The sequence below is a fragment of the Galendromus occidentalis genome, unplaced genomic scaffold (assembly GCF_000255335.2).
Source record: "Galendromus occidentalis unplaced genomic scaffold, Mocc_1.1 scf7180000077170, whole genome shotgun sequence".
NCBI lineage: Eukaryota > Metazoa > Arthropoda > Arachnida > Mesostigmata > Phytoseiidae > Galendromus > Galendromus occidentalis.
The window spans coordinates 158525-278143 of NW_003805158.1; the positions used below are offsets into that span (position 1 = coordinate 158525).

Sequence of the window (119619 nt, forward strand, 5' to 3'; positions counted from 1 at the left end):
AACACAACTTACATTAGAATCAGGGCTTGGCATCCGAGACAAGAGCTCGGGCGTGCTTCCACCGGAGCCGCCGCTTTCGGGAAATTCGTATGTGACTGTCAGCCACGGTCATGGCCATGGCCAAATGCCACTGGAACATTTGGCCGCACTGTGGGCTTTTCAATGTCAAGCTTGCGTGCCCCCATGAGATAGACTGGATCGCAAAATCACTTTCCGGGGAACTACGGACTTTACTTTCCTCAGCTGATGCCGCGCTTTTACGACTTGGCAAGCATATGACAAACTCGTTCCTCAGCTGAAATCAGCAAGCTGCCCCCTGCGAGCCCCGGCGATCTTCCCTACGCTGCGATTTTTTGCAAACGACTAGAAAGAATCTCTGTCTCTTAACAGGTAGCTTTGTACACTCTCGTAAAACACGCTCTCAATCCGCAGCTGAATATTCCAGCCCCGGATTCGGCGGATTAAGAAAAAAAAGAAGCTCAGAGGGTAAGATGTAGTGGAGCCTTCAAATCTGGAGAAGAAGGCCCAGGAGACACAAGGATCAGCGAGTCGAAAACCCCTCACCCACTCCTTCCTCTCCGCGCTTTTCAGCGATCTGCCTCCGGGCCAATCCGAATCGTTCCGACAAACGGGCGAAGATCGTCGCTGCTTCTCGAAGGACTCGTCATTCTGGAGCCCCCGGCAAGTTCGAGATCAGAGCTAGCATTTCACAAAATACACAAGACCGATGGCATCTGCTGCGAGACATGGATCTGGAACGCATCAGTGTCTTCGATCGGCATCTTCGTTTGAGAAACCGGGGACGAGCTGCCTGAAAAATGAGGAGCAGGCTTCGATTCTTTCTCAATGTGTACAATGTTGCACAGCAAGCTACAAAGACCACAGCAGGTCTAGATGGCGGGGAAGCTCTCAAACTCGAGACGTTTGCCATGCTCCGTGCATTCCCTCCGATAATTCACGTTCCCTAGGCGACAGTGGACCTCGAAGACTCTGGTCCTACCCCCTTGAAGCATGAGGAAAAAGTGACAGGTTGTTCCAATTCTGATCGAATGTAGAGTCCAAAGCCTAGAGAGGTCTACGTGGAAACTCCGGCCTACAGCCCGACGCCACTACGATCGAATTAGGTGCGAATCAGATGAGCTCTGATTTCCATATTGAATATTTTCTCTCCCCGAATTATCAACGGTATACCGATCCACACATTCCGAAAAAACGTCCGAATACTGTGACCTCAATCCAGAAATAGTAAAATTGAAGCGTCGCATCGGTCCATTGTGCGGTATCGCCCCGGCCTAGTGAGCCATCAATTTTCACTACCCGGAGGAGAATTCGTTGTGTCACAACCGCCCGGAATTAATTCTCATCGATTCGTTGAGCATCCGGGAACTTAGCGGTATCTTCGGTCAGAAGCTGCAGGACATATCCCTTAACATATCCCCCGCTGGTGGCAAAAAGGCCGGTGTGCTTCTCTTTCAGTTTTCTTCTCCTGTTGGGTGGTCTCCTCTTCAACGTCGTACTCCTACACATGCGGGTCCCTGCCAGGATCCTGCATCGAAGCTTGATGGGTTAAGGGCGCTACTCAAATTCGCCCATTAGTCGGATGAGCTCTGCAAAATCGTCAGATCTCAAATCGATTCCGCACGTGGAATCGATGTTGATTCCGCTACTAGAACCTCTGCGAATTCGTGATCCGACCCCAACGAACCCCCGAGCACAAATTTAGCTCGATCCACACATTTTGGAAGAGTTTATGCAAGGTACCGAGCGAACAAGCGAATACTTATTTCACATTGTCATTCTATTTTTGGGATCCTGCGTCTCTACCGACTGAAAGCCGTTCGTGGGAAAAAGGGACCATCCGGAACCTTGATTTAGCGGGATGCTCGCGGATGGACAGGGCGAACTTATGCTGTCGTGCGCGAGGACGTCCTCCCAGCCTCGTAAAAAGGAGGAGATAAGTGCGCCTGCTTTGCTGTGCTTCGAGCGCCAAAATCGAGAAACTGCATGAAGGTCAATGGTCTTCAGGGAGGGATCGAAGCTAAGACGCGGAAAAGTCTCCGGTCTATTCTATCGATCGGAGCCGGACGGCACCTTGACTCAGAAGCGCGGCCAAATCCCCGCTGTACGATAGGAGGAACCTCGGCGGAAAATTCGAATTCCTAGATTGATCTCCCGGCCATTGCTCTCACAGTCCTGTCCATTCCAAGTAGAGTTCCTGATTCGTGTCCTTGCAAGCTCGTATCGTCGGAAGGGTCTGGATTTTACTGGGGCTGGACCTCGGAGGCGATTCGCGACCTCACGCCGAAGGCAATGGTCGCGTGAGATCACACAGCCAGAGCTATCGAGGAAACGAAGAGTAGCTCAACGGAACGCTCTTAGAGGAGGAAGCAATCGCAAACGATTGATTTCCCATCCCTGCGAAATCACAGATTCTTCTAGCGATCCCTGGAGAATCACGTTTCCTCTGGAAAAAGCATGTGGGACTAGAGTCGGGGGACTCCTCACCGGTTCCTGTATGAAATCTCACACTAATGGAGCAGCTTCTCACCGAGATATCTCTCAGAGAATTCCTGAAATTATTAGCTGAACGGAGCTCTCAACCTGGCCAATCGAAGCCGGACGTGGGCAAGCGGACCATAGCCCATAGCCTACAGAATACGAGTGACGCCGACGCATTCAGCTGAGCCGTCCCAGCGGAGACGATGCTATCTCCTATCTACCAAGATCTGACTTTCCCTGATCATCGACGCAGAAAGTTCTAGAGACCAGTATCTATGATCCCGAGATCAGGCTCCCGCTTGTCATGAGGTTTTCCCAAAGTCAAATCACGGTTGGTGTTCGGTCATTATGATTGCATCCTCCAACTCCGGTCCGCATGGTGAACCCACCTTGGAATACGAAGCCAGAAGCCCACGCAGCCATTGACTGATAATGCGAGGGGGGAAAGGGGATATCCGTAGGGAGACGGCTCGCCGACAAAAAATATCCTCACTCCAATCGGAGGTTCCGTTGCTTTCGCGCAGAGAGCTGCAAAAACGGCGAAATCGACATTCGCGATTGAAGGGGGAAGATGTCGATCCGACAGGCAGTGGGCTACTGCGATCTGCTCCAGCCGGACGACTCCATCGAATGTGGAAGCCGTTTCTTATCGCTAAATCGAGGCGAAGAGATAGCCATACGAAAAACTCGCCTCATCGTTCTGTATCAACATCAGAACCCGGCAAGCTCGAGGATAAGAGACTTTTGGCGATTTGCGCTTTGTGGCAAGCTCCCCTGGACTTCCCCGGACCGACAGACTACTTTGCTTTGTGAGCTGCTCAAGCCTCGGCATGACATGGGCTTTGTCTCTCCATTCTAGCCTGTCGTGTCGAGAGTTTCCTCCGTCAAGGCTTCGGAGTTCTTTGTCATCTCCTGATCGGAGGTCGCTCCGAGTTTTGTTTCCTCTAACAATTTCTCCGTCTCAAGCTGAAACCTCCAATGGGAGGGCTTGGATCCGGAGAGAATCGAATGAAACAGAGTCCTACCCAGAACTTGCCCGGTGATTTTCGCTCAGAGAATTCGAATCCATATGCAGCTCGATTTTATCTAAGCCTTGTCTCGGACACGGCTAGAGATCAGGGGACCGCGGGCGTGGACCGGTCGAACTTCGGGAATGCACTTTGTCTCTCCGTTTTCTGGGAGCCGCCTCAATTATTGCGACAAGAGGCCCGTTCACTGCGTCGATAGCGACGGCGCTCCCAGCTATTGGAAAACAATTATTAGGGGTGACACAAATTCCGAGTTCAGTGTCTCATTCCAGGTCAACTGCAACAGCGCATGATCTCGTCAACGCACCTTCGACATGAGAAAATTCGCTCTGTCGATCTTCTGCGTAGGAGGATCCGTTTCCTGACGTTCAGACCTGTCGGCTCTGGATGCAATACCTCACTGGTGTCCAGTATTTCATTCTTGTACAATTCTCAAGTACTCGGTCATGCCGCAGACGGGAGTTCCCTCGCCAGGAAGGGGGCAGGAAGTTGTTCTCCGGCTAAAAATGCGCCTCTTCGAGGTCCATTCTCCAGTATTACGACCGAATGAGCTCGCCATCTCTCCTGAGCACGCCGTGACCTCGCGCGTATGCCCGCCGTTTTTTTCCGTTCCGGTCATGAATTCCAAAGGCTCAGATGGAGTACAATCATTCAAATTTTCACCCACAACAGCTAAAATAATAGCAGGAGCGGGTATTCATGCCTCATATTTTGGGGATGAATCCGCTGCTCATACAGCGGGTCTCTCGGGGAAAAGATCTTGGCGCTCACTCGGGTTATCGGTCCGTAAACGCTGGAAATATTGTTTGTGGATAGTCTAGGCCACGCTCCGGACGCGCACGGATTCAATCCCGTGATTTTGTAGTTCTGTTCCCTGCTGCACAAAACGGCCGGGGTTGAACGATGAACTTTGAAATAGCTCCTTTAAAATTTGTCATTCCGGGGTGCGCGGAAACAGTCGGAGCGGGCGGTCGATTGTGTTCCGATCTGATCGAGGCTCAAATGGAAATGACTGTTCGAAGCCTTTTCGGGATTTTAATTATAGAAACTAATGAAACCTCCAATGAGACCGTCGTCTACGACATCCGGAAAGCGAAACAGTCCCGCTCATTTGATTCTCCATCGCGCAGAGGGCACAACAGTACGCGGGGTAAATATTCTCCCCGATCGGAAGCGGTGCGAATGCTCAGGTCAGACCGAACAACGAATGACAGTTTAGAATGCGCGGGACCCAGCACAATGGAAAGCATTTTGCATCGACTCTCAGTAGAGAGAATGCAATTTAGCATTATGCAAATACAGAGATAATCGTTCAGATAGACGCCTGCTTCCCTAATCAAGTTCTTGCGATAGCTCTGCGCGCAGCCAGGGGAGCAGTATCTATTGCATCAGCGAGGTACGTCAAAGCATCCTAGGTCCCAAATCCAATTTGGAATCCTCTTCTTGTTGGACATTTTTTGTCATTTGTTAGAGGCTTGAGGCTCTGATGTTCCCTCTGGGAGCTCCTAAAACTTTCGGCTGTAACGCTTCGAATTCGTTATTTTTTTGTCGATTCGAGAAAAACGGGCGCGGGCGCAGCGAGCAGTAAACGATCAAGCGGTCTTGCTGTGAATGCTGAGCATGTTCGTCATGCCCACCCATACACCGGAATATTTTTTGTACCGAATAGTGCATCGGCTCTAGACTTCAGACATCACGGACGGATCCCGTAACAGAAGATGTCCTCAAGCCGCGCTCCCTCTCAGGCCGGCATTTTCGGAGTCGCGACTCCATGCCGCCCGCGAGTCGCTCTCAATTCTCATCTTGAAATTGCCGAGCTCCGTCTGCATCGGTCACTTCCGCCTGCTTTTCTCGAAATGGAGCACATGAATGCAAAGAGCCGCTCACTCTTCTACACTGAACGAACGAACTCGCTACGTGCGTCCTGAAATGTGATCGAATGTCTCTACATCCCACATGACCTTCAGGGCGCGAAGCTGTAGCCTGGTTCGGCCGATGAATGGGGTCTTGATGGAGAAAAAAGCGGACGATCTCGGAAGGGCAGCCGCACCGTGTTCTTATCCGATTCCCGAGTTTAATATGTTCCGCCCAAATATGCAATAGTCCTGGTTCATTGTCTCACTCTCGCGAGGGATTAATAAAAATTACTCGACAATCCTGCTTCGTCTTCAAACCCTCATGCCAAGGACATCATTGGCGAGGGCGAGGGTGCTCGACGATCCGCTTTCTTTGCAACACGGACCGGGACATCGATTTCTGTCTGGAGTTTTCGAATGAAGAGAACATATCACGACTGAGCGAATAAGGGAGGGCATCTCCCGTCCAGCCACGTCGTCATCAAAATACAGCTCCGCTATACAGGGCTTGGTGTTTCTAGCTCCGATCCAACTCGTGAGTGTGTCTCTCGGAATATTCAATGCCCCGGAGCGCCCAAGGCCGACCACGAGGCAGACCGAGCTCTGGATCGGCCGCTCCAAGAGGAATCCACATATGCTCCCATTCGTGGCATGTTAGTGCTTCACGGCCGGTCGCATCAAGGCCTTCACGATCTCCTTGATACGGTTGAGCTCTCCTTCGGAGAGTCCGGCTGTGCGGCCAGGGGTTCTATAGTCTCTCGGAGACCATTCACTGTAATGGAATACGCAACAACTCCACCCAAAAGAATCGAGTGCTTAAATACAATACAAATCTAGTCCGTTCCGGGTGCTCGAGGCTTTGCTGTTCCGTTGAAAGTCGCCCCCGACATCCAGAAGGAGACTGCGAGTCGCGGGAGAAACGACGGGCGGCAATCTGCGTCCCATCGCCCAAGCCCTGCCCATATCCATCGGGTAGGCATATCGCTCAAGTACGACGCGACGTTCAGATTTCAGATTCGAGAATACCGCGCAGAAGGCGAGCCGGGTCGCTCCGTAAAATCTGAAGAGTTCGGACTTCCGCGAGGGCCGCGGAATTTCTTCAATCGGACTTCCTCGTGTGCCGAACTTGTGATGACGTGTTCTCCACTGAGCAACGGCATGATTTCGATGGGGAGAAATAATTCTGCTAGAAGTTCGAGCGTATTTTCCGAGTTCCGAAAATTCTCACCACGGGGTGCTACGCAGAGATGCGCATCCGAATACGAAAACGAATACGAATAAAAGTCGAAGGACACGGTCTCAATTCAGCTCCTGAAGAACGAGCTCATCAGCGCAAAAACGTCAGAGCTCGCAATCGCAATAAACAATTGAGTCCGCTCCGTCGATCGCCCGAGCGGTTAAGAGACTGGTGGCACTCCGAAGAGAAAAGCACAGTGAGCGCTCGCTTTAGTGAAATTCGAGTTGGTGATTTCTTTCTTAGCAATAATAACTTTCCGACTTCTATGGGAGCATAGTGTTGGAGGCTCTCTTAGTGGTGGAATTCGTCTTCGTGATCACGCTTCTCGGGTGATGCATGGAAAATTGTGTCGAGTAGTGAATGAGAAATAATATGTGGTACCTACTCCGAGGGAAAAGTGATTCTTGCCTTATTGAAAACATAATCTCTAGCATTCGTCAGCCGACAGCGTGATTACGGAGTCGAGATTGACTGTATATTCCTCTTTTTTGAAGTAGCTTTGGTACCAAACCTTCGAATTTCCGCTCATTCCTGGCAGAGAGGAAATCGTATTAAGTCGACGACCGACCAGCAGTATTCACCTACCGACCAGTATCCATTCCAGAGCGACTGGGCGCAGGCGCATGAAGCCGACAGCGAGCCGCTAATCGCTCACAAGAAGTTCCGATGCAGACTCCGGTCGCAACCGAGCTTAGGAGTGATCGGGGTCATCGTCCAGCGCGAATGCAATTCGTCACGCTAATCGTCTCCCTGGGGACTTATCTCCCCGCCCTCGCTTGCCGGCTTGTAAGTGATCCTTCACCTCGACAGCGTGATCAACGCGAATAATATTAGGTGCTCGCCAGTTTGAATACGACAAGGAGATTCTGAACCCCGCCCTGAGGATGGAAGGGCGGGGACGGGGACATATCAAGGTCAACAGAGACAGGTAGGTTGAGGTGGCTTAGCGAATGGTCTGTGCACGCGTGGAGCCGAGTCCCGTGGACGGGATACGTATCGAGAACGATTCCCGTCAACTCGTTGCCTGTTTGTGTCTACACACGAGCAAACTTCAGTCGTCTTCGCTCGCGAAATTACACCGAAGGTCCTGAGAAGAGCGAGTACGAGACTGTTCCTATTCTAGGGGTCGTTCCGCGGGAGTAGAATCATCCTCGAAGGTATTCGCTGCTTTATCCGTGCCGTCGCTCCACCAATCTGTGGCATTTTTCCGGTGTGAATCGTGTAAGTTTCATCAGAAGTGTTTCCATTCCGTTACGCGAGCGTCTCCTCCCTACAGGTCACGCGGAGGGAGTCGGTGGCAGTTGGGATCAAACCCGAAAATCTATTCCCAGAAAGAAAGTACGTCATTGATACGATCCGCTGTCGAGGCTGGTCTCGGAGACTCGATGTCTCTCCACAAGAAAGACCAATCCACCGGCGCGGCGGCCGAAAATCTCTTCCCCATCCGGCGGATTCTGAATGAGCTCATTATTATTTCTGGAACGCCGCTCCGGGGCCTCTGTACGGGAGCAAATAATCTTCGAATCCCATCGGACAGTCAGAGCGGATCCCCCGGGCCGATAGAGGGCGGGCAACCACTTGAATGAATATTCCATCTAGGAATCGGATCCACTGTTCTTACGACTCATCGATTGAAGCGAGCTCTCATCGAGAATGAGATATTAATCGATGAGCCTTCCTGCTCCGGGGCTGGAGGTTCAGTCAGCAATCGAAGGGCAGAAGCGAGGCTCAATCTTTGTGATCTCGAGTCCGCGGCGGGGGACACCTCCTCTTCCCCACCACACATGTATCGGAATCGAAACGAGTCGCCAAGTGCATTCCTGGCACCATAAGTTTTGTACTTTCAGAGGAACGCTCTCGGAATTTCGTTGACGGCTCCTCAGGGAGCCCTCTCTCGTAAGTCTTCATGTCGTAATCCGAAACCTAGTTTACAGTACCAAACTGATTTCCGGGCGTTTGCTCTGCCGCGTCGTTTCCGGAGATGGAGTAGAGCCAATAATCTCTGTACGAATGTTCCTTACCATATATCAAAAATACGGTCTGAGAAACTGTGCGCCCTCTCTTCCCGGACCCTGATGAGCTCAGCGGAGCGCGACGGATTTCGCCATTGAAGAATCAAAAGCTTAGGACTGATCCTCTGACCTCCTGTGTGTATCAATAGGGCCGAAGGAAGTAGTCTCAACGACGAGCTCCCGAATCCTTCCCATCCTCCCTTGAAAATGACTTCGGTAGCCTCGCTGCTTATACGGGCACCATCGCTGTACTGACAGATGAGTAGGTAATTCCAAATGGTGACGTGATAGATCCCCCCCTATATAATAAAGCAGCTATCTCCGTCCGTCAGTACGCTCTACTGCTAGCGTCCTCGATTCGATGTCGAGGATTTGACAATTCCGACCAATGAGGACACTCATCGACCATAATCGCCGTCAGTTTGCTTCCGTTTCGATGCGCCGTTCTCCGGTAAACCTCGAAAAACAGATACATCGTCCTCTCATTGGCTGCGAACGAGATTGGCTTCTGACTCATGATCAGAAGCGAGATTGCTCAAGAACGATGTGCTATGCTCCCTACAGGTTTTCATTTAGCAGGGGTGATTTATTTTTCAGAGAACGATGTCAACACTTTCACATATCATCCCGCATCCCGCTGTCAGGGTAGGAGTACTCATGAGCTGCTGGTGAAATTAGTTCTCGCATACGTCATGCCGAAATCGAGTAAGATCTCTCGTGGTAATCAGTGACGGCGACAGCTAGAAAGCTACAGAATTCGAAGATATAGAGAAAATCGCTCAGCCGAAGAAACACAAGCCGCAGGATAAGCTAATGTTTCTCAACAGCGACGAACTCGAGCTAATCCAACGGCAACACAGATTGCAGAAGTATATTACTCCAAAGTCATGCGCCAAAGTCTCTCACATGGAGATTCCCATGAATGCCTGCAGATACAGCAACATAAAGATTGGCGCGAAGCGCCCGCACGGCTGGTTATCAAATGTTTCCCCAAGGCAACGAGACCCGAGCCCTCACAGATAGGTTCTGATCAGACATCGAGAACTCCATTCCCAGAATAAAGTTTTCCGTGACTCGATGCTGAGGCTCGAGTGCGGGGAGAGGCCTATTAACGCGACAGCTCAGATGCCTGTCAATTATCGACCCGTGCCAGATACCCCTCCGACCCGAAGCGTCACTCCGAGGGAGACTCAACTTCGGATTATAGAGGAAGGCTCAGACGCCGAGGAGGTCCCGAAAGAGGGTTGCGCTATTATAGATTCCGTCACATTTCAGGTTCGGCGGCATCGGGGCTAGTGAATCTCAATCGCGGAAAATACAAGAACCACTGTTTTCCCCGAAACGACGGATGAAGGGCGGACTCAAGGGAGGGTAGAAATCTGGAGGAAGGTCATCGCTTCCAATATCGCCTCGCAGGCTCCCGATGGGAATCGCATCCGCCCTGCGAAAACCCTCCTGGTTCCAACTATGATTCGGAGATTCGACGGATCAAGGTTGAGCTGCTAAATGTTTCGTCTCAGTCAGTCTAAACTTGAAACCTCCGAGAAAAGTATTCCACTCGCTATCGTAATCTGTAATCTTGGAGCACCGAAGGAGGCTGGGTCGCAACTGATCGAGTACTCTCGTCACAGAGCGCCCGAGGGACTAGAAGTTAAACACAACAATCTCCTGAGGACGCCCCCTAACCTGAGGGCTGAGCTCTTCTCCGGGGGGAGGTTTTCTGAAACAAGTCTCTGGGACATCGGAAACCTCCTTCGATCCTGAGACTCAGAGGGTAGAGCTCGCTCGAACGGGACGATATGGGCAGACGAAAGACCTCCGTATTTCGATGACTGACCAGGATCTCTGATCCACGTCCTTGGCATATGGGAAATTATTAATTGGGTATTCCGGCGGCTTTCCCGGGAAGTTACTCCAACGGAACGTCTTCGTGGCAGGAAAGTAGGACAGGTCGAGTCTTGAAGGGATGCAGCATAGAGCCACGCGAACCAAGCGTCGAGGCCCGAGTCGGGTCGGAGTGAGGGCTCACTTGATGGTGAGGCTGACCTTCATCGTTGCCATTCATTTCGATTAGTGTCCCGGGGCAGGCCAACTTGCTGGGGATTCTGTCTCTCGAGGAGCGACTCCCGCCGATAGGACCGGCAATGAAGGCGGTACCCAGGCTGGTGAGCTTTCCATGTCAAACCCTCTTGGCGTCTAGCTGGGTTGGAAGCCCCCATATTCGCTTCAGCCCCAACGTTCACCTCTTCCGTCGCATCCCAAAGATATTTTTCGAGACTTATCGGAACATTATCATTCCGAACCTCCGCAGTATCGCGCAATCTCCCTCCTTCCTTCGTCTCAAACAGTCTGGAGCGAGCTCGGAGCCGCGCAGCTTGTAGCGGAAGGGTATGGTGGCGATTAGCGATAGACGGCCAACTCGCAATCTTGAGTCTGCGTTTCGAGCCACAAAGCATGTCGGGGAAAATTTTGAATTTTCTCGTTTCGTTCTTAATAACGGCCCGCAGTTATTCCGGAAAAGAAGAAGAGAAGGTGCGAGCTGGCAGACAGACATTGCACTTTTATTTTAGCGGTGGGGGGAGGCGGACACTCCGAGAACCTTCACGATTTTTCTCGAATGTTAAGTGACGATCTCAACAAGATTTACATCATCCAGAACTCCTCAAGATGTCTCCACCGGGAAAATGAAGCGTCTCTCGGGCAATGGGAAATCGATCGAGTATCACAATGCAGGAGAGTTCAGCTCCGGAAGCTTCTTCCTATGATGTTTTCTCGACCCTAAGTTCCCAAATGTTGAGCCTCTGTGGGATGAGTGTATAAGCATCGCCCTCGCGGCCGAAACGCCTCTGGAGCCAACGAGAGCTCTCTGCTCCGAGAAACTTGTCCATGTAATGCGATGCCGGCGGAAATCAGATTTTTGCGGCAAGTCAGTGTTCTATCCTCGCAAGCTCCAGATTCGTGTGGCATTGGGTAGTTTTTCGCTGAGATTCCGGAGTCGATTGAGGCTGAAGCCGGATTGGCTCATCCATGACCCTTGGTCTTCCTCGACACAGGAGAGTGACTAACCTTGAGCTTCTGTGTTTCGAATCGTGGCTTCGGCTTTTCTCAATGCTTTCATCGAATCCCTGAACTACAGGTCTCGAACGACCCATCTCCCGCGAGCCATAACGCTGTTACCTGGGTCGATGCTCACATCAGAAGGCTACAAAATCGTCTCTTTCGTCGCGAAACACCTCCGGTGGGGACAGAGGCATGTCGAATAGCCCATTTGAAAACAGCAATCGCATAGCTGGGAGCGTTTTATCCGAACTCGCGGCCGACGCCATGCAGTCGAGCTCCGTTCGAGAAGCGACTCACGGAGCAGAAGCCCCAGTCTCTTGCTCGAACGATTTTGCTGGGCGAACGCTGCACGGCGTGGAAGAATGAACGCGAGCAAGCGCCGAAGGTGAAGCCTCCGTTGCCTCACTGCGCACGTGGCGCCGAGTTCTGCGGTTTTTCCGCTCGGTCAAGCCGGGAGGATCGGGATCACTCCGACGAATTGCTTTGGATCTAATGAGCGATTCGATTTCGCTTCATATAGCTCGACGTCCCTCGTGTCGATTTCCCAACTGGTCGGTGCAACGACGCGCGTACTAGGGATCGGTCCGTCCTTGTAATTCGGAGAATGACCAATATTTCCCCAAGGCGATTGAGAGAGTGATCTTGCTGTCGCTCATGAGACATTGACGGGGGAATAATGGGGAGCCAATTCGATGAGGCATCGACGCCTATCACAATCGGAAGTGTACAGCCTCAATTCAATCCCTATCCCGATAACTCAAGGTACCGGTATCGGTTCAGCGGAATGTTTCATGTCCGGCAGTGTCGATCCGCGAGAGACTTCCGATCGCATGGCTCACCGACTGGCGGCAATGAACATCAGATCATGGCGCAGAAGGAATCGCCGACGGCTCCAAGAATTTTCAGACAATCCAGCCCGAATCGAGTATCCGGGTGAATCCGATTCTGAAAGTCGGCAGTCATATTATTCAGCCGATGAAATCGTGATTTCGAGAGCATTGGTCTCCCGGAGCGGAATTCGGAAACTGTTCCACGGGACCCGCACAATCCAAGCTCGGATTGATATGATTTAGAGCTGGATGAAGATAGTCCATCATCCGACATACGTTGAATTAGCCGCGCGGTGGATATTGGCCTAATGGACTCAGGGGCGTCTTGGAGTCGCACATCAGAGGGATCGCGTTCCCCCGCTTCTAGCACAGAAGTTACAGCCCCGTGAACCCCATACTTCCTCGGCATGCTCTGTACAAGTCTCATGGGGGAAAGGTACGGGATAGATTACATAGAAGTTCCTCTTCCTGTCTCGAGCACGTGCCATAAACATCCATTCAGAGGAGCCGCACTTTCAGCGCTGGTCTAGACAAACATCTGACACGCGGCGCTCATCAAAGATCCCCGACACAAGCGCAATCTTCGTGGAAAACGTCGGCAAACAACGGTCGTAGAAAAATACACGTGCTCTCTGGGCTAATCCCTCGACATATGAGCATTCGGCGCGCGATCGGGAGCTCATTCGCAATGAGGAATGTTTTTGTTCGTTCGATACGGCACACCACAGAATTTCTGAGCTTTGCATCCGTGAGTCTTCAGAATAGCAGATGACAAGGCGCAGAAAGAGCCATCTTCCTTCCCGAAGCCGATTAAGAGTCATGATATGAATAATGTCCGACTTTCTTCTCCTTTCGCTGAGGCTCCGGAGCGACTCACAGACGTCCCCGAAGCGCTTAAGAAAAATGAGGGGCTTCTTGTCGGATACCGGCTTCGCTCCACATGATCCCAAAGCTCATTCGTACTACTTCCTGAACATCCCACGCCGACACCGCGCGTCCCATACCGCCGATTCCCGTCGAATCGCAGCGACACGAAGCATGTTCCACCGCGGGAGAACAATGTTTCCCCTCAGGGATCCGGAAAATCCGCGTCGCTCGAGATTGAGGAAACACCCTCCGTCGATTCGACCTGGACGCCTGTCTTGCGAGGCACAAAACACTGCAAGTACATAAAAAACTATGCGGAAGCCTCGCCTGGTGGCTCCCATGTAGGACTTATCCGAAACAGGGATTCCAAGCTGAGAGATCTGCCCCAAACAACGATCAAATCCGGGCCTCGAGCCCTCCGGAAGCTTCAGAAACAATCTTCCACACAATGAATACTGCGCGGCAGCCCACTTTTAATCCCTCCGCTTCCGGAGTACGTGCTTTCGGCAGGATTTATCTCTTTGTAGGGGCTCGGAAAGGTTTCCAACTCCGGGGAATCCTGAACCAGACGCGCCCGAACAATCGGAGCGGACCATATATCTCCGGCCCCGATCATCCGGCAGAACTCGACAATCTCAGGCATTTCCGGAGAGCGGACAATTCAAGAGCTCTCCGCCTTCGTTTCGACCGATGGTGAGGGGTTCCTCCGGATTGGAGGCATTGGGCCTTTAATTTTTGTGCTGCGTTCTGGTACGATCCTGTTTCCTCGATTTCATCATCTCGATACGCTCATGTATAGAATCTCCACCACACGCTCCAGGAAGAACACTGTCAAAGATTAGCTCCGGTATCCTTCCTCTCGATTCCGGTGGGAACCGCATTGTTCGGGGGAGACCATTTGCTCTCATACCCTCTTTATCTTAAATCGAATGACAAATTCCGCCAGACTTCACTGCGGCTGAATGGAAAATCGGGGCCGTTGCGCATGTCACTGAAGCGAACGGGGATTCGCCACAGTCAGGCTCGGGACGATTCCCTGGAGGAACAACAAATTCTCCGTTTTCGTACACTACTCATTGACGGCAGATGCTGCTGTCGGCGACGTCCTTTGCAACGCCAGTGACGTGAGCGCAGCGTCTTAGATCAGTCTCGTCCCGGTACCGTCAACCACGTGCGCTGTCAAGGGAAGATCACCGTTCTGTCTCGCACGCTCGATAGAATTCCTGAACTAATGCCGGCGCTACGTACTTTCGTCGGGAGTCGAGTTCACCAGGTTCGGGGGCGAATTTCGTCGACGACAGCCCGCGGATGACTGAATCCTGAGTAGGTCGAATCCTGGGAATGATTTTGCCGTTTGACCCGTGGGTCAGCAACAGACCGCCGACGGCCGCTTTACGCCAAAGGGAGTATGCAGCCCGAGGTGCTCAGGAGGGGGGCTCTGCGGCCATCCGACAACAATAAATCATCCCACCGATACCTCTCGGATTCAATTTTTCATTGAATTCACTGCGAATCGCACATAGAGGGGAGGCGATAAACCGCGGCGGAAGGACGTCGGGACGGTGTGGGAATTACTTCCCGCTCCGAGCCGAGATTAGTAGAGTGCCGATTTGCATTGACTTGGGCACGCAGTGGGAAGAGTACTTCGACACCCTTAGTCGAGTTTCCACCGCGTGACGGGTCCCGTGAATTAGATCTCTCCACAAACAGGAGCATCGCATTGCCAAGTCCACCAACAGGGCGAGCGGAACTGGGATGCGCAGGAAATCAAAACGATCGATCGACTTGCTCCGCTTCCACGGAGGCGAGCGATGCTCAGGAAAAGCGAAGACCGTCGACCGACTATCGGCAGCATCCACCAGGGTGACGGATGACGTTATCATGTCAAGGTCTCGTACAAACACTCGGCTCAACACACTCGATCGAGACTTGTGAGACGGGACTCGTGCCAGATACCGCCCATCAAGAGGGAGGACCTGGCTCTCGACCCACATTCTCCGTGAGACATCAGGAACGATAAGTGCTGCACTGAATCTCTCTTTGATCGTGACATCAGCCACAATGTGGCCCGGATTATACGGAGACTGATCTTGCGTGTTGCCTTCGATGTGAGGTGACATACATACATTGCTTCGAGATGCCTGAGAGAGTTTAATCTGATGGGCAGAGCTCGATTCTCGTCACAGAATTCGAACGCACCTCTGACGCGGAATGAGACCTGGATGCGGAAATCTAGATCGGTCCGCTTCCTCATCGGCGAAGCGTAGAGTAGAGGAATTGTATGAGGTCGATGTGTACGCAGGTAGCTCAACATGGGCAGCGGGCTGAAGCGAGGAATGTTGACGCGAATCAGCGCCTCCCACGCTGTCTGCGCATAAGCCCCGGATCGCGCCACAGATGACGGAGGAAATCTGTGCAATGATATGTTGCCGCATCTATCCCGTGATGATCACGATCAAGAAAGGTATTCTCACGACAGGTCTACGTGGGTTGCGGCCATGTACTGCTGGAGCTGATCCTGCAACGATGGTTGTGAGAACTACTCCTTTGCACCCCCTTCTTCGGTCGAGGACTTCTAGGAAGTTCGATCCACGAGAGCCTAATACTGCACTCGAGCACTATCGTGTCGTATGCCGCCGGCTGGACGTATCGACAGCTGCAGGCCAATCGAGGCGATAAGTTTTCAGTCTCTGCTTCGAGCAGATTGCGTAGCTTTCCGACTGATTTATCCTTCTCCGTGCCAGGAAGGAACAAGGGGTCGAGTAAGCACGGGCTTAGCTCAGCCAGGGGCCTCGAGAAGCTCGAATCGAAATTTCGTGGGTCGCTTGTGCCTCCCAGAGAGGAAACGTCTCGCTGAATCGTGAGTCAACTAACGAGTTCCGTCAGTTTCTGTTGGTGAGGCGACGACTACCACGTCCCGATGAGCCAAAATTTGCGAATTTTCTCCGAGGATTCAAAACCGGAGATGTTCCATTCACCTCGAAATTTCTTTGCCGAATCTCCGACCGAGATGTGTGTCTCGCTCCGAGGACCTCGTCCATCCGTGACGGGAGACCCCTCTTTGGCTTCGAGCCGAAAGGAAAGGGGAAAGCTTCACCAGAGCCATCGTTCCGCAGTGAGCGCATCTCGTGCGTCTTCGTAAATGATTTGATCTCCTGCGATGGATCGCTCCTGGATGTGACAATGATCGCAATGAGCCTTCCGGAATCACTCTCCCGGGCGATTAAACCGAGGAAGGTCTTGCCGCGTATATGAGCATTTTGCGCGGAATAAAAGTCCGTGAGGAACATCGAGGAGAGAACCGCAATTCCCCGAACTTGAATTCAACGAGCGTTCCGCACAAGCGATTCGGACAGTACAGCGCGCATTGTGCTCGTATTATCTCTTGCTTTGCGTGCTCGAGTCAGAGTCCATAGCGATTCGAAGGAGGAAAACGAGGGCTTTTCCCCTTAATGGCGCCCATTGAGCGCCTGGAGCCAGGTGCCTTCTCGACAAGGCACAAACCGCCGAAACGGCATATCTGTAATTTCATTCTCGTCTGCATTCTCCAAGGGCACATCACGAGTGCGGAATCGTTTATCGAAAAGTCTTCACCGACCGTTAGATCATGTGCGGAATCAGGTGTTTAGGGGGTCCATGAGGCTTGGTACCCCACAGAGCGGAGGATCTGGAACTTTCAAGAATCCACCGAACCTCAGAGATCGTCTCATACGCCCGGTGGCGAAGCTGGCGAACGCCACGTCCACGAAATTGATGGTGATGAGAGTCAGTTCGATTTTCACAAGCTCAGATGGAATGCAGTTTGTCAGGACCTCCACAGTTCCGATCTCAGAGCGTCATCGAGACAGCGACCGAGCACGGTGGAGCGGAAAAGTCGACTTTTTTTCGATGCGAAGAAGAATCCCATTCGATACGCTGCTGCTGACAGCACAGGACCTTCGGGGATAAGCTCCGTCATGGGTCCCGAATATTCATGGAATCCTGAGCGACTTCGGAGCGCTCTGTGTATCGAGAGCATGCGTTGAAGACGATTGAAAGAAAATAGTCTGGTACTGCCCGAGTCGCATTGTACACGGAAGCTTTCGCAGCTGGATGAGCGAATTCTAAGCCTAATTCGAATTTCACGTGAGACTCTATTCGAGCTAGTCAGAGACAATAATTTCCCTCGAGCTCCCCCATGCTAAGATATCCACAGGGCCTGCGAAGCTCAGCTCTTCCGCGTGTCGACCGAAATGATCAAATTACGAGAGACCTTTGGAGAATCCACAGGTAATGGACTCGCGTTGTTCTGTGAACGATTGACAACTCTCAGGATAGCGGATCTCATGCAATGATATTCACCTGCGCTTCTTCGTCCTGGAAGGTCTCGCAGCAAGAGAAACTCACTTGAGCGGAAGCTGTCTGCGACAAAGAGGATGTGTGGAGAATTCATGGGTCCAACCGCTCGCAAATAGATTACTTCCGGAAGTGTTTAACGGCGGGAGAGTGATTCTGCGCGGAGCTTCATCGGTCCGACGCCATTCAGGTAACTTCAGAGATATGTCTCCGAATAAGCTAATTAGAATATTGCACCTTCCGCGGCTAAGAGGAAACTTTGGATATATACGGCCGACTTTTGCTCTCGAAACGATCGCATTAATTTTCCTGATAACAAGTCACAGAACACAGCCCGAGCGGTGGGAGCGGCGAAAGCTTGTGGACAGCTTGCGAACCAGTCCGGAGCGGCGAAAGGTCACCTGAGATCCTCAAAGGCACCTCTCCTCCGGTCCGGACACGACTTGGAAGCGGATGTTTGTGGCTACGAACTCTTGGAGGAATATTCTCTGACCTTCTGCACTACTTTTGCGGATCGCTGCTGGAGTCCTAATACTTTTTTACTGGATTCAATCACAATGCCAAAAGTCTTGACTAGCGCCATGGATGCGTCGCTTCCGACGACGCGATTGCTCCACGCACGCATAAACGTACAATACTTCTACCTGGATGGGTTCCACACCGGGGCTCGCGAAAGCTTCCGTGCCGATCGACGGAAAGCGTGACGGAATCCTTGCGACAACCCCCATCCGTAAAGGAATAGCGGTGCCTTCGGAGCGCCGAGCTCATTCCACAAGCGAGGTTCTTTGCCGCTGATCTTTTTACGATCTCGTCGGTCAGACGTCGTAAGCTTGCCTTCGGAGACTGGCTTGACCCGAAATCTTGCTGTATTTCGCGACTCTCGTTTCCGAATGGATGGGATTCTCGGTGACTAATTCAAATCACTCCGTCGGCGGCCCTCGAGTCTATTTTGAAAATAAACAATCGCCCAAATCCGACATCGATGATTCAATCATTGGAACATAGAGAGCCGATCGGGTATGAATCAGAGCCGCTGGGGTGTGTAGTGCTGGGAATCAGTATGCCGATGGCGGGGCGATGATCGATGAGGTGATCATTTGTTCTCTGATCTCTATCGGATCGTTTGAGTGGTCCCATCAATTAGTTGGGTACAACCCATTCTTTCCGAGAAGCACTCGCTTCTTGCTTTGGTTCGAGATATCTGTGCACGCCGGAGCTGTCGCCTGAGATGGAAGTCATCTGACACTCCGTGATTCCTAACTGTCGGTCAAGATATTCTGTATTCAAGATAAGGAGGCATTCCAACACTCGTCTAGGTACCTACTATGGAGCCCTCCCGCGGAATAGCGGCTCTCCGGAGCCGATCACGCTACCATTGAAACTCGAGCCACTGAGCTCCTCCAGGCTCAATCACGCTGTTTATTGAGTAGTAATGAGGGGTGCTACCAAAGGATGGGAATCGAATACCAGCATGCTCGTCTTTGGGATTCTTATCACGGTTCCATACCTACATTATGGGGGTGCGGGGACGCACAATTAGCTACGCCACGATCAAGAGCCAGAAGTGGATAAACGAAATTTGAGTTAAGTCGTCTGGTGGGAGAGGAGATACGCTAGCATAAACGGTACCCTAAATTTCCTCTCCTCCTAAGAGACGATAGATCGGATGGCGCTCAAGCGTCGGTCTCATTCCTTTGACTAGCCCCATCCCAATCGAGACCGTCTGTCAGCGCGACAACATAACCGTCTACGTTTGCATATGGGACGAATGTCAGGAAAGAGATCTTTGTCGGCTGCGAGGATCTACACGAGCTCTGTAAATCCCTTCCTCTTCTACCCTCACTCCGCTCAAGCCCACCGAGAGCGGCCGCATGTGGTTCGATTGTCGGTCCCCGGTCGGCCATCATCGGTTTCCAGCTACACTACAAAAGCTAAATGTGGGGCGAAATCGTCTCAGCTCATGCCCCTTGATGATTCCGAGCGACATTTCCGAGAATGCAAATATTTAGAGCAGTCTGATCTCCTGATGTGCAATCGCTTTTCGAATCTACGATCATTGAGGGTCCGCGGAAGGAAGGAAAAGTCGGAGTATGAGGCTCACCGAGCAAAGTCTGGCAAATATTCTGACCCAATCACCTTGTACCTCTCCTGCCGCGTCAATTTCATCCAGTCAATTTCGCCTTATTGCGGGAAGGTCTTACGGGAAGCGAGCCACATTATATTCGGATCACACTCGGCGAGATATTCTTGTAGAGCGTCCGGGTCGCGGAATCGGCGAATTTCTGATTTCTTCTGATTTTGAGCTGCTCCGATTATGAGAAGTCGGCCTATCGGAATCACTTATCACGCACTCGATGAGAGAGTCGGCTCGTCGGGAGTTTTGGACAAAAACATGGGATAACTTTCGAAGATGTTTCCAGAAGCATTTGATTATGAGCAGTCATTTGGAAACCTCTGATAATGATCGACGATTGAGGCGTCGACCGCGAGGTCGCGCTTCGGTACAAAAGCCCGTGACAACATCGCCACGTCCTATTGATCTATTCGAGATCACAGCGCTTAAAGTCGGAGTTCGGCGTTCATGATTCTTTGGAAAAGTTCGCGATCAAGCTTAACGAGCTCCCCGCTATTCAGGAAGTAGATGGGGTCGTCTATCACGTTGATATCGAAGCCCTCCTTTTGCAATTCTCTTTTCTTCAATTTGTACGTCCCTGGAACGATGAAGACATTGAAAGACATGGAGATTATTCACCAAGGAAAGCGATTCGCGAGGTTCAAGGAGACTCGCAAGATACGTGAAGGAAGCTCACCGGTTCTGTCTATGTATCTGAGTTTTCGCGCGAACAGGGGCACGGCATATCTGGGCAGATTCAATTTCAGCTCATCGTAGATGGCCTTAAGATCGACTGAATTGTCGTCGTCTCCGATGGCTATCATGCCCGCTCTGCCTTCCGAACCCGGAACTGTGACCCCATAGCATACCACGTCTGCCTTACTTGATACCCTGAAGGATAATCCAGGTTAAAAATGAACATATCACCCTTCATTCCGATGCGCGAGTCCGCATCGATAAAAAGTTCGATTCCTCCCGAAGATAAATAGATAGATTTCGATGGCTGTACGCTCACCTGCAGACAATGCCCTCGACTTCAGACGTGGAAACATTCTCACCCTTCCAGCGGAAGGTGTCCCCGATCCGATCTCGGAAAAACAGATTCCCGAAGTCGTCCATAACGAGTAAGTCTCCGGAGGCGAAGGCAGCATCACCCTTCTTGAAGACATCCCTGTACATTTTCTTTGAGGTCGCGGTTTTCGAAGCATAGCCATCAAAGGCGTGGATATGATCGTTCTCGCGTATCACCTAAGGATCGAGTCGGAAAATTACTCGAGGGTGTCGAGCATGAAGTTCCTTCCGGCTGTATGGTGAGTCGGACAGAGAAATTCATGGGAAAAGAGCGTAATTGACCTCACCCCTACGAGTTCACCAATTTGTCCTGGTCGACTCGGAATACACAATCCAGACTGGTCTCTCATGGGCATCAGAGTGACTTCGTTGATCCGTATCAGCCGAACGGGATGGACATTCTCCGCGATGCGCGAAACGAAACCGACGGCTCCCACAGTATTATCGATATTCATCACGTGAGCGTTGCCTTCAGTCGAGCCATAAAATTCTCTCAGTTCTTTGACTTTGAATCTGTGGATGAACTTCAGACTAAGGAAAATTGCGCGCGAAAATCAGGATCGTTGAATGCGTGATTGGCATAGCTATGGCTATACGAAGGTGTACCTCTCGTGGAAAGCCGTCCAGATCTGTGGCCGGAGTCCGTTGCCGAACATCATGCGGACTTTGTGCAATCCGTCTTCGGGCTTCCGCGGTTGCGCCATCAAATATCGGCATATCTCTCCGATGTACTGAGTCACCGTTGCATCGTACTTGATGCAATCATTCCAGAAATTTGAGGCGGAGAACTTCGGTCGAACACACACCGTGTTCCCTGTGCGAGGAGCGAATTATTCAATCATTTCACTAGGCGATCTCCCCGGAGCTGATTGCCCCCATTCCATAGCCGAAGATTCAACGTTGACTCGTAAGATCAAGAACGAGGTTTGGAGCATCTTCTTCTCGTCACAAGGGCCCGGCTCTTTGAACGCCCTCCCTCGTTCATTGATTAGAAAGATTCTCAATTTCACGAAATACCGACGTCGCTACGGTTTAGATACTCGTACGCACTCACCGAAAAGTAAGGCTTGACCCACGCTCAATATTCCGCCAGCAGTGTGATACAGAGGCAAACAAGTATAAAATATATCCGACGGTCTGGAAGGTGTGATATTGCTGACAATCGAAGCCATGGAAATGAAGCGGGAATTCTTGATGACGGCCGCTTTGGGTAGTCCAGTTGTTCCGGAAGTATAGATGTAGATCAATTTGTCTGTGGGAGTAGAGAGACTGCATTCATCCTGCCATGGGATGTGAATGAGTAGGCGTATTCGAGGAGCGGCACTGTCACAAGAACAGCGTGACTCTGATGGACGGGAGTAGTCTCTCAGGGGTACAGATGCGGACAGAGACATGTGTTCAGAGAGATCGTGCTCGGATGAAATTCATGTCGCCCCTCGTTCTCTGCTTTGAAGAAAGCCTGGTGGTACTCACCATGAACAGAGCCCTTATGTTGAACGCGGGGCGCGGTCATCGCGGAGGCCCTCAAGAGATCTTCGAGATCCACAGCGCCGATTCGGGAAGCGATTTTTGAAGTGCCAAGGCAGAAGAGTCTCATTTTTGACTTCTCCGACGTGATTTCAGATGCGATATCTTCCAAACCTGATTGGGAAAATATCTCTCATCTTGGGTTCAGTCTTCCGGATATATTTTCGACGACTCAATGTTCTTCCCGGGAGGGGTTTCGAGAAAACAAATGACATGCAATTGTAATCGTCCGGTCCTGGACATTCCCTTCCCCTTCACGCAAACTCACCCTGAGCTTGAGCCGGGCCGAAAACAATCGCCTTCGGCGTGACACTCTTCAGTGAGTGGAGCAGCGGTTGCAGGCGGAGATTGTTATTTACCAGGGCGGAAACGACTCCGATTTTCGATAGACCGAGCCACATCATGACGAGTTCGGGTCGAGAATCCATGTACAGACAGACCTCATCCTTGGCCTCGAAACCCAGTTGTTGGAAGCAATTCGCCACTTGATTCACGCATCTGCTGAACTGAATTCTTTCTTGTTGAGTTGACGCTGATGACTTCTCGATCGTAGAAGGCATCTCTCGAGTATTTTCTTTTTTCGCAAGGTTAGATCATCTCACCTCTAGAAACGTCCACTGTCTGTCCTCGGTCCGAAAAGCAATTTTGTTCGGGTTCGACAAGACTTTCTTTTCGAAAATGTCGACCACTGTGTAATCGTAGCGGAGTGCCCATCGATAGTAAATGGCAGTGGCGGTCATCCGGCAGAGAGCCCTGAGGGAATAATTAGAGTCCCATCGATCAGAAGAAAAAAGTCTCGACGTCTGGAGCTTATTGTCGGCTCCTTCATCCCAGCAAGTTCAGCTCGACACCGCAGCATTAAGAGTCGTGGACCGGATTTTGTATTAGGAGCGAAAAAGGAAAAAAATCTATGGCGATCATTCGAAAATTTTAAGCTGAAGATTCCTCGTCGAAAATTCAAGAGAATGATTGGACGAGGTCCCCCCGTCTTAGCATTCCGAGTCAAGAGCGCTCAAAATAGAGATCGTTCAGAACGCCCCATGGTCAGAGTCGAGCGGGCCGCTTGCTTCTTGCAGGCTGCTGCCTCCACCCGGGCTCACAAGCCTAATCAAAGCTCTACCAACCTCAGGTCGCGGCCGGCGGTTGTGCAGAAGACCCACAGATACTTCCAAATCCCTGCTCTCACAAGAAAAGTACACATTAGTGAAGTCAATCAGTGAATCGATGACGTTTACGAAATTTCAACCGGAATTCGAACACACACCTGCTATGACCGTCCACATGATGACTCTAGGGAACTAGATCCCAGGGAACTAGCTCTGCTTCAAACAAAGGCACAGGCTTGGTGTATGGCTCAGAGCTCTGAACGTTGAACACTGCCTCATGCGCCGACCCCGCTAATAATCCTCAGAGAATGGAGAAGGGAACGGAGAGGCAACGTTCACGGAAAGGTTTCGGGAGTCTCTGTATTTACAGAAGGAGAGCTTTCATAGGTGACCGATTCGATACAGGGTGTGCGCTGAGAGAGGAGCATCCGGAATGGGTTCCGACTGGCTTCATGGGTGAGCAACCCTCTATCTGAGGATAGACAAGTAGGAGGTCCATGGAGCTCGGGTAATCGATGAGAACGAGATCATCTTGGCCGGTGTCAATAGCTCGGTTTGAATCGTACAGCTTCGATCCTTCTACGGAGACCAGGTGAGCCTGGTGCAGTTCTCATTTCAGCATGAATTGGAGAGGAATCAACTCGGGGTTGTCCCCGTCGGGGCTAGCTCAGAGCGTCCCTATCTTGATTCACACACTTCAACAGTGACGCTCTTAGAGAAAGCGATGCGTTTGACAGGAAGGGAGAGATAGAGGTCTCTCGATCCTACCTGATCGGCCATAATTACCAATGATTCCTCCTTTTGATGAGGCGTCGAGATTTCGAATCTTGATTCGATTGAGGCTAGATTCGGTCAGAAGACGGGCCGCTCTCTGGAGACAGTGACGAAAACAAAGATGAGAATGCGACGAGTTGGGGTCCGTGCACGATCTAAGCACGAGCGCATTCACAATAGGGCTGAGGAGGCAATAGCATACAGCGGCGGATTCCCGTCACGGCATAGCGAGCTTTTCCAAATCCTAGTCATCTCGTTCGACCGAAACCAAATTGATAAAAGTCTGCCCGAGCCAGTCATGCTCGCACTCAAGTACCCAGATAGCATTGAGCGTCGGAACGTCGTTCCATCCTTCCAGGCGGTAATTCAGTGGCCGTTTGAAGCCGGAGACGGGTTAATGATGATCTGGGCGAGGAGCGAATTCCCGCCAACGATGCCGGGATCTCTCGGGTGCAGAAAGCGTCCGATTAAAATTCATAGGGCCGCGTACCCGGTCTCGTCTAGATCAGCCGTCCGACCAGCTGTATGGCACTGTGACCGTAGATGACAACGGGATTTTTTTCTGAAGTTCCGATCCTCGCAGAATCTGCTCTAATCTGGGAATCTGCTGCTCTGAGCCGTGTCGAGTGCCTATCCCGGTCGCTAGGAGGCTCCTTGAATTCGCCATTCCGATCTCCATCCTCGTTCGCCGCGAGGGTGAGAGGGGGGGAGCATCTCGGTAACAGGAGGATTCCTCAGACATGCAGAAAAAGTCGAAAGCACCGGAGTCGATTATCCCGATATTCGATCCTTGAAGAAGTAGAGGAAGAATTCGACAAAGATTCGCGGTACACACTCACTCATTCCCGGGATCCAGATCGCTTCAGCGGAATTCGCTCTACGGGTTTGATATCCGGAGATCCCTCTGGCACACATACAGTCTGCGGAACTAATTGGTCTTCTGATATCTCTGCCTCCGCCTGAGGTAATGGTCGAGTCTCTGGTGGCCCTGCAAGAAAGGAACTACAGTGAAACCTGACTTAGGGTCCACCCGCGTAATGGGTCCACCTGAGCTATCGGTCCACTTTCGTCAGGCACCGATTCGTTCTGCCATAAAACTGTGTTGATTTGAACGCGTAAAGGGTCCACCTGAGGAATGTGTCCACTGTCCACCCTTTTCGGGAACAGCGACCGGCGCTTACCCGCCTGAAGGGTCCGATGTCTAGAGGCTCTCTTGCTTGATCACGGATCAGCTTGAATTGATGAGCTGTGCGCGTCCAGCGCTGCAACGTGCTTTCATATCTTACAATAGCGGCGCATCGAATGACTCTAAACAGTCCTGTACGGCCCGCATTGATGACGCGTCCTTACGTGGTTTTCCTTGTGATATGGGTGAACGTTGTGAGCTTCCACTGCATAAAAAAGTCGAACTGATCCGTAAGCTCGGAAGAGGACGGAGCCAAGGCTCGCTTGCCGAGGAATACAGCGTCAGCAAAGGCCAAATACAAAGATGTGCCAGAGATCAGAACATCCTCCTGAAGGAATGGGAAAGTTTCTCTTCAGAAAAGGATCGGAGACGTCGACGCAAGCCTTGTCATGATTCTCTGGACAGAGGTGTCATTGAATGGTTCCGAGCCGCTTCTAGTAAGCGGATTCCAGTGACTGGTAGAATGATACAAGAGAAAGCGAAATCTCTCGCGCAAGAAGCGTGTCTCGAAGGATTCACAGCGAGCAATGGTTGGCTCGAAAGTTCCCGAGGGAGGCACAACATCATCTTCAGAAATTTGTGCGGCCAATCAGGTGACGCTGTCGGAAGTACGGTGGATAGCTGGTTGACACATGTGAGAGCGCTACGGATCTCACTAAGAAAATCAACGTCCTTGAAGCACTCCGATGGGTGATCCAAGCTTGGGAAGGTGTACAAGAAAAGACCATCGTGAAGTGTGACCATTGTGGTCTCGGGCTCGATAATGTAGAAGTGCTCGGAACCGATGAGGCGGAAGATTTGATATTCGATTCGTTGCGGCTATCAGAAAAGGCTGACGTCTCCGACCCTCATTTGGAAGAAGAACTCCAGTGCTACGCCGATTCCTCAGGCTTCAAGCCCCTCAATGAGGAAGACGGTGTGGAAGACGAAGCGGAGGACGCTCGCGACGTAAAGTCCGCATCGTCCCAAGAGGCGCTCCTAGCGATCGAGACCTTGAAGTCTTTCGTATTCGCGGTGGGCGCGATGCCGTCAAATGCCGACGACTCTATCCTTAAGTGTGAGAGAGAAGTCCTGAACTTCATCCTGAACCACAAACAGAAGTTACTGCGTCAGACAAATGAGCAGGAATGACAAAATCTGAATACAGTAATAAATGAGTGCACTCAGTGAGACCAAATGCATGCCTCTTCATTCCGTGCTTATCCGAGGAGAGGGGGTGAAGGAGAGACAATTTCAGAGGAAAATGTCGTCAATCGCGTGAAGCGTAAAGCGTCCACCTGAGGTATCGGTCCGTGTTTTGCTCGGACGGAAGGTGGACCTCTTAGACAGGTTTCACTGTACAGTTCTTAATTGATGCTTAATGGGCCCACTTGCGGTTTCAGCGGGAAGGGAAGCGATATCTCAGGAGGACCCATTACGCGTCCGCATTACCACGGGCTCTCATGGCTCGCGGTCCAGGGGGAAAAAGGTCCGATAGGTCAGGTGGTCCTTATATGCAGGAGGACCTTGAGTCAGGTGTCACTACACCTCAAAAAAATGAATCTCGGGAAATCAGATTCTCATGATATTGAGAGCGATATTGCGGGGAATCAGGACGCAGCGGACGGGATGCGGGAGGTTGGTATTCGAGCTGCGACGACGAGGTGGGCGATCGCGTTCGATTGGCTCCGTCGTCGGTTCCTCTGGGGAAATTGAATTTCCTTCATTGTCGAAAGAAATGTTTGCCTGGGTCGAGCTCACTGAGCCTACTGATTCAATCTGCCCCGATTTGATCCAACCTCAAAGTTAGACAAAAGACGACTCCGTCCATCGTTAACTACACCGTGGGGCTTCCGTCAATTTCATTGCACTCGTGGAATCTTCGAGAAAGTTCCTTCGGATTGTTGCCAGGAAGGCAGTAGGAGATTGATGGGTAAGGTGATCCGATGTAAATCTTGGCTTGCGCCATAGAGTGAGAAGATTTCCTGGTCGAATCCTCGAAACATTGTACGTTTTCTTGCAGCGTCTCGACGAAATTTTTGAAAGAGCGAATTTCAGCTAGCTCGGCATTCAGTCGAATCGCAATTATTTCTCGTGTTATTCAAGGGTACGTCAGCATCATCTGCGGTCATCGCAGAGACATCAGCATTGATTTCCAAAACAGTTGATGTAGACTGCATGCTGGAATTAATCGCTCACCTCCATCCCCACATTGATGCAGTTCGGTTCGTTCGCGAGAAGGACGTAGGTGACTGCTCTCCCCTGCTGATATCTTGTATCCCGAGGCACGGCATTCAACGCGAGATTCTTCCGGAGATCCACGGAGTTTCCCCACTCCCTCGGAGCCTCGGCATTCAGCAGAGTCCGACTCGCGCGCGATCGATCGTTCCCCCCCCCCCCACCTCGATGATCGTTATTGGAAGCACCACTAATTGAGGAGTCTCGGAGCTCTCGTTCTGCATGATTGAGAATCAACTCTGCTGGAGAATCTTGAGATGGGTACGCCTATGAAGAGCATCTCGAGGAAGTCGATCTCGCTGAACGATTGTCTAAATTCAGCATTGAAAGGACATGCTTTGAGAATGACAGAATTGGTGACCTCTGCCTGTCGTCTGTCTTTCATGAACCGCCGATACTCACCGGGCGTGGCGAAAGTTTAGGGGAGAGTCGGGATGCACGGATGAACCCGAGGTGTTGAAGCAGAATGTAGCCGCTTGCCTGATGAAAGGTCACGGTCGACTTTCGCGATGAGTAAACATTTGAGTATGGTCACTATCTCTCTGGACAGAGGCGGATGCACCGAGTAATCTAGGACTTCTCGAGGAATAGGGAAGAAGACGGAGCGGCACTGTTTGCGGTCTACGGGAATGTGTTCGCAAGCTTCTGTATTATTCGATTTTACGTGGAGTGCTTCCATGCGTGTCTCAATCGTGTCGGGAGAAGTTTGAGTGTGGAGCACTTAGCAGGACCAAGGGATGAGCAACCCCCTATCTAGTCATCAATCAACGGCGAGCACGGAGTCGAGCGATTGATCGACCAATCGCGGCTTCTCCAGCCTTAGTCTGAAGCCCGAACGGCCAATCGTAAAGCTTTCGATGGAGCCTCATTGGACTGCTTAGCTTTTTTCCTATGGGAAAAGTTTGTTCTGCTCCAGGCAAGCACTTGAGGCTGTGTTCCGGAGATTACGCCGTTGACCGACTCGGTCTGCTCTGCGATTGGCCTCCGGTCTCAAGTTCAAATGTTACTTCACGACTGAATGGGGAACGATGGGAGTTCATCCAGAGCCCATCGATTGGGCTCCATTCTAAAGAGGTCGAAACATTCGGAGAGAGAGTGTGTCTGCAACCCTGATCGAGGATAAACTCCAGGGATGATGGAGTCATAGCGCGAATCGTGTCATCCTCTCCGAGGATACAATCAAAAGCTGCCTTCGCTGAGTGGAAGCTCTCTGCTCTTTCCGAGGATCGAGAGCGGAGATCCCCCGAACTTGAATTCTCGGGTGAAGTGTCTCGGATTCCATGGCCTCGATTCCGCAAATCTCGAGGAGTGCTCCATGTCCCGGGAGTTCCCTCGGGAAGGATGATTCCTTCCACGAAATGCAGAGCCCCTATGCTCCAATCGGCCACTTACCGTAGTCCCCATCCTACGGCAGGTCTCTTGGATCACCGACTGAGACGGTGTGGAGAATCGGTCTCGAGAGGGGCGGGAGCGCACGTCTCATGCAAATTCACGGTTTCCGAGGCCGAACCTTTAGTCTTGATTGACGGGCGGCGCCGACCGCTCAGAAATCGAGGATGAGCGACGATAAACTCCGCGGAAACTCTGGACGGGCCTCGGAGCTCGTCATGGGAACGAGGGTCCAACGCCGCGCGAGGCTGCTCGCACTCCGGGGCTCACCATCGTGATCTCATCTTCAGTAGACGTCGCTGCCAGAGCGCAGTGCGGATTATCCTCGGAGAGTCCCTCCGATTCCGGGGGACCATACCGATAGACGGCGGAATTCGTACCCCCGATCTTGATCGGCTACCTGGATTTGTTCATTCGAGCAATTACTGATTATTATGGATGACTAGGATCGCGAAGAATATGAGGTCTTTCGCCAAAAATATAGGTGTGTTTATTGAGTTGATCCGTTTGTTATTCGTTTATAGTAGCAAAATATTTGATTCGCCAAGTAAGTGCGCTCACGGTTGTATTGTTCACACCATTGGATCGGCCGGTAGATAAAACCGAGCGTCAACTCCACTACTTATTCGGGCGACAGCGAACAAGATAACACGGCACGCCACATCAGGATTGAACGGAATCTATCACGAACGTCTGCCGACGCGATAATCGTCGCTTGGTGGACGGGAACAGTCTCGGGACGTTCCACGAACTAGAAATTACGCCAGTTCTATTGAGAGCTATCGTGCCTCTCACTCATTTACGAATGCAAAATACCCTCCCCGGAATCGATGAAGACTCGAACACAAGTTTCTTCTCCAGGCAGGGAGGAGCGGAATTAATGATCATATCGCGATCTCTCGCTTATGTGAGCTATAGATTCATCTAGGGAACATCGCGCCTTCATTACGGCTTGTGGCATTGCATGAAGATTTGGGCAACCACGTCGACGAGGGAAACGGGGTATTTTTATTATCAACAAAAAATGAAGCCATTGTCGGGCTGGTACTTTCGTCCCATGAAACCTTGTCTAGATATATCACCTGTTTGCGCTGACGGCGTCGTCATTCAGTAATTCGAGAACCTATCTAAAACCCCAATCAGGAGATTTGAGCATCTAACGTACTCGTCGAACGAGGAGGAAACTGTTGTTTACGAAAAAGTATAGAAGAATGTAGACTCAGGATCGGGACCCAGGGCCGTGAGATTCGACACTTGATGTCTATGCGGGGACTCCCTGTGAAATCTTCGAGGGAAGAGCGACGGGATCGTCCCTGCATAAACCCACAATAGTAAAAAAGATCCATCAGTTTTCTTCTCGAGACCGGGGAAAAAAACCCAAAATCAATAGGCGGCCATTACGAACTCACAAAAAGTCAGGTAAGGCACTTAACCATTTGTGATAGGGGCCTTGAGCCATCAGATCGTATGCTTAATAAATACACTGATTGAGTCTGGAAAGGAGACCATCTCCCTAAGCCCCGTGCGATCGTGGATCGAGATTCAGAGACGGATCTTCGCATACTGTATCGAAGTATACAGCTCTCGGTCGAGCCTGACGTAAGTCCCATTATGCAGGAAGTAGATAGGATCTTTGACCACATTGATGTCGAAGCCTTCTTTTTGCAGTTCGACTTTCTTGAGCTTGTATGTTCCTAGTGAGAGAAAAAATGCATCAGTTACCATCGCGAGGGCCGTTTCTGTCCAGGATTCTGACTTTTCCGGAGCGCAAGTCTAATGAAAGCGTTCCCGGGACAACGAGAAAACTCACCTGTTCTATCTATTTGACTGAGTTTACGAACGAATAATGGGATCGCATATGCTGGCAGGCACAGTTTGGCCTCTTCCGAGAATTTGCTCAGGTCGATCGAATCATCGGCGTCATCCACCGCGACCATCCCGGCTCTACCTTCAGACCCAGGGATCTGAACTCCATAGCAGACAACATCGGCCATCTTCAAGATCCTGGAGCGCGAAGATCACATTAGCTCAATTCATGCCTATCCAGTCGAAGAGGAGAGCCAGTCTGATGAGCCGAGCTTCCAGAAATGAATCCCCGACATTCACTGGCGAAGAGGCATTCGATCTGTCGACGTGCTCGATTCACACGTCAAGAGACAGAGTCACGCCAAGCCGCCAAGATCACATCACATTTGGGAAGAATCGCGAGTCGAGCTCTGTGTTTGAGCCTCTGAAGTATCTCACCTGGAAACGATCCCTTCGACTTCCGATGTGGAGACATTCTCGCCTTTCCACCGGAAAGTATCACCTGTCCTGTCTTTGAAAAACAGATACCCATACTCGTCCATGACGAGCAAGTCCCCGGAAGCGAAGGCAGCATCGTTTTTCTTGAAAACGTCCCTATACATCTTCTTTGAAGTGGCTTTCTCCGAAGCATAGCCGTCGAACGAATGAATATGATCATTTACGCGGATCACCTGCGACGATGATTTTCGAGGTCAGAAACATTGGTTCAGCGTCTCTGACCACACGGAATGCGATCCTTGTGGGACCTGGAGCTCGAGTCATCGAGACAAATCCTCCCAGGGATTCATAATAAAAAAAGAATACATTTGTATATCATCTAGAGCTGAACATACCCCGACGAGCTCCCCGACTTGTCCGGGTCGACACGGAACACACAGTCCTTTTTTATTCCGGAGCGGTAAACCAGTGGCCTCGTCTATCCGAATCAAGCGTACGGGGTGTACATTCTCAGCAATGCGCGATACGAAACCGACGGCACCGACCGTGTTGTCAATGTTCATGACGTGAGCATTGCCTTCCGTCGAGCCGTAGAATTCTCGGAGGTTTTTCACATTGAATCTGAAAAATTCCCATTCCATTTATAGAAGACAAAACTCCGGACTACTCAAATCCGAAGCTTCAATGTAGCAGCAGTGATCTTGAGATTGATCCGCCTCGTGACCAGACGATTCAATTGAGACCCGTATTAATTATCCCGTTCTGGATACAAACCTCTCCGAGAATTCCGTCCAGATCTGGGGTCGGAGTCCATTGCCGAACATCATGCGAACTTTGTGCTGTTTGTCTTGGGGTCTCTCCGGTTGTGCGAGAAGATATCGACAGATTTCACCGATGTACTGGGTCACTGTGGCATCAAATTTGATGCAATCGTCCCAGAACTTTGAAGCGGAAAATTTTGGTCGTATACACACGGTGTTTCCTGGGAGCAAGAAAAACAAAGTCTTAAGGGGGAAAACAATCCACACGGATGACGCGATTGGAGTGCCAAGTATCCGGTGGAATCGAGATCAGATATGAATCCAATCTCTCGCTGTTCCCCGACCGCATCGCCGAGTATTTCATCCCTTCGCTGTACTCACCATATAGGATCGCCTGACCGACCGATACGATACCACCCGCCGTGTGATAGAGGGGCAGACAGGTGTAAAACACATCAGACGATTTGGCGGGCATGATGCTGTTAGTTATGGAAGTCATTGAAATGAAGCGCGAATTTTTAATGATGGCCGCTTTCGGAAGTCCAGTAGTCCCAGAGGTGTAGATGTAAACCAATTTGTCTGCGCGGAGAGGAAAATGAGATAACGTGAGTTCGAAGTGAACTCCGGTTCGCTCACAATGCACCCCGCTCATCAATCGAAGGAAGGAACTTTATCAGTTCGCTGAGTTTCAGAGTTTTTCCCCGCTGCGATAATTGGTGTATAATTTCACTATGGGATATTCGATACTCAATGCAAGAAGCTCGGCGCTTACCATGTACCGATCCTTTGTGAGTCGTTCTCGGTTCGGCGGCGGAGCTGGTTTCAAGCAGTTTTTCGAGGTTCATAGAGTGTAACTCGGGAGCGACATCGGCAATCCCGAAACAGAAGAATTTCAATTCCGGTTTCTCCTTCAAGAGCTCCGAAGTGATGTCATTGATGCCTGGAAAGACGGGAATATTTTTCTGATTCCTGCCTGCTGAGGGAGGCGGGTCGTCACCGTGACGAATTTTCCTTCGCCGCCGGAGCTAAAGAGTTTCAATCGGCAGGCGGAGGTGATTTTTTGACCTTCCGAAATCCTCCCTTATTGGCGATCGCCTCCTTTGAGACGATCGTAAACGAGATTGCGATCTACTCTCGGGTGGTTTCCTGACATTCTGATTCCGATTCCCAGCCTGATCAGAATGCTCGTGTTGAGCTGTAGGTGCGATGGAGACGTCTGCGAGACGGGATCGTCACGTGATTCGCGGACGGTACCACGACTCCATGCGCCGGAGTCGGAGTAGATGTTCGCCTAGTTTTTGATGCGACCCTGCTTGTCGCCAAGTTTTTCCTCATATACTTAATTTCTCCAGTCTCATTGTTTCGCTTTCTGGCAACGGAAAAGCGAGGAACTCACCTTGAACCTGAGGAGTGCCGAATATCACGGCTTTCGCTGGAACGCTCAGCAGAGAATGAATCAAGGGTTGCAGGCGGAGATTGTTGTTCACGAGCGCAGATACCACTCCAATCTTCGACAAACCGAGCCACATCATCACGAACTCGGGTCGAGAATCCATAAATATACAGACTTCATCTCCGGGTTTGAAGCCGAGTTGTAGGAAGCAATTAGCCACTCGATTAACCGACTCTTTGACCTGAAAAGCCGATTTTGAGCGAAATCTGCGCGAGACTACTACGGGAACAAGAGGACCCGAGGCTCTCAGAAAACTTCAGTCCTGTAGGTTTTGGTGATTTTTCATCTGAAGCGAAACTAATGAATGGGCCGATTGGGAGGAAGCCATTCAAGGAGTCGGTGAAATCTTGGCAGCCGTGCGTGAGTATTTCGTTTCAGATACCATTTCTGGCGAGAAGTTGGATCACGGATACGCGCGGTTCACGCTTCGAGCATCTCGTATCATGAGAGCGGATGTTTTCGTTCATCAGATTTAAGTTACGGATTTCTCTTTTCTGACCAATATCCATTCAACCCATGATCGTATTGACGAGTTTCTCCGCGCATTTATCTATTCACGAATCGGTCAAAGTATCACGACGAGCGATCCTGGTTGAATCGACTTCCTCCTGAGATATACAGCGAAATGCTCAATGCGCAGCCAGGGATGACGTCAATCCGAGCTCGGAGCGTTGCGTCGCTTCATTTTCCAGCGAAACAATCTGTCAAAGTCTCTCTCACCTCTCGGAAGGTCCATTGCTTGTCTTCTGTCCGGAATGCAATTTTATCGGGATTTCTCTTTGCCGTATCCTCGAAGATTTGGACGACGGTTAGATTGTGCCTCAGAGCCCGTCGGAAGTACAACGCTGTGCGAATGAGTCGAACCAATCCTCTGGAAGGCAGAAAAAAGCTCCTCAGCATTCTGACGAGGAAATTATTCTTCATGCAATATATTCCCACAGAGAAGCAACACAGCTAAGAAACGAAACAATAGGAGGATGGTCAAGGATAAAGAAAACGCGATGCACTCTCGGATGCAAATCGTCGGTGAACAGGACGAGGACCTTTCCTCATATATTGCACGAGCTCTAGCCCGTCAGTCGTTCACATAAATGTAAACCGCTCATACAGTCTGTCCGGGGCGATGATTGCGTCATACTCGTTCGTATGCATAGTATCATCTAAAATTTACCCTCCGTGGAGGAAGTTAATCAAAGATCAAGAAAACCCGCCGGAGTCCTGGCAGATCATCGTAGACGCTCAATTAATTTCGGCCGAATTTCTTCCTGTTTCTTCAGACGATTGAGTTGAGACTTCCGCAGCACGAGGGAGCACTGTCAGCGAGCCACGTGGGTACCCTCGTGTCTCGAAATACTCTCGGTCGACCTCTGGCCGATTTGAGTCTCCACTATACTTGCCAATATCCATACAGGATATCTAGGCAGTGCCCAGACCAGACATTCCCGAGGGCTCTTGTGCGATGCCCAGAATTTCGACTTCGGAATTGTCTTCGGGAAGTTCAGGCCTCGTGAAACAAGAACCTTGACTCGCTCATATCCGATGTTTCCAGCAGTCCCTTTCGCTGTGATTGCGAATTGGCTCCGTATCCTTCGAAGACATTAGGTAATCGCTGGACTCTCATCCGAAGATATTTGACGGTTGCGAACAACGCCCTCGCTCTCGCTCTTCTGAGTGCTCTTCTGAGGGTATCCTGGCAGGAAGGCGAGCGATCCTTGATATTTTCGCTGAGAAAATTCCACAACAAAACGCTCGCTCCCTCGCTGTGCCACTTCTCAAGAAAAGGGCAACAAAACAGGGACACGCTCCGCCGATTTCATGGCCGTCTTCAAGGACCACAGTCGTTTCAACCGAAGGTGGTAAAAGTCTCTGTCGAACCTCTGCTGGATGAAGAAGATTCCGATTTCATGTTTGCGAAATCACGTCCGATAAGCCAACAAACATTTGATGTTCCAGCTGTCTTGCAGCGAACGCTAGTCATGAATGAACTTTTCTTCGGGACGTCGGATGGCCCGGAACCTACGCGCTGGATGAACTTCATAGGTTCTCATTGATGCAGTCACGGTTAAGGCTACCGTGACCACTGAAATGATTTAAGAGAACATCAACAACACTTGTCTCAACCAATCGGATGCACCCAGATCTGATGAAGATGTTTTATTTTCTGAGAAAATTTTCAGTCAATCATGATCTGCACCGATGCCCACTTATGCCTGTTGGGCCTCACACGATGACACATACGCGGTACCATCCCCGTCATGAATCGATCGGGCCGAAAAATCGAAATCTGGAACTATAGGCGAACTTCCAGGCGTCCAGCAAACTGGGGAGCTGTAGCAGTGGTTCTTGACAGCAAGAGATGAAGAGCTCTCAGAATATGTATTCGCGAGCTTGACAAGTGGTGACAGCCAATTGCGATATCTTGAGAAGGAATTATTCGCTCAATCTCTCTCTCGGCTGAGAACCGCCTGCCTGAGTTCCCCCGTAGAATGTCTCCCAGAAAAGAGGCGTGCTCCAACAATGAGCAGGGAATGCTCTGAGGCGGAAAACACCACCGTGTCGTCAGGAATGTCCCTTTGAATCAATTATTGGATCGATCACGGAATGTGCAGATAAGCGCTTCCATTCAGCTAGCAATGACTAGATCGTGTAGCCGGTAGAACATCGAAGTGCCTTATCAGTTGGCAATGCATTCGCTGCTCGTTTCAAATAGAGAAATCCCAAGGCACGCTCCATTCCGAAATCATGATACGCATATCTTCTTCTAAGGCAATCCTCACTAGGGCTGCTTTTCCGAAGCATCACAGCCGTTTTTCGCAATCACAGCCAACCCATAAAGAAAGCATGAGCTCGCATGAAAAAGATATCCCTTCGCGAACCAGGCGCTTGTTCCCGCCAGGATCTCTGCCCCCGTTTCTGGGAGGGAGTGTATATGTATTGTATCGTTGAGTGTAACCTCCGTCGAAGTACATTATCTAACTAAGTACCAAAACAACGGGAATAGTGCGACTCTCCGGGAGGCCGAACATTGAAGCGCAGACTTTGGTACGCTTCGTTTACCACCAGCGCAGAGGGGCATTGAAATCCAAACGCACTCAAATGTTTTGAGGGGCCGTCATGTGGAGACGAGAACCGGGCACCAGAAAAATAAGATCTACGGAGCCTCTCAAGAGCTCAAAACTTCGCGTCTGGAATACACAGCAGCCTCGTTTCCACACCGCCATCGTCGGAGTCAATGCGAAAAGATACCCCATGTCTAACGGCTCGATAAAGCATTCGTTTGCTGGGCCATGGTGACGAAAGGAGTCGATATTAGAAGTGTAATACTCGATTTTGTGAATAGCCATCGGATATATGATGTTGTGTATCGAGAATGAACCTGCTGCCCGCGGAGCATTTTCGCTTTCTACGATGCTTCGTCATTGAGCAATAGCCATGACCGCTAGCTAGCTAGCTCGCTAGCTCACTCGTTCGCTAGCTTCGGAAAAGCCCCTTCGTTGCCAGACTTTCACGTGACGTTTCGACACACAGCCGTCTAACCGAAGCAAATAAAGTTGGCGAAAAATTCACCAACTGTGAGCAGTCGAGTGGCGAAAATGTTTCAATTTGTAACGAGAGGTACCTCAAAAATGTTAACAATTCAATCTTACTCCACGCGAAACTCAGGTGTTTTCATCATGGGTCTGTTCCGCAGCGTTCGGGCGGAGAGAGGAAGAAAGTTTCAGAAGCCCCGAGCGCTCCAGCCATGGTCCTCATCATAGCTCGTGATTTTTGGGTGCCGCAGCTCCTGACAACGGGTTTGTGGCCGCTCGTTGGTTGAGCTGAACAGTTCGGCTTGATTGTGATTGTAGTCCCAGCGTCAGCGACTACCACAGCTGTTTTAATGGACAGGGTTCGGCCAAAGATTTCGAGAGGCAGCTTCTTCTCTATCGAAAAGTTTCGAATAGTAGCGACTAGGGCTTTCAGTGGTTCCTACCCGAGTTCTGGAAACGCAGGTCTCGGCCGATCTTCTCGGATCCGGGACCGACCGGTTTTCTAGTTTCCTACCCGCGGTTCCGAGAGGGCAAGATAAATCCATCCCGGCGTCTAAACCAGCCTTGATATGCTCCAAAATGAGTAGGGATCCAGACCGAGATGTTTTTGATGGCTGAATGTCTCTCTCATGCAAGCTAGAAAGGGACCAGAACTGACCGCCGCGATTTAGACGAGATAGCGCGGGATCTGTAGGACGACCCGGGTCTTGAAAACCCCCACATTACATGTCGCTAGGTAGGCCCTCTGGACCGAATAATCAGGCCACCAACATATATTCGGGGGTCGGATTATTCGGAATCGTGAGGGGCAGTTCTGGTCACTTTCCCTGTAGCCGCTCGACAGATGAGCGAGCTTGCTCGTGCTGCTGGTCGACGTGGACCGTACCGCGAGTGCGGAGACTGAACTCGGCAAATATACCTTTTCCGATGGAATGAAATCAACTCGACTGTGTTCGTTGGCTACGGAGGATGGGTAGTCTCAAAATTCTCGATCAGTTTCGCCTGGTATCAGTCCCGAATTGGAGGCGGGAAAATTCCGTTCTCTCCGGTTTTTACTCGCGTTTCCGACTCCTCGGTTCCCAGGTACCCGAGAATCGCGGTCCTCGAAACTGAAGGGTATTTCGGAGCCCTAGTAGCGACCGGAAGTCAGCGTGACAGCCCGGTCGGAGAAACGTGTCAACTCGGATGGAGTGTCTTGATCGAGGCCCAGTCCTTCGGAGGAATCTTCAGTACTTCTTCACGTCGGGAGATTCAGGATCCTGATCGTCTTGGAAATTATCACGCCTCTCACAAATATGATCCGTCGGTTTCGCAACCTTTACGCTGATCCGGAGCCTGGGTCTCTCGCGGATGGTCATCCCCCAGCCCCGATTCTCGATCACTACTCGGAGCGCTTTTGGAAGCTTTCGCGACTCGAAATCAAGTTCATGTAAAGGGGCGGCTCGGCATGCCGTCTGCCAAGCATCGCTGGATGCTCCAGCACGGCTCGGATCGCCTACGGCTCGAGATGATAGATGGTTTTCCTTCCTTATTGATTTTCATGGGTTTTTCTGTGATTTCATTTTCTCTTGGGCCCAGAGAATCAACGAAAGCTCGTGAGCGCGCCGAGAGCGCCCTGTTCGGACGGATCCCATTGTTGCCTGACAGCCGGTGTTGACACTATAGTTTCGCGTTCAGGTCACAATGATGTACACGGAAACACACGCCGCGGTCGAGAGAAATCGACCGGAAATCCATTCCAGAAGCGGGAGTCCGGAGATCGCTTCCTTCTCTTCTTGATGGAGCCAAGAACGAGCTGGTCGGCTTGAGGAGATGCGTGAGTAGTTGATCGCAAATTGAAAGCTTCGCCGGAAGCAGAAGTAAGAAGAAGGATTGCTCGGCTACATGGGACGATCTTGACGATCATCCGTAGGTATGTCACACGAGGAAAAGAATGACTATGTTGGAAGGTGGTAGAAGGGTTTTTCACTCGATGGAGATGACGCAGGGGGTTTTTCCGAAATCGATTTCCCTGTCTCATCCAACGAAATACGGACGCGGCATCCAAAAGCGATAAATCAGAATAATAGGACGTATGTTTTTTCCTCTTCAAATTGTATATCGATTCTGAAGCGACCCGGGATCGATCCGTCGATCTCCCAGGTGTTGGAAATGTTTGGAAGCAGCCCTCCAAACCCAGTCGCGCACTTGGAACTCTGTTGTTTTCATTGCGTATCCTGGTTTCGGGGTGAACGTCATGAAGTGTGACGTCAGACCGGGGTCGTCAGAGGAATTGCGAGGCTCGGTACAGGAGGTGTCCGTGAGAAAATAGTCGGTCGGGTAATGTACACAGAGCGGACGACAGCGTCGTCCGTGAATTTGACAGATTTATTCTGTCACAATCTCCAGCACCACTGCGCCGTCGAATTTTCTGTTCTTGCTCAAGTCAGAATAGTACGAAGAGGTCTCAAGTGTGGCTCATCTCTCGATAAAATTCATTCCTCGGTGTGGAATTCCCCCATCGGACCCTAGAAATTCGGATGATGATGAAATTTGCAGCCGCAGATGCCTTACTGCAAAATGCCCGATTCCCAGATGCCCGTCTGCCGGAGTCCCGATCCCGACCACGGAAGGTTACACCCCTCAACGTAAAGGTCTCCTCGCGTCATGGCATACGGCGAGCGTCTATGTCGGAAGAATCTCCAAATCGACAGACTTTCCGTTATTATTAAAAGTATCCGGCCGCCTTGTGTCGGTCGCTCGTAGTCAGTATAGGGCATGACCTCAGAAAATATGTTCCGACCAAGTTGCAGGAGCGAAGTCGCATACGCGCCGTATCGTGAGCCTGTTATGATACCATTATGACAACATCCAGCGAAACCTGGTTAGTTCGATTGGCGGCGCCCTCACCCGAACCATAAGCTGCCGCAATCCCGCCATCCAAATTGGCTAAGCATCAATGGCAACGAGCACGGGAGCCTGGCTGGAAACGGTGGTCGCCAGCTGGCCTAGCTATATTTTCATCAAGAATGAAATAATTAGTTCGATCAAGTCCTCGACGCTGGGAGGAGCGACGTACGCCCGTACATAAGCATTATGAATGATCAGATTCTACGCTTCCCAAAGGGGCCGATTTTTGTTCGACAAGCCGGCGCTGTCGTCCCTTATCATCTGGGAATAGCCAATCGAGATTGGTCTGCGAGAATTCCAACGGATTGTCAAATAGATGGTTGTGATCTGTTTCCTAATTTAGACGCTTGCACCACGAAGATTTGTGAGCGATACACCTGAATAGCAGCCATCACAAGGCGTCCGTGGCTCAGACGGTCGCAGATGATGAGCAGGAGGCAAAAAGCACGCTGGACTTTGAGTTCGAGCTTCATTATCTAGAGAGCTCTCCGGAGTTGAGAGATCGATCGGGAGCGTGGCACCACGCGTCCAGGATTCGATCATTCCTTTACGGAGGAACGGACCAAAACTGAATTTCGACCCTCAAAAGAGCCCGCTCTGTAGAGACTGTCCGTATATCGGAGCCTCCGCGTCCATTAGAGTATTCACGGTATGCAAACATATTTGTCTGGATGCGCGGCGATCGTGGGTGAAGCTCATGCAGCTGTTTACGAAACCGCGAGAATGTACGCGGACTTTCCGATAATATTTCCATGTTCGGAAATGAGCGAATCCCTGGAGACGCTCTCGTTCAGACACAGCGTGGATCCTCTTCGGTGCAGACGAATTCGGTCAAGTCGGGGCTATCGACCCCATGATCCGACGGAAGCACGCTGTCCTTCATGACTTGGTGACCTAGGGTGCCGAAGACAAAGTTCAAGGTGCTCGACTCTGACGGAGCTTCAGAACCGAGAGTCGAAGGCCACAAGAAAGACGACATGTCCAGAAGAAAACATTTTTGGCATCATCTGCGACTTACATCGATGCACGATATCTTTTGAGCAGCGGGTCGGTAGACCTCGGGAACAATGTATATAGATCACTGTCGGGCAGGATGAGCTTGGAATCTTAGGTAACGAGGCGGGAAACGGAAATCTCCGATGGAGTGGTGATTCGAGGAAAACATTCGAATCAGAACACGGCAATAATAATCTGCTAGGAGGAGGAGGCGACTTTTTATCCCGGCAAATCTGTTTCACGCTCGGACTTTCTAACGCTCGATTGACGAGACAACAACTGCACTTTCTTCTTCACTAGTCGCCGCTTCTCCGGAAACCCACCCCAAGGCTGATGTCGCACTCCCGCACGAAGACCGCGTCATAGAAAACAGCAAAGCCCGAACAACCATCTGGGTCACAGATGGAATAAACGATCAGTATCGGATCCGATGATGAGTATATTCACAAGAAGAAAACGTAGGCGAGAACAACGCGTCTGCTAACGACGAGAAACTTGTCAGCCGCTGTGCAATCTTTGACGAACATTTTCTCCTTATTGATCTTGAGAACGAGGTTCACGACCCCTCATGACTCCAAGGTGAAGAACTCAAGTCGTCTACCCCTTCAAATGCTTGATGTCGACTGAATACCCCGCCTGACCGGCGTGAAACGGCTCGAGAGGATCGGATCTAACGAGGAATGAATCGCGCGTAAAGTGTTTCCGGGAAGGAAATTGAATGCCAAGTGAGTAGTTCTCGCACGGCTACCTGTTGATCTGTGCTCCTCCCGGCTACAACAATCTCCTCCCGCTGCAATATTCGTTTCGGAAGCGATTTTATGGCCGCCGCCGCGTCGCGACGATCAACGTCATGGGGTCGTACACGGGATCGCATTTGGATTTGCAGCGTGAAAGAGGACGTCTTCTCGTCAAGCGGAGTTTCTCAAGATTGACGCTCGCGAAGTATTCTGGGGTAGATCGGACAACCGCTCGAGCGATTTCGGCTCGTGAACTCTCTCCGCAGAGTCATTCGGAAAAACGATACGGACACCGGGATCTCAATCTTGCGGACCGATGCAGCGGCGTCCGGCCTGACTGAAATTATTCCTCTCTCGTTCGAGATTGTTCAGCTCTACGGCTTGAGCCAGGTACGGATCATCCCGTCGCCTTCGTCGGACCCAAAGGAAACAGGACGGCTCTTGCTTCGCGTCGTACACAACTTGTCGAAGTCGCGGTCTGCCGAGTGGTCTCGGTGACTCGAGTTTTGTCACTTGACGCCGTCGCTGCAGCGACAAACTTAGCTTCGGGTCAAGGCAGCTACAATAGTGAAGACGAGAAACAGCCTTGAGCTACTGCCGTCGGCTTGTCTCACATGACGGAAAAGCGTAGGGTTTCGGCCAGACCACAGTTATCCCATTTCCTGATGCGCCTGTCAAAGAAGCCATCAGCTCTGAATGGCAGAAGTTCGGAAATCCATTTCAGATTCTGACGAGCGACATACGATACCGACACGAGCGGATAGGATTCACTAGGTGAATGAATTGACAGGAAATTACTAGCAGCGGAACTTGCAGCGCTCGGATCTGCATATCGAGATATCCCGCTGAGGGTTCGTGCCAACGTGCGCTGCGATAAAGCTGGCAGAATGTCCATCCAGAACAAATTCTCCATCGGAACGTTCGGGAGAAAAAACCTCGGAGAACGGCAGGGACGATAATAATAATAATTAGTATCGCTCAGCCTGAGGATCTCACCGCTCAGACCCGGAAAACGCTCAGGTCGGCCTCTTGCGGCGTCTTCACAATGGCTCTGCTTAATGACGTCCTTGATGTCGTGAAGTTGTATGCATGTTCGTCTGCGATGTGAGGCGTCAACCGAATAGAGAAACCCGCCATGAGCGAGCTACAGATAAGAATCAGGATCCAAAAAGAACAGAGGAGAAGGATCGAGATTTCAGAGAAATCAACAGAGATTTCTTCAAGCTCAATCGGAGCGGAGTACGATGTCCCGGAGCCTGTCTCGACGAATCAGAGTTCGCCGCCTCACCGCGAACGATTGAAACTTCTGAGTCGAGAAAGTCCAGATCGTCCAAGAATATTCCGTGAACTCAGATTGGATGTTGGAATTCTGTTATGCCCGGAGGTACTCCCCGGACCGCTGACGTAGTTCTCAAGTTTTCTCCGTCGGATTCTGATACGCCAGAATATCGACTCGGAAGACACCGACGCCTGTTGGACGACCGTCGCGGTCGCCGCGAATTGTCTCGGAACGAACGACGGAAATAAATAAACAGATTTCGGCTGACGTCAGGCAATTTGACCGGATTTCCGTCCGCAGCACAGAAATACACTCATCTCACGCAGAAACGAGGCGTTGGACGTCCCCACGATCGGTCAAGGAGAAGAGGAAAAGCGGAAGAAAAATTTAATTTGACGAGTCAATCGATGGGTCTGCCGACAGATCACGGTTCCGACGCGACGTCGACAATGCGCAGATCGGAACGTACTCCGCCCGAAGTTTTGGAATTTCCACGAGCGTGCTCTCGAATTCGATTAGCGACGTGGACGCAAGAACGTCACACCGAGCTAAGAACGGAATGAAGCGAGCGGCCGGTAAACGTATTAAAGAATGGCTCCGAGAAGCCGAACATTCGAGAGAAAAATCGATCCTAAACACGGACGAAACCCGGGGAAAAAATCAGATATTCAGACAACGGCTGAGGCGGCCGGGGAATGCTGGTCACAAGCACCGTCGCAGTCGCAACGTGTGCGAATTTTCTGCCGCCGTCGCCGCGCAGTGGAGCGAAATCCGAGCGAAGACCAAAGCAGAAAATGGGTCGAAATCTCAACTCTTCGCCGCGCTCGCAGACAGTTGATTCTTGGGCCTGCAACCCAATGAATGGTGAAAAAACAAAACAACATTCCTTTCGATCGATAGACGATTGCTCTCATCAGGGGAGTCCGATCTCAATCGTCAGCCGGTCGTAATCTGGAGTTAACGGTTCGTGATTGTTCCCGTGAGGTCATCGAGACACCGACACGGTTTCATCGTATTCCGCTTCCTCAGCTGTCATGACTCGGATATCTCGGGAGCTCTCGCAAACGATGCGGTGCGCAGACCGCGTTCTAACTCGCCAGTCTTTCTGTTTAGCACGATAGATTTCGAGATTTGGAGGGCGTATCTGACCAGCAGTCAGTCGATTCCTGGTTTCGGCCTCAGGTCCGTGACCCGAGTCGGTGGCTCACTTGGCGTTCGGTGTGGCCCCCGTCGATATCGGATCACAAGTCCTCAGAAACTCTGAATCGACTCAAGGAACGGAATTTTTTCTTTTTCCAGAATAGTGAAGAAAAAATTAAATAGCATCCACGATGAAAAGCCGTTTAGTCGAAGCGGAGAGGAGGTTTCGGCACCACTGACACACTTATGGCCGACTCGGCGGCAAGCTGGTTGCCGAGCTGACTGCCGAATGGTCCTGCTCCATTAATGGTAACTTGTGCTAACTCCCAGAACGGGCGAACGAATGAACAAGTCACTGACTGACTAGCTGACTGACCGTCGGCCTCACTGACTGACTGACGGACTGACTGAATTTATGAACATACATAAGTGATCTACCGATGAGAACACCATGCGTAGATCTACAGCTAGCGGTCCCTACTGGAACTTACCTCAGATCGCGCCATCCGGTGACCCAGACGATCCACAGAAACCTCCAGCCCCCTGTAGCCGCGTAATAGGTCAACATTAAAAGAGCCATTTGGCCTAATGTAGCCTGTGATGCCGCCGCCCCTGCCAATACCCCACACGCACCTGCTATTTTAAGCCACATTATCAGGGCCTGCCGTTGCCGTCGTTTTCTACACCACAAAAACCGGTGAACGAAAGATCCTTTTCTTTCCTTCCCGCACGGGTAACGATGATTCGTTGATCCGCTATTGCGCTGTTGTGTCGGGGGTAGCCGGTCTCGGTCGAGCAGTAGACGCGTCTCTTCCCTCAGCTTGATGAACGAATGGCTATAATGACCGATGTAAGTCAAAGTATCCACTTCGGAGGAGAGGATCACAGCCTATCGAAACGTCCTTTCTCGATCGTATGCACTTCTCTTTAACAGGTGCTCGGCTGTTTCACACGAAGCGTAGCGAAAGATAGCGCCGGCGGCCGCTGATTCGCTTAAGATGAAGTCGTACGGCGAAGGTGGTGGAAACGCTTTTCGCGCACCAAGTGGCGAACGCAGGGGGCGGGCGGTTCAGTGGCAGCTTAGCAGGAGGGGCAAGGGGCTGCTGTCAGCAGAGAAAGACTGTCGGATTGTGGAAAGCCCGTCTGTCTGTCTGTCTGTCTGTCGCTCGGTCCGTAGGTCCTGCTGTCCGTCCGATAGTCACTCCATCTGTCGGTCCGTCCGGTCGAGTGAAAGAGTGAGTGAAAGAGTGAAAAACTCTCTGTCTGTAGGTCCGACAGTCTGATTGACGGATTGAGTGACTGCGAGGGCTTTCTTCCACGGTGGAGAGTTCTCGAGCGGGTACACCACAAGTGTGGACTTTTGGCACTCGGATGACTGGCTGACAGATAAGTAGATGATTTGGAGCACCGTTCGTCTGTTCGGCTGGCTTGTTGGCGGGTTGGTCGGCTGTTCGGTCAGCTGATTAGGTGATTCGGAGCAGGGGGGCTTCTAGGCGAGCGGGCGGGCAGGCGGGTAGGCGGCTGGTCGGTTTCCAAGGCGGGCGAACGAATTGCTGGTGGGCCGATGAATAGAGAGAAGCAACACTGAACAAGGGAGGCGAACGGATTTCAGGCGACGATGATTCCGGCACACATTCACTCCGGACAGAATGAAACTAAGGAAACGGAGCAGAAGACGCTGGTGCTCCGTCGCCGGTGAAGTGACGGCACCGCGGTCTTGTCTGTCGGTCACTGGGAGAGAAGGCTGCCGCTGGGACTACTATTTCTGCTGCTGCGGCTGCGACGGCTGTGGCCGAACGACTCCCTGCCGATGATGCCGCTAGCTGCTGACTCGTGGAGAAGTTCCTCCACCATCGCACGGGAGAGCCTTGCTCGTCGTCGTCGTCGCCGCCGCCGTAATCATCTGAATGATTACTAGACTAACTCTTTCGCGAGCACTTGGTTAGCAGCAGCTGTCAGGAGGTCGGCCCGGAGCCGATTTCGAGCAAATCACCGATCCGTTAATTCTTGTTCGGCCGATTGTTTCCCACTGCGCCTCCACCGAACACCTCTCTCGTTTGTTATTGGGGTTTTCGTGCTCTTACGAGGTTTTGTATCTTGATAATGTTGACAAAGAAGCAGACGGGTCCCTCCAGGGAGTGGAATAGGTGGCGCCCCCTACTAGGCTCTTCGTTGACGATTCCGGAGCGATGTGTTGTACTCAACTCGGAGCGGGGTCCACACTCGAGCTTACAGTCCCTGAATCTCGTCTGTCGGGCTCAACGCGGATGACGGATTCCATCGCCATGTGTTCTGGGCATCAGGCCCTCCTCTGAAGCTCCCACGGACGAGGAATCGCATGCACTGATGCTCCCGCGGCGGGAATTTCCCCTAGTCTCGATGGTGTCAGCCGGATCGGTCTGGATTATCCTGCTATCCTCACTCTCCGCTCTAAAAATGCGATCATTCTGTTTTTCGTATCCGATTCCTCAAGCCTTCTATTCTTACCGCGCTCCTTCCGACAAACTTTATCGTATCGGCATACCTCTGGAATGGTAGCGAGCTCGGAGTTTCTGAGGCGATAGCAAACATCTTCGTCTTCTCGACGAGTACGAGACACCTTTCCTGAGTCGTCGCGACCAGAGGATCGACTCCTTCTCCGGACGCGGGGAAAACGACTCCCCCGGAGTTCCTTCCCGGGCGGATCTCTCCGCTTGAGTCTGCCCAATAATCAATTTTCATAATCATAATTCAATAATCATTTTCAGACTGTCTGAATAGTCTGTAAATTGTCTGGTGATAGCTCAGCCGTGTGGGGGACTATTGGAGCGCAGGAATCCTCTGAGTCAGTGACTTCCTGCCGACCTCGATTTTTCACGGATTCGTTCCCAACTTGATACTCCGACACCCGCCAATGGCGAGGCCGAAATTCGGCTCGCCCGTCGCACCCTTTCCCTGACAGGATCTCGTCCCATTCCCCGAGCCAGAGCATCCCGCGCACGACATGAGCTCGGAGTTACCTCAATCGGATTTTCCTGCCCCGAGTGACTTATCAATGGAACACCAGGCACGGTTTTTTCGAGGTGGGAGGGGGGAGGGAGGGGGGGAAGAAGGAATCAATTAGAATAAATCCTCAGGACCTTGGAAGGGCCTTCGTCTCCCCTAGCATACGCCGATTCAGCCGATTTGGTCTCACCTACCTAAGAAAGGTACCCAACACATCTAGTTCCCAACCATTCCTTCCCCGGTACCTGGATCGACTCCCATCCCAACGAGACACGACAAGGGCCGGTCACGAAGACTTACAAGCGGTAAACAGACCCTCAGATCCCAGCATCCAGAGCTCAAGATAGAATTCTAATTGGAGGGGAGCCCGGGAGTCTCGGAAGGTGGTTGCAGATGGTTTGTGCAATCTTCGCTCATTCTCTGAGAATCGACACCGGGGGAATCGATGCGAATCGATTGATTTGGATTATTCCCTCGTGATTGGATTGGAAAAACTCCGAGGGAATTCAATACAGAGACGGGAGTACTCGACTAAGATTAGGGGAAGAGCATCTCGGAAACTATATCCGATCATCGACTTCATTTTAACTGATAGCCACGAGTGTCGTTGAGTGGTCGGGGGCGATCGGTTCCGCCAATTGATAAATGATTATCGTATCGATCAGAATTTCAGCGAAGCGCTCCTAGTTTGATATAATCTCTTCGCCGACCGACACCTACGCGCCTGATCATCGGTGTGCAGCGGTGCGGGCATCTTCTTGCTGTGAAAATTAGTCTCGTGTATCTGGAATATCAGTAACGGTTCTCAGATACTCCGCTGATTGAGACATGAGGAATACACGCGCCTGATCTGCGAGATCCGGAACTGCAGCATTCGCGGTATCCGAAATCTAGGTCTTGAGGAGCGCCGGATTATTCTCATCCAGAGATTCCGCGAGTCTCGAATCGCTTCTCATCCAATTCTGTATATGCCTGGGATAGGCTGGAGAGGAAATTCAGAGGAAATTCTCTCCTCTGAGGATCCGAAATTCAAATTCAAGTTCCTCTCGCTGAGTGGTCGCTTCCTTGTTCTTGAGGAAACGCTTCATGAGTGGTATAATGCACCCCGTAAGACGGGACGGGGCTTGCCCACAGACGCTTCAGATCGAAGCGTTGGGACGTCAAAAGAAGTCATCCGAGCTTCTTTTTACTCACAGGCGACATTACTGGACCGTTCACTCCCGTAAAGACTGTTCTGGCTCAGTCATCGAGGCTAATTATTATTGAGACGCGTAACAGTCGACGCCGCCGAGGGATTGACCAGAGACGCTCTTAAGCTGAGAACGTGGCAGTTGAAGGACGCGTCAATACAGCGGTGTTCCTCGCGACTCGGAGCGATGCGTCAACTTCACTACTCTACGAATATCCGAGATGGCGGTCGGCAGAAATTATTGAACCCCTAGACCGATGAATTCATCGCTCAAGTTCACCGTCTTATCCGTACCCTTACAGAAACGTTCTTAGGGTCGAGCCCTTGCCACCCTGTTGCTCCCCGCAAGGTCTCGACATCCCTTCGCCGCGGTGACCCTACAGAAGCAGCAGGAGCTACGCCGGGGATTCTGGTAGCAAGTCTTGTGATTGGGAGCCGCGGCGCGGCGTAGGCGCCATCAGCTTAACTTCACGATGTCCGCTTATCCGGTTCTTCCCCTCAGAATGATCTTACATCTATCCGGAGGATTTCCATTTGATAGATAGCGTATACTGTAAGTATCAAAATTGAAGGGCAGTCCCGAATATGCGGACACTCTCCAATAGACAGACATCTTTCGAGAAATTGGAAAATGGAACGGGCAGTCTCCAATCGACGGGTAAATTCTCGGACGGAAATCCTGGCGCCGAGGAGAGAGTTGGGTTTTTTGTCTGAAGAGACTGTCGATTGAAGATTCCTGCCGCACTGGGCAGTGATACGGGCAGCTTCGACCCATCCTTCCCCGCGAGTTTAGGGGAATAGATGGTTACCCTCGATCACACGGTCCGTCTCCGCGGAACGGGCGTGTCTCGCAGGCTCTAAAATATATAGGAATGCCCTTCTGTCAAAATATTCACAATGTCCCGCGCTATTCGGAGCTACGTGGAAGCCTGATATCGCCCCCAGACTTTGCCCTTTTGAGTTCTTAGAAGAATCGTGGTGAGGTCGCGGTAATGACGTCGCTTTCAGCTATCCGGCGTGGAGATCACAAGAGGCTCTCGGTGCGATACGAGGCCTGCAATAAAGTCACTCGATGTCCGTCATGAGGAGCATAGCGCCCTAAAAGTTACGGCGCAAAGTTCAAGTATCTCACGGAACGATCGCTGAACTGAGCACTCGGCTGGAAACCGACAGCGGGATTCCAGCAGACCTCTCCGTTCATTCACTCAGTCCAGTCCCTGACCACAGAACAAAACTTGACCGTGATCTTTCCGTCTCGCGATAGGCGGGATTTCCACGAGACATCAAGAATAGTTTCCTCTGCAGCGTCAACCGGGATACAGCGACTTTGTCTATGAGCTGGCTCGAAGATCTCCGAAAGAAGCGAAGTTTCGGCAAGAATCACAGATAACCTTTTTTATTTTCTGCTGTCTCGATGAGGATCCGAGATCGGACATTCGGGCCTCTGGGTTGAAGTTTGAGCCGACGTTCGCGGAAAAGTACGATATCCGTAGATTCATATCAGACGAGAAAAATGACACGCGAATTCGTCTTCTCCCTGACGTGGTCCAACCCCGCGTTCCATCCTCTGCGGAAATCCAAGCGGGAGGAAGTAAAATATCCCAAAATCAGGTATGTAGGTGATGAAGTATGTGGTAAAGTCGATCCTTCACGGTGCTTGTTTCCATTACTAGGCGGCTCGAGTTCTGAGACTTGAAGGATGTGCTCGTGCTGAATGAATTCGACCGAATGAATACGATACGTCCGAATCCTCGCTCTGCTTGTCTAAAATTATTCATGATGAATTTTCCAAAGGGTGGCCCTGCATGCGGGAGGAATATTCTCGATTCAGATGCTTGACCGCGACGATCGAGTGAAAACCACGGCTGAACGCTGAGCGAGCATGCGGATAACTGCCGAGGGATCTCTGCTCTCCGAAACATGCGACAACGGCTCCGGAGATGGGAGTAACATGGATGAAGGCTTAAATGCGAGTTTCCAAACGGAGCCGAGCAATCCAGAGCAATCCACTGCGGGAGAAGCTCTCGAAAACTCGCCACCATGCGCATGATCCTGCGCTCCCTGATCCCGTCGAAATGTGCCTACATAGGTTCGTGGAAAACAACTTGAGCTCCTCCCCGGGACCGGGAATCCATCACATGGTACCGGGGACTTTTCCGTGATGCACCGACCGATTTGTTTTGTGGTAAGATTCAGGCAGGACCGGAAGTCTTGAATTTGGATGCTGTTTTCCAACACTCGTGAAAGGGATAGCTTTCAGATTTTTGAGGCTGATGCGGCAACATCTGTCCCGGAGTCCTGGTGCTCAGCTCTGCTGGCTTCGAGACTCGGCTTCAAATGGGGGAAGCTGGCAACCCCCAGAGAGAAGCTCAATAGTTTCGCATGTTTTGCATGACAAGAATCAGGTCGAGGGCGATGGCCTCGAAAGCGTCGTCCTGACATTTTTGATGGTTCTGAAGTATAGATACATGTTAATCACATCGTCGACTTGATTGATGGGCAAAACAACATCATTTGTCAGAGTCGGCTCAAGAAGCATTCAGATCCATCGGGATCCGTTGCGGTGGGAAACTTCGGAGGCGGTCCGAATCTGTCTTGTCCGGGTTTCTCTCTCCTCTGAGCTCGTCCGAGTCGACCCGGGCACGGAGAATTCCTAGAGTAAGCTGGGGGCATCGCTCGGGGAACTCATCTGAACCAATTCTTGCACGGTTTGCGAGAGGTCCTCGCTACATTCGATTAGGTGAATGTGGTCCCGGGATAATCCCCGGTCATTTGTTTGAATTGCGCTTTAATAATCACAGGTGGCAATCGAGCGGTCAGTTTCGGCGGTGTCTCCCGCTTCGTCGGCCGACCCACCAATGCGTGACGAATGATCGTGGAGTTGAGAACAGTTACTCGGGGAAGTTCTTCTGAAATTCCTGATGCAAAGCTCACTCGAGCGATGTTGACCTGATTCGATTCACTCGACTGCTTCGCTTTCGGTTGATCATACTCAGCGCGAAGTGATATTTTTTTCGCGCGAGAAAGGATAGAGCCATCGATGAAGAGCATTCGATATATGAGGGACGGAGACCTCGCGACAAAAAAATGTCCTTAAACGCGATGGGAGGCGCCACAGACCGTCGGAAACGCGTATGATGAGCCTTCACAATCATGTGATGTTGAGAGTCAGTTTGAAGAGTTACGATACGCGTTCCACCCGAGTCGAGATTTATCGTAGCATTGATCGCAAGGTGATGCATTCAGGGAGTTTTCTGAATGCGGGGAGAGAAGGAAGAGCACAACCGAATGACTGAGGGTTCCCGGTCATGAGACGTTTGGGAAAAGCGACTCAATAAGGCAGCGGTTCCCGACCTGGGATCCCCGGCTCCCCGAGGAGCAGCCACACTTTTCTTGGGGAGCCCTTCACAAAGCGGCATAGGTTTATAAAGGCATAGGCTCCGCACACTCAGGGTTTGTCAATTTTGAGGGAGGGCTCCGAAAGGGATCGACGTCATCTTTCGGCACTGAGCTTCTCCCCTCGGGCCATCAATGTTTGAATGAATAGATTAGAGAGCACCGGAAATCTTGACTCTTTCGTCAAGAGAGATGGGACTCGTGGAAAAGAAGGAAGGAGAGATAGGAGCCGCGAGAGCCTCCTTGCCTCCTCCTTTTAAGCATCTCGTAGAGTCCCCGTTCAGTGGAGCTCGCCCGTCTGTTGGATCATGCCGTTCTAGATCAGAATTGGATCCGTTGCAGCGGGTATTTTCCAACGGCATAGCGTTTCTGACGCGGAAACTTCTCTAACTACGCTGCTGGACGCTTAAAAAAATAATCATTGAACTCCGTCATTCCCGTGGTGAAATGAGAGGCACTTTCGCATCTGAAAACCGTACCGTACAGAGTTTGGAACCGTACATGTACGCAAGAAGTACGGAATTTTCTTCTCCGGAAAGGAGGTTATCCTTACAGATTCCATCGAGATAAACTATGCTTAATGCCGAATCAGCCCTCTAGTTTCAACCGTTTCCCTGTGAAACGATGATTTCCCCACTCAGTTAGTACGGTTTCCATCGATCTCCGGGAAAGCGGTGGGGAATAGAGGGGTGCTCTGGCATTGCATTCTGTTGATCTTGATGAGATATACGTGGACAAGCTACTTGCCTGAGAAGCAAAAATCCTGCTTCTCAGGTCACTGACGTGACATTCCTCTCCGGGGGATCCCCTGGAGATAGTGGGCCGCTTTGGCGTTAAATTTCGTCTCTTTCGATGAGACCTACGCGGGGAACCCACATCCCTTAGAAAAAAGCTCTCACTTCTCGCGACACTGACGTGATAATTTTTCCGGGATGTCCGTTGGAAGTAGAGGGTTTGGGTTTCATCAAGTTTCGCGAAATTCAATAGCAGACTAGTCCTCCATTTCCAAGGCATCTCCCAGAAAAAAAAAGCTTACGTCAGCGACGAGAAAAGTGGGGGTTTTTCTTCATGTATATCTCATCGGGATGGATAAAATTCAATACGAGCTCTCGGTAACCCCTCTGTCTCTTACGGATGAGCTTTTCGAAAAATCTCACGTCAGTGACTTGAAATATCGGATTCTTTTTTCGAGGGAGTAGATTGTCCTCGTACAGCTCACCGAGGTGAACGGAATCTCATGACAGCGTAGCCCTTCATTCCCAACCGTGGAACGAAGGCTAGTTTGGCATTGAATATCGTTTATCTCGATGAGATCTGTAAGGATAACCTCATTTTCGGAGAAAAAAGATCCGTACTTTTTTAGCACTTGTATGGACCGTACAGGTAGGGGCGCCGTACCCACGGGATGAATGCTTCGGTGGTGAAACTGCATCCATGGCGGAGGCAGCTCTGATCTAGGAGGCAGCTTGCATCGAGTACTTGAACTCTCGTCAATTCCTCACGATTCCCAACCCTCGCCCTTTATCTACAGTACAAGCGGGGAGTATTCTGCATTTCGTCATTTATATACACTCGATTCATTATTATCACAGATACGCTCGCTCCATTTCTTAAAAATGAAACGTGTTCTTCTTATGCTCGCAGAGGGCCGGGTTTTGAAGCCTTGTCTCGAGAAGTCTGCTAACAGTACAAACTTATGGACCCGTTGTCTGAGCCCATGAGGAGTAACCTGTTCAACGGCAGAATCGCGATGCTGGTGAGCATTCCCTTGAATGAATCGCTTCTCAATTTCACGCCGGTCGCACTTTGCGGTTCTTCGATGGATGAATAGATTGTAACTCTATTCGACGTCGTTCCGGTGACGATCTCCCGTTGATGGCTCGCAATACAAACGGTCGAGTCTGCGATCCCTTTCAAATGGCATCGAAGTTTAGCTTCTTCGGCGCTCCACACGGAAACGGTCTGATCCAACCCGGATGTTGCGAAAAGACCTCCAGATAGACTCTGGAATCGGGGGAAATGACAAGTTAGGTTTAGACGGATTTGCACCATCTATGACAGTGGTTCCAACGGTCCATCGTCAAAACGCAAGAAGAAGATGAAAATTCTCATTTTGTTCAACAGGAGGAAGAAAATCAACCTTACCTTTATCTGCAGGATTTCGCCCTCGTGACCGCTCCAAGTTCCCATCAAGATGCCTGTTCGCAAGTCGAGGACACTCACCATGCCCGATGAGTGTCCTATGGCCACCCACTGATTGTCGACTCCGGCCGTAATGCACCTGATGCTCCCCGATCCACCTGCGATGGAAATTCCGGTCAGAAGCGCCGTCCGCATTTGCCCCCGGAGGCCCGCGTGCATCCCTCTGATCGACACAGGGGAATTCCTCGGTGACTCCCGGGCCGCTCAACGAGCCCGAAGAGACTTTCCAGAATAACAAATGTGTTCTATGATCCGGCACTGGAAGACGGCCATCATAGGAACCCACCGAGTGAGGTCTTGAAGTCGTGCTGGTATTTCTCACATCTCGCATCCAGTACTTTGATGAGACCCGTCACGGTCGAAGCGAGGAAGCAGTTTGACGGTGCGCTCAGAACGGCGAAGGCTGTCATGGCCGGATAACGCGTCTGGTCGAAGACGCTGATCGTAGAGCCCAAGAACGGATCCCATATGTGGACCGAGCCGTCACACGAGCCGACCACTCTATGAGAATCCAGGAAGTGTACAGCGAAAACACTTCTCTTGTGCTGCGCATAGGTCCACTGAGAACTGCACGGAACGAGGTCGCTGCCAGAGTTCCGAAGCGACCACAGCTTGACAGTTCTGTCCTTAGACGCCGAGAGGAAGGAATTCTCGTTGTCCAACGCGGTTATCTGACGGATGCCCGCAGTGTGTCCCGCGAACGATTGTAACTTGATCTGTTTGAAATATAAATTCGAAGTGTTCTTCGGATCTTGGCCGACTTCGTGCTCCCAATATGTGAGCCAATTTCCCTTCAGATGCCGTTGGGTGTTTGCCATTTTTCTCCTCAAGAGGTTCATGTCGTAACGACCGACACTGAGAGGACCTCCGGCCGTGGCTTGGTTGAGATTCGAAGTACTGGGTTGTGCTGATTTTTTCGATGGATCCTCATCGAGAAGACCCGGGTCCGCTTGAACATCGATCCGATTGCCCATGATGGCCACGTTCTTCCCGAACTCGCTCGATACGAAAATTTCATCTTGACCTGCAAGGCAGCCACCCGTGAGATTTATTTGCTCCCCAAAATTGAGGTTCCCAACTCTCTCATGTGATTCGGCGACCTTCCGTATTCTTTGATTCCTCAATTTAGTCGTACGAAGTGGGAACTCCCGAGACATGGCTCACCTTGACTCGGGTTTCTCTTGTGGCCTAGGTTTCCTCCCACCGAGCCGCTAGAGCCCGGTTCCGATTCATCTTCGCGCAGGCAGAGGGTGCGTACGAGCTCGTTGTTGGCTCCGAGGATGGTCTCGGCCATGTAGATTCCCCCAATTTGTTTACAGAATGGGATGTAGGTTATGTGCGCCATTTCAGCATCGAAAACTGCGCGAATCTCCTCCAGCGCTCGCTGCTGTACAGTGCAGGCTGTGGATTGTTGGGTAAGGATCCTTTGAGTTTCCCGACTGGGCCGAAATCACGACTAAGAAGCTCAGGAATTTCAAGGGGAAGGTTCGATGTATTTCCTCGAATAATTTCTCACATTGGCTGTCCAACGGCGGAGAAGGCTGGAATGGCAATGCCCGACTGACGAGCACGGATGATATTTTCACTGGGGTCCCAATCCTGTATTCCTGACTTGGTGAGTCTTTCTTGATATCAAGGTAGTCGTCCATGCTTTGGTTGAAACTTTGCGCACCTGCGCATTTCTCAAAACTTTTGCTCAACGGTGTTAGATGTTCCACTGACTCCAGGCTTCCTTCGTCACAAAACGCCCTCTCGAAGGACACGAAAAATCTGGAGGAAAAGTACTAGTTCTGAGAGGGAATTCGATTCCGGTTTCTGGAATTATCGAGAATCGAATTTAAGAGGAGACGAACCTCCGGAGAACAGTCGACAGATGTTGGCGCGACATCTCGAAACCGATCCGCAACGAAATCAAATGGAGGACGTCGGCGAGTCGGTATGCGATGAGTCTTCTCGAGTAAGAGCCATTCGGGAACACGTGATGGAGGGACGAAACCAGTTGGATCGAAGGATAGATTATATTTCGGATAATCGTAGTCTGCAGGAGAGAAATTCGATCAGCTGCCCGAGTCCCGGTCGGTGAAATTCTCTCGTCTGATGAAACACACAATGATTGCGAGGTGAACGGTGAGAATTTCCCCCTGTTCTCGCACACTTCCGCCCCGTCATCGGCCCTCCTCTCTGAAATTCCTCACCTGAAGGTGATTCATCAGAGTGGAATCCGTCAGAAGAGGAATCACATGTTTTAAGAGAGTTATGCCCCCAAGCAGCGAAGCTTCGAGGGTTTCCGTCATATGTTTTTTGCAGAGCTCGACGAGATCCGCGACATGCTGCATGTATTGTGAAGTTATGAAGTGCTCGCCGTAGAGGAAAGCGATGTCGCACAGAGTCGAGTACGCTTTCATGGCAGCCACATCGCCGAGGACATACGTTTGCGATAAGTTCACCACTGGAAATGAATTGAGCTCGATTGGCATCTTAGGGGGACCGCTAAAACGGGCTAGACGGCGGCTTCCGCCGATCGTGAGGCCCGGAGTCGCTTACCGTAGTCACTGTTTTCTTTGTAGAGCGCTTCTGTGAAGTCCATTTGCTCTCGTCCCGAGTAGCAGAGCGTGAGCATCCTGAGCAAGTTCCTCGTCAGGTGTCTTGCCGTGAGGACAGGGCCGAGTCTGTGCGCTAGCCAGACTATGCTCTCGGATGCCACGTCACTGATATTGTACGAGCTGGAATTGATATCTGGAACCAAAAAAACAAAATGGATTCCTAATGACCGGAGCCTTCCTCCTGGGCTCTCCCCGGAGCTGGCCCGCCGAATCCGGATTCTCACCTTTGAGGGCAATCGCTCGCTTGAAACCGCTCGTGGTCGGGGCGGATGCTCCGCACGGTGGCATGTTCGGAAGAGGGTCGCTGGTCTGAAGAGGTTCTTCGACGAGCGTCTGCGCCGTCGATGAGCGAGGCCGACTCGTATAATTGCTCTCTGGAACGATTGATTCAACCCGCTTCAGGAGAATGCTTTCCGGCTCCGTCTGCTCATTGTGATTTTAATGTAATCGACGTTTGAGCTCGTTCGGGTCGTTTCCGTCGATCTGAATACCCTGGCTGTTGGTGAGGTCGCTTTCCTCGGCATCGAAGAGGAACATCTCTTGGTCCGCCACATCCTCGACCTGCTGATCCGACACGGGAGGCGATTCCGCTTTCTTCTCCGAAACAGTTTTGTCCGAATGTACCGAACGCACCGAGGCCAGCGTAGATTCGAGCTCCTCGAGCTCGGTCGAATCCAAGTGCGACTGCTTCTTGCTCAACTTGCATCTGGCAGAATCATTGGTTCGGATTAGTTATTCCCCCTCGAATCGCTCCGAATAATCGGAAACGGGTTTCGACTCGCTCTCGAATTGTTACTATATAAGAGAGAAGCGTTGATCGGTCCGAGGATCCCCAGTCGTGACAGAGTCCTCTATAGCTTGGCTTCACAAATACGTTGCATCATGTGCCCTCCACCGGATCTACCTACCTATGTGGAGTGCTGCCGGCGTGCTGTGCAGAGAGCAGCGCGGACTGGGGTTGGGGATTGCCCTGGCTCGCGTTGCCGCTGCCTCGAGAAGCAAAAGGTAGAATTAAGTCAATGTCGTGCTCAAAGTCCCTGTACCCGCCCACTGCCTCGACGAGGACCGTAGCGAAGTGCTGTAGAAACGACTGGAGACCAAGTCGGACCATCAGCTGGAGGAGAAACGATCGGTGGTACAGCTTGATGTGCTTTGCTGTGGCTACCTGGGAACGCAAAGTAACCCGTCAGTTGAAACTCTCGTTTGCTTGCGAGTGTATGAGAGTATACTCCATGGGAGACACGGTTCCCGCATACGAAGAACGTACTTCTGGGTCGAACGCCCTGACGAGATCCTTGAGGAAAGCGTCGACGGCGTCCTTGGGGCCGAGTGCGCGAGCCAGGGGCTCGAAGAGATGCCATAGAGCCATGACGTTCGATTCGGGCCGACGCATCAGTGGAGCTAAGCATGTTAACGCCAAATCGATTGACTCCCGATTGAGTGAATTCAGTAGAGAAGGTAGGTGTCGCGAGATCCGTGAAATCTGGAAAAGACAAATCGGAGCAATTGGGCAATCCTATTGGGCCCATTGGCTCGACTGGAGATCGCGAGCGTGGAACTCCGCGAATTGTCTGAAGTGAATACTTCCGATCCGCTGGAGAGCTAGAATGCAGGTCTGACGTACATGACTCTGGTCTGCGACCTTCTCGCTCTGTGGGTCGGTCGTTGCCACGAAGTGGTAGAGATAGCGAAACGCGGGTGGGAATCTCGCGTATGGAAATTGAGGCAGGAGAATCATCTCGGGGAACGGTGGAGGCAATCCATGATGAGAAACTGGGGCGAAAACTCCTTGGGGAGGTAGTAGCGTAGTTATGATGCTTCGCAGATACCTGCGGAGAATGGAGGAACAGCCGCTTGTAGATTTCAGTCGACAGCTTCGTTTCGTTCACCGATCTGGATTCTAGGCATCTCCTGGCGCTACCTCGGTACGTTGGAACATTGCACGGCTTTCCGCAGAAACTCAGTCCTTTCATACAGAGGCAACCCGGAAGATTGGGCCGAATAGACGGACGCCAAGCAGAGTTCCGCGAGAAGACAACCCAACAAGAGGGTATCTTCTTCCAGGACCTTCCTCTCGACAGCTCGATGGGATCTAAAGATTGCCAAGGAACCATGAGTGAGCGATTCTGTCTCGGGAGAAAAAAACGCAGACGACTCCTCCCTCAAATACTGGTTAGATTATGCGATGAGCTCACTTTGTCTTGATGTAGCCAATTCCCTGGGTGTTTATGAGTTGCTTCTGGTTGAAGAGGAACTGAGCCTCAAGTTGGCCTAAGAGAGTGAACGCTTGAAACTCTTTCGGCATATGAATCGGCAGAGATTCCGGTCGACTAGTTTGGGGTTCGCGTGTCACCGATCGCGACGTTCTGGAAAGCGGAAGTAGGCCGTGTATGACTTCTGACAGATACCGAACACCGGCCGATTCCTAGGAATCATTTATTCGCTCAACTCAAAGTCACGAGGAAGGATCCAGTCCGACGTACCTGAAAAGTCGTCGATTCAAACCAGACGGCTGCTCCGTGGCTTCTTCGGTAGCGCCATCGTCGTCTCTTTCAGTCTGTCTGCCATGGACTGATCGTCCTCGTCGATGATGCCACAAAGAAGGATTCCGAAGCACCGTAGAGGTCGAAAACTGAAAATTATCCAAACGAAACGTGGCTCCAGTCGTCTATTGCCCAGCTCAATAGTTATCCTTCGTGAGCATGCACTCGACACCCGTCGAGGAATTCGCTCACCTTCGGAATCCTAACAGCGTGGAGCCTCCTGCGCGGGGGATGAGGCATGGTGAAAAGCTGTGTCACCCCCGAGTCCATTAAGGTTGTATGATTATCGACGAGAGGCAAGCTGACATTCTTGTTTTTGATAGCTGGGGCGCCTGTTAGCTGGAGTCATGAGTCGGAATGAGTATTATTCACCCTGATATTATGTGTTTTGATCATATTCGAATATATGCTGCACATTCGAAGTGCTGGTCATGACTCATGGAAGTCAGAGTACGGGACCTGCCTACCTTGTAGCCGAACGTGATATCTATCCAGTGATGGAGATGTTCCGCAACGTAATCACTCTCGAGCATCTTCATGTGCTTCTCAACAAAATCCTCCGGACTATCTGCCCAGCTGGGAACTTCAAGATCCGGTAAATCGGGATGGATTGATCGGAAAATTGAGGCATCGGTGAAAAACTCGGCAATGCACTCGTTCGGCGACCATTCCTGTAAACGCTGAATGGAAACCGGGTATTCCGCCGGAACCCACTTCTGGCGAACGTGCGTGCAAAGCGTTTCTCGACTGAAACGTCGAGCCTGAAAAAGTCACGTCACGGTCAGATAATCCGGACGAATTCATCTCTTAGGGGCTAACGGGGAAAAATCGGGGGAACTGGAAAAACTGGGGAAGAAGGGATCACGAACCTTGTAGACGTAGTAGGTGATATCAGATAAAATCTCAGATATATGGTGCGGAACCTGGACGGCTTTTTCCATCAGGGGCAGCTGAATCGAGTCGGGATTCTGAGCTATGCTCAGTGCGCTTTCGTACATGACGTCGAGCTGACGATCGCCACGAGTCAATCTGAACTTGGTTTTAGAGAGATCACGGAAATTGGTTCCATCCGCCTGGGACAAGTCCGACACCCACGGGAAAACGGGATGATAATGAGGGTTGTCTGTTCGGCGACCGCTCAACTGAAAAACGGTTCATTTGCAGGAGCCGATGCAGCGACATCCGCTGGGCGCCCATTCGCGGCGTGAGCACGAGAATCTGCAACTTATCCTATTCGAGGAGCGTCCTCTGACTCACTTTGTTTAGAAGGACGAGGTAGTCGAATGTTTTCATTTTCCCATCTACCCAAGCGTTTGAAGCTTCTGCGAGTGACATGTTCAGAGGGGATTCACTCGAACCTGCTCCGCAGGAGCCTCTGGTCTTCCCGTCTGCGTGCTCCGACGACGAGATGACCGACTTCATCAACGAGGAATGCCAGCGAGGACACAGCTGAAAGCGGGAGTTTGAAAATACAGCCCGAGTGACGCGACACGGATATTCTATTCCCTCTCATCATCGACCGCATAGGGACGTTTGATAAGTACCGGAAGTTCGACTCTCACCATTATCCAGTAGGCTTCGGTGATTCGAAAATCCTCTAGTGTCAAATCACGGAAATCGAAATCTGAGTTCCTCAGGAAAGAGATGAGCTCTGCCAATTGGAAGAGGATGAACAAGCCTCGTGAAGGCGACTTGTGGAGAACCGCTGGGGAGAATCTCGGCAAGTGCATCAAAGAGTGCGGGTAGGACGACGACAGCAGCACAAAGTGGGTAGCAGTCTCCACGATAACCCTTACAGGCGCGACACCTGGGTGCGCGGTAACGGCTGGAAAGCGGAGCGACTTCAGAGATCGAAGCGACATAATCCACGCCGACCACACATTCAATGCTTTCGAGGCCGAGGACGATGGTGATTCGGGACTCACGATTCCTAGCATCTTGTGCTTTCGATGAAATTTTCGGATTATCACAGGAGGTTATCACTCTGCAGTTATACATCTTGTCCAGGATCACGCGTAATCTCTCATCAAAAGTCTGGAGAATGAGGGGAGACGACTTCGTTAAAACCAAGTCCGGGTTACTTATTACGCGAAACGCCGACAAGAGTCGCTTCATTTTTTTTCCATTGAGATTGTTCAATAGTACTCGGCCCACCTGGAAATCATTCACGGAATGTTGTTCTTTGTCGCCTGACTCGTCTCCAATATCGGTCCACAAATTCTGGAAGTTGGTCTCATTCACAATTTTCAAGATTTCGTAGATGCTCTTCGAGGTCGCTGTCGATTGCTCCTGCGTGTTCAACGGTACCCTCGGTACGAGCAAATCTCCTCGCTTACGCGCCAGGTCGACCTGTTTATAGGGAACTACAATGAAGGCGGAATTCGTGGCGATTCCCTCCAACGACATGTCGCAAAGCGAAAGATATCCCAGGGAATTATTTTGAGCCCGGGTGTTTCTCTTCGAATCCGATGGACTCGTACCTGGATAAATGTGAATCCTGACGGCAGCTGATCTTCGGGTTGGTGCAGGAGAGCACTTATTTCCGTGTCGGGCAGAGTGAGAGGAGGACAGGTTGTCGGTATTCGACCGGTGTCGACCATGGATTGAATCCACGCATCGTTGACCTTGGGCGGAGAATAATCCCGGGGGCCGTCAAGGAAATCGTACTATATTGCATCTTCATAGTCAATTATTGTTCATCGAACTTCACTCACGATTATTTTGAGTACGGTCGCGGAGAGCTCAAGAACGTGAGTATTTTTTATGCCGAAGATTCGATTCACTTCGGTGATCGCGGACATGGTCTGTAAAGGAGGAACGAGATGAGACACCATCGAGCACCAACATTCCATGAGTGCCAGTTCCGTCGATCAGAGTTCACACCCGGCAGATAACAAGCCGAAGAGGATTCCTCCGGCATAGATCCGGTTCAGCTCTGAATGAGCTCTTATGAGAAAAAACTCGCGGAGCTTTCCACCCGAGGACCTTGACGAAGAGAAGCCGTCATGAGGCTCATAGAATATTCATATTTCCAAAAAATCACTCGGATGTCAACGGCAGCTGTCAGAATAGTTGCTATCATTCCCTCGGCGACTGATATCGTTGAACTTGCTTCCGAGTGCAGCGACGAGCATGATGCATGGAGATTGATCTCTCGATCGAGATGAACATTTCGTACGCTGTCATCGGTGTATTCTTGAGCTTGCCAGCATACGTATTTTCTTTCGGTTAAAAAAAGACTTGGAAAAGGAAATCTCACTCACGGAAAAAATACTGAGGTTCCTGCCGCCTTAATCACAAATTTTGTAAGCGCATTCTTAAAAGCTATATCCTTGATCAGGCTGAAAAATTCCTCATTTTCCAGATCGTCTCACTGTCGTCCAGAGAAACCATCTGCGAATCAGTGTCACTCCAGTTCGAAGAAAAATATCCTCCTTTCAAAACATCGAGTTGGGACTAGATGCAGAAAACGACTCTGTTGTGGCGAGAGCCGTGCGCGGAACTCTCTCTAGTTGACTCGAGGCGGTCATCCGAGCATCGCATCGCGCGCCTTGAGTAGTGGTATGGATCAACGAGTAGGCTGCCATGATCGATACTATGCTTTGCATTCGAATCGAGGTATCCCTGAGCATCGTCTATGTCTTAATGCCAAACACTTTCGCATGGAGCTCGTTTGTCCAGAGGCGTATGACGGAATCAGAATCAGATTGTACCGAACGACGAGAGTCTCAAGTATTCTTCAAGCAAGAGAATTGGAACACGATTCAGCTGAACCTGTGTAATAATGGAAATTGTCCCGAACGAGAGGATTGGATCAAATTCAAGAAAATGTCGAAGAATCCGTGTCGACGGGAGATAGAAATTAATGACCGCGATGATTTTTGCTGGAAGTCTGAGCTGCCGAGGGCTCTTGCTCTCTTTGTGCCAAATCCTTGATAGCTTCCCTCGAACGATCCTTTGTGAATCCATGGTCTACGAAGCCAAGTGTTTCTCCTCCCATTGTCTCGCCGAAGATGAGGTGGGTCTCCTCATTAATATCCCGAATATTGCCCGAGTGTTTCCTTCCTCGGTAAACCCAGAATTCTGAGAGATTTGAAACATCGTTTGACTTCTCAAATGCAAGCGACGCGACGCTTCGCTCACGAGAAGGAGCATCAGGAGTACTGAGATCATAGTACGGTTCAATCGGAACGACGGGAGAGTCCATCGACTGTATACTTGCTCCCAACATCTCTGCTCCCCATCCTTTTCTGCGATGATGTTTTCCTTGTCAAGCTCGGCAACCTCGAATAAGGTGGAGTCGGGTCCAATGTTGAGATCTTCAACTTTGACCATGAAAATCCGTTCGGGTTTGTCGAGTTCGTCCACCTAAGCAAGGTGTTCGGCGACTTCAGCTTTCGCTGACTCGAGCTCCTTGGATCATCTCTCCGGCTGTTTCGCTATTGCTTGTTCCCCCTGATCGTTGCTACTGATCTTGGCCTCTCCGATCTGCGAAAAGATATTTTCACCATTGTTATCGAGAGCCTCGACGGCTCGCTGAGTTTCGCGTGAATTCGCCACCAGGGCCAATCTATCCGCTCGCTCCATCCGTCGGTGAATATTCACGTCGCTTGATTTCTCCCGGGTGTGCGCATCGGAAATTTGAGATTCTTCTCGAGAATCTCAGCTCACAACAATGTAGAGAGCGCCTTTACTCCTGAGAACATATCGTATCGACTTCAGCTGCTGATTCTTGCTTGATCGGTGAGGTTGTCAACTATACGCTAACTGGAACTGATCGGCGGATACCGGACTCGACCCATACAGCCGGCGTCAATAACAGACAGACAGGATAGTAGCTAGGGCCGGGAATCCCATGAAACGCATGTCTCAGCGAATATCCGCTTGTATAATATTTGACTTTTTTAAAGCTTGGATTGCACATTTTGATATCCAAATTTTATTTGTGAGTATTGAGTGCTTCTCTGAGCCGATGCGGCATCCCTCAATCGTATCCAGGACCAATTATCAATTCTGAGGATTAGAGCAGCGGAAGGATTGATGCTCAGATGAACAGTGAAATCTCGGGGTTCGCTTAAATGTCTTCACCCTGCTTCACCCTAGCTCGGCCGGAAACCTCTCTCCAAGTCGCGACGAATGATCGCAAGTTTGGTGGAAGCCGGGTTGCATGCGTCTTATCAGGAGCGTTGTCGGGTTGCTCCCTTTCTTATTGGTTAGCACAATCGCCTATGTCAGGTTCAACTTCGATGGCTCCCCTCCGATCAGTCAGCTGGGACTTTCCCGAAGTCCCGACACAGGCACGGCTACCTTCATGCACGACCACCGCTGGCAGCCGAGACGGGCCACAGCGATTCCCGCGAAGTCATCGAATTCGGATCAAAGAGATTCCAATTCAGGAAAGATTAAAAGATCAAGGAATTCAAGATCTGAATTCATTCGCTTAGTAGAAGTATGATGCGGAGTGTAGAGCCTTTGAGATCGTGCCGCAAGGAATCAGAGGAGATTTCGCGGTGACCTACGCTGATAGAATATCACCAGAATCCACTCGACGAATATGGCTCTGACTGCTTAAGGAGGACTCTGTCATAGGACGACAGTTCGGGGTTTCAAACGGGAAATTAAAACGAGAGAAGCCCGGGGTACCGATGTCCTGAATCCCGGAAACCGCAGATTCTTCCGATAGTTCTGTGGAGCAGCGACTAGGAGGAAAAATTCGATCTCTTCTGTGGCGACGTGTCCGGAGCGAGTAAAGACACGTTGCTCGTCGTCGAGTCATCTGAATGCAGGCGGAGCGAAGGACAAGATATCACTCTGACTCCTTCCAGAAGTTTAGAAGATTAGTCATGCGCCCCGACGCATCCGAATGGATGTGAGAAACTGTCCGCCACGAGATAGTCCAATATCAGCTGCCCTCTTTCAGAAGCGGGAGAACACGAGCTGCTCTCTTACAATTTTATAAGTTCCGAGAAAGCCTCTCACTCTTCGCAGGAATCGATCTGTCCTCGCGGCTCAGACCTTGCGCCGCCCCGACAGAGCTCCGGCGCAGGCTTGCGCCGCACGGGGTCGCGCACCCGCTCAGAGCCGCCCGCTCGGTACTGGTATCAGCGTTCTCGAGCGACGGTCTCTAAAATACTCGAAAAGAATTCATCGAAGGGATCCAGGCATCTTCCGGTGTTTTCCGCCAGAACCCGACCCCGAGTCGTGAAGTAGCGGGACTCCGAAGACTAAATGTCCCATACGATGCGCAAGTGAACAAATTGAAGAATGGGAGAGGGTTTCGGTGGTAGAACATCATGCGTAGTCTCCTGTTACTTCGGTGTTAGAGAGTGAGTGAGCTCGTGAGTCAGCGGCAGCGCTTCGCACCGTAGTGATTGAGACGGTCGTTCCTTTCACTTGTGGAGCCCGATCATACCCTAGGAGCTCATTCGAGAGACAATCGCGACCTGTACTGCGCTTGTGACGATCGGTGTCGGTCTGTTGTGGCCTACCCACTGCAGCCACGATTACGATCGTTGGTGCCGACGCAACCGACGGACATCTCTCATGAGAGGAGGAGAAGGAGGAGGCGAAAAACGTCAGTATAACTTAGCGGGCAGACTTCTTCGAGCTGACATAAGTGAAACAGATTCAATAGAAAAGACTCGAATCCACTCCAACGGATCCGGTGGATAAACTGCAACAGTTGCTTCCACCGTGTAGCCGACGAGGTAACGAGTGAAACCAATCGGTGGTGTTGTGGTTGGCCCTGGATATTTTGAAGACGCTAAGTTTCCGCTTACGTGTGACTACGGTGACGGAGCGACGTTCGAAGATAAGAAAATCGGAATCTGCCGTAGCAACAGTCTCGAGTCGAGACTGCACGTTCGCAGTATCGCTGTATACCGCAGCTCGGCTCTTTTGTTGTTGATGGCGCCGCTGCTCTCGCTAGAAGCATAGAAGAAGAATCGACGAACGGACAGCTGCTCAGCTCGTTCTCGGTGTTGTCTGACAATTAGAAACTTCAACGACTCGTCGTCACATCGGACGTGAGTAACTGTGCTCGTTGTCTGCGTTCTTTCCAAATATTCGATGACTCGCAGTTCGGTCTCGTTTCGGCGTAGCTCCGAATCGATAGACGGCTACCCCGTTTTCGGTCACTTGGAAACTACGATCACGCTCTGAAATGCGCACCAGTCCAGTCGGGGGAGGAACTCGACGTGCCGTCGTCCGTCTCGCACTGGAACGTCCGTTCCATCGGTGTGTTTGCGTACGGATTGAGGGTCTTCCTGGGCGCATTCTCGGCCATTCGAGAAGCAGCTAGACGGTTGATCAAACGGTGTCATCGGAAACTCGGAAAGCACATCGAGGGCGCTCGTCGGGACGCAGCCTTCTCTCTCTCTCTGGCGGAGTTATGAATATTTTGGATCGCTGAGCATCCCTCGAGAATTCCGGAAGCGCCGAACCTATCGAATGGGACATTTGATAAAGCTCTGCCACGCGCTGAATGCTTGCGATCGCTTCCGGCTGCTTTCACGTGGGATACGAAAGTGAGTCATCATGGAGAGAAATTCCCGGTTGATTTACAGCATGATGCAGTGCATCTCATGCGTCGAAAAAGTCGATATGCTCGGTGGTGTTGACACCCGCTCTGAGTTTTGAAATTGATGTCAAGTGTCAACTCATTGTCGCACCTGTTCACTGGCCTTTCGCGGCGGAGGTCTCTCCAAATCTATCGCCTTGGAGCTCATGGGTCAATCATTTCTGGAACATTCTTCCTCTGTAATTGAGAATTCGAACATTCAATGCAAGGATTGCGTGCTCCTTGGGCAGGAATGATTCTTCGCGAAGTTCTACCGGAGCGATCTCAGGAGAGCTGAAGCCACGGATGTTTCCGGAATTTTATTTGGATATGGGGGAAGAAACCAACTGTCCTTTACGGACTCAACCCTGACGCATCCGCAACCCGAGCTCGCGGCGAGCTTCCTCACATTTTTTCAGACCAAGACTCAGTCATGGGAGTGAGCTACATGTGCCGAACATACCCCTAGCAGCGGAAAATCCCCGAGTATCAGTGAACGTTCGTAGGCAGCGAAAACTCGAAGATACGTCTATACCGAGCGCAAATTGGTATTCAAAACGAAACTCACACCGATAAATATCGTTTATCTCGCTGATTGGAGGCATGCGGGATCAGCGGAGCAGCGAACGAATTTTTCATCGACGAGTTGTTCCGTCTCTCTTGAGCGGCAACGCGAGTGAAGGCTTGGGAAGTCGTGCGCGGCAATGTTACGACCAAATTGAACCTGTAAGTCTGTCGCATGTAAAAGACCGCGGAGATTACAGGGGTGACACGAGATGCCTCCAGGGCAGTAAAGCCACGACTCACCGAATCATTGAGGCGTTTTCTGGCTCGGTGTCTCCCAGAGCTTGCTCCTGCTCTTTGGAGTTTCGATCCGAGATGATCAGGAGCTGTCGTCTCAGTCAGATCCTGATCCCGACCTCATTGAGTCCATCGATAGCACCTGCAGAACGTTTCCGAAAGCGTCATAGGGGCCTCCCGCCCACCCCGCGGAACTGAATTCCCTGCGCCTTCTCCGAGATACCACGTTTTCTGCTCGCGCGATGGACTTCTGTGTCGCAATGGCACCGGTCGAGGCATTTTCGATGAAGCCTTCCCGGTAGCATTATCGACAGGTAGCTTGGAGGACAACACCTTCGGTGCTCCTGGTGGACTCGAGCGTTAGTGGGGGCCGCTTCCTCGTCGTCTGACAACGCTAGGAAATGACAAGCGTCAGATCGTCTGCGGTCTTCGGTCGATTTTCTGCTCAGCCCTATTTTGTGCCTCGCAAGCGCCGCGTGCGTAGACCCTCGGCCATTGAGGGGGCTCGCGTGTTGTACTCGAGCGATCCACACGGAGTGTGTCCAAAGACGGAATCAGCTCCTGGAAGTCCCGGAAGTTGAAGAGAAGACCCCGAAAGCTGGGAAGAAAGCTATGAAGGGATGACATCGAGGCACGGGGGCTCTTGGTGAAGGAACTTTTGAGTATCCTCCCTATGATATGCCGGTCACAGACGCTCCATTCGAAGATTACGAGTATTGCTTCCAGGCTTCATTACGCCAGAGTTCCAGATGCCCTGGGAGGCGAGATCAGAGTGTTGTCGCTTGACACAAAACGCTTGTGACGACGGTCTTTCAGTGACTATATGCTTGATTTCGAATGAGAGCTTCGTGAGACGCCCCGTCAGCTGTTTTCGCAGAGAGATCACGATGTCAAGGTCTCTGAATCGATCCATGTGCGGGACTCTGGTTCTCTCTCTGCCTGATGAGCTTGTGGCTCGACAATTTTTCTTCGCATCGTTCGATTTCCGCGAGCCTTCCATAAAACCGTGAAATCTACCTCGTGGTGGAATTAATTATCCTGAAAGATTCTCCCTCATTTCGGGAGTCGGAGAATCTATCTTATCTGCCGACGACGGAACCTCGGAAAGTCAGTAGCAGAGACATTGATCAAGTTGAATCCGCCTCGATCCGTCCCAAGCGTGCCCATGCTGGAATCTGACAGTGGAGCAATCGTGAGCGGACGCCCGTGGATGTGGGAGGCGCTTTGAAACTTTCTACGCCCAATCCACGGTATTTCCGTCGACGCGAATGATTTTCGGGTCACATTATTGCGGTGGACGATCTTTGAATATGGAAAAACGGATCGTTCCGGTTAGAAGCTCGAAAGCAGTGTCTCGGCTACGGCTCTGCATGACTCTCCGACTCGCGGCTCGTTGCACCGACTCTATTCTCAAATCTCTCCGATCTCTGGATAATAATTGATGAACATGATCGAATATCCCCTCATTCGAAGGAGTGCGGTCCAGGCTAGGCTTCGCGACCGCGATTATCAACCATTGCTGCGGTTTTCCCTCAACATGGGACTCCGTGGACGACCGCGGACAACCGCAGTCAATAACGCGGTTTTTCATGGGATACGCGATTCTTTGCGAAGCCCAATCCGAACTGACCGACGTTTCAGGTCGAGCGGGAGTACCCGACAGATAAATCAGGGATGTTCCCTACTGTCATGTCACGAGAAAGATTCCCTGAAACTCATGATATCTCCTCGCAATCGTGCCTATGTGTGTCACTAACCCTCGAATTGATTCCACAGAGACCGACGATGGAGTTCTTCTTATTATCCGTGCTGCTTGTGTCAGCGACCGTTTACGGTGAAGATGCTCATCCGACGACCGCCGTGATCATTCCCGTCAACAGCGCGACGAGCTCACCGATTCTCGTGGCCCTTTCGCAGACTGAGAGTCTCAAGATAAAGCTCCAGGATATAAAGTTCCTGACGTTTAAAGCCGGAAAACTCGCCACTCGAATGAGAACAACACCCATTCAACAACTTAAGTGAGTTCCGAGAAAGTCAGGAGCGAACCCACAGTCTGATTGCCTCAGAAATCTTCGAAGAATCGTATCTGTGAGTTCAGAGCTCGGCATCCGGAGCTCTTACTCCGAATCTCGTGCTGGCAAATTTGTGTTGAGCACCGTCGAGCTACGAAACGTATCAAGCGATGTAATATCTACGGAAAACGACTGTGCGAAAGCCGTCAGACGTCAAGGATCCAACCCTCGCTTTTCAGTTGCATCACCGGCTGTTACGGAGAACTTCCGACGTCAGCACAATGCGAGAACAAAGGTTCCGATGGGGCCACTGTGAGCTGGAAGTGCGAGGCGAACGTTCAAAGAGGCAGAAAATTAGAGAACACGAGAGTTCGATGCGAAGCCTTTACCGAAGGAGACCGCGAATACATTCTCGCTGGAAGTTGCGTCTTGGATTATGGACTAGGTGGACGAGCGAGTAAGGACCCCCATACCCTGATTAATAAACATTACTGAATTGAATGAGGCATCTCCTGGTCACGAATGATGAATATTATCCAATGACAATGTTTATCTGAAATTATGGAAGACATCAGAAACTTACTTTCCGTTCCCCCCTAGGCGGAGGTTCGAGTGGTTCTGGAAGCCGAAGGAATTTAACGCCGCCGTACCATTCATCGGACTCTCATTCGAAGAGCCCATTCTCCTACATTGTGCCGATCATCATGATCATCATTGCCGTCGTCATCGTCTGCGCGATCGCTAAGGCTTGTCGACGCGGAAGCGAATCCTCGGGAGTCGTTATCGGAGCTCCCCCTGGTCAACAGGGAGGATTGTACGGCGGTGGGGGGGCCTATCCCGCCCAGCCTGGCTTCAATCCAGGCTATGCACAACCAGGTGAGATTAGGCTCTGAACTGCAATCAGTTTTGACGGCCCAGAAGACAATTCTTGCTCTGAAGCGAATCTGATATTCCATTGCCCGGAGGCTGAACGGAGCTCAATAGCTCCGCGGAGAACGACCCGTTCCGGAAACTATGCATCCCAGGCTTCGAATCAAAATAGAGAACTTGCTCCCACCGGTTGAGACCGACTTCCTGACTTGAACTATTTTGTAGGTTACGCTGCTCCGATGGCTGCGCCCATGGCCGCCCCCAGCAGAGGTGGGGGTAATGCTCTCGGTGCCGGCTTAGGAGGATTTGCCGCCGGTGCTGCCACCGGAGGCCTGCTCGGTTACATGATGGGAAACCACGGAAACAGCGGACACCATTACGGCGGCTACGGAACCTACGGGGGAGGAGGTGGTGGTGGCGGAGGAGACTACGACGGTGGTGATATGGGCGGCGGAGGTGGATACGAGATGAGCACAGACTTCGCCGATACGGCGATGGAGTAGATGATGTTTGGACTCAAGTCACTAACGCACTTCGTCGGATGCATCTGTTTGCTTCCCAAATCAAGCGTTCCAAAACCACAAGAATCACCCGCAGGCTTCGTTTGAGTGCAAGCTCGACAATTCACCGCCTCCGAAGGCTACCGTAGTGGCTTGCGAGAACAGGTCACAAAGATCTCAAGCCCAAGTTCAAGCTTCGACTGACTGTGTTGCTGACGTTTTTTTCTGGAGCTGATAGTGAGAAAGCTGAAATTCGCTGGGATGAGTTCTGCCCTTTTCGTGGATGGAGAAAAAAAGCTCATTCAGTGTAGAAGATTTACTAATTTCACAATGATTTCTAAAATGTCGTCAGCATCAATAGACGAATATGCCGAAAGTCTTCGAGATGATGCGTTTTCTTTTATGCCCATCCTGAGAAATCAGCGTTGCCAGGCATCCCCTCCATATGTGACTTTCCGCGCTTCATCGGCCAGCCCGCCCCCCCGGCCGTGAGCGATCCTACCGACCAAGCAGTCCATCTATGCGTATCGTCAGAACACAATCTGCGCTTTGAAGACTCGATCTCGGTAGTGGGACGCTTCGCAGATTCCACCGTTATATCAATGTTGTCACGTTGTGTTTGTGTGAAGGCGACCCTTATTGTCGGCAGAAGTTCTTCAAAACCCGGAAAGCGCTCGCTGGGCCCAATACAAGCCAGCGCCCGAGACCCAGCAAGCAAACGATTACTGAGACTGATTCAGAGTTTTCCGAGGGATTAATCTGTGTTCTCTAGGTATATGTAGCTGTAGTGTACTATCTGTAATCTGAAGTCAACGCCGAGCTCGATACCGGGGCTTTCAGAGCTATTCGTCGAGCTCTTGAAATGCTCTCCGGGCCTCATTCTTTGGAATCGCGTCCATTATATCGAAAGATTCAAAATCCTCAGAAACTAGTCCCCACGGAATATCGGATTGACCAAAGACTGGATTTTCTCATAATCTCTGGATTTCTGAGCATTCGTGGCTATCACCCGCAACTGTCAGGGAATTATCTCGCACCTTTCCCATGAAGTCTAAAGTGTGTTTTCGCGACTTTTACCCGATATCTATTTTTATGGAAACTTCGACTACGCTCGGTCAAAAGGGGTCCCCTCCCCGTGGGGGAGTATTGTTGTGATCCAAGACGGTTCTTATATTTCTACGCCCTCCTTTCCCTGAAACTTTCGATCCTTCACAGGTTCCCGAAACCGACGATCCATATTAATTCTCGGAAACCTTCGAGGTCTCTTTACTTGTGGAATCTCGAAAAATAAAAACAGCCAATGTCTGATTTGTCTCCACTGCTGCGTTCTCTCTCTCGGAACACCGTCCTAGATTTGGCGATCTCGTGGAACTAAGTATATACTGGAAAACCATTCCGGACTGGACGTGACTTCATTGGAAGCGAAATCTCGTTGTCAGCTCGGAAATCGTCAACGAGCATTGCTCGCTGCTTAGTATCACACGGAAGTCGTGCCGAAACCTATCTTCCGGACATGGCCGAGGAGAGGGGAGGGCTCTGTGGTGCTCCCTATTCCCGGTCTGCCCGCGTCAGAGGATTCGGCGCGAGGCGCCCCTACCATCGGACGAGATTCGATCGGTGTGAGAATTGCCGAGTCGGTCACAATCCTCCCATCACTCCGTGGTTGATTCGCCTGTTATTACATGCGAGGCTACCTCAGGGCCTCTGCGGGGAACCATTAGAGAGGGAACTTCAATGGTTCCTCGGGGAAACCCGACCCGTCTCGACTTGAGAGTTACTTCTTATAATTTGCTCACGGGGAAAACCGTCCGCGATGGCAGGGCTTTGAATAGTCGTGAGGGGTGTTTGTTTATTGTAGACTATATATTACCATCGGGAGCGTTCTTTGAAATGTTTCCATCGAAATCAAGCTTATACAAGTTCTGACACGCGGCCCGTGTCGACCCATGGGGGAGAGTCTATGTGCTTCCCGCAGACAAATTCACATTAACCTTCGCCAGCGCTGCCACGATCCACGCGGGATAGATTCCATTGGGATAGGCTTTCTTCATGAACTTCCGAATGAACTGCGGAAATCGATCTTCTATGATGGCTTCGCGGATGGAAGACATTAGTCTCATCTGCGGGAGCAATATTTAGATTCAGGACGAGAGTCTCCTTTGAACGAGATGCTGGAGAGAACAGAACAGCTCGGATGTCCTCGGACGTTGCAACAAATTGAAGCGAATGCCCTAGAATTTGATGGAGACGAATAGCTTTTACCTGGAAGTTGACGTTGTGAACGGACACGAGGTGACATGCCACGGTCTCTCTTCTCACTGTATGATGGAGAAAAGCCCTCGTGTAGTTTGTGCAGGTGTTGCAGGGGCAGTTTTCTTCGATCGGACGAAAATCTTCCGCATAAACGCTTCTGTGTAGAGGGAGGACATGACCGCCTTCGACGAGAGCACTCCCGAAGCGAGCCGTCCGCGTGGGGTAAACACAATCGAATTGATCGCATCTGAAGGAGCGAGATCGATTCCTAGAACGGGTCACTCTGCCGGGTGCTCAAGCGATCCTCCGCAGGCCGACGTTTCCATCATCATCCCGTGAGAATTTTGTAACGGGAGAAGCAGGAAAACTCACCCCAACGCAGCGCAGACGACCAGATCTACCGCGAACCCGACTCCCATGAGATAGCGAGGTTTCTCATCAGGCAGATAGTCCGTTGAGAGGTCGACCATCCTCCAGAAATCCTCTTTCGATTCGCCTCCACTGAGACCCCCGATCGCGTATCCAGCGACGTATCGCTCCAACAACTCTGCGGGGAGAGGAATCGTGATGTGTAGGGCACGCTTCGTGACTGTCCTATATGCGTTTCGGCGCTGGGGAATGACGCCGAACTTACTTTCGGCGCAAACCTTCCTTAAATCGGGATGGAGCCCGCCTTGCACGATTGGGTACAGATTCTGCTTATCCTTGTTTCGGTGCGCTTCGAGACTCCGATCCAACCATCTGCAACGAGACATTCATTTCCAGAGCAAAAACTTTCATGAAATGGACCGTTACCGGTGTCCCGAAGCATACGTGACAAGTGGAACGTGAATTCAAAAGTAACCCGGAACGCGTCTCGCATCCGGCCCGTAGGCTTTTCCCAAGAGAACGTACCGTACGCTGCGCTCCATAGCGAGCTCTACCCTGGCTCTGTCGTCGATCAAACTGCTGACAACATCGTCGAGCTGCATCATTATGTCTGCTCCGATCGCATTCTGAATCTCCATCGATTTTTCGGGCGTCAGCAGAATTTCCCTTTTATCATACGGAGACACAAACTTCACCCCTTCCTCGGTGAGCTCGGAGAATTTCAAGAGGCTCACCATTTGGAAACCTCCGCTGTCCTACGAACAGAAGAAAGACTTTTTCTTCTAGATCGATCCATGATGGCATCCTTGACGTCGGGGAAAACTAACGCTGGAGCCGCTGCCTCGATCCCCCCATCCGGACCCTGAACATGCGACCGAAAAGGGAGCAGCGATCCGCAAGCTTCCAAAAGCATCAAAAGTAATGCAGAAAACATAATATGTATGTATGATGAGCAACTGTGAGGTGCTACATTGTTCCAACGGATCACTTGATGATGTGGAAGCCGGGCATTGTGTCGCGCAGGCAAGCTAAGAATACTGGTCACATTAGAGAGGCGGGCCAAGGTTCTTTTACGGAACGCTCTTCCAAGTTACTGTGATGGTTCCGTGCGGGAAAGCTAAAAATCCAATCCGCGCCGGAGGAAATCAGAATAGCTGTGTCGACCTTAAGATGTTTCTGAAGCGGACAGACCAATTGCCAAGAGGGGTCTCTGCTGAGTAGCGAGCGTTCTGAGCAACCCAAATGTAGCCGACGATCAACGTAGCCATTTAAGACCACCATACGCGGCGGATGTCGCGAGGTACCTACGATCATGCCCGCTGTCTACCTGCATGTCATGACGACGAATCTTCGCTGTGAGTTTCGACGATCGCAACCATAGATTTTCTTTTCTTCCCTTTCACCATTGATCGTCCTTGATACATAACATGCCCAGTCTAGAAATGGAAACTCACGGTCAGCAGCGCGTTTTTCCACCGCATGAAGTTGTGCAGACCTTGAGCCTTGTTGAGAACTTCGGTTCCGGGTCTCATCCCCAGATGATATGTATTCGCGAGGATGAGGTTACAATTTTGTTCTTCGATCTGCTCTGGCAGAAGACCTTTGAGGGTGCCCTGAGTTCCCACAGGCATGAACACCGGCGTTGAGACCGTGGCATGCGGCAGTTTGAGGCTCCCTAGGATTTTCGCATCGTCAGTCACATTTATCTCTGTCGAAACTCATACCTACGATCCATAAAAGTCGAATTCATGTAATGACAGTCGGGGCGAATGCAAGGGTCCTTCTACTAGGACGTTGATCGGCCTGGACGTCATCGATCAGCTGGAAAATGGAGCCAATCACGACGAAGTGACAGCTTCTCTCATGACTTCGGATCTGGTCGCCGCACGATCCGAGAGACCCAGACTGGTCGTCCTAATTACACCGGGACCACGACGCAGGATCTGACGAGTCCCTCATTCCGGAAATGACATGATGGCCTGGAACTCACCGACCCTGGCTTTGGTCGTCGAACATTTCGCAACGACATGAAAGTCGAGCGGATGCTTCATCACTGATTCTTTGGAGGTGTTGATATCTCAAGATGAGTACGAGCCTCCCCGAAAAACCCGTGCAAGTAACCTGAAGGATATCACAAATTCGTCATCATAGCGCGGTTTCGAACGCGCGTTCTCTGCCACCACGTGGGAGCTGAGAGGAGGGCGCTGTGGATTGTTTTGCTCCTCCTTTTCAAACCTTCTGCGTCGCGCCAAGATGCTCTTTATCCCTGGACTCATCATCACTTTCCGTCATTGTCAAGGGAACCGGATCAAGACGCGGAATTGAGATAATAGCGGCGTAAGAAACTCTTGGCATAGACCATTCCGATGCTTCTCGCTCTCCCGACGCTAAGATTTCCCACGGAGGCTCCGAGATCCTTTTTCGGTTTCCTCTCGGCCGTGCTGGTCTGGGCAGACGCAGTAGTTCTGGAAGCGCGACTGAGCGCCCCGTTGGAACGCAATGCGAGGTGAATGCTGACGGTACGTGTGACACACGATACTTCATCTAACATGTCCGTCTGTAGCCAAACCGGGAAAAACGCATGAATCTGCCCGAATCCGGTGCCAAACGCTCCTCGTTTAGCGGCATCATAAATGAACCGACGAGGAGGATCTGAATAGGAACGCGACCACTACGTCTACGCTTACGTAAATGGAGCCCGTGCGGCATGGAATTTCGAAACATCTCTCTCACGTCGGAGCTGATCCCTAGGCATGACGAGCATGCAGCAGTGACGATTTCTGGAGCGAGCGTGAGCTTGGGGGGCACTCAACACGTCCTGGCCAAGGAGTCGAGAGCATCCTTCCCTTTGTTTCGAAGCTGGATCAATCGAAGAAACCTATCCTAAGACGGAAGAATGTTTATTTCGAGCGAACATCGTCTATTGTGTTTCTAGAAAGAATGCCTACATTTTACTCCTTTTGTGAGATCGAGTCCCATCACACTTCGAGTCTCTCCCGTAGAGGCCGAATTGAGGAACGATTCCGAATTTCCGTGACTGCCCACCTCAAACTAGTGGTGGCCTCCTCCATAAATCACATTTGAGCTGCTGATTTCGGCGGAATACTACATGCTTGCTTTCATTGTTTACTGGGCATTCTACGGCACCATCAAAGCTTCCCCCGAACGTCCTCATCGAGCACCGGCGACGGCGGAGCCGTTCCGCCAACGGGTCTCCGCTCTGTTTTCGCTTCTTGCTCGTCGAGGCTATCTAATTCGATACGAAGCGTATCCGAGAACAACACCGCACCCATTTGGCCAGTTCCTACAAGTAGAGAACATGCACGCGGGGAGTCCCTGACTGCTTTGGGAGACCCTGTTCAAGGTTTCGAGGGAAACTCGGTGACATTATGCAGATGTATCCGAATTTCAGATGAGAAAAAGTGTTCTTGTGGATCGCTACGGATTCCACTGCGTGGAGCTGACGCGACCCGCCATATACGGTACAAAGTACTGTGAGCTTGAAATCCTCTGATGCGTAGAGTGATATCCGTTCAAGATGAAATAATGAGTATGTGTCTAGTGAAGTGATTCCTAGGAGGAATACTCCTGGTGGAACGTCGTCGGATCGAGCTCATTTCAGAAGATGTCTCATCCCATCGACTCGCGGAACGACCTATTGCACCTTCTTCGGAGGAGCCCCCTCTCCGCCAACTGCGTGTGCTGGCATACGCTTGCTCTTCACGACGTAGGACTTGACGTAGAAGTTGATGAAGAGCACCAGTATGAGGAAAACTTGCGGGAGTGCCAGAGAAAGCAGGATTCTCGGATAGCCGCAGTCGACGAAGGCCGGGATCAGTCCGTGGCCGATCATGATGAAGAACTGCACGATCTGTATGGTGGTGAGGTACTTTTTCCACGAGAGGTACTTCTGCACTTGGGGTCCGAGGGAAGCGAGGAAGTAGTACGAGTACATGATGACGTGAATCGTGGAATTGAGACACACTCCGAGCACTGATTGTCCGTCGGCTCCGAATTGCATGAACTGCCAGCCCGAGAACACAACAATCGTATGATGGATCACGTGCAGCTGAGTGATGTGCGTGAACTTTTTCTTGAGCACGAAAAAGAGCGTGTCCGCGAAATCGACAATCCGGACCAGGAGATAATAGTAGAGATGCTCGAGCAGAGCGATCGAGTCTTTGTCGTTCGCGTAGTTTAGCCCCTGGCAGTAAGGTGAGTATCCGAGCTTGGCGTAGGCGATGTAGGCGATTCTCGAGCAGAAGTAGACGTTGGCGAGCACTTGGAACACGTTGTACACTTGGATGAGTCGGCTGAGCTCGTAGGGCTTGCGGTCCTTCATGAACCTGGGACCCCAGATCTTGGCCATGTACAGGTACGCGAGTAGGAGGGCTGCAATGTAACGCGCATCCGTCAACGTAGTCCAGTCTTTCGTTCGCGGGTCTTTCATAGAAAACAGCCGCTGCAAGTAAGTCTGTTGGTTCTGCATCGTGCTAGAGTTTAGCATGTTAGGCTGACAGAACTATAATGGCTCGTCCACGGGTCTTCAGCTCGCCCGCCATCACCCCTCAGTCTTTTGAAGAGCAGAATCCTCCTCTCGGCCATCTGGAGAGGAGGAGGGGCAACTTTCAGAAGCAAATGGTTTTGCTCACGGCGGCCAGACCTCAAGATCTTTGTCGGCTGACGTAGAGCGCAACGATGAGGCAGAACGATAAGCCGTCTCTTGCCGTTTCCTTTTCTGTTTGGCGATACGGTATGCGAAGATCCGGCTTTCATGGGGTACGAGGAAGAGTCATCGAAAATTGTAAACTCTTCCACGAGCTCGAGCATCGAGAGACCGAGATACGAATCTCGATCCTCTCAGCCCGCAGATCCATCAATCGTCTTGCGCTTCGGCGTCGACGGATCGATAAGCAGATCGAGATACGTTCCAACTCGCCGCCGAGCAGCTCGCGCGTCGATTGGTTCTTCAAATGAATTCCATGTCGGGTCATCATCGCACCCGTCTATCCCCGAGGGTGGGCAGCGATACGCCATCAGGGTCAGAGTACGCCTCGCTTCGGGGTGCCCGTTGGAGCTCGCCGTCTGTCAGTTCCTACAGCAAACTATCATGGACGCGTGATTAGTGGTTTCTTCAAATCTTTGCTCTGCCCGTCGATGCCTAATTCGATCAGTCGGTGCCGAAAGTTTGCTTTGGGGTTCCCCAAAATCGGACGAGCTCGCTCACTGGCGCATGTTCATCGCACATGATCCGAGCGCATCCGATTTCGGAACCCATCATCCGACAGTGAGAGGTCCAAGGGGACGTAGTCGACGGAGTTTGGAGCGGCGTCTCGAGACCCGTCGTAGGGAAGAATGATCCAATGACTTTTCTGACACGCTATGTCCTAGAAGCTGGCCGGCGACGGCGACATACGGTCGCTTGTTCACGATTCATTGACGTCATTGCGTCGGGAGCAGTTGCGTTTTCCCTCGCTAGCTAGGCCAGACGACCCAGAAGACGGGGTTGCGGCCGCTTTTGGATACGGGGAAACTCGCTTCTGAGCCAAAGTGATAAGTCGACTCTGACACTGGTCCTGGATAACATCTTCGGTCATACCCTTTGAGTCCTTTGAGTCGGGCCAGTTTCGCACCCAAGCTCACGACTCCGCGTGAGGGGGTTGGAAACTGTCTTATGCCGTTGAATTCTTGCAGACTGCTCGCTGTATTGAGCCCAAGCGATTTCGGCGAGTCTGCTCCGCCAGTTCCCGGGAGAGCGGACCGAATGCATCGGAGATCCTCTTTTCTCCACTGGATTTTCCTGCATCCGACACAGGCGCAAGAGCGCGACAGGAACGTTTTTCCTAAACCCTATTGGAACAATGGTTATTGTTCGATGTTCCGGAAAAGTTCTGAATTCTCCCGGTGGAACTTGTCCGTTTGATCCGGCACAGTTTCCTTCAGGGAACTACGGGTGCAATCTCGTAGCTGCCGGAATCCGGTCACTGCAGCGGAGGCGACCTCGTACCGCTCGATTTCCGTCGACTTGAACGGCGACATCCCGAGTCTAGTCTTTCCCGAGTCGGGAATTCGCCGGAAAAGGTCTGACCGAGACCAGGACAGCGTATTACCGAAGCTGCAGTTTTTCCCTGCAGGAAGTTTCGCGATGGGGTAGAATCTCGCAACCCTCGAGATTTCCTACAGATGAATTGCGGCGTCTCGAGCCTAGCCTCGCCTATTTTGGCGACTTTTGATAAGGGTCTATGACTAGAGAAGTGGATTGCCCGCGCAGTGTCATCTGTCTTGATGAAAATCTTGGGTGACCTAGGAGATTCGTCGCGACATTTTGAGCCATCTGACGAGTGAAGAGCACTGCGACCGCAGATTCTGGCTTAGACAATTGTACAGTTGTTCTTAGCAAGTTAACTTCAACCACAAAAGGCAGCGTCGCATTTTGAGACAAAGATCGTCGAGACGGTCCAGACCCACCCGTCTCTCCCGCTGCCCCGGATCGATTACAAGCACACTGATCTACTCCATGATTTCAGGAGGCCGTCTCCGTAACGGGTCTTCAAACAGATCGCATTATGCACACGGCCAGAATCGAAAGTTACAATTTTTCATCTGGGATCGATCTGGTCGCGTCTCGTTTCCTCGTTTAGGTAACCGGGAAGTATTTTCGCACCCTGATCGCTTCCCACAGATATCATCTCCCTGATTCGAACAATGCTCCCTCGCGATAATATCTCTGTAAGAGTTCCGGTCGATTTCGAAAACTGAGCGAAAGAGAAAGTCCCAGACTTTCAATCCATGTGCGCTTTGCACTTCTGGTTGCTCCCTTAAACCAAAGTCGATTTATTTTCTTGTTCCTCTGGCCTTCGACTGTTCGCGCAACGTCGTCTCCTTCCAGACGCATGCATTCGGCGGAATACCTTCCCCAGACGCGCTTCGAAAGAGAGATAACGGACGTCGGATGTCGAGCTAAAGGCTTGCGATCCATGGTTCATTTGATAATGTGCCGTTTCCTGACGGGGAAATCGAGCAATGTTGGGGTCAGCGACGCTAAAATTTCTCTGGAGTCCCTTGTTCACAGTAGACTTTGGGGAGTCATAGGTGAGGTTCATGGTCGGAGTCGTTGCCGGTGCGGGGTGTAACAGCACAGTCTGTCTGCTGACCGAATCTCACAGAAACGTACTAGTCGGTCGTTTTCGATATGAGATTTTAGTCCCAGGGATGCTTTTGTTTCCTTGCCCTGATCGTCTGTGGACTTTTTCCACGGGCGAGGGGAAGGAGAGACATCGGAATCGGACTATATATCCGCGTCGTCGGTCATTACTGGAGCTGTGAGATTCACGTCATAGCCTAATAATTCGAGCCGTTATTTTTTTATGATGATGTTCCCGAGCGAACTCGATGTCGTCCTTCAATTAGGTGAGCTCCGCAAGCTACTCGCCTTACTCGACTTCGTGGTAGTGATACATTCTCGCTCTGCCTCGATGCTCCCGCCGGGATCCTCCAGCGGCATTCGGATTCCGGAAATTCTGTAAGGCTAGAGATGTCGGAAAGATTCGGGTGTGTTCTACAGCTGTTCAGGAAACCGTTCGGGTCAAGTTCGTCATTGATGGACTCTTTCAGAGCCGACGAGACTAGCGTAGGCCGGATCCACCAACAGGAGGTACTGTTGAAGAAGAACATTCCGTCTCTGGGTGAGATTTGAAAATCTGCCAAGGTCTACTGCGCGCACGAAAGCCATTGTAAATACGCGCATGTTCATTTTGAGACCTCGTACACCAGATACATGTAGACCAGAATGAATGAATCTGAGTATAAATGTTTATTGGGTAATTAATTTATTTTACAATTCAGTGTAGGAGACGGTACGTGAGCATCGATAACCTAGTTCTCCACCGCCAAAATACCATGCGCCTAGTCCGCTCTGATCTAGAACGGCGGCACAATGATTTTTCGCCTCATTCCGGGCTGTCGGTCATTGTTCATTCTAGGAGGGAACCACAGTAATTGTCTCCTGAAGACATGACATGAACTGAATCAACAATCGTGTCATATCAAAGGGCCAGCCTCCCCTCCTTGATCACAAAACTCAGCGTGTGTTACGTTCGAGAAAGATCCTGCGCAATCATCATCCGATCCCGAGAATGATTGTCGAGTACAGGGGGAAACACTTCTTCTTGGCTAAGTGTAGTATACCAGAAGATTAACCAAGTGATATTCCTTCTCTGCGGCCGTTTCTCGACTTTTGGGACTGACGAACAAGGAAAACGAGCGATCAAGGGAACCGAGCTAGTAATTTGATTCATGCATTCTATCCCCGTTTCGCTTCTTCGCTTAATACTACAGTGATGGAGGAGTTGCAGGCAATCCGAGACAATGAATTTTCGTATCATGAGCTATCATAGGTTTTCTTGTCGATCGTGTACGTTGATATTCTTTCACGAAGTGTCATTTCGTTCGCAGTGCTAAGTCTCTCGGGCGAAGTTATATTTTTACAAGTACTATGCGGAATTCTCATCCACAGAACTTCGATATCCTCCTTCATTCATAGGGGTGCTCACTCCTAGAGAGCCTGCGACGAAGGCACGAGAATGTACTGCTGACCTCCAGCATCCTGTAGGATCTGACCTTGTGAGACCTGGAACACAGATAGAATCGCAGTCAGCGTGAGAAACGGTCGAGCCGAGAGCAGGACGCCCCGGTACTCAGACAGGAGCGACCGAGCAGTTCAGCCGCGATTGCAAAAACTTCAGAATTTTCCCTCCTCGAACACCAACCTGTTGAACGAGGGTTTCCTGGCGGTTACCACCTCCCGCAGGCAAAGATAGGATGGCATCATCTTCATCGGCATCCTGAATTGAGACGAGAAAAATTTGAGCATCGAAATGAGACGAGTGAGCCGCAACGACTTTTCTTTACCCGATTTGAACGACATTCCGCTTTTTCTGAACTGACGTCGAGAGTCCCATCTTCCTCCCCCATCCCGATAGCCCCGCCGCTAGCATCCGACTAGGAAACCCCTTCCGGGCTGAAACCCTCGGATTGCCACCCGCTGGCATATCGTCCGTATTTAGGGTAGATTTCTGTGCTATCAACCTTCGTAGAAGGACACCGGTTCTGCTGCGGCGTTCATTCACGCGAAGGCGATCCACCTTCCAGCTTCTCCGACTATATATATCATTCATGAATCATTCAACAAGCTACAGCAATCGACGCCGCTTCTACATACGTCCCGGATCATGAATGCTTTCCCCATTGACGGCCATGCGAATCTCCATCGAGCTAGCTCGACATATTGTTATGACTCATTCCAAGAAACTCGGCTGCCCTTTGGGAGACCGTCTACTCACGTTGCCGAAACCGAAGCATTCCTCGACATCTTTCTGCTTATCGTTATCAGCAGCAATCCTCTTGATCTCTTGAGACGCCTTGCCGAGGAGATCTTCGGCTGTTGCTCCACTACCGTCTTCCATCTGAATGATTTCTCCCTGAGGTAGCAGTTGGGTGGTTCCGTCTTGGTTCTGCTGGATGATGAGCGTGTTCCCGTCGGACGTTTGCAGTACTCGACCTTGAGTGCTCGCGTCCACAGTCGTCAACCGCTGAACTTGCTCGCCGGGCGTGCCGTCGGCGTTGTTCGGCATGTGGATGACTTCAAGCACCACGACTTGATTTTGACCCGGCTGACCGGACTGGCCCGACTGCGTGACGGACGTCGCCCCGCTAGAGTCCATGGCGTGCTCGACCGTCGAGCCGTCGACCTCCATGAACTCATCCTCGTCCTCGTCTTCTTCGTCGGAGAATTCCTCGTCAGGATCGTCGAGGAGCTCGTCGTAGTCGTCCTCTTCGCCGTCTTTCTTCTCTCCGGGCAATTTTGGTTGACCGATGCGCATGGCCTCTTCCTTCTCTTGCGCCGAAGCATCGGGATCGTGAACGGCGAGATGTCGGATTAGGTTCCCTTTGTGCCGGAAGGCCTTCTTGCATTCGGGGCACTCATGCGTTTTCTCTTTCGGTGTCGGTGGAACATAGTTGGGGTTGTGATAGAGATTCTTGTGGCGTTTCAAGAGTTGTTTCTGCCGGAAGGCTTGGTCGCATTCGTCGCATTGGAAAGGTTTCTGGTCCGAATGGATAAGCATATGCGACTCCAGATGACGTTGCGAGATCGACGCGTAGCTGCATAGGTCGCATTTGAAACACTTTTCTCCTTCGTGGCTCTTCGCGTGGACTCGGTACGTGTATCTGGGGGAAGAGGGGATGGATCTTGTCAGCGGGTCGGTCTTCCGATTACAGGAAAATTTTTCGAAAACGGAATTTTCGATTATAATCATGCGTTTTGTATAGCGTCTTCTTTGTTCTCGTATTCACCTGTCGGGGAAGCTTTTCCCACACCGCTTGCATTTCAGTGGTCGGTCGGACGTGTGCAATTTCTGCACGTGAATGCGTAGATCCGTTTTTCGGCCACAGGTAGCCGGACAGAGCTCACATTGGAAGACGGGTTTCTGGCCCGTATGAATCAGCTTGTGAGCCCGCAGCGAGTTCGATTGAGTGAACCGGGCATGGCAGATATCGCATTCATAGGGCTTCTCGCCCGTGTGTATCCGCAGATGTCTCTGAAGTTTGTAGGTATCCGGGGAGGCGTAAGTACAGTGCGGACACTGGTACGGTCGCTCGCCCGTATGGCACCTCATGTGCCGCTTGAGTTTGGAGAGCTCCACGGATGCGTAGTCGCATTCGGTACATCGATGAGGCTTCTCGTGAGTGTGTTTGTACCTGCGGAGGAAAGGAATAAGGAACGATGGTCAACCTCCAGGGGGGAAAAAGCTCTCGGGGAGCGCGACGTTGTCGTCTAGGACTCACCTCACATGACGGACGAGTTCACCGCTCGTCGTGAACGACGCATCGCATTCTTTACATTGATGGGGCCTAGTTCCGGTGTGGGTATTTACGTGATTCTGGAGCGACGCCAACGTTTTGAAACCTCTCTCGCACACCGAACATTTGTGAGGTCTGTCTTCTGAATGACTCTTCATGTGACGGCTCAAGAGATATCTCTTCGGAGACGTGTAGTTGCAAAAGCTGCACATGTGGGCTTGAGTTATGGTCTGAACAACTTTCTTAGAGACAACTTTCACAGATCGAGCTTTTTCTTCGGGTTGGCGGGTCGCGACAACTTGGGTCTGCTGCTTGCCCTCATCGAACTCGTAGACAGAAATATCCTGAGGATCTTTTTTCAGGGTGACCTGCGTCATTGGTTGGAGGGTGGTAGTCGTGGTTCCCGTAGGTGTGGGCTCCTGCGACATGATCAAGACATAGGACACTTCACCCGGATTGTTATCCGTTGGCATGATGGTGACTGTTTGGTATGGGGTCCCTTGGCCGGCCTGACCGGCTTGCTGGGTAGTGATAAGTTGTCCCTGACTAGCTGCCTTGAGAATGGCCTCGGCAGTCTGACTCTGGAGAGCGAGAGCGATTTGTTGCTGCTCTCTAGTATCAGACTGCGCAATACCAACTTGACCGACAGTGCCAGCGACATTGACTCCGGACACCTGAAGTTGACTGCCATCAACCAGCACGATAGGTCCGGCCTCGGCCGCATTCGGGTCGGTGGTGTAATAGGTTGTTCCTTCGGCTGTCGTGTAGTAGGTGCCTGAAAGAGATCGGATTTGGATAAGTTCCAGTCCTCGCCAATTCCCAGCAGGCTCGACCACTACTCGTCCCGCGCATGGCTATCCTTCGCTCGACTCGGTCCGAAATTCTGGAATTCTCACCTCCGGTGGATGCTGGCGTGTACTGTAGTTGGCCATCAGCGGTTTGGGTTACGAAGTAGGCGGGAGAGCCGTCAGACGCGCTGGCATGAGTTATCTGAGCCTGTGCAGCCTGACCGGCGACTGTCGTTAATGTAGCACCTCCTCGGACCACTGCCGGTTGATCGGCTATTTCCTTATTGAACGAAGCCAAGTAGTTCTGGATGTCTGGAATCATTATCAGGATGAGAATCAGGATCCACACTCCGTCTACCGAGTTCTCGTATCGATTTCGATGGGTCAGGCGATATGGATATGGGGAAACCCTCCAGCGTCCGGAGATTTCCCGGATAGGAAGTAACAGCAAGCTTATGAATAGTCGCGATTGGGCTCACCATTGTGCTCGGAAGAGTTGTCGGCAACGATCAGTTGGCCCTGCTCCCCGGCTTCGATGACTTCCACCTGTCCCGCACTCATATTGGATTAGGATTCGAACAGTCTCGGCAAAGCGGGCCTGAGGTTCGAGGGGCTTTGAAATTCCTGTGGAGATATAGAGGAAATAAGAAGAAATCGAAAGATATGGCCAAGCGGAGGGATATCCGCGATGAGGAATAATGAAATCATCAGTAAGTCTCGGAGGATCGAAAAACGGCTAGTCGGGACCCGGTTTCCCCCGGCCCGAGTCGCAATCGGCGCTTCCGAGTGCCGCAATGGGATTTCGCGGTGCACCGCTCGGTTCACGTAGTTTGAAGTTTCCAGCTCGGAAACCCGATACAACCAGAACGGGTTTGCCCTTCTCTCTATGTTTGAGGTGCCTCCGACGGGATCTCAGGGGCTGCGTCGTTTCGCAAATACTCCGAAGCCCGGGGCAGCGTCGAGATCGCGTTTCGCGGTCTTTGGGCCTGGCGAGACACGACCAGCAACCTCGCCGAACATTTCTTGCGGTAGACCGCTGCATGCAGCTCAAGGAGCGATCAGGAACGCCGGGTTCCATTAGAGCAACAATATCGCCCCGCTTCGCCATGATCGGGGAATCGCGCAGCAAGGGTGATCGCGGCGTGGAGCTCATGATTAATTTCAGAAGACATCGAACTTCTGAGGAACTTCTGTGGACTTTATTGACCCAAATATGCGAGAGCTCTCCTCAATTCCGCATAGCCGAGCCCGCAAACTTCTCGCGGGGCCGGTATCAGGGAAACCATGAGCGCTTCGCAGTCTGCAGAGTTCCGTCTAGAACCGCATACTCTGAGCTCGGGATTTATTTTTGAAGCTGGGAAGCCGACAGAGAAGCTCCTCCCCGTCGAAAAGCACGAGATTTCGAGTTTCGCGAACCCGCGTGAAATTCCCTGATCGGAAGACAGCAGTGAGAACGATCAGGCAACTCCGAGCGTACAATGCCGTGAGTCCGGAGAAAGGAACTCCCTGGCGGAACCCTGGGTCCGAGTTCTCAAATCGTTTCGATGAGCGCTAAACCGTGGGATGAACGTGCGAATCCGTGCTCCTACATTATGATAAACTGTCACGATCGTGTGGTGTCAAATGATTGCGCTCGACTGAATACGGAATCAAATGTGTATCGAAGCCGGGAACTCGGCGCGACTTCACATGTGGGCTGCAAGGCAGCCAGCTCTCACAAGCGGGAGTCTGCGGGATGGGAACCGCCATTGCGAGCCGGATATCGCTCGCGTGCGAAGAAACTTATCGCACGCATTTCGTGAGGACTTGTCTGAGTTTCCCTCCATCACTGTAGTGCGCGATCCCTTGCTGAAGACGCACCGGATTCGAGGGAGGGGACACACGAGCGGCTTCGCCCGTCCTGAGTGTTCGACGATTCCGTTGCTCGAATCAAGTCTTCGAGGAACGCCTGACTTCATCTATCGAATCAATACTTTTCCTCGGTACGGAGTCCCCCTGGAGGTCCAACAGATCCGCGAATGCGGAAAGCCATGGAATACGCGACGCCTCCCAAGCTTAGTGATGTGTTCGTCTGGAAGAACGGTCGGTCGAGGACCGCCGCAGTGGAGGACGCTTTCGGTGAATTTGAGAATGTTCCGTATGCGGCTAGTTAATGCCACCGGCTCCCCCTCCACCGTAATGGCACCAAGTTCGGTCGGTCGGTTTCGTTTTGTAGTGTGACCGAGCGTCGCTAGCATCGCAGGCAGCATCCGTTCATATCCTACGTTAGCATCACCCTAGCGTCGATTTTCCGAACCACCAGAATGTGCTGCCCCCTTGTGACGAACATAGCGCCTCGGACGGGGTATCAAAACGCCGCGTACAACGCTCCTGAGCTTGCATCATGGCCCCCAGAGTTCACTCTTACCTTGGAATTTGGAGAAGTTCCGAAAAAAAATTCAACTTTCAGCTACGAGCCATTCCCCACACGGTGCTTGCTGCATGTTAGGCCTAGCTACCGGAGACCTCAGCCGTCTCTGCATTAAATTTTCGAAAATTCGATTCTGGTTGTAATTTTAACTCGGCTTTGGAATCGAGAGCTCAGTTCGCGGTTTTGAATAGTTATATAAGTCTTCAGTGTGCTTCAAACACTCATTTAGGGCCCGATTTCGGAAAATACGTGAAGGTCAACTGGGTTGATGACCACCAGGTGGCGCTTTCGACCGGCTGCAATCGGCGCGATTTTTTGAAAACTTGGGACCACGGACCACCTCTGCTTCCCTCATGGGAACGCAAGACTGAATCAAATCTGAGGCGAGCTCAATTCCACGATCCCCGCTTCATAGCTGGGCCAGCTTCTTTCTTGAGACAATGGGAGGCGGGGTGGCCTGTTCGATCAGGCACCATACCGGTGGAGTCCCGAGCTCACTATGTGTATTACCCTGATCATGATTGAGGCCGACTAACGGGAACCCTCCCGGAAACAAGCAGCATGCTCTGGTGGATTTCCGGTCTGGCTCTGGTCTGTAATCCACGAAGGCTTGAGCTCACAGCGCTCAGCCGCCAGAACTTCGCGCAAAGAGGTGCTGATTGCCGCTTTCAAACTTTATCAACATGGGAGGTTTTGGAGGCGAAAAGCCCCTCAAGCAGGCTCGACTTCTAGCCAAAGATGAGTCCTCATCGTCGGTGACGAATTCGATGCCAATACACCAGCACACAAGTCGATTGTTGCCGTCGTGAAAGTCCGTGTTGGATGACCGCATGCGCAAAAGAAATTGCGGTGAGGAGTCGACCGCGGAACGAGGGCGACATTGACCCAAGAAACTCCCTAGCGGAACCAAACTTTTTTTCCGGGGAAGTTCAATACCGAGAGGGCATGGTCAGAGTATTCAGAGGACTAGAGCTCGATTCGCATACGAGATATCAACTTACGATCCTCTCTCGAATTCGTTCATTCTGTTTGTAAACATGGGGATGTGAGAGATGGCCGCGCGCTCTCACGAGCGCAGTAAACAGAAAGAGCACGTGCGCCGACATTCGAAAAATGCCCGTTTGATGACAGCCGGAAAAGTTTGCGGGAATGGCTCAGAAACGCAAATTCGCGAAGTTCATCGATAAGGAGGACAATGATGAAGCAGCGAAAATTCCCAAGCAGATTTCACATTTGAAGAAACAGGAGAAGCGATTGATAGTCGTCTTAGAGGGGGCCAATTTAGAGGTAAGCGGAGACCGAGGAACATTTCGCTTCATGATTCATTCGATTTTCCTCCGTCTAAGCCGGCTGCATTCAGGTCATCAAAGTGAACGATCGGTTCGAGCTTCTCAACTGCGATGATCACATCAAACAAATGAGGAAACATGGCAAGGACCCGGCCCACGCTCGGCCGGACATCACGCACCAGTGTCTGCTGATGCTCTTCGATTCGCCCCTTAATCGCGCGGGGCTCCTCCAAGTTTACGTTCACTCGTCGAAAAACGCCTTGATCGAAATCAATCCTCAAACTCGAATACCGAGAACGTTCAAGCGTTTCGCTGGTCTCATGGTACAGCTCTTGAACAAAATGAGCGTACGGGCTGCCGACTCCACGGTGAAGCTCATGAAAATTATAAAAAACCCTATATCGGATCACCTGCCCGTCGGATGTAGGAAACTCGCTATGTCTTTTCACGCCTCCAAGGTGAGCGCATTCCCCATATTATACTCAGATCCCGAGTACCGTATATCCAACGAACTGATATGCGATTCTTTGAGTCAGAGTTTTTGGTATCGTCTACAGCCGGTTGTCCTTTCTAGGTCGTACATCCGAGGGAGCTCGTGACAGACGTAGAGGAGCCTACAGTTCTGGTTATCGGTGCAATGGCACACGGCTCGGTCGACGTGGACTATATTGAAGGCACTTTCTCGATTTCAAATTATCCCCTGTCAGGCGCGCTGGCCTGCTCGAAGATCTGTAGTGCTTTCGAAGAAAAATGGGATATTCTATGACGGAAAGACTTGCACCAGGATATCGGGCTGGGGCGACTTGATGATTTCGCACGGACGTGTACATAATAAATCCCAATGGTCGAAAGAGCTTCGGAATGGGTGTTCTAGCTGAGGTCTCCGTAACGTTGAGAAATCGGGGGACTCGAGGAAAAGTTTTCAAAAAACGCCATCCCTGTCTCGCTTCCCCAATCCGCTATCGAAGTGAATCATCTTCAATACAGCGTTGCGTGGAGCCCGAGACCCGTCCCGGAGCGTGATTTCCCGAAAGATGTCTATCTTTCATCTTCCATCTTAATACGGCGCGTCCCCCTCCTCTTTGAACGCGGTTGGATTCGTCTACACGCGACTGATCCAGATGAAACTTCACCAATACATCCGTTGCTCCCCGTCGCATGTGGTTGGACCGGTCTCGGTGCAACGCACTCTCTCGATAAGTACTTTACGTACGTGATTGTTGCCCTGACCCTCTCAACAATGAAGTTTCTCCCGAACTTCAATAGTCCAATAGTATATTCCGAAAGGCTTCTTCGAAATAAAAATTCTTATCGGTGGAGCGGTGTCGAATTGAATCGCGTTCACAGCAGAGGGTGGTCGCACATCATTAGTATAGATTCCGTACAGAATTCCCAGTGAATCCCGCTCTCCGGTGCTTCTGCGAGAAAATTAAGATTCACGCGTTTCACGAGTCTCTCATGCGGTGGATGCTTTTCCGTACGACACGCGGAGGCTCTGACTATTCCTGTGTCGCGGAAATCGCTAGTTGTACTCCTTGGCAATAAGCCGTGGGCTGTGATCGCTGTTTGAAGACGCTGTTCCGGCGTATATTTCCCGAGTGCTGATTTTTCTAGTACGTTCCATACTCATAGATCTCGGAGTCCATCGGTCTTCTCATTGAGCGATGGAATCCATGATTTATTCCATCGATGGATCAATAATTTTCCGCCGAGGACTGTTCAGGAGCAGATGAGTGAAAGGGAGCCCCGAGCTCGAGTTCGGTCGAGAACATTGATTCCATCAGAATTCTCTTCATCGAGAAACAATCTTCTGCGATGCAAAAACGTCTCCGGAGCCAAATATATACCGATCTACGAGCTTCCGTTCCCGCGGATAGCATTCGATCCAAGTCTACGATCCTCCTAATTCTTGAGGAGGATATCTCTACGCTTGCGGCTGCCGGGACCTGAGCCCTTCCGATCGCAGTCGGAACTCACTGTGCTGACCCCCAGCCCGTTGGGGACATTGAGAGATTCGAAAGACTACCTACTAGTGAACCACGAATTCCCCCAACACTGGTTCGACAACGAAGGGATGAAATGACAGAAACAGAAACAATCGACACTGAAGATTTACTTCAGCGACTCCTGAAAGCACGGAAATCGAAGGGCCCGAGCGTGAAAATAGGGAATAACGAAATTGTTGAATTGATAGAAAACGCCCGCGGAATATTCGAAGAACAGCCTATACTCCTCGAACTCAACACGCCACTGAACATTTGCGGTGACGTGCACGGTCAGTACCACGATCTGCTACGGATACTGAATCAGGGCAAACATCCGCCGGAGTCGAACTATCTTTTCCTGGGAGACTACGTCGATCGCGGTCGGAACTCGGTGGAAGTACTCTGTTTGCTACTGATATATAAGATTCGTTTTCCTGGAAATGTCTTCATGCTCCGAGGAAATCACGAAACTTTGCGGGTAAATGCCATTTACGGATTCTTGACAGAGTGTCGACTCAGGTGAGCGCTCCCGCCCCGCAGAAACCCCACAACTTATCGATCCGAGGGCCAAGTGCACTGCTCGCTCCTATACGCTCTGAGGTCATTGGTGGTCCGATGTTCCGAAAGCCCCCGGTCAATTATGAAGCTACTGCAGGTACTCGCTCGAGATCTATCACAAATTCAATGAGCTTTTCGCTTGGATGCCCCTCGCTGCGGTGGTCGGAGACAAGATCTTCTGCTGTCATGGAGGGATTTCCCCTCGTCTCAGCTCTGTGGACGATGTTCGTGACATACAGCGACCATTGAGGGACATTCCGGACTCCGGGCTGGCTTGCGACCTCTTGTGGGCGGACCCTTTTGGCGGCGAAGGTTTCAAGCGAAATGATCGAGGTGTCTCATTCCTCTTCGGAGCCGACGTGGTGAGCCCTCCCTCCGTCTTGAATGCTGGAAACCCGGCGCGTATTTCCCTGATCAGAGGGATGGGACCCCCGAGCTCCTAGTTGTTGGTTGTCCGTATTTCAGCTCCGGCAATTCCTCATCAAGAATAATTTGGATCTCGTCTGCCGTGCCCATCAAGTGGTTGCTGACGGCTTCGAGTTCTTCTCGGATCGATCGCTGGTGACAATATTCTCGGCGCCGAACTATTGCAATGAATTCGATAATGCAGCAGCCGTCATGGTCGTGGCGAAGGATCTGACTTGCACTTTCCGAGTATTGCGACCCCAGGTCCGAGCTTCAAAGCCCAAGGGGGTGAATACTCGAAACGAGGAGCAGGCAAGCAAAGGAATCAGCTAACGCTCAGTCTAGAGATATGGTTCCGTAACTCCAAAACTTGCTCGAATGGCTGTGATTGACAGCTGGACGCTGAATAGAATATATTTCCCCTAGTGCCACGCATTAGATAATTATGATCGCCGTGCAAGCGGCAAGCGTCATTTTGTATCTGCGCACTCCACCTTTCCTAACCAAATCCCTGCTGCCAGCCGGGATATCTAGACCGGGAGTTCTGCTGGTAGAGCCCGAGCGAAGGCTTCGACTCAAGCTTCCTGCATTGATGTGCACGAGAAGCAGGGGTCTCTCAAGGGCATGAAGCCGAAACCTCATGTCTGAATTCGATGAGTTCGGCAGGCTTATCAGCTGGCCTTAGCCCTTTATGCCGACTACATTCAAGATCCGAGGGCAAGTTTATCATGAAATCGGTTCTCTGCTCTAACCTCCAGATACGAAACCGAAGTCCTTGCAAATCTATTTCATGGGGGATGAAGGCGTCCAAGTCAAGGAACGTTGTTCCCTAAATCCAAAATTACGGGAGAGTATCGTCAGTATACTCCAGCGATGTCTGACGCGACATAACGTCCCGATCCAAGAATTCAGAATCTCTTCAGATAGGGTGCTCAATGATGAATTCGAATCGATTATTAGAACTGATAGACGACCGCCTGGAGAGTATGAAAGGCGCTTCAACGCACCAGTTATCGATGAGGTGCCAGAGGTGATTTCTGCCGAAGTGGGTGGTTCGCGAGACATCCTGCTGCATAAACTTGATGATAAGCTGAAACGGATCGCAGAGACTCATCGATCATACGACGCGCTTCAATACCCCATTCTCTTCCCCCGGGGCGAGGATGGCTATTATCTCGAACTACAGCTCATTAATCCCGACACCCGGAAACCTCGAGAGTCGACAGAAGAGATCTTATCGATGGCATTTTGCATGCGTACAAAATAACGGCGCAAGACGATCAAGAAAACTATCTCCTCAGGTGCCGTCAGCTTTTTGACCAGTTCATCGTAGATTGCTACGCCAAACGAGAAGGAGAACCTCTGCGATTCCTGAGACTGAATCAATGCAAATTACGGTCGGAGAGCTGCATTCATTTGAAAGAGCGATTCACTCACATCGCCGACTTCATTTTGGAAATCGAAATCACTCGGAAATCGATTCTCATCATCTTCCTATCTATTCCCCGTGGCAAAGCACGGGTAGCAAGATCTAGTAACAGATACGGAGGCGATCCACATGTTGTTCCGAGTTCCGAGCAAAAGTTTAGCCGACATTGAGCTGACGAGGAGAAAAACGCTGAAAATGAAAAAATGTTCTCCATGCTCTCGGAGAAAAAGTTGAGTAAACGATGAAGAAGGCATCTGTGGAAGGGTGACGAGAGCAAAGAGCATAAATTCTTCATTCCGGCGGACTGAAAATTCCATTCCCCTAACCAAGCACCGTGATTGCTTGCGGGGATACATTTCCTTCCATCGAGGAGTGGTTCCGCGGTCTGAAAATACCTCCGAAACACCACCTCGTGCTACTCTCCATTTTTTCGCGGCGGCCCATTCCACGCAGCCTACGCACCACCCAAGCGTATGTCCCTTCCGTCTCGCCTCTCGCGCGACTTATCTCCGGTTTTTGCGAATCGCGTCCTCCCTTATTCGGTTCGAGCCTTCGACCAGAGTGCGGCCCCCTTGCCTTGGTTTTCTGAATGGAAATTTGGATGCTGAACATTCGTGAACAGTGGATTCCGAAGAGCGGTATCCACTGGGGATTCTGTACGGAATCGGGTGTATATATCCACAGCTCAGGAGCGCTCGCGGACAGCGCTCGCTACTTCTGCGCTCGAATACTGAAAGACGAAATCATCCGGGTCCTCATTCACAAATGGAAATTCATGGAATTCTGGTCATTCTGACATGAAAATTTTTCTTCCGCGGCTCTTCAGGCCTGTGATGGACATGCTTACGCAATGAAAGTCTGAAATCTCGATAGGGGGTCCGATCGAGCTTCACGAACGACCTTGAGGTTCTCCGAATTCCATGACTCTGTGCTTTGAAGGGAGTTCGCTGTGGAGCAGACGACGGGAAATTCGACTTTGCCGCGCTCCTCTGTGATGGACGCGTGGCCCCTCATTCGAAAGCACCAAGCAGATCACTCTGGTAGCGGCAGCGACAGCTGCGGCACCACCACCACCGTCATCAGGAGATCTCCCGGACGCGTCGTCAGCCGGGTGGATTCACTGAAGAAACCTGGATAGAGTACCGCAACGTATCGTTCTCTGAGAACGGCGTCGCCTCTCGTTCTGCGTATTCAAACCCGGTCTCTTTTTGATTGGTAACTATCGACTTCCTGATTATATTCGTCCTGTGAGAGAGTTCTTGAGTGATCCCATCATGGTGAGAGGTCTCGCGGGTGTGAAGGGTGTGGAGTTCATTAGTCAAAAAAACCTCCGACGGTTCAATCCGCTAGGCAAATTCCAACAAATACTCCCGTGATTCTCGGCCAGGTCTTGCTTTTCGCCCGATTTGAGACTTGCGGGGGTCCCATGACGGGCTTGGGAAACTCATACCCCTAGCTATCGAGACCGTAGGAGGAAAATTAAATTTTTCGCGTGGAACGAAAGAGATCGATGTTGTCTGCCGGTTTGTATGAATGTGAGCTGTGCGCTTGATCGCGTGGGGTGAAATTGTTTCGCAGCGTCGCGAAGTCGAAGCAAGGCCGCTATGTTCCTCGAGGCGGACGACCGCTTCCTTTGAAGCATCGTCCAGACGGGATTTCGAAGAAGAAGTTGACATTAATAGCGGACGAGTTTACGCCCGAATGCCCTAAGCGCTGTTTTTGACACAATGGAAGCTCACGATAATACAAACCGTTGCAGCAACGATGTCTACTCGGAGACGTCACGAAATCGAGGATGAATCGGAGGCATTAGTTGACGACCTCCGCGACAAGATTTCCAGTCTCAAAGCGGTTTCTATCGATATTGGCCAAGAAGTCAAGGAACATAACAGATATCTGCGGAGCTTCAATGACGACATGGATTCTTCTGAGGGGATTCTGCGCGGTGCCATGGGACGAGTTCTCGGACTCCACCGTGCCGGACACCATAAATATATCTGCTGGCTTCTTCTGTTCTCTATATTCGTGTTCCTTGTAATCTACGCCCTCATGAAGTTCAAATAGGCCCTCAGAGAAGCCGGAACTTATGGAGGATTGTTCGGAATGTTTATTTTTTACGATGGCTCCTGCTTGTCTCAACGCGGTAGTACGTCTCCCCAAAAACGACTGGGGAAATCTGTGAATAGAAACTCGTTCGGAATTGCACGACATCGAGAATCGAGATCAAGTATGAAATGGATATTCTCTGGGGTCCTAATTCAGTGATGCAATAAAATTTTGAACAATTCCATCAATAGGTCAATACATCGTCATGGCTCTAGTAGATGGTTCTTGAGTATTCGGGCGGAGAGGCCAGATCTGATCCAGGGAGTCGTTTCAATCGACGGCCAGCCGATCTGGGCTCAAAATACCGTGGTCGTTCTGGGATTCCACCCGGCGGCACGGGTAACCTGACCCACGATCCGCCTCTAATCCACGGTCCGAGCACTATAGTATTTTCCTCACGGGGATCTCATGGCTCCGATATGATCATCACTCGCGCGTCTGTTGACCCCGCTGCACACAGCGGTCTCCCCTCCTCGACGCCGCATTGAGCTATCATCCCAGCAGAAGGTCAAATTTCTGAGGAATCGAGATCAATGCCAGAGCGGGCAGTCGTTCGATTGCCATGTCAAGAATCGGAGCTCTCTGAGACCCGTAGGCATCTGGAGTCCGAAGAGAAGATCGCCTTGGTGAACGACCCCTTGTATCTGTGTGCGTCGCTGATTCTGGCACCTGGAAAAGTTCTCCGAAGAGTTTCACTCCCCTTTCAATTTCATTCGATAGCAGTTCAGTCTTTTGATTCCAGGCGGAACAAGATGGCGTCCCAGATCGTGGTGTCCGCAACACCGACCAAATCTGAGCTCTTACAGCTCCCGGTGACAATCATCGGACAATCGAAGAACCTCGCGAAACTATCCTTCGAGGCAGTCTCTTGCAAGTTGTCGCCGCAGTGAGTATGGATAGATCGAGGGGGAAGCGAAGGGCGAAACTTCTGAATGGTCATTTCAGAAGCCGTTTTTGAGGTCGACATCCGATGGGTTCTCCTTATTCCAGAGTCACGCCGGAACATTTTAAGAACGCTCTCGACGTTTTCGCTTCCGACGGAAGCGTAAATACCGTTCCTCTCTATCTGCACCTGGCGTCGATAGTCCAATTGCCGAGCAAATGCTCGCGTCACAACACTCCAACTCAAGCCCACGCTCTCAGCAAGGCGGTCTCGAGGAGCAATCTCAGCAGCGACGAAGCTTTTGTGGTGAATATTCGTCTTACTATCAGTATCAGTATCGCCCCTGCCCCGCTCACCGGGGACTCTCTGCCCCAGATAGGGTCAGAAGGATCGGGTCTGGACTCCGAACTGCTCACATTCTCCACCGATGAGTCTCTGGGACCCTTCCGTTGTCTCCCTTTTCGACTTGCGCTCACCATTTTACCCTTCTATACAGATCGTTTGCGAGAAACAAGATGCGTTCGCGAGTGCCTGCGCAGTGGCTCGATGTTTCCCCCTATACAACAAAAAGTCTGGTGATTCGGCCGACGGTGAGAAACTGCCGAAAGCTGATCGCAAGATCCATCTGGAATTCGTTCTCACTGATGGATCTAGTATTTGCGACGAGGATCTTGTCGCCTTCAACGCAGCAATCGAGAGCGTCAGACTCGCTGCGAGGATCGTGGACACACCGTGTGAAGAGATGAATGTCTGCGCTTTCCTTAGGGAGATCGAAGCTGTCGGAGCTTCCCTCAACATAAAGCCGAACATTATCCGTGGGGAAGAATTGCTCAAGAGGGGCATCGGAGGAATTTGGAGCGTTGGCAGAGCCGCTACCTCGCTCCCGGCTCTGGCCGTGCTCTCCCACACCCCAGAGGGTGCGACCCAAACCGTCGCTTGGGTAGGCAAGGGCATCGTATACGACACCGGAGGCTTGTCCCTGAAAGCTCGAACGAACATGATCGGCATGAAGAGGGATTGCGGCGGAGCTGCTGGAATCCTGGGAGCCTTCAAGACCGCCGTCACATGCGGCTTCAAGCAGAATCTCCACGCCGTCTTCTGCTTGGCAGAAAATGCCATCGGACCTTTGGCTATCCGTCCCGACGATGTCATTCGGATGTACTCAGGCAAATCGGTCGAAGTGAACAATACCGATGCTGAAGGACGATTGGTTCTGGCGGACGGTGTGGTTTTCGCGAGCAGGGACTTGGGCGCGAAGACCATCCTGGACATGGCCACCCTGACGGGAGCTCAGGGGATCGGCACGGGGAAATATCACGCGGCTATCGTGACCAATTCCGGGTAAAGGAAAGAACGAATTCCTCTGGGAAACCCATCCTTCGTTGATGATATCAGTAGCTCCTCGAAATTTCCAGCAATCAATGAATTCTCTTCTCGCTTTCGCTAGGAAATGGGAGGACGCGTCTGCTGTGGCGGGACGGCTCAGTGGTGACCTCACCTTCCCCTGTCCGTATTCCCCGGAATTGCACTTCAAGGAGTTCTCGTCGTCCATCGCTGACATGAAGAACTCTGTCGCTGACCGAGGAAACGCTCAGATTTCCTGCGCCGCTCTCTTCATCCAAAGCCATCTCGGTTTCGACTTCGATGGGGACTGGATTCATGTTGACATGGCATATCCTGTCGCTAGCGTAAGTTCCTGGCATCCGGACTAAACCGGATCAGGCTTTTCTATCCTCTGTCTGACTCCGTGTTTCGAATATCATCGCCGACCGCCTTGAGCTCTCCTCATACACAAATTATCTTCCAGAACGAGAGAGCGACTGGCTACGGAGTAGCTTTATTGACTTCGCTGTTCGCCGAACATTCGACCAACTCTTGCGTGAGAGCCTTGTCGCCTTTCAATGCTGAGGAAAACGACAAGAAAAGGGCGAAAACGAACTGAAGACAACTGGAGGATTCCGATCTCATTGATCAGAATGTGGACATCTATATTCTACGTCCAAATCGCATAGTCCGGGGAATATTTACTTAGAACCACGACCCTGTCTCATTTCAGCTACAGGGAGGGTAGTCCCTATTTTGAATGGTCAATTTTGCTACCATCTACATATTTCCGTATTATCGGAGTAAATAAAGCTTATACAACATTGGAGATCGGTTCTATATTCTGGGGCTGTTGTGAAAGCAGCTTCCTCCCTTCAAATTGAGAAATACTTCGGATACCCTACAGATATACTCGACATTGCGGAAAACTTTGGCGGAAATTCGAGGAGAGCTCTAACTTTTAGGAGAAGATCTTGAGTGGACGCAAGGAGGAAACTTTTTCCCCGAGAGAAATCAACTCCGAATTAGAGGGCTGACGCTCGGATCACGATGAGATCTCTCAAGGATGCAGGACAGGGGCGGAGAAATTTCCGGAGAAGTCGGAGCTTGTCTGGGGGAGCGGGGGCAACCCATACAGAAAGCTGAACATTAGGAGTTATCGCAGCTAGCCGGAGGATTCTGTGGACGAATCTGAAGACGTTGAGAGAGGGGTATTCGTGTTCGAGACTGGAATGCGGAACCGGAGGTCAGTTCCCCCATGAGGCTGACACTCACTCCACAATAAGTACAGAGGGTCCAGCCCGCTCTGCTGAGATACGCGCTAGGAATTGTCTCTGGCGAATTTCCCTCCCCAATGACCGTTCAAGATTCATCCCGAGAGGATACGACTCCTGGAGTCAATCCGAATCGCAATACGGGAAGTCACGGAATCATAATTCTCGACCCTGATTATCACACCTTCAGTACTCACAGAAGATCTTGCTCCGAAGCAGATGTCGGCTACACGGTTGCGTCCCAACGGAGCGGTCTTTTTCTTGCTTAAAATTTCACGCCTTTCAGTGGACCGCGGCCCAGGGCGAAAAATCATGTTGAGGAAGGGAACCCTAGACTTGTACGGAGCTCCATTCAGTCACTATCGGAGTATTTTCAGCGGATGGCTGTTTCGGACACTGCTTACAGTGTTCTCAACACCTTATAGTACCTGGAGATATATTTTTCTTAAATGAAGATTTTTTCGCGCGAAAGACCTGCGGGGCGCGTCGCGTGACCCTCCGGTGTCATGGAAAGGTAGGAAGCGGAGCTCGAGAGCTTGAATTTCCCTTCACCGAAGAGTCGCCCTCAGCTGCTCCTTCCGTACAGTGTCCCTTGGGATCCGTCGATGCAGCCCCTGACACTTGACCTGATGAGTCCGTTGTCACTGGGTTCGCCTAGGAGGTCGCCGCTCGAGTGACGCGGGTCAAAATAGCTTCCACGATCCCCCTCAAGGATGACTCCGATCAGAACCAGTGACGGAATGACCATGCAGCCCCAGATATCTCTCCCATCGGAGAGCGCCCATCCCCCTCCCCCTACGACTGCCCCTTCAGGGTGACATCGCCTGTCCAAAAGCGCCCCATCTGTTTCCTCTCGACGCGACGTGGCACCGACCACATCATCTCTATACCAGGGAGCGCGATGTGTGATAGAATATGATTGCCTCCCTGTAGATGAGGAGAAATTTTGGTTTGGATTTTCTCGGGTTCATGAGATTGGTCAAATACCCATGCTTCCAATAAACCGATCTAATCATCCGTATCTGGCATCCTCGCTTAACTACCGCATCGCTCCGCTGTTTTCGTACCTAAATGCTAATTGGAACGGTTCGGGTCCGAACACGGGATTAGCGAAGCTCTTGATAGAGCGGGTCGTTGTGCTCCCGGGCGATCCGACACGCGTCGCTCCGCATTGCGATGTGTGGGATGGTGCTCCGTGTGTCTCGCATGGAAGTTCCTCTCTTGCTCGGCGCTTCCCTCCTCCTTTGTAGACAGCCTTTCCCAGTCAGTATCCTTCTCCCACGAGCACGCGACGACGAGTGCGAAGTCAGTTTCGGTTTCGTTCGACGGAAAAGCAGTCGCGAGGCAAGGGTGTGAAAGTGGATTGGCGCGTACCGAGTTTCCAGTGGAACTCGATGAAAACTCTCCCCTGAATTAATTCCATTGGATAAACTATAGTGGCAAGCGCGCGTGCTGACGGGGATGCGTTCAGTTGGATAAGAAGAACATCCCTCAAAGTCAATGCGTACACAGTGAATGTTCGAAATGACTCCTGGTGTGCCAAAACAAGAGGACGAAGACGGACGAATCAGTCCCGAACAAGTGCAGGAAAAATTTCGCGTCGAAGGATGGCTCTTCGTCAAACGTGGGTATCTCTCGGTTGAATTCAGAGTTTGAAATAATCGGTGACGACGTGGCTCCATCCCTTGGGTTCTGGCCCTGCCTGGCTCTTCTGTGCTGGGAGCTCCTTGGTTCGAGAAATCCTGTCCCGCCTCGGAGTTTTACTCGCGGCATAAAGCTCGTTCGTCCGCTCGCAAGGGAGAACAACGGGGAGCTCCTCCTTGCCTTTACTTTCCTACCTGGCAGCAGCAGCAGCGGTCTCAGAGTTTATGACCGCTCCGTTCCCAAACCCCACGATGACTCAGGAGCCTAACTCTCTCCCTGGCTCGTGTCCTGATCAAATAGTGCTCAACGATGTCTGACATATCTGCTAGGGAGCGAAAATTTTATCGGACAGCGACATCTTGATTCTCTCAGCTTCTTGAGGAGTCGTATCGGAAACGCGTATCCGCGCATACATGGGAGATGCATAAATTACGACGGCATCCTAGAATGGAGGCTTGAAAATTCTGTGATCCGCGGGAACTCGTACATAGATTTTACGTTCAAGTTATTTTCTGGAGTTGACATTTCCACCAGAAAGAAAGAACGAATCGGGGCTGTCTTTAAATGTTCGATGATGAAAAAGTCACTGTCCTTCGCACGGAAATTCTTCGATACCACTGTTCCCATCTTTGCGCAGATATTGACTGCTCCCAACCCTATCGTCGAACACTCTGGCTTCGACATCTGCGCGCATCAATGAAGCTCATTCACGGAGAGTCCGTGACCTCGCATCCTAAGCGCTGGCTCCACCGTATCCGAGACGGCATTCCGACACTCCTCGCTTGTCGCCATGCCATGAGGAACTACTATTTATAATCGAATTGATGGTGATGCTTGTTTTCGGTCAAATTGGCTCGAGACGAACCCGTCTGGAAACGACTGTTTTCCTCGAGACGGATCATCGTGATGAAGATTGAGTTACCCCGGTAGATACCGAAAATCGTTTTGAGGTCAGGCAGAGAATGCGTCGTCTCGGGGCTAGTTTACCCGATGTCGTCGAGACAGACATCGGTACAGATTCTGCTCCGAGAGATTCTGGCCCACCCGGCTGCATTAGGATATCCGAGCGACGAGAAACTTTTGGAGAGGCGTACATGAATTTATTTTTCCTCCATAACCCTCCGCGCGATGTTGTCGCTAGCCCGTCTCGCCGGCGACGTCAGTGGTGTCGGATAACACGGAGTAGCCTGCGGAAGCGTCGGCGGAAGTCTTCACGTCTACCGAATACCTAGAACTGTCACCGAACGCTGTCATAGAGTCTCCGTGATATTCCCCCCTCTTCGGCGAGGACTTCTACCTCAGATCGTCGGGAGCTTTCGGATTTCATTGATTTTGATTCGAACGCGCTCCAGCTGCTCCGAGCCATGACCGAGGGAGAACGGTCCGTCTCACATAGAACTCCTCCATCATGTTAGTCTAGAGGTCGTACAGAATATCGGCGCGAGCGAGCGCCTGGAGTTTCTGATTTCCGCGGAGCCGTCTCCCGGTGCATGTCCCGGTGAGTGCTGGTTCGCTCAGAACATCGCTCCAGCCCTGGATGCTGTTGACCCGAATATCAATAAGTTCCTATGCGCACCTGCTCGTTCCATATATCTGATGATTCTCGGTGTGGCGCGTGCAATGGAGCTGTACGAGAAGCTTCCATACGCGGGCTGTCGGTTTCGCTTCGTGAGCGACTACACAGGCCCAGTCAAGGTAAGGAGCAGAGTTTTGCAATGTTTTCTTACAAAAAAAACGCTGTCGCTTACGGATAATCGCATCGAGAGAAGGTGAGCGCCGTACGTTCTGAGTGATGACTTTTGTCTCACAAGAGGAATCGTTGACAGATCCCTTGGCATCGGCGTAAAGCGCGCAACTCCGATCGGATGTTTAAGGGACGGTACATGAGCATTCCTCACTCGACTGAGACCGCGTCGGTGGTCAGACCACTCGTCTGAATGATGGTAAATTTCCGCAAAGTCGGAAGTGCGATTCCAAACAATATCTTTAGGGGGTCGGAGACACTCATTACATTTGTTCGCGACGAAATCGGTCACCAAAGCGCAAAATACTCCTCTTGAATTCTACACTCGCCGACTATTGAGTTGGGCTGAACAAAAACGTGACACAACGCGGCCCGTCACCGCAGTTGTGCCTCTTTACGCGGCTATGTGTGTCCGCATTGTGATTTTGAACATGTCGTCAGGGCTGTCTCCTAGAAAGCGCGACGATGAACTCAAACACTTAGTCACAGCTGAGCTTCCTACATGCACCGTCATATGATGTAATATTCGTCTGAAAAAGCTGCTCATCTTCGGAGTGGAGCGCTTTTCTGCTCTTGGAAGTGCATTAGGCACGGTAGCGATTTTCTGGTGGGAGTCATAGGAAAGCCTCGACGATTCCGAGTAAGGGAGTCATGCTTTGAACTTGGGCGCGGGGCGGTGCATCGTGATGACAATAGGGCGAACTTCCGCCGGACTTACGCATGTCAACCTGTATTGCTGAAAAATAGAAATCGATGTAGCTATATCAATAATTTCAACTATCGCTCCCAGGGAAAAAATCGGTAAGACGGTCGCCTGCTAGCGATCGAAGTGTGAGGCACGATGGTTCGGGATCGAGGCACCGCAAAACAATGTCTGACTACACTCATCGATACGCCATAGTCATTCACCGAATCATCGCTTGAGCGAACCGTCGAACAAGCCCTCGACGTTTCCATTCACCCGTCGGGCTGGGACTCCTTACTAGAAGATCCGAAATACCGTCCGGCGGTAATGAGAGCTTTCAGCTCCAGAGCTCCTCTAGATCGGTGTGGCTGTTCGGATCTCTCGGCCCCGACGAATTTCTTGAGGCCGGAGCCGACTGGCTGACTGACTTAGCTGTGAAACTGCAGAATGGAGCGGCACGGTGACATATTGACTGGCAGCCTATGCCAAGCTACGGTGGTCGTCGGGGCCGCGGTTTCTACGACGGCGGCCTGTCGGTGGTGGTTGCCGTTTCCCGTAGATGGCGAAACCACCGGTTGAAATACAAAGCGAGAGCCAGCCAGTGGCGGAGCATAACTTCCTCTACGGGTTTATTCTCAGGAACCCGTTGAGCTGATGTCCTTGGCTGATCGGAGCACCGTGTCTAGATTCACAGAACGGCGTTTTCCTCGGATGATCCCCGATTCTCTATAGGACCAGAACGCATTGCTTCTTCATATCGAACACGACGCTATGAGTTTGGTCCCGGGAGCAGATACGGTGGACTGTTTTTGAAGGATGCGCCGCTTAGTCTTCCCTCGGGACAGCGGACCGTGCACGGGTCAAACGCGTCGGATCCAAACCCTCCGTGTTGCAATTAACTGCTTACCGCGCAGCGGATCATCCCGTTTGTCGTGACATACCGTTGTGACGCGCACACTTGTAGACCACGTTACCGTGTAAACTCGTGAATCCCACGCGAAATGGTTTCGCTATCAGTAATTATCTGAAGTTGCCACTGACATTGGGCTCTGCATCTGAATGGGGTTCTAGCTTTAGAATGAGGAGGTTCAACGAATGCCTTCCATCATCTTAACCGATTTCTACGGAATTCCCCCAAGGCAATTAACGTCATTCAGCTAGGTAGTATCGAACCGAAAATGTTCGTCGTGTGCTGGTTGCGGTGGAAAAGAGCGGAAATAATTTTTTCGAGTTATTAGCAAGGTAACGAATGTCCCAAGGAATCTACTTGATCAAGGTCGGCGTCGCGCGCCTGTTCGGCGGTTGTCCTTTATCTATCCGATTCACAGACAGGAATCAGAAGACGGATACAGTCGGTCGAGCAGGCGAGCGATTCGACAGTGAACGATATGTCGGAGCCGGAGTGACACGGCGACAGTTGTCGAACTTCGCTCCGAACATCGTCTTTTGAGAGCGAAAAATTGTAGGACAAGACAGGCAGAGCTCTGACTCCTGTTCATCTGTCAAGAAGCTCCGCTACGAAGCTGGTATGACAGGCTGACCTTCTCTCAGGATTCTCGAGACCTTCTCGAGATTTGGAAATCGTCGTATATCCAAATGATTCGACTTTTTTCCTCCCGGCATCGAACATCGCAGAGGAGAACCACATGATAATCAGCCCTGATATTTCGCTTCCAGGAGACAGACTTTCCTCATTCTCCTCTAAAGAGCCCTCATCCGACAGAATATTCGGACACGGGTGATTCAGTCAGAAATCATGTAATATCTCGATCCGATAGCCCTGGAAAGGACTCCGGAAGCGGAAGATTGAAGAAGAGTTCCAATGACTTTCGGGATCATTATACCTTCTGCGCTGGCGCGTCAAGAAACCCTCAGTCTGAACTCGACACGTAGCTAAGTCGTGCATCGAACGACAGCGCTGTACAACAGCGGCTGTGAGTCACGGTTCCACCGATGTCGGACCGAGCTCGCAACAAGCTACGAGGCTATGATACGGGTTTTCCACGGCGAGTTCCCCGCTCTGAGTGGCCAAGTGTTCTGGGTACTGTCCAGAAATCTGAAATGTTGATGGCGGTGGCGGTTAGCAATAATTCTGATTCTGGTCGTCACGACAGACTTGTGCTGCCCGCTGACCTCTTACCGCGGCTCGTGTCCAAAGCAGTTATTGCTGCCGGCGTAACAGCATGTCGTCTTCTACTCCGTTTCTCAATCTTCTCCCCTGCTTGCCGGCTTCTCGAAGACAAGCATCGAACGGAAATACCGCCCGAGAGGCAGGAGGTCGGACGGGCGGACGAGCGAGCGGGCGGGCGGTGTCTTCTTCAGTGTTGTACACCGCGCGGTATTTCGGCAAACGACGGACCGAGTAGAGACATCGTCATCATGGGAGCTGCTTGTGGCGCAGCAAATTTCAGAAAAATTGCGAGCGAGGAGTGTCTTCTCCAGCTGCCAATGGATATATCTTCGCTGAAATGTGTTACAAGGTTCCGGCGAGACGTTTATCTATCGACTCCAAAAAGAAAGAAGTTCTACGCTGTAGAAAAGCGGTGTATTTTTCTGGCCGAGAGAGAAGAGTTGCCATCGTTAGATCCCGCGGAGTAATTGAGGTTTTCAACGGTCGCAAGTCTGGCCGTATTTTCACGTTGATCCGATTCGATGACGGTACGATCGTTCCCCTAAACGAGCATAACGTACCTCTGTTCCGCTGACGAATCGTTTTCCCCGATCGCTTCTCGGCCGATGACGCGGTAGCCTCCTGTCCGAGAACTCATGCATTTCATAAAAGCGAAAAACTAATCACGTGATGAGATTTCTCGGTTCGGGAATACCGGATTGGCGTAGCGGCTCCGCTATTTCCGCCGTAGTATAATGCAATTTCAAACCTTGCGAGGGATGTGTTTGAACTTTCGATGCGACGTGAGCTGTGGCCTTTACAACGGATACGTCTATCGCGGCCAACAAATGTCCATACGGGCCCGAAGAGCTAACCTATTAACCCAAAAAATTAATGCTACTCCGTAGGAGTGAGTCGAGCTGCTCAAGCTGCGGTACAGCGGAAACGGAATCCCGGCGGCGCGCGGTCCGTCTTCGGATCCACGTCCAATCGATCGTCAGCTCGGGCTCACCGAGAGCTGAGAGCGTAAAAGCTGCGATTGCATAGTATAGTTGGGGCTGCGATTGCATAGTATAGTTGGGGCTGCGATATCAAGAGATCTCTTGAGCTCTCATTGATTTCGCATTAGAATTCCGATCGCGCTTCGGAAATTGAATTTCACGCTTGTTCCGAGGCGGAAGGAAGACACCACTCGAGTTGCGCTTTTGAAGTTGAGCGTATGCGTTTCGAAGCTCCCGACTCAGAACTCGACCCGTCGGCATGATTTATTCGAGTAGTGCCTCTTCCCACGACACTAACTCCGTACAGAAGCGCAATCGTACGCAACCTCACACTTATCTCCCGCAGGGTCAATCCAGCGAATTCCTCACTGTACCAGATCAGTCAAGGTTTGTCTGTACAGCGACGCTGAAGAGGTTTTCGGTCTTCGAACCCAGCGGGTTCCCGTTGTTGGGTCCTTGTTATTCGTCATGATTTGCCGCGTGAAATCGGTCATTTCCCATCGCTCCCTCCGGGTGTCGAGGAACTTCTAAGCTCGAAGCTATTGTCGAAACAAGCGGCGGATGTGCCGAACGAGCTCAATCACGCGATCAGCTACCGTCTCTTCACCTGTACGAGAGCCCATCGGATTTCATAAAGGATCAGAATGGCTCGAGATCAGATCTTCGGGTCAGAATTCTGAGTTGATTTCCGAATCGATGAGAATTTCGAGAACTGGACACGTCCTCGTGTTTACAGTCGCCGTATGAAATACTTTCTCGGGATCCGAGCGGATATTCGATCGAAATAATTCGGCCACCGTCATGCGTACAAGGAAAAAGCTATCGGAGGTCTTCTGACCGAGGGCCTCGACCACCCGGATCGGTAATAACAATGATCTTGCCCGGCTACCGCGGATCCGGCCATCTCAATGTTGAGAGGATATGTCCATCCTGAAATGCATGTCTCCATATAAGGGTCCGATTGCGGCAGGAAAACGTCTCGAGCGGCATTTCCCCGTGTCGAGGACGATCCCATATCTATTTGTCTTAACGATTCACCTGTTTTCGATTCATGTGGTCCATTTAGCGGAGCAGGTGAAGAGATATCAGCATTGACTCAATCGACGATTCGCCAAGCCAGGTGAAAAACGCTTTCCGAAAAGACCTCAAGCGCTTTGAAATTCCTTTCCGTTGCTTGTGCGGCCCCGACTCTCCTGGAGTGCTGCCGACGCTCGCATCGGATCGGTTCACTAATAATAATCCGTGACGGAACGGAACTGGTCCATTAGCAGTGGGCAGTGGGCTGCGTGTCGACATCTGAAATGTTTCAATCGAAAACACATGCGATTCTAGAAGACAAAAGTCAATACGGTGTGGTTTTCAATTCTGCAGAAATGTGAATAGGAATTCGTCATTCCGCTACTATGAAATTTCCGAAAGGCGTGACCATCCCAGGGTATCCATTGTGAAGAACATTTGCGGACGATCATTTTGAATGGCGTAATACTCATCCGTGGCTACACGAAGAAACAACGAGCGACATTGATTCGTAGGCGACCCTTCGAGCAAGCATGTTATCAAGCTCTTTGTAAACACCTATGTCGAACACTATTTCCGGTGTAGCACTCATCGAGCTCTTCGCGCTTGACTCAACGGCAAGGCAACTTCTCGCGACTCAAAGGAAAGCTATCGGCAAATTCTCGCGACTCAACGATAGCTTCTCGAGTAAACATACTTCGATTCTCCAGGAGAATCAGTCCGAGCTCGATACATATGCACTTGGATCGGGTCTATAAGTGGCTCGTTCCTGAGACTCGGAAAAGTAGCACACTTCCCTTGAATTCGTGCTTGGAATTCAGGCGCAGTATTGATTGGAGTCACACCTCCTCGAGAATGTGCATCGTCATAGCTGCCATCAGTCTTGGGCCGGCCCGCGATTCCTCTGCGGTCGGGTCGTCATTCGCTGCGGTTTCCGAATCAAATTCTCGAGATGTGTTTACTGAGGCATTCGTCGATGCCGAAAGTCGGCCACCGGCGGAAGGGCGTCGAATGCTTCTCGGGAGAAGATCTGACGCAGAGTTTTGAATAATTTAGATCCCATAGGATGTGTGCACGGATGAATGGAGAGGAGCTGTTGACTTTCCGAACGACGCGGGAAGGGTTCCGTAGATCCAGGCGTTCGCACTCGATCGGGCTCTACGCCCTCCCGGCCCCGTTGAGGAGTGGGTTCTTCATCGTGCCGGAACGGCGGAAGCGGTTTCGTTCGCGGGGGCTCGTCTCGGCAGCAAACACAAGACTCCGGAGCTCTGTAGATCTCAGGGTCGAACCTATCCGGTCTGTTTGCGAAATCACGGAAAGAAAGTGCAGTTCTCGACATGCTGAAGAGGGAATTGTTTCCTCCAAGAGCTCTTTGAGGAAGTCGAACCGAGTTCTCGCGAAGCATCCGAAAATGTTCTCCTGCATCCGCAGCCCTTCGAAAGAGCAAGGTACGTCGTGATCCTGCGCGCGGCAGAGCCCATTCTCTCATGATGATTCCGTGGAGGTTTCTGTGAACCGCCGCGATTGCCAATCGGACTTTCAAAAGGAGTGATTGAGTCTCCCGCGAGAGCTTCCTCCGGCCTTGTTTGTTTTAATGATTGATCATCCCGATTGGGCTCTATCCGAGAAAATCGCACCCGATGAGTGAGGAAGTAGACTCTGTCTTCTCCCTCGAGGAGGCTCATCATGAGCGTTTGGTTCTTATGCGCCGTGCGCAGTCGGACCCGCTGGACGAATGCAATGAGTAGAACGAGGCTCCGCTCGAGAAGGCGAAGCGTCTAAGGTGGATGCGGCTGATTCGCCGCTAGCATAACCGGTGAGGAAACGATAATGCGACCAATCGGGGCCTTTTTCAACGTTGAAAGGGTAGAGGAGGCATCGCTTCCGATGCGGTCTCGATGTTGTATCATCGAATCAGGCGCTTCCTATGAGCGCCCGATGACCTTCGCTGTGAAGTAAGTCATCGCTACGCACGGAACGGTGAGCTTTCGAGGTCGAAGGTTTGTGTGAGAGCTCGAAACCGAGGGAAAAATCCCGAACTTATACGACTATCTCCTCGAGAGATCTACGATGCATCAGTGGGCTTTTCCGAGTGAACGTGAGCGACAGAATCGGAGGAATATTCCAAAAATTTCGCTCGTAGCATTATCGTTTGGACGACGCGCTACGATTGGGGGAAAATATGCCACATCGAACTGCGCAAGCCGGGGTTTCCGAAGTGATGGGGAAGACGTTCTAGCAACGAAAGCCGACCGCTACATTCCCCAGGATGATTTCGCTCAAATCGCGTGTGGGATCGATGGGGAGCTACATGCGCAACGATTTGGTTTTCTCTGGCAGCAATCGAGCTGATCGTCCATGGCAATCATCGAATATTCGAAGGAGAAAATATTGAAGATCCCCTTCTAAAGGTTTGCGTAGATCAACTGCGATACATCGCAGACGTCGACATCCACGAGATGATGTGTCGCTGCTGCTACTGATGATGTCGCGTTGTCAAGAGAAGATCTATGTCAAAGCAGCAGCTGCCGTGACTATTTTCAGAGTTCATTGTTATCATACAACAAACGAGATTCGGGCAAACGCCCCCATGTACGATGAGAGTCACGGAGAGCCTCTCGATCGCGCTACGAGGGACTTCCGACAGGACACGGCTTGACGTCAGAATTCGGCAGAAAGTTACAATGAATTGAAAACACTTATACTCCTCGTGTATGCGCGCATTTTGCGGTGGCGGCGAACACCAGGAACGACAAAAGTTTCTTTTTGGCGCCAGAATTTTCTGTATTCATCCGAAATCGCCGTCCGCTCGACGCCAGGGCTTAAAGGTTCAGGGAACGGAGGAAGAACAACGACCGAAAAAAAAGAACGACTTCGAGGTTTAAGGATATTCAAAACGCCGGGCGGCCTGACGGACGGGCGGGCGGTCTGCGTTGTCGACTGCAGTTGGTCTTGTTTCCCTGAATGTAAATCACCCCGATGCGAGACGAGGAGTTTTCATATGCAGTGGAAAAGTGGATTTGGCTCTTTCTCCGTCAGTCGAACGGACGAATCCGTTTTCTTTTTCGAGAATTCTCTGTCGCTTCGTGAGAACGCCGCGGCACCTCGAACTTTTTCCGTTTGGAGCTCTGTCCTATGCGTTCTCGTCCATTGAAGGCACCGTGTGATTGACAACCTTCGACTGGGACGCCTGTTGGCCGACCGACCGACTACTGACGACGAGCACGGGCGGATAAAGATCAAAAGTGATCGATTCCCTGCGCCACGTCGAGGAACTCCCTAGACCCAAATACAGGGAAAGAGCTCGGCGTTCTAGTTTTATTGTTTCCTCGATGAAGAATTCCGCGGCTTATCCTCGGAGCCCTTTTGACGGATACTGCCGCAGAGCAGTGAGCGAATTGTCTTCAGGTTGCGCTTTTCTTTTTGTTTTCTGGGCGTTGCTCTCTTTGTCTGCGACGACGATGCAGTTCATGATTCTTCCACGACGACGATGATGAGTAGTTGCATTGAAGGCCAAGGATTTCGTTCAAATTGTTGTCACGCTACCACTACAAGATCGCTGAGGGGTGTTTTGAGCATTGTGATGGCAGCTCGCATGCAGCCCACCCTCTTTTCCCGCGCTCGCGGAAGAAGAAAAATGCCGACATCAAGATCACCAGACATTTCGAACTAGGAAACGCGTCCCTAGATCGTGGAATTGTCCCTGGAAATTCCATGATTCGCAGTTCACAGAATCAGAGCAAACTGTAGTCGTAGAAGCTCCGCCGGCGGAGCTTCCGGAAGAGGAAGTCGTATTGCCCCGAATCATCCTCCCAGTTTCTAAGGTGCCGACTTTTGCGGGGAACTCTTCTTCGAGGCGACATTGCCGTGGATCTTATGCTACCTAATTTGTTTTCTTCCGTCGAGACCTCACGATGAGTCGCTTTTTCGGGATAAAAGAGCGAAAGCGGCAGACCGAGAGAGCGGAATCGGGCGCGATCTAAACCCTGATGAGAGGTCGATCATTATCAGAAAAGGAGAATGTGGAAATTAGATTAACACGGCAACTCCCATGGACAAAGTTGTTCTTGAGGCGTTCCCCGAACCGAGCCTCCCCGTAGACACACCGATGGAAGCCACGCTTCGTGTTGACCATGTTCGCAGATTTGTCCGCCTTTCGGTTCGAAAATGAGAAGTCTTCCTTGTGGCAGCAGCTTTGACAAACGCGATGCGTGGGCGGTGACTGGTGACAAGTCCAGGTCGGCGGATTCCTCGTAATGACACACTGCTTTTGACGCTGACTCAACCTGCCAATTATTCTCAACTGTTGCTGGGGTCCATCCCGCACGGAATTCCGACTGTAGAGGCGAGTCTGAAGCGCGAAAATCCGAGTCCGCGTGGCGGCACTTCCGCACCGAGATCGTCAACTCTCCTTGATCCGCAAGGATCGAACTCGATTGCGAAGACCTCGATGTCTCGTATGAATCACAGGAATGCGCTCCTAATGGGGAAAGTGGGAAACCCGACCATTCTCGTCGCGTGTCAGGAGTCAGAACCCTAGTCAGCGGAGCGGACCTTCTGCCCTATTAGCGTGCATTTGTATCGCCAATTTGCCCTCGGAGACTGGTATCGACGTCCCTTAGAATGAGTTGTGAGTTGTGAATGTTTCTTCACTGTCCCTACCTCGAGCTTGGTTGAGTCCGAGCCGCTTCATTCGCGAACTACATCCGACTGAGGCGTAGCCTCGATCCCCTTGGGACGCTCTTGCTCGGAGTAAATTCACCGATCGGATGCAGCTCCCTCATGGAAAGGAAAATCGTTCGCGTCTTCGTTGGCGAGCATCTGTCGTGTCACTTTGGGGTATCGATCGTGAATCGTGACTTTCTGAGCGATCCATTTCGTTTCTTTTTCTGTTTTGTTCTCGAATCCGTTCGGTCCCAACACCGGAGCCGATGCAAAAAAGGACTTCCCGGAGTTTTTCGCCACGGATCGGAATAATTAGAGCAACTTCAGAGCAACCAAAGGATCCACTTTTGCGACCCTCCCGCAGGTATTTCTCCCACGAGCGGAAAGTTGATCTCGGGAAGACGACGTTTGCAGTCACGCTTTCGTGGCGGTCACGGAGAAATCCTCTCGGGCCTGAATATAACGAGAACTTCGGGACTTTGGCCGGACGAGGATCTTCGACTCCCGAGGGAATACCTCGACTTTTCTCCGGGGAGAATGCTAATTGAGCGCGGTCGTCCAAGCACGACGGCCATCGGCTCCGAAGCCGAGAACGGTATGGGAATACCGAATTTTTGAGAGCACATAGGAGCATTGAAAAATCTAACAGGGGGAACGACCGAGAACGATGAGAAAAAGTGGATCCAAGGAAGACATTCAGAATTTTCCCTTCTGGAGAAAATCGGTTGTCGATGCCGGCTCGCTGCCGAGGACACCCAACGATCGAGCCGTCCCGTAAGCACGCACGGTGCTTGCGAAGTCGCGAGCACTCGTGCATGCGGAGTGAAGAGACAGCGGAGGCTCAATGAGGTACACAACTGTGTACCCTGTGGGGAGCAGCAGTCGTTTCCTTCTAGCGTTAACGAACCACTGAATATATTTGCACTCGACTACATGGATCACGGAGAAGACAGGCGCATAAAGTTCGGCTTCGATCCGAGCGGTCTTGCGGCTGACTTCTCCGCGGAAGAATGCCCCCATTCAGTATCGACACCTTGAATCATTATAGAAGTGCCGAAAAGAAGCGCAGTATCAACGCGAGCAGTTTTCGCCAGGAAAACCCGACGATAGCGAAAAGATGGAGCTTCCGCATAATGAACGGGATACATTCAAGAAGAGGGGAACTGCTTCAAATCCACGATTAGACTTTCGACGCTTGTCCATCGCCAGAGCGAAATTCGGACATCCCTTCAAACACTGTCAGTTACGGGAGACGGGCGACTGCGACGACTCAAGTAGCGACGAGGCAAACCTCCAGGATTGTTCTCGTCGCCGTAGACGGTCGAGTGGAGGAAGCGTGAAGCTGGAGTTCTTTTGATATGGGGTCGAGTTCCACTTCAGAACAGAACTCTTTCTGAGCTAGCTAACAGCATTGCGGGCGGGCGGACGAGCGAACAGACGAACAAGCGAACCAGCGTATCAATGTGTTGATTTGGAAATCAGATCCCGCTACGGCCACCGCGTTTCGGGTCTCCGGGTCAATGAGGTCTTCCTTCTCCTCAATAGCTTTCAGACACTACGCCAATGCGCTAGATATCGAAGCTGTTCAAGCCTCCACTCGCTTGTTCTGCAGCTCGTAAGTTCAATCGTCGGTCCGCTCGATCGATCGGTCGATCGCTTGGTCGCTGGACTTTCTGACACGGAATGACCAATTCCTTCACAAGGGGCCGTTGCAAAACGGAGCGGATGATCATCTTTATTTAAACGAAACCATATGAAGCGCGACTTTTATCAAGGTCCTGTGTCGGAGCTTCAAACTCTCGGATGCGTGATCTCCTCTCACGACGAGGTCCGATACAAAATTCCTTCTCCGACGATCCGCGACAAAGCTTCTCGCTTCGCAGCAAGGAAAATCGTCCAAGAATCCTCATTGTCTGGGATCCAGATCGAAGCTCCTGTCAAAAGACTGCGAAAGTATTCGCACGGATTCATTTGCATCCACTGCCAGGCTGACGTCATAAATTCTCGCCTCAGATGTCAAACAAAATCACAGAATCAGTCCATACTGCATGGTCATTGTTCAACGAAGGTGACAGCACCGCGGAAAAACAAACTTCCTGTTCCATTCTTCAACCACCAGAAACATCTAATTCAGAGGGGTCGAGATACATTAATTGAATAAATGAAAAAACTCTCATCTCTTTGCAGAGAAAGACGCAGTGTATGCAGCGAGGAGTGGATCGACCGAATCTCGATTGCGCAGAACTTCTCGTCGCGGACCCCAGTTTGGCAGTGGAGATCTGAAGAAATCTTCGGTTTTCCTAGGAGGCTCGAACGGTTTCAGCACTCTTTCGAATAAGGACGTCGCCGCCAATGGCTGGGAGCGGTACTACTGCGTACTTCATGATGGACTCTTCTCCCACTACTCGAGCGAAGAGCAAAGTTTGGTGAGTGAAGCCGGCTATCAGAGAGTCGTTCCCGATACTCGATGAGTCTCGGCGCTGTTTTTTTTCGTTTTTTCTGCACGACTAGAGTAATCCGGTTTGAGCGATCCGGCGGAGCAACAAAGTTTTCCGGGCGTTTGCTTTTTACTTTCTCACTGTTCTCCGTCTTGGCCCGCCTCCATGGACGCAGCGACTTGAGTCAAGCGGCCGCCGGAGCGAATGAGATTGTGAGATGGCAGAGCCGACGAAGACTCGCGGCGCAGACATCAACACATTCTCGAGGTCAAGAATCAAAGACTGTGAAAAGACCGATCGATTCATGCGTATGATCTGATTGGGTAGAAATGAAATAATCACATTATTCGGCTATGTACCCCGTCTGGCCTGATCACAAGAATCCTTTCCACCCTGCTCTGCTCGATACATTCGCTTGCTCTAAAAACGGGGCCGAGCGATCTAGGCTTCCGACTATAGATTAGCTCGTTAAGAATGAACATCAAGCTAGTCTAAAACACACGCCCCGTACCAAACATAGAAAGGTCGTTTTTTTCTACGGCGACGACACAACGCAGCGGACTCGCCTCATTGGCAGTCGAGACCCATCAAGTCCGACGGTGGAAGAGCACCACGGACGGCGGCGGTGCTTATCCTCGTCGATGGATGTTCCGCCGGGCTCGACCGTTATACGTACGGGGTGCTTATTGCAGGCACGACGGATTTATTATGAAAGGCGCGATGTTTCCACGCAATTACTGTCCTCACGAAGAGAAAGTACGCATCGCAGCCAGCCGAAACTTATTCTGAATATTAATGACGCCGCTCTGGGCAAGAGTTGGAAGCGCATTCGCAAAAGCTCGCTGCCGGGCATTTATCGATGGTCCGTCTGCGGTCATCCGCAATACGCAAAGGTCTGTAGGTCTGAAAAGTTCTCACGGAAACACGAAGAAGAGAAAGAGCGCCGCTCAGCATTCTCCCGTTTGCGCTGTTTGCTAATGAGTCCGATCAATGGCGACTTCGAAACAATTATTGCGAAGCGAGAGCCATTCGCGTCGGAGGCGACGTGCATGAGACTGCGTCTGGCATCCACGATGGTGTCGCCGCCGCCGCTTGCGGACAAGGATGAGTCCGGCGACTCCGGAATTCTCCGAGGCAGATGCGACTGACTTAGCATATCGTTCGGTCAACTTTCTTCGCCTTGCATCGCGAGTCGATCGCCATACTGCGCATGAGGGGGTGTCTCGGAATAGCCTCTCTGTATCCTTGGGGGTTTGATGGACCTTGGCTCATGGGGCGCGAAACGCGAAAGGTCCTATGGCGCATCGGTATCCTGTCGGTGGCGTCTTATATTTGGGCGAAAATGCTCCTGACGTTCCCGTCCCCTGTGGCGGCCGAGTGGACGGCTTGTTGGGAGTTTCGGAGCGGTAGTTCGAGGTCGCACGTACTCCGGCGCGAGCGGAAGGATCTTCGACGAGGTGGGGCTGTCGGAATCAGTCTTCTGTTCCTCTGAGTACTTCTCTGAACTATAGATAGAACTGTAGATACGTCCGCTGAGATCACGTCCTCTGGGTTCGCTGTAGAAGAGTCCGGCGGGGATTAGGATCGGATCCCTCGCCTCGTACGTCCGAGTTCAGGAATGGTGAGTCGAAGAGACATTCGTCGCCCTGTAGTAACGTCGTGGACTTTGCTCATCCAGTTTGTGCAGTCGGTTTCCAGACGAACGCCCTCTCGGACCAAGAGGAGCACCTGGCGTCTCGTATTCGGTTCGTCCGGTTCCCGCTCACTCTGTTATGGATCGTATAAACATTCTCCAGATACATGTCAATGATTTCATGGCTCTCCAGTGTTTCTCACTCTCTCCGACCTGGTCTGATCGCCTTCTGCCGATGGCGTTTTCTGTCTCCACGCGTTGTGTGAGAGAAACATAACGATAAAAGTCTGTCGCTCAATCTCTCGTGCGAGGGTGTGTGAAACTCGGCGGGACGGAGCCACAAGAAGATCATGAGAGAGGCTATCCGTAACATGAGCCGATTTAGGTTTCTTGATCGCTGCTGTGTCGTTCTGTCCGTCCGTTATGTTCTTCCAGTCTTCCGTCTACGGCCGAGCGAGAGAGCGCAGGCTCGTTTATTTTTTTGAATGCTATGGCTGGCAGACTCGCTTTGAGACCGCGAGGGAATTGAATCAAAAGATTCCAAACAGAAAGCGACTCACGTCGCAAGAGGAGCGATACAACGAATCGGGAGCCTTCGAGAAATTTCAGGGACATCATCGTACGTGCCAGCTCGTCCCTTCCACCGCTCGTCCGAATCCAATTGGACGAGTTCCTTCCGGTTTAGGTGAATCGGCCACAGCGGGTGTAGGGTTTTCATTCGCCCAATGGGACTCCGGGTCCCTGGAGAATGTACAGTCTTCGAGGGAATCCATCTCGTTCGAACAATCAGAAGTCTGGGGAAGCCCGACACGCAGCGGAGTATCTTCCATGTGGTTGGTTCGCTTGACGTTCTTCCTACGAGAAGAGTTGGTGCGTGGCAGAGATAATGTATTCATGATGCTGCATTGTCTGTGCTGATACATTACCTCACAAGGCCAATGATATTCAAATACCGACCGAATATCACCGGGATGACTTGTTGGTAATGACTCGCTCTGGTGTCCGTGCGAATGCTTCTGGCTGGAGTCGCAACGCTCGACTCACTGCCTCGCGTACAGTCCTGACGGGTAACGGCGAGCTGAATGACTCGTCAGTAGTCATCCGCTTCTTTTGGACGGTATGATCCTGGAAGGAGCTTTTCTCTTCTTCAGGTCTCTCCACAGGACCCCAGCCGTTCGGTGTAAAACGAGCGATATTCCGGTATTCAGTGATCTGTATCGATGAGACCGATCCTCCCCCCGAACGGGATATGAGCTCTGCGAGCAGAAGATGATATTACCGACTGAAATTGATGTGTGTCGCTCAACACTTACCGCACACGAACACGGATATCGCGACCCATCTGAGGCTGACAATAGATTTCAACCCTCTCGGAGCAACACCCAACTTTTCTTGGTTGGGTTTCTTGATTTTTTCTCTGTCAAAATTTATGGGTGGATCCAGAATCCAGGCCTCCCCTTCTTCGTCTTCTCGGGCGACGATGTATACGCTCGACGAGAGCTCGTGCCTGTGATGACTTGTCGTATTGTTCGTCGGTGACTGAGTTTTCCTTGACAACGAGCACTGTGGACCTGTCACAAAGCTCTCACGATCGCTTTGCCGATCCTTCGGCAAACTAGCCGCTTCTCAGGATGCTCGAAGCCCGATGCGGGACAGACAAAGGAATCCCGATGCTCTGCGAATCCATCGGCTCATTTGCGAGGGAGCGCTTTCGTTCCGAGTGATTTCGCCGAAGGTTATTTCGACAACCGACGGTGCGTGTGTTTCCACTTGAGAGATGCTTTTCGAAGTCTCGTTTGAGATCCTCCACCTGCGGTGAACTCGAGTCTCGCACGCATCTCGTAGCTAATGGTAGACGCAACGGTGCATGACCGCCCTCGGGGCTTGAGCCGATGCCCACGAAATTTTCCAAGTCTAACTCGGCGTACGCATTCCGAGTAGAAACCTCTCGAGTTGAAATTATTCAACACACGCTGTTCCAGCCTCGAGCTATGCGTGCGCATCCATCGAGATGGTGAGCCCTCGAACCCTACGAATTCCGAAGCGGATACTGATGAGTTTCGAGCAACCAACCGATCGAGTGGAAAACGCTATGTTCATCACTGCGACTCCGCAGCCGGAGTCGCACTCCCAAGCCCCCGGGACGGGATTCCGATTCCGTGTGGGAATGACGGCGGTTTGAACGTTCATGATCACCACGCTGGGCAGTCTCGGAGCAGGAATATATTATTTTCTCGAATAGTGTCATTTCATTGCCGTACATTTCGGAAAGAGAAGAAATCGCCAAAGAGCGCCACCTGGCGGTCAAGTGCTCTAACTGAGAATGAGAGTACTTCCGAGAGCTCCGAACAGATGGCGCCACCGCACTTGTCCGACTTTGCCTAAGGCACGACAACTGAAGGCAATACCCCGGACGGGCTCTTCCTGAGCGGAAACTGCCAACGGAGCAATTAAGCTCTGTCTTTCACTCTTCAGTCTTTTCTACTCAGGGGCGGCCGGAAGCTACTTCCCGCGATATGCAGTCCAACAATTCCATGATTGTGGGGGGAACACGATGAAGAGTGAACAGAAAATACGCATGGAGCGAACACAACGACTCCTCGTGCGAGTCAAATACTTCTATTCCGGATGCAGGGAAACCGTTCGCCGGTACTTTGCCCGGCCGATGCCCAGGCTAAGCCGAACTGCGAATTTCGAGACCGACGTTTAGCATGACACCGATACCGGCAGAGTGTTTGCAGGAAATTCGATCGACACCTGTTAGCCTCAGCCACCATGTTTTACGTCACTGCAGCTCGACGTCGCAGAGGGACTGTCAATCGGTCCGGAAGCATCTGTTGTCTTTTCATGGGCCCCCTCGTTGGCAGTGGGGTTTGTTGATGCTCCTACTGCTGCTGCCACGGCTGCCAATGGTGCTCGGGTTGGTGCTAGCCGCCGGCAGCGCTTCAAGAGCCAGTCGAAGGGGCACCACGGTGGCGTCAGCCGAATCCGACCAGAAACCCCACACCAACGACAGAAGCAGCAGGCTAGCACGGATTCTCATCATTGAGGCTTTCTGACTCCAGTTTTTAAGGTGCCATGCTGTACGGCTCCTGCCAGCTACCAATGGGTGTGGGAAACAAAAAAATATCGGCTGCTGCCTCACCCTGAGCGGCACATGATGAGTTAAGCTCTCGAGGAAGCACTGCATCATCGACGACTGAGGATGCGAATCACTCGATGTGAAAACTCGACAAGCGACACCCGATCCGTCTGCTTTCTGTGGTTGTGAATTAATTGCAAAGCTTCTCTCAGACGTCTCGGTGGGCGTCCCGATGACTTTCGGTTTTGGATCGCGTGGATCCTGAGCCATTGATATCCGAGTCGATGTGTCGCGACTACAAATTACCATCCCCGTAGAATACGAGAGGGAGAAGCTTCAACGCAGCGATCAGATACGGCGGACGACGCGATAGATACGCTACGGCTCTCTATGAATGGTATTCGGAATAAGTGTGACGTTTATCGAGTCCCCACTAAACGTTTCCAATGACGATATCCTCTCCGTAATCACTATCGGGGCAGCAGAAGTCCTTCAGGACGTTTGTTTGATTGTTTTGTATTACAAGAGGGATTTCCCAGCATGACTGAAAATGAATTCTCACGACCCTAGGTATCGTCCTCGCGTCGGTCGTCGCGAAGCCGTCCTATCCGAAGACGGACTGGACGCATCCGCCGCGCCCTGAGTTTGGAAGATTCGAACGCCGACAGCAGCTGTTCGACAGAGCGGATGTTCATTTATCCGATGTGACACCATCCTCTCGCGTTTCGCGTTCCCATTTTTCGAAGTCCGGTCGAAGGCAGTACGATTCGGAATCCAATGAGTTCTGAGCGAAATAGCGCCGCTCGTGCCTCGCTCCCATTGCCATGGAGTTCGGGAGGAACTTCGCCTACACCGACTGTGTTCCTGATGGAA

The 119619-nt window shown here is 51.3% G+C and overlaps 11 protein-coding genes across 11 annotated transcripts; 4 read left to right on the top strand and 7 right to left on the bottom strand.

Annotated features, from left to right (window-relative positions):
- Positions 1-19129: 19129 nt before the first annotated feature.
- Positions 19130-25238, bottom strand: LOC100901770 (long-chain fatty acid transport protein 1). Its single transcript, XM_003741379.2, has 13 exons — positions 25155-25238; positions 24328-24412; positions 23700-23899; positions 23560-23611; positions 23038-23188; positions 22704-22941; positions 22382-22549; positions 21963-22160; positions 21515-21722; positions 21196-21421; positions 20853-21085; positions 20535-20728; positions 19130-20435 (listed from the first exon to the last, which is right to left on the bottom strand). The coding sequence occupies exons 3-13, from the start codon at positions 23716-23718 to the stop codon at positions 20284-20286; spliced, it is 1839 nt and encodes a 612-aa protein (XP_003741427.1). The 5' UTR covers positions 23719-23899; positions 24328-24412; positions 25155-25238; the 3' UTR covers positions 19130-20283.
- A 5242-nt stretch (positions 25239-30480) lies between these two features.
- Positions 30481-44840, bottom strand: LOC100901912 (long-chain fatty acid transport protein 4). The gene is made up of 10 exons (XM_003741380.1): positions 44628-44840; positions 34286-34436; positions 33509-33746; positions 32885-33052; positions 32494-32691; positions 32126-32333; positions 31747-31972; positions 31352-31584; positions 30918-31111; positions 30481-30801 (listed from the first exon to the last, which is right to left on the bottom strand). Exons 1-10 carry the CDS (start codon positions 44786-44788, stop codon positions 30650-30652), a joined length of 1929 nt encoding a protein of 642 aa, XP_003741428.1. The 5' UTR covers positions 44789-44840; the 3' UTR covers positions 30481-30649.
- Positions 44841-53257: 8417 nt separating this feature from the next.
- Wdr81 (WD repeat domain 81) lies at positions 53258-61855 on the bottom strand. The gene is made up of 25 exons (XM_029110931.1): positions 61769-61855; positions 61535-61678; positions 61209-61403; positions 60980-61088; positions 60617-60879; positions 60312-60503; positions 59924-60196; positions 59522-59815; positions 59247-59393; positions 58995-59143; positions 58707-58877; positions 58433-58672; positions 58136-58340; positions 57779-57994; positions 57420-57676; positions 57003-57217; positions 56736-56885; positions 56453-56644; positions 56104-56357; positions 55762-55946; positions 55439-55678; positions 55073-55332; positions 54195-54932; positions 53852-54006; positions 53258-53710 (listed from the first exon to the last, which is right to left on the bottom strand). Exons 1-25 carry the CDS (start codon positions 61853-61855, stop codon positions 53387-53389), a joined length of 5655 nt encoding a protein of 1884 aa, XP_028966764.1. The 3' UTR covers positions 53258-53386.
- A 3808-nt stretch (positions 61856-65663) lies between these two features.
- On the top strand, positions 65664-71421 carry LOC100902208 (store-operated calcium entry-associated regulatory factor). The gene is made up of 5 exons (XM_003741382.2): positions 65664-65761; positions 69190-69431; positions 69665-69882; positions 70026-70301; positions 70521-71421. Exons 2-5 carry the CDS (start codon positions 69199-69201, stop codon positions 70796-70798), a joined length of 1005 nt encoding a protein of 334 aa, XP_003741430.1. The 5' UTR covers positions 65664-65761; positions 69190-69198; the 3' UTR covers positions 70799-71421.
- Positions 71422-72627: 1206 nt separating this feature from the next.
- Positions 72628-75468, bottom strand: Tgt (tRNA-guanine transglycosylase). The gene is made up of 7 exons (XM_003741381.1): positions 75408-75468; positions 74872-75092; positions 73943-74172; positions 73683-73789; positions 73421-73595; positions 73058-73295; positions 72628-72915 (listed from the first exon to the last, which is right to left on the bottom strand). The coding sequence occupies exons 1-7, from the start codon at positions 75466-75468 to the stop codon at positions 72754-72756; spliced, it is 1194 nt and encodes a 397-aa protein (XP_003741429.1). The 3' UTR covers positions 72628-72753.
- An 839-nt stretch (positions 75469-76307) lies between these two features.
- LOC100902349 (elongation of very long chain fatty acids protein AAEL008004) lies at positions 76308-77959 on the bottom strand. The gene has a single exon (XM_003741383.2). It carries the CDS (start codon positions 77922-77924, stop codon positions 77073-77075), a length of 852 nt encoding a protein of 283 aa, XP_003741431.1. The 5' UTR covers positions 77925-77959; the 3' UTR covers positions 76308-77072.
- Positions 77960-82307: 4348 nt separating this feature from the next.
- Positions 82308-84762, bottom strand: LOC100905908 (transcriptional repressor CTCF). The gene is made up of 3 exons (XM_029110925.1): positions 84263-84762; positions 83771-84175; positions 82308-83644 (listed from the first exon to the last, which is right to left on the bottom strand). Exons 1-3 carry the CDS (start codon positions 84748-84750, stop codon positions 82714-82716), a joined length of 1824 nt encoding a protein of 607 aa, XP_028966758.1. The 5' UTR covers positions 84751-84762; the 3' UTR covers positions 82308-82713.
- A 61-nt stretch (positions 84763-84823) lies between these two features.
- On the bottom strand, positions 84824-85647 carry LOC114827976 (uncharacterized). Its single transcript, XM_029110932.1, has 4 exons — positions 85545-85647; positions 85174-85377; positions 84902-85052; positions 84824-84827 (listed from the first exon to the last, which is right to left on the bottom strand). The coding sequence occupies exons 1-4, from the start codon at positions 85624-85626 to the stop codon at positions 84824-84826; spliced, it is 441 nt and encodes a 146-aa protein (XP_028966765.1). The 5' UTR covers positions 85627-85647.
- Positions 85648-88624: 2977 nt separating this feature from the next.
- LOC100902493 (ribosomal RNA small subunit methyltransferase NEP1) lies at positions 88625-89626 on the top strand. Its single transcript, XM_018638765.1, has 3 exons — positions 88625-88762; positions 88836-89222; positions 89339-89626. Exons 1-3 carry the CDS (start codon positions 88625-88627, stop codon positions 89528-89530), a joined length of 717 nt encoding a protein of 238 aa, XP_018494281.1. The 3' UTR covers positions 89531-89626.
- A 1217-nt stretch (positions 89627-90843) lies between these two features.
- LOC100906055 (serine/threonine-protein phosphatase alpha-3 isoform-like) lies at positions 90844-92045 on the top strand. Its single transcript, XM_003741408.1, has 3 exons — positions 90844-91268; positions 91405-91669; positions 91773-92045. The coding sequence occupies exons 1-3, from the start codon at positions 90844-90846 to the stop codon at positions 92043-92045; spliced, it is 963 nt and encodes a 320-aa protein (XP_003741456.1).
- A 2159-nt stretch (positions 92046-94204) lies between these two features.
- On the top strand, positions 94205-98273 carry grsm (probable aminopeptidase NPEPL1 granny smith protein). Its single transcript, XM_003741385.2, has 6 exons — positions 94205-94356; positions 95990-96133; positions 96238-96436; positions 96627-97471; positions 97578-97818; positions 97938-98273. The coding sequence occupies exons 2-6, from the start codon at positions 96000-96002 to the stop codon at positions 98070-98072; spliced, it is 1554 nt and encodes a 517-aa protein (XP_003741433.1). The 5' UTR covers positions 94205-94356; positions 95990-95999; the 3' UTR covers positions 98073-98273.
- The last annotated feature ends 21346 nt before the right edge of the window (positions 98274-119619 follow it).

What these genes read in the sequence shown, in the direction of transcription:
- LOC100901912 (XM_003741380.1), bottom strand. Translation starts at nt 44,788, where the DNA reads ATGTGGCTTAAAATAGCAGGTGCGTGTGGGGTATTGGCAGGGGCGGCG. An exon ending in CGGCACTCCTCAGGTTCAAG is followed by an intron (nt 33,053 to 33,508) that starts GTGAGTTCCTCG and finishes CCGTCTTTCCAG; the next exon opens with GCATCAATGACATCACTTCG. An exon ending in GTCGAAGGGATCGTTTCCAG is followed by an intron (nt 31,112 to 31,351) that starts GTGAGATACTTC and finishes TTCGCGCTCCAG; the next exon opens with GATCTTGAAGATGGCCGATG.
- LOC100905908 (XM_029110925.1), bottom strand. Translation starts at nt 84,750, where the DNA reads ATGCCAACGGATAACAATCCGGGTGAAGTGTCCTATGTCTTGATCATG. An exon ending in GAACTCGTCCGTCATGTGAG is followed by an intron (nt 84,176 to 84,262) that starts GTGAGTCCTAGA and finishes TTTCCTCCGCAG; the next exon opens with GTACAAACACACTCACGAGA. An exon ending in GGGAAAAGCTTCCCCGACAG is followed by an intron (nt 83,645 to 83,770) that starts GTGAATACGAGA and finishes CTCTTCCCCCAG; the next exon opens with ATACACGTACCGAGTCCACG.
- LOC100901770 (XM_003741379.2), bottom strand. An exon ending in TGGACGGCTTTCCACGAGAG is followed by an intron (nt 21,422 to 21,514) that starts GTACACCTTCGT and finishes GTTCATCCACAG; the next exon opens with ATTCAAAGTCAAAGAACTGA. An exon ending in AAATTGGTGAACTCGTAGGG is followed by an intron (nt 21,086 to 21,195) that starts GTGAGGTCAATT and finishes CTCGATCCTTAG; the next exon opens with GTGATACGCGAGAACGATCA.
- Wdr81 (XM_029110931.1), bottom strand. Translation starts at nt 61,855, where the DNA reads ATGTCCGCGATCACCGAAGTGAATCGAATCTTCGGCATAAAAAATACT. An exon ending in TCACCTACTACGTCTACAAG is followed by an intron (nt 59,816 to 59,923) that starts GTTCGTGATCCC and finishes TGACTTTTTCAG; the next exon opens with GCTCGACGTTTCAGTCGAGA. An exon ending in CAAAGAAAACAGTGACTACG is followed by an intron (nt 56,358 to 56,452) that starts GTAAGCGACTCC and finishes ATTCATTTCCAG; the next exon opens with TGGTGAACTTATCGCAAACG.
- LOC100902493 (XM_018638765.1), top strand. Translation starts at nt 88,625, where the DNA reads ATGGCTCAGAAACGCAAATTCGCGAAGTTCATCGATAAGGAGGACAAT. An exon ending in TAGAGGGGGCCAATTTAGAG is followed by an intron (nt 88,763 to 88,835) that starts GTAAGCGGAGAC and finishes GGCTGCATTCAG; the next exon opens with GTCATCAAAGTGAACGATCG. An exon ending in TGTCTTTTCACGCCTCCAAG is followed by an intron (nt 89,223 to 89,338) that starts GTGAGCGCATTC and finishes TGTCCTTTCTAG; the next exon opens with GTCGTACATCCGAGGGAGCT.
- Tgt (XM_003741381.1), bottom strand. Translation starts at nt 75,468, where the DNA reads ATGAAGCATCCGCTCGACTTTCATGTCGTTGCGAAATGTTCGACGACC. An exon ending in GCTATGGAGCGCAGCGTACG is followed by an intron (nt 73,790 to 73,942) that starts GTACGTTCTCTT and finishes GTCTCGTTGCAG; the next exon opens with ATGGTTGGATCGGAGTCTCG. An exon ending in TTCACAACGTCAACTTCCAG is followed by an intron (nt 72,916 to 73,057) that starts GTAAAAGCTATT and finishes TTGCTCCCGCAG; the next exon opens with ATGAGACTAATGTCTTCCAT.
- LOC114827976 (XM_029110932.1), bottom strand. Translation starts at nt 85,626, where the DNA reads ATGAGTGCGGGACAGGTGGAAGTCATCGAAGCCGGGGAGCAGGGCCAA. An exon ending in CAACTCTTCCGAGCACAATG is followed by an intron (nt 85,378 to 85,544) that starts GTGAGCCCAATC and finishes TAATGATTCCAG; the next exon opens with ACATCCAGAACTACTTGGCT. An exon ending in CACGCCAGCATCCACCGGAG is followed by an intron (nt 85,053 to 85,173) that starts GTGAGAATTCCA and finishes GATCTCTTTCAG; the next exon opens with GCACCTACTACACGACAGCC.
- grsm (XM_003741385.2), top strand. Translation starts at nt 96,000, where the DNA reads ATGGCGTCCCAGATCGTGGTGTCCGCAACACCGACCAAATCTGAGCTC. An exon ending in GCTATCGTGACCAATTCCGG is followed by an intron (nt 97,472 to 97,577) that starts GTAAAGGAAAGA and finishes CGCTTTCGCTAG; the next exon opens with GAAATGGGAGGACGCGTCTG. An exon ending in TGGCATATCCTGTCGCTAGC is followed by an intron (nt 97,819 to 97,937) that starts GTAAGTTCCTGG and finishes ATTATCTTCCAG; the next exon opens with AACGAGAGAGCGACTGGCTA.
- LOC100906055 (XM_003741408.1), top strand. Translation starts at nt 90,844, where the DNA reads ATGACAGAAACAGAAACAATCGACACTGAAGATTTACTTCAGCGACTC. An exon ending in TTGACAGAGTGTCGACTCAG is followed by an intron (nt 91,269 to 91,404) that starts GTGAGCGCTCCC and finishes AAGCTACTGCAG; the next exon opens with GTACTCGCTCGAGATCTATC. An exon ending in TCCTCTTCGGAGCCGACGTG is followed by an intron (nt 91,670 to 91,772) that starts GTGAGCCCTCCC and finishes TCCGTATTTCAG; the next exon opens with CTCCGGCAATTCCTCATCAA.
- LOC100902208 (XM_003741382.2), top strand. Translation starts at nt 69,199, where the DNA reads ATGGAGTTCTTCTTATTATCCGTGCTGCTTGTGTCAGCGACCGTTTAC. An exon ending in ACACCCATTCAACAACTTAA is followed by an intron (nt 69,432 to 69,664) that starts GTGAGTTCCGAG and finishes CTCGCTTTTCAG; the next exon opens with TTGCATCACCGGCTGTTACG. An exon ending in TCCAGGCTATGCACAACCAG is followed by an intron (nt 70,302 to 70,520) that starts GTGAGATTAGGC and finishes ACTATTTTGTAG; the next exon opens with GTTACGCTGCTCCGATGGCT.
- LOC100902349 (XM_003741383.2), bottom strand. Translation starts at nt 77,924, where the DNA reads ATGCTAAACTCTAGCACGATGCAGAACCAACAGACTTACTTGCAGCGG.